We start from the raw sequence: 144,179 nt of genomic DNA, 5'->3' as shown, positions 1-144,179 counted from the left end.
CCTCTCTCTCTGTCTTCCCACCTCTCTCTCTCTGTCTTCCCACCCTCTCTCTCTCTTCCCACCTCTCTCTCTTCCCACTCTCTCTCTCTGTCTTCCCACCTCTCTCTCTGTCTTCCCACCTCTCTCTCTGTCTTCCCACCTCTCTCTCTCTCTTCCCACCTCTCTCTCTCTCTCTCTTCCCACCTCTCTCTCTTTGTCTTCCCGCCTCTCTCTCTCTCTGTCTTCCCACCTCTCTCTCTCTGTCTTCCCATCTCTCTCTCTCTGTCTTCCCACCTCTCTCTCTGTCTTCCCACCTCTCTCTCTCTGTCTTCCCACCTCACTCTCTTCCCACCTCTCTCTCTGTCTTCCCACCTCTCTCTCTCTGTCTTTCCACCTCACTCTCCCTTCTATCCTTTCTAACTTTCTTCCTTTCTTCCTCTCTCCGTGTGTATTTCTCTGTCTGTCTGTCTGTCTGTCTGTCTGTCTGTCTGTCTGTCTGTCTGTCTGTCTGTCTGTCTGTCTGTCTGTCTGTCTGTCTGTCTCTGTCTGTCTGTCTGTCAGTCAGTCTGTCTCCGTCTAACACCTTGTTAAGAGCAGTTGGAGTTACCATAATTGTTTACACCTATCCATTTGATTGATCCGGGTAACTTATAGCTAGATACCTCAATATTACAGACATAAACTCAGCAAAAAAAGAAACGTCCCTTTAACAAGACCCTGTCTTTCAAAGATAATTTGTAAAAATCCAAATAACTTCACACATCCTAATTGTAAAAGGCTTAAACACAGTTTCCCATGCTTTTTCAATGAACCATAAACAATTGCCAGTTACTTTAATAGCCTCGCTACTGTATATAGCCTGTCTTTTTACTGTTGTTTTATTTCTTTACTTACCTATTGTTCACCGAACACCTTTTTTGCATTATTGGTTAGAGCCTGTAAGCAAGCATTTCACTGTTGTATTCGGCGCAGGTGACAAAAAAACGTTGATTTGAATTGATTTGAATTAACGAACATGCACCTGTGGAACGGTCGTTAAGATACTAACAGCTTACAGACGGTAGGAAATTAAGGTCACAGTTATGAAAACTTATGACACTAAAAAGGCCTTTCTACTGACTCTGAAAAACACCAAAAGAAAGATGCCCAGGCTCCCTGATCATCTGCGTGAATGTGCCTTAGGCATGCTGCAAGGAGGCATGAGGAATGCAAATGTGGCCAGGGAAATAAATTGCAATGTCCGTACTGTGAGATGCCTAAGACAGCGCTACAGGGAGACAGGACGGACAGCTGATCGTCCTCGCAGTGGCAGACCACATGTAACAACACCTGCACAGGATCGGTACATCGAAAATCACACCTGCGGGACAGGTACAGGATGGCAACAACAACTGCCTGAGTTACACCAGGAACGCACAATCCCTCCATCAGTGCTCAGACTGTCCGCAATAGGCTGAGAGAGGCTGGACTGAGGGCTTGTAGGCCTGTTGTAAGGCAGGTCCTCACCAGACATCACCGGCAACAATGTCGCCTATGGGCACAAACCCACTGTCGCTGGACCAGACAGGACTGGCAAAAAGTGCTCTTCACTGAAGAGTCGCGATTTTGTCTCACCAGGGGTGATAGTCGGATTCGTGTTTATTGTTGAAGGAATTATCGTTTCACCGAGGCCTGTACTCTGGAGCAGGATCGATTTGGAGGTGGAGGGTCCGTCATGGTCTGGGGCGATGTGTCACAGCATCCTCGGACTGAGCTTGTTGTCATTGCAGGCAATCTCAATGCTGTGCGTTACAGGGAAGACATTCTCCTCCCTCATGTTGTACTCTTCCTGCAGGCTCATCCTGACATGACCCTCCAGCATGACAATGCCACCAGCCATTCTGCTCTTCCTGTACGTGATTTCCTGCAAGACAGGTATGTCAGTGTTCTGCCATGGTCAGCGAAGAGCCCGGATCTCAATCCCATTGAGCACATCTGGGAACTGTTGGATCGGACGGTGAGGGCTAGGGCCATTCCCCCCAGAAATGTCCGGGACCTTGCAGGTGTCTTGGTGAAAGAATGGGGTAACATCTCACAGCAAGAACTGGCAAATCTGGTGCAGTACTTAATGCAGCTGGTGGCCACACCAGATACTGACTGTTACTTTTGATTTGGACCCCCCCTTTGTCCAGGGACACATGATTCCATTTCTGTTAGTCACATGTCTGTGGAACTTGTTCAGTCTATGTCTCAGTTGTTGAATCCTGCTATGTTCATACAAATATTTACACGTGTTAAGTTTGCTGAAAATAAACACAGTTGACAGTGAGAGGACGTTACTTATTTTGCTCAGTTTATAACTAAATGTATCGCTCCCAAAATGTAGATGACCAACTAGATGGCTAAGTATTGAAAAATGGCTGTACAATAAATCCTTCCAGTGATCTAATAGAAGTTAGCTACTTAACGTTAGCCTGAATTCTGAATTTTTCTGCCCCACTATGAATATTGCACTTCTTTCGAGATCAGTAGTGCCTTCATAGTACTTCGCCTGTTTGGAAAGATAAAATAAAATCTCAGAGGGATGCCATTAAAGTGCAAGCTACATAAAAACAGAAATCTACAATGACAGTTAGCTAGCTAGATAACGTTAGCTAAATGAAACTGTCTGCTAGCTTGCTAATGTTAGCTGACTAGTCAGGCTGAGGTAAATAAGTAGCTAGCAATGTCACAATCAAATCAATCTACAAACAGCTTAAATCATTTCATCCTATTTAATAATATTTTCTTATGTAAAGACAAATATATATATATATGAAGCAGCAGGTAGTCAGACCGCTATTATGTAAAATAGAGCCAAGCAACCAGCATAGCAACGGACACTTTGGTTCATTACGTAATCCAGTCAGAATTTTGCAAGTTCTAGCAAACAGCCCTAGCAACAGAAGCTAGAACTCATCAAATCCCATTGTGATGCTGGGGGGGTACACTTTTCGGGGACACTATTTGACATGACAGGCCATGTGCCCTGGGTGCCCAGTTGGTATTTGGCCATGATTACTACAAGCTTAGATAACTGGCTAGACTAACTTTATTTCTTTTTTTGCTGACGTGGCTAATTGAGTTACTTTCAAAACAAGAGAAAAACTGCTGATGCATAAAAATAATTGAACTTGCAATTTGTGTGTTCTACTATTCTAACTCTCAAAAGTAAGTTGAGACCCTGACTGAGGTCCAAAACCCCCCCGCTTATATAGCGTATGCCTGGAGCCGGCCCTGTGTGATGTACAGTCACATTCACTATGGTTGTCTGAATTGTACTAGAGCTCACAGCTGGCGATGCTTCATCGCAATTGGTTATTCCCCATCTTTTGCGACAATGTCAATGAGTGTCATCACTATCTTTCCTTTGCGGTACCTCAAACTGCCGTGATTAGTTGAACAGCTGACAAACTTTTATGACTTGATTCTACTCCTGGCTCAGAGTTTGTCTGAGCAGTGTTTTAACATCATCCTAAAACCTACTCTGAAAAAACAGGGTTTAACAGGATTCCTAGGACCTTTTCTGAGACTCTTTGTGGATACAGCCTGAGTTTACTCTCCTGTATTTTTAATTAAAATAATTTCTTTCAATATTCTTTGGTCTTTCCAAAGCTCATGAGCAGAGGCAAATATATTGACTTTTCATGTCCTTTGGGTTAGTGTTGTGAATATATTAGATAAGACACTACTCCTCCACTGACACGCTGAATATTGGATTTATTGTCAAAGCGGAGAAGGACTACTGTACCTGTCAATAGATCTTTTTATTTTATTCATCTCAAATGCCTCTCTTTGGCTCTCTACTCCACTCCCCTCCTCTTCTCCTCAATCCTAAGCAACAATGCACTGTCATTTTCATAATTGCTGGCACTGTTTCCTGCAACTATCTGCTCGATCTTCTCGAGCAACTCTGTGACTTGAGTGTCATTTTCACTGTCGAAGACATGATACCTGTTCCCACGTTTCTAAATGGCCCACTGGATGGCCTCTGTCTCAATGTGCTGCTCATTGGGTGTGCCTCCCTAACAGTACCCATTCGTGAACAGAGTGTCTGTCAATGTCGAGTCAGCTTCGACCAACAGTATGAAAGCGTATGGTACAGGGTGCTGAAGCTACTGAAAACAGGGGTGTCAATAATTTTGACCCCAATCTTTAATTTCTTTTTAGTAAACTAAATCTATTTCTCTAAGCAATTGTACTAGTATAAAATCATATCATGAAATTTAAAAAAATTGCAATATAGTTCAGTATTTTTTACAATTGATTTGATTCTGTATTTTTTGCTCATCTTCATCAAAGGTGCCTATAATTATGGACCTGCCTGTATGTCTGCTTCACACGTTGATCCTGTGATGGAAATAGTTCCGCTGAAGTTTAGCACTGTCCTGACAGAGAAAGTCATATGTCTAGAGAGACAACACCCCTCTCTCTCTCTCCTTTAGACATCATTCACTCTTGCCCTGGAAAGACTGTACATCATTGGGTAAACTTTTGTAGTGGCTCTGTGTTGGTTTCCTGTGTACTGGGTCTGGTTGGGTTTGCGTTGGACTACGTCCAGGTCCCAGAGCTGCTTAGTGGTGTCAGGAGCCGCTGGCTGTTTCTGTCAGACACCGGGATTGTTTAACTCGCAGGTGAGAGACAGCTATGAGGGTTGTGAGCAGCAGTAGATAGTGTTCCATCTCATCACTGATGATGAGTGTTCCATCTCATCACTGATGATGAGTGTTCCATCTCATCACTGATGATGAGTGTTCCATCTCATCACTGATGATGAGTGTTTCATCTCATCACTGATGATGAGTGTTCCATCTCATCACTGATGATGAGTGTTCCATCTCATCACCGATGATGAGTGTTCCATCTCATCACTGATGATGAGTGTTCCATCTCATCACCGATGATGAGTGTTCCATCTCATCACTGATGATGAGTGTTCCATCTCATCACCGATGATGAGTGTTCCATCTCATCACTGATGATGAGTGTTCCATCTCATCACCGATGATGAGTGTTCCATCTCATCACTGATGATGAGTGTTCCATCTCATCACCGATGATGAGTGTTTCATCTCATCACTGATGATGAGTGTTCCATCTCATCACCGATGATGAGTGTTTCATCTCATCACTGATGATGAGTGTTCCATCTCATCACCGATGATGAGTGTTCCATCTCATCACTGATGATGAGTGTTCCATCTCATCACCGATGATGAGTGTTTCATCTCATCACTGATGATGAGTGTTTCATCTCATCACCGATGATGAGTGTTTCATCTCATCACTGATGATGAGTGTTTCATCTCATCACCGATGATGAGTGTTCCATCTCATCACCGATGATGAGTGTTCCATCTCATCACTGATGATGAGTGTTTCATCTCATCACTGATGATGAGTGTTCCATCTCATCACTGATGATGAGTGTTCCATCTCATCACTGATGATGAGTGTTTCATCTCATCACTGATGATGAGTGTTTCATCTCATCACTGATGATGAGTGTTTCATCTCATCACTGATGATGAGTGGTGTTTCATCTCATCACTGATGATGAGTGTTCCACCATGTATGCTGCATTTGCTGAGTGCTGCTCTGTTGATGTTTCTGGGGATTGAAAGTGATCTCATTGGTCAGTCGCTCTCAGCCCAAAACCAGCCAGCGCTCCGGGAGGGGAAACAATGGTCCTACAGAGGGGTAATCTCAGAGCTAACAGCCCTAGCAGGTAAATCAGGCTTTACAGCAGTAGCAGGCACACCTAAGCTCACCTAAATACTGTGAGGGGGAACGGGGGGTAGAGAGAAGGACTTCCACCCACACTCAGCCAAGGTGGTTTTGTTAGTTCACTATTTGCTTTTCCTTCCTGCTGGATCCAAACGATGCAGATGAGTTGCCCCAACTTCCCAGCGGGCACAGGTGTATAAGGTTGGGTCTGTGTGCCTGTGCCTGTGTTTGCATGTCCACAGGTTGTCATGTAGTGTGAACATGAATCTTTCAGTGGGCACATGAAGGGCACAGAGCTCAGACAGGGAGGGCCTGATGTAATATGCAGGGGATAACCTGTGTGTATGCGTGTGTGTCCCAGCTAGCACAAAACGTTCTGAGAACCATATGTTTTTGAGAGCTTGGTGAGAGACTGGTTGTCCTATGGTTATATTGCATAAACCTTGCCACAACTTTCTGGGAAGGATAGTTGCTTGGTTTTGGAACATTCTCAGCACATTTAAGGAACTTGACAAAAGAAAATTACTTTAATTACTTTAATTAACAGAATGTTTCCTGAAGATTCACATATGGTTACATTTAATTACATGTTTGTAATATGCCAAGAGTGTTCTCCAAATGGTTTGACATTGGGAATGTTCTCAAAAAGTTCAGAGAACTATAAGAATGTTTTATTTGATTTGATTATTAGGATCCTCATTAGCCGACACCAATGGCAACAGCTAGTCTAACTGGGGTCCGACACATTATGAAAAATACATTACAGACAAAATACTTTACAATTTCCATACATTTAAAAACATTAACATGTAGTGCGTGTGCATCTATCAGTTACACATACATGTCAGTACATAGACAACACAAAGGTCACATGAGGGAGAGGCGTTGTGCTGTGAGGTGTTATTTTATTTGTTTATTGAAACCAGGTTTGCTGTTCACTTACACTATATAAGATGGAAAGGAGTTCCATTAACTCATGGCTCTGTATAATATTGTTTCCTTGAGTTTGTTCTGGACCTGGGGACTGTGAAAAGACCCCTGGTGGCATGTCTGGTGGGGGAAGTGTGCGTGTTAGTGCTGTGTGTAAGTTGACTATGCAAACCATTTGGAATTTCCAACACATTAATGTTTCTTATAAAAACAAGTCTCCTCAACTTGCTCAACAGGTACACCATTTATTTACCAGATTCATCTGAAGTCTAGAACTTAGGCAATGATTTGTACCAAAATGCACTACTTTTAGTTTTACAGATGTTCAGGACCAGTTTATTACTGGCCACCTGTTCCAAAACAGACTGCAACTATTTTTTTAAGCAAGAGAACAAGTACATTAGTACCTCACAAGTCCTCAACTGGCAGCTTCATTAAATAGTACCCGCAAAACACCAGTCTCTATGTCAACAGTGCTCATTTTTCAGAATAAAAGCCTGAAACTATGTCTAAAAACTGTTCACACCATGTGGAAGCCATAGGGAAAGGAATCTGGTTGATATCCCTTTAAATGGAGGGAAGGCATGCAATGGAACAGGGAGATTTGTTTCTCTTAGGCACTTCCTTGTTGGACTTTCCTCAGGTTTTCACCTGCAATATCAGTTCTGTTATACTCACAGACAATATTTTGACAGTTTTGGAAACTTTATAGTGTTTTCTATCCTAATCGTACAATTATATGCATATTCTAGATTCTGGGCCTGAGAAATAGGCAGTTTCATTTGGGTACGTTTTTCATCCAAACATCAAAATACTGCCCCCTACACTCAACAGGTTAAAGAAAATATCTAAGTTCTATTAGATTCATTTTACAATGAGGCTGTAACATAACAAAATGTGGGGAAAGTAAGGGGTCTGAATACTTTCCTCTATATGGCAGAGGTTGAAAAGACATAACACACATTTTCTCATCTAAAGGTTATGGTCAATCTAACAGTACAGCTCCCACAATATTCTTATTATAAATGTATTTCAACCAATCATCAATCATTTGTGTCAGTGCAGTACATGTTGTTTGCCCTTCTCTCTAAGCATGCTGAAGTCTGTTGTTTATTTGTTTACAGAGGAATAGCATTATGTTTGCTAAGAGCTGGCAGCAAGCTGATAGTTCTGCTGTTAGAACCAGTAAATGCAGCTTTACCACTCTTGGCTAGCGGAATTACTTTGGCTTCCCTCCAGGCCAGAGGACAAAGACTTTCCTCTAGGCTCAGATTAAAGACCTGACAGATAGGAGTGGCTATAGATTCAGCTACCATCCTTAGTAGACTTCCATCTAAGTTGTCAATGGCAGGAGGTTTGTTATTATTGATTGATAACAATATTTTTTTCTACCTCTCCCACACTAACTTTACAAAATTCAAACTTGCAATGCTTATCTTTCATTGTTTTTTCTGTTTGTTGTTGGCATTTACTGCATAAGTTTGCCCACTTTGCCAATGAAGTAATTATTAAAATAATTGGCAACATCTAATGGTTTTGTGATGAATAAGTAATCTGATTCAATGAAAGATGGAGTTGAATTTGTCCTTCTGCCATAATTTCATTTAAAGTACTCCAAAGTGTTTAAAGTGTTCCATCATTGTATCATTGATCATGGCTTCATCATACAATTTCTTATTTTTGCTGAGTTTAGTCACATAATTTCTCCATTTGCAAGTCAGCCAGTCAGATTTGCATCCAGACATATTAGCCACTCCTTTTGCACCATCTCTTCCAACCATACAATTCCTCATCAATCCGTTAAGCCTTAACAGTTCTAACAGACAGTTTTTTAACAGGTGCATGTTTATCCATCATTGGATTGTGCAATTTCAGAAATGTATCAAGTGCAGCGTATGGATGCTCCTTATTAATCACATCAGACTAACAAATATTCACAGCAACATCTTTTGTATAATCTCTTATATACTATTTCAGGCCCAGCTTTTGGAACTTTGGCTTTCCTGGATATAGCCACTGTATTGTGATCACTGCATCCAACGGGTATGGATACAGCTTTGATAAAAGTTGTACAGTATTAGTAAAAATGTGATCAATACATGTGGATGATCTTGTCCCTGTAGTGTTTGTAAACACCCTGTTATGTTGATTAATACCCTGAACCAGATTACAGGCACTGGTTACAGTGGTCAGCTTCCTCTTGAGCGGACAGTTTGATGAAAACCAGTCAATATTCAAGTCCCCAAGAAAGTAAACCCCTCTGTTCTCATCACATACACTATCAACACATATTATTTAGATACTGATTGTTAGCACTTGGTGGCCTATAGCAACACCCCAAAAGAGAAGGCTTTAGATTTGCCAGGTGAACCTGCAACCACAACACTTCAATAACATAATAATAACATAACATAATAACATAAGATATTCTCTAAGCATTACAGGGATATGGCTCTGAATATATAGAGCAACACCTCCCCCATGAGCATTCCTGTCTCTTCTATAGATGTGATATCCTTGTATTGCTACTGCTGTATCATCAAATGAATTATCTTAGTGAATCTCAGTGACTTTTTCAGAACATTTATTCTCATATTCTTTTGTTTTCTGTGTTCAGTTATATTTCATTAAAATTATATTATGGACACTTACCACGCTGCGCATTGGTTCGATCCTTCCTACTCCTCCTCAGAATGTTATTTAAAAACAGATCCATTCAGTTCTCAGCATCAACAAAACTCTCTCTATCCTCTATCTTGTTATGTGTTCAGGTGTGTTGGGCACGCCCACTAATTGGCCACACCTGATCTTAATGAGTGTTGTGTTTCAAATTGGGTCTGTTTGAATAGACCAAAATCATCACCTTTGCTTTCGTAAATGAAACATAGTGTGCTAGCTCCATCCTGGTGGAACAGCAGACTAATTCCATGGATAGATAATAGAGAAGATCATAGGTTTGAATCTCACTGATTCCGTGTCACAATAGAAAAGAAATGTGTTCGCATAATTAATGCCTAAGCAAATTCATTTCCATGTGTTCTATGCTTGGATAAGCTTGCAGTGTTATTGAAACATTCAGTGAAGGTTTTAACCTTTCTAGAGCAGCGGAACCCCTCGACAACATTCCGCTGAAAAGGCAGCGAGCGAAATCACAAAATATTTTTTGAAATATATAATTTCACATTAACAAGTCCCATACAGCAAATGAAAGATAAATATCTTCTTAATCTACCCACCGTGTCCGATTTAAAAAATGCTTTACAGCTAAAGCACAACATATGATTATGTTAGGTCATAGCCAAGTTGAAAAAACACAGCCATTTTTCCAGCCAAAGATAGGAGTCACAAAAAGCAGAAATATAGGTGAAATGAATCACTAACCTTTGATGATCTTCATCAGATGACACTCATAGGACATCATGTTAAACAATACATGTATGTTTTGTTCGATAATGTGCATATTTATATCCAAAAATCTCAGTTTACATTTGCGCCTTACATGCAGAAATGTTTTGATTCCAAAACATCCGGTGATTTTGCAGAAATACTCATAATAAACATTGATAAAATATACAAGTGTTATTCACAGAATCAAAGATAGACTTCTCCTTAATGCAACCACTGTGTCAGATTTTTTTTTTACTATGGAAAAAGCATAATCTGAGAGCGGCGCAAAGAGCCCAAAACAGCCAGAGGAATATCCACTATTTTGGAATCAACAAAGTTAGAAACAACACCATAAATATTCACTTACCTTTGAGGATCTTCATCAGAAGGCACTCCCAGGAATCCCAGTTTGACAATAAATGACTGATTTGTTCCATAAAGTTCCATCACTTACAGTGGGGCAAAAAAGTATTTAGTCAGCCACCAATTGTGCAAGTTCTCCCACTTAAAAAGATGAGAGAGGCCTGTAATTTTCATCATAGGTACTCTTCAACTATGACAGACAAAATGAGGGAATAAAATCCAGAAAATCACATTGTAGGATATTTAATGAATTTATTTGCAAATTATGGTGGAAAATAAGTATTTGGTCAACTACAAACAAGCAAGATTTCTGGCTCTCACATATCTGTATCTTCTTCTTTAAGAGGCTCCTCTGTCCTCCACTCATTACCTGTATTAATGGCACCTGTTTGAACTTGTTATCAGTATAAAATACACCTGTCCACAACCTCAAACAGTCACACTCCAAACTTCACTATGGCCAAGATCAAAGAGCTGTCAAAGGACACCAGAAACAAAATTTTAGACCTGCACCAGGCTGGGAAGACTGAATCTGCAATAGGTAAGCAGCTTGGTTTGAAGAAATCAACTGTGGGAGCAATTATTAGGAAATGGAAGACATACAAGACCACTGATAATCTCCCCCGATCTGGGGCTCCACGCAAGATCTCACCCCGTGGGGTCAAAATTATCACAGGAACGGTGAGCAAAAATCCCAGAACCACACGGGGGGACCTAGTGAATGACCTGCAGAGAGCTGGGTCCAAAGTAACAAAGCCTGCCATCAGTAACACACTACGCCGCCAGGGACTCAAATCCTGCAATGCCAGACGTGTCCCCCTGCTTAAGCCAGTACATGTCCAGGCCCGTCTGAAGTTTGCTAGAGAGCATTTGGATGATCCAGAAGAAGATTGGGAGAATGTCATATGGTCAGATCAAACCAAAATATAACTTTTTGGTAAAAACTCAACTCGTCGTGTTTGGAGGACAAAGAATGCTGAGTTGCATCCAAAGAACACCATACCTACTGTGAAGCATGGGGGTGGAAACATCATGCTTTGGGGCTGTTTTTCTGCAACGGGACCAGGACGACTGATCCGTGTAAAGGAAAGAATGAATGGGACCATGTTCTCGTGAGATTTTGAGTGAAAACCTCCTTCCATCAGCAAGGGCATTGAAGATGAAACGTGGCTGGGTCTTTCAGCATGACATTGATCCCAAACACACCGCCCGGGCGACGAAGGAGTGGCTTCGTAAGAAGCATTTCAAGGTCCTGGAGTGGCCTAGCCAGTCTCCAGATCTCAACCCCATAGATACCTTTGGAGGGAGTTGAAAGTCCGTGTTGCCCAGCAACAGCCCCAAAACATCACTGCTCTAGAGGAGATCTGCATGGAGGAATGGGCCAAAATACCAGCAACAGTGTGTGAAAACCTTGTGAAGACTTACAAAAAACGTTTGCCATCTGTCATTGCCAACAAAGGGTATATACCAAGGAATTGAGATAAACTTTTGTTATTGACCAAATACTTATTTTCGACCATCATTTGCAAATAAATTCATTAAAAATCCTGCAATGTGATTTTCTGGATTTTGTTTTCTCATTTTGTCTGTCATAGTTGAAGTGTACCTATGATGAAAATTACAGGCCTCTCTCATCTTTTTAAGTGGGAGAACTTGCACAATTGGTGGCTGACTAAATACTTTTTTGCCCCACTGTATATCCAAATAGCCACTTGTTGTTAGCGTGTTCAGCCCAGTAATCCATCTTCATGAAGCGAGCATTTCGTCAAGACAAAACTCGAAAAGTTCCGTTACAGTCCTTTAGAAACATGTCAAACGATGTATGGAATCAATCGTTAGGATGTTTTTAACATAAAACATCAATAATGTTCCAACCTGAGAATTCCTTTGTCTTCAGAAAATCCCTGGAACGAGAGGTAACTCTGTCGGGAGCGCGCGTCATGAGACCGAGGCTCTCTGCCAGACCACTGACTCAGAGGTCTCATGACCCTCCTTTATAGTAGAATCCTCGAACCAGTTTCTAAAGACGGTTGACATCTAGTGGAAGCCGTAGGAAGTGCAACCTCATCCATATCTCAATGTGTATTCGGTAGGCCAAGCTTTGAAAAACTACAAACCTCAGATGTCGCACTTCCTGATTGGATTTTTCTCAGGTCTTCGTCTGCCATATGAGTTCTGTTATACACACAGACATCATTCAAACAGTTTTAGAAACTTCATAGTGTTTTTTATCCAATACTACTAATAATATGCATATATTAGCATCTGGGACAGAGTAGGAGGCAGTTCACTCTGGATGCGCTATTCATCCAAAAGTGAAAATGCTGCCCCCTATCCCAAATAGGTTTTAAGGAAGTTTGAAAAAACATATAAAAAAATCTAACTTTTAAAAGTTTTGATAACTCATACCCAAACTAATGTTGGTGACTCGTCCTCTACTCGTCTTTGTGGCCAAAGCATAAATTGGAGAAAAAACACCTTAAACTTTCATCTCCAACCAATGCCATCCTCCTGAGGATGAGCTGGCCAATTAGTGTTCTACTGTGAGGGAAAAATTCTATGTTTGCAGGATCTATTAGATGGACCTATATAATTATTTGTAGATTTATAATAGGAGCTTGGTATAGGAGCTCAGTGATGGTAAAGAGCTCTCTGCTTAAAGGAACAAAGAAGGCATTTTGCTGTGCACATATGGAGGCTGGCTTCGTGTGTCATTGAAAATTCCATTGGCAGAAAGGAGTAACATTATGACTTGTTTGTGTTCTATGACCTCACACACCCAATACACATAGCAACGAGAAGAAAACAAGGTAGCTTATGATGCCCGATCTACCAGGGGAGAGGTAGGTGGCTTATATACAGTGGCTTGCGAAAGTATTCACCCCCCATGGCATTTTTTCCTATTTTGTTGCCTTACAACCTGGAATTAAAATGTATTTTGGGGTTGGTTTGTACCATTTGATTTACACAACATGCCTACCACTTTGAAGACGCTAAATATATTTTATTGTGAAACAAACAAGAAATAAGACAAAAAAACGGAAAACTTGAGCGTGCATAACTATTCATCCCCCCAAAGTCAATACTTTGTAGAGCCACAGTCTCTTGGAGTATGTATCTATAAGCTTGGCACATCTAGCCAGTGGGATTTTTGCCCATTCTTCAAGGCAAAACTGCTCCAGCTCCTTCCAGTTGGATGGGTTCCGCTGGTGTACAGCAATCTTTAAGCCATACCACAGATTCTCAATTGAGGTCTGGGATTTGACTAGGCCATTCCAAGACATTTAAATGTTTTCCCTTAAACCACTCGAGTGTAGCTTTAGCAGTATGCTTAGGGTCATTGTCCTGCTGGAAGGTGAACCTCTCTCCCAGTCTCACATCTCTGGAAGACTGAAACAGGTTTCCCTCAAACATTTCCCTGTATTTTGCGCCATCCATCATTCCTTCAATTCTGACTAGTCTCCAGTACTTGCCGATGAAAAATATCCCAACAGAATGATGCTGCCACCACCATGCTTCACTGTGGGGATGATGTTCTAGGGGTGATGGGAGGTGTTGGGTTTGCATAGCATAGCGTTTTCCTTGATGGCCAAAAAGCTCCATTTTAGTCTCATCTAACCAGAGTACCTTCTTTCATATGTTTGGGGAGTCTCCCACATTACTTTTGGCAAACATCAAATGGCTTTTTTCTGGACGCTCTTCCATAAAGCCCAGCTCTGTGGAGTGTATGGCTTAAAGTGGTCCTATGGACAGATACTCCAATCTCCCCTGTGGAGCTTTGCAGCTCCTTTGGGGTTATCTTCGGTCTCTTTGTTGCCTCTCTGATTAATGTCCTCCTTGCCAGGTCCGTGAGTTTTGGTGGGCGGCACTCTCTTGGCAGGTTTGTTGTGATGTCATATTCTAATGGATTTAACGGTGTTCAAAGTTTCAGATATTTTTTTATAACCCAACCCTGATCTGAACTTCTCCACAACTTTGTCCCTGACCTGTTTAGAGAGCTCCTTGGTCTTCATGGTGCCACTTGTTTGGTGGTGCCCCTTGCTGAGTGGTGTTGCAGACTCTGGCGCCTTTCAGAACAGGTGACACTTAAATTTAATTTAATTTAATTTTACCTTTATTTAACTAGGCAAGTCAGTTAAGAACAGATTCTTATTTTCAATGACGGCCTAGGAACAGTGGGTTAACTGCCTGTTCAGGGGCAGAACGACAGATTTGTACCTTGTCAGCTCGGGGGTTTGAACTTGCAACTTTCTGGTTACTAGTCCAACGCTCTAACCACTAGGCTACCCTGCCGCCCCAAATAAATAAATAAATAAAGTCCACCTGTGTGCAATGTAACTAATTATATGACTTCTGAAGGTAATTGGTTGCACCAGATTTTAGTTAGGGGCTTAAGAGCAAAGGGGGTGAATACATGTGCATGCACGGCTTTTCCGTTTAGAATTTTTTTAAATATTTTGAGTAACAAGTTATTTTTTTCATTTCACTTCACCAATTTGGACTATTTTGTATATGTCCATTACATGAAATCCAAATAAAAATCCATTTAAATAACAGGTTGTAATGCAACAAAATAAGAAAAACGCCAAGGGGGTGAATACTTTTGCAAGGCAATGTAAACCCTTTGCATTCTCTGTATTGTCGGGCGGGTTGTTGACCAGCTCAATTATTGCAATAATGAATCGATATTAATAATTGATTGTTTGAACAAATCAAAAGTCTCTTCTCCCTTAATTGATTAGATTTTCAACAACACTACTCACAGTAATATTTGCAATGACAGGTATACGCCCAAACAATTCTGTTTTTGGGGTACGACCACGCCATTCCATCACAGAAAAGCTTATTTTTAACATACCGTTATACCGTTAACATACTGTTATAATTAATGTTGTAATTAATTATAGGTCATTTTTCATAGAAATCTAGAAACACTGGACAGTTATTTTAAGAAAACGTTCAGTAATAACCATAACATTCTCTAAATCTTCTGAAAGTTTTGTTATCAAGATATTATTTAATTACTTTCAAATAACCTATAATTGACATTATCGGAGCGTTAATAAAACATCCCGGGAAAACTTTCAAGGAACACAGGTAAAACCTCCCTGCAACCTAAAAACAAACGTTCCCAGAACAGTCTGGAATGTTCGCTTTTGTTCTCAGAATGTTTAGGAAACTTAGGGCTTCGTTCCCGGAACTAATCTGAAACAGAAATCACACATTGCCACAACCTTCAAGGAACCAAATGTGCTAGCTGGGGTGTGTGTGCGATTTTTAAGTGTGTGTGTCTGCATGGGTCTACAAGTGATTGAGATCTGTATCAGATTGATTACACTCTATTTCAGAAAGTGTGTGTGTGTGTGTGTGTAAGCCTGCACATGTGTGTGTTTGCAACCTGATCGTGACTGTATGGGAACACTCCCTAGAGGGCAATAAAGTAATCTAGTCTGTTTTATAGATCTCTACTGACAAACGATCACATGGGGAAACAGCCTGGAGACACAGAGAGAAAGAGATAGATAGACACAGAGAGAGAGAGACACACACAGAGACACAGCAGGTGACAGGATTCCCTCCCTCATATGGCCCCCTAGGCACAACTATGACAATATAACCAACAAAAACGGGTCACAACTCCTGCAGCTCTGTCGCATGCTGGGTGTGGACATAGTCAATGGTAGGCTTCGAGGGGACTCCTATGGTAGGTACACTTATAGCTCACCTCTTGCCAGAGTCTCTCAGAGCGTTCACAGTCAGCCCATTGACACCCCTATCAGACCACAGCAAAATCAGTCTACTTGAACAGAGCAATACTCAATCATGAGGCATCAAAGGCAAAGGAACTGAGTAACATTAAGAAATGCTATAAGTGGAAGGAATGCAGTTTGGAAACCTACCAAAAAACAATTAGGCAACAACAAATTCAATCCCCTTTAGACAATTTCCTGGGTAAAACGTTCCACTGTAATAGTGAAGGTGTAGACTTGGCAGTAGAAAATCTTAACAATATATTTGACCTCAGTTTCCCTATCAAATCTAAAAATCTCAGATAGAAAACCGAAGAAAATGACCAACAATGACAAATGGTTTGATGAAGAATGCAAAAATCGAAGAAAGAAATTGAGAAACCTGTCCAACTAATAACGTAGAGACCCGGAAAACCTGAGTCTACGCCTTCACTATGGTGAATCACTAAAACAATACAGAAATACACTGTGGAAAAAGAAGGAACAGCACGTCAGAAATCAGCTCAATGTAATTGAGGAATCTATAGACTCTAACCACTTCTGGGAAAATTGGAAAACACTAAACAAACAACAACACAAATAATTATCTATCCAAAATGGAGATGCATGGGTAAACCACTTCTCCAATCTTTTTGGCTCTATAACAAAGAATAAAGAGCAAAAGCATATACAGGATCAAATACAAATCTATCAACTATTAAAGACTTCAAACAGGTGCCATTAATACAGGTAATGAGTGGAGGACAGAGTAGCCTCTTAAAGAAAAAGTTACAGGTCTGTGACAGCCAGAAGTCTTGTTTGTAGGTGACCAAATACTTATTTTCCATCATAATTTGCAAATAAATTCATAAAAAATCCTACAATGTGATTTTCAGGATTTTTTTTCTCATTTTGTCTGTCATAGTTGAAGTGTACCTATGATGAAAATTACAGGCCTCTCTCATCTTTTAAAGTGGGAAAACATGCACAATTGGTGGCTGACTAAATACTTTTTTGCCCCACTGTATATCAACTAATTGGCGCGGGCACTAGAAAAGTCTGCAGCACCCGGCCTCACCCTACTAGAATCCGAAGTAAAATGTCTACTGTTTGCTGATGATCTGGTGCTTCTGTCACCAACGAAGGAGGGCCTACAGCAGCACCTAGATCTTCTGCACAGATTCTGCCAGACAGTAAATCTCAGTAAGACCAAAATAATGGTGTTCTAAAAAAGGTCCAGTCGCCAGGACCACAAATACAAATTCCATCTAGACACCATTGCCCTAGAGTACACAAAAAACTATACATACCTTGGCCTAAACATCAGCGCTACAGGTAACTTCCACAAAGCTGTGAATGAGCTGAGAGACAAGGCAAGAAGGGCCTTCTATGCCATCAAAAGGAACATAAAATTCAACATACAAATTAGGATCTGGCTAAAAATACTTGAATCAGTCATATAACCCATTGCCTTTTATGGTTGTGAGGTGTGGGGTCCGCTCACCAACCAAGATTTCACAAATTGGGACAAACACCAAATTGAGACTCTGCATGCAGAATTCTGCAAAAATATCCTCCGTGTACAATGTAGAACACCAAATAATGCATGCAGAGCAGAATTAGGCCGATACCCACTAATTATCAAAATCCAGAAAAGAGCCATTAAATTCTACAACCACCTAAAAGGAAGCGATTCCCAAACCTTCCATAACAAAGCCATCACCTACAGAGAGATGAACCTGGAGAAGAGTCCCCTAAGCAAGCTGGTCCTGGGGCTCTGTTCACAAACACAAACACACCCCACAGAGCCCTACCCCAGGACAGCAGCACAATTAGACCAAATCAAAATCATGAGAAAACAAAATGATAATTACATGACACATTGGAAAGAATTAACAACAAAACAGAGCAAACTAGAATGCTATTTGTCCCTAAACAGAGAGTACACAGTGGCAGAATACCTGACCACTGTGACTGACCCAAACTTAAGGAAAGCTTTGACTATGTACAGACTCAGTGAGCATAGCCTTGCTGTTGAAAATGGCCGCCGTAGGCAGACATGGCTCTCAAGTGAAGACAGGCTATGTGCACACTGCCCACAAAATGTGGTGGAAACTGAGCTGCACTTCCTAACCTCCTGTCCAATGTATGACCACATTAGAGACACATATTTCCCTCAGATTACACAGATCCACAAAGAATTCGAAAACAAACCCAATTTTGATAAACTCTCATATTTACTGGGTGAAATTCCACAGTGTGCCATCACAGCAGCAAGATTTGTGACCTGTTGCCACAAGAAAAGGGCAACCAGTGAAGAACAAACCCCATTGTAAATACAACCCATATTTATGCTCCCTTGTGTACCCTTAACCATTTGTACATTGTTACAACACTGTATATATATATAATGTGACATTTGTAATGCCTGTATTGTTTTAAAACTTCTGTATGTGTAATGTTTACTGTTAATCTTTATTGCTTATTTCACTTTTGTATATTATCTACCTCACTTGCTTTGGCAATGTTAACACATGTTCCCCATGCCAATAAAGCCCCTTGAATTGAATTGACAGAGAGAGAGAGAGAATAAGAGAAGAGAGAGATGGAGATAATGGATGGAGAGTACTGGAAGACAATAAACAAAGGGCAACAGAAACATCAGGGGATACGTTTATCAGTCTTTCTTTCGCTCTCTCTCTATTTCTCTTTCCACATGTGATGTTAGTCTCATGACCCTTCCCTCCTCTTCCCTTCCTCCATCTCCCCATTTTACCCTCTCCTCCCTCTGACCCCTTCTACCTTCTCTTAATCATCTGCCCACTTCCCTGTGCTTGTGTGTGTTTGTGTGCGCGCTTGCATGCATGTGTGTAAAAATATCCTCAACAGGACCCATAATCAGACTATTTGTCATTTGTATATTACCAAAGTAGTAAATTGTATTTTATCTGACTCCATAGGATACTATGGAATGTGCAATCAAGTATTATGATGTATAGCTGACTAAGATCACGAGAAATCCAATGCAAATGAAAAACATTGTAAATGTAATGAATTGAAATAACAAGGCAGAACATCCACTACATCTACAGGCATACCAGGAGCAGGAATAATCGTTTCAGACGTTACATAATAATGGCCTAGTTCATGTAGGCAGATGACATTTCAACAATGACATTCTGTAATATATTCTAACAGACATTAGTACACTGTACAGCCTAGTTGTCACAGTCGTTATAAAGAGGAGCGTGGTAAGCGAACATAACTTTTTAATTAAAGAGAGAACACTGAACAGAACTAAACAAAACAACAAAACGAACCGTGAAGCAATATGGCTAGTGCAGAACAGGCAACTAAACATAGAATAACAACCCACAAAATAACCAAGGAATATGGCTGCCTAAATATGGTTCCCAATCAGAGACAACGATAAACAGCTGCCTCTGATTGAGAACCAATCTAGGCAACCATAGACATATAAACACCTAGACCAGAAAACCCTAGACATACACAAAACCCTAGACAATCCAAAAACTAAATCGTCTGATGAAACCATGATTGAACACTTTGGCCTGAACACCAAGCGTCACATCTGGAGGAAACCTGGCACCATCCCTACGGTGAAGCAAGGTGGTGGCAGCATCATGCTGTGGGGATGTTTTTTTATCGGCAGGGACTGGGAAACTAGTCAGGATCCAGGGAAAGATGAAGGGAGCAAAGTACAGCGAGATCCTTGATGAAAACCTGCTCCAGAGCGCTCAGGACCTCAGACTGGGGTGAAGGTGCACCTTCTAACAGGACAGCGACCTTCAGCACGCTGCCAAGACAACGCAGGAGTGGCTTCGGGACAAGTCTCTGAATGTCCTTGAGTGACCCAGTCAGAGCCCGGACTTGAACCCGATCGAACATCTCTGGAGAGACCTGAAAATAGCTGTGCAGCGACACTCCCCATCCAACCTGACAGAGCTTGAGAGGATCTGCAGAGAATAATGGGAGAAACTCCCCAAATACAGGTGTGCCAAGCTTGTAGCTTCATACCCAAAAATAACTGAGGCTTTAATCACTGCCAAAGGTTCTTCAGCAAAGTACTGAGTAAAGGGCCTGAATACTTATGTAAATGTTATATTTAAAAATGTTAATACATTTGCAAAAATGTCTAAAAACCTGTTTTTGTTTTGTCATTATGGGATATTGTGTGTAGATTGATGACGAAAAAAGCTATACATTTTGATTAAGACTGTACATAACAAAATGTGGAAAAAGTCAGGCAGTCAATACATTCCGAATACACTGCATGTAATTTATTACAGGTTATGGACAGGTGCAGTCAGGATTGCATGACACTCCATCCTGGATATGACAGTGTGTCTCATGGGTTGACCAGGCAGAGTTCAATAAATACAGGCAGATGCGTGATGCAGGATGGCACTCTTTTCATAGGGCCCGATTCCGACTTAAGATATTACTCATTTCTTACTCACGATTTTCCTACGCACTTCCGTAGTTGCTAATCAGACTTCCCTTATGAAGGTGCGTAACGGGCTTTGCAGGCGTGGGTCCCGTGTGTGCGCTGAATAAATGTAATTCAACTGTTGAAAATACTCCAACTTGCTGGCCAACAGATTTTCTCATGGAGTTTTCATTCAATAGGGATTTTATTACATTTATCCCATCCCTTTAAATACGGTGTACCTTTTAGTTCTAATTTTTGTCAACATACTAGAATATTTTAAATGTACCTTTATTTAGACAAGTCAGTTAAGAAAACATTCTTATTTACAATGACGGCCTACACCGACCAAACCCAGACGACACTGGGCCAATTGTGCTCCGCCCTATGGGACTCCCAATCACGGCCAGCTGTGATACAGCCTGGATTCATACCAGGGTGAGTGTAGTGACACATCAAGCACTGAGATGCAGTGCCTTAGACTGCTGCGCCACTCGGGATCCCTAATTTAGATAGACGGGTTCAAAATATTAGGGATCAATGAAAGAAAGCCATCTAAATATCTTCATATTCGTCTGTTTCATCACCAATTGGTAGATTAAAAAAATCTTGTAGATTATTTAGTGATAGCAAAGTATTTATGAATCATTAAAAAACTGGTTTGGAGAGCCTTTACGTACAAAAGAAAGGGGTGGTTTGATTTATTAGTTATGTAGGAAGATTAGTGTACATAGAATTTTAATATGGAGATTAGTGTACAATAGAAGGCTATACTATTGTCTATTGCCTGCACTAACCAAGGAACTGTGTGATGACAGCCAACTATTGCGAAATTAGTTGGGTTCAACCTGTTCAAATCAAATCAAATCCAATTTTATTTGTCACATACACATGGTTAGCAGATGTTAATGCGAGTGTAGCGAAATGCTTGTGCTTCTAGTTCCGACAATGCAGTAATAACCAACAAGTAATCTAACTAACAATTCTAAAACTACTGTCTTATACACAGTGTAAGGGGATAAAGAATATGTACATAAAGATATATGAATGAGTGATGGTACAGAGCAGCATAGGCAAGATACAGTAGATGGTATCGAGTACAGTATATACATATGAGATGAGTATGTAAACCAAGTGGCATAGTTAAAGTGGCTAGTGATACATGTATTACATAAGGATGCAGTAGATGATATAGAGTACAGTATATACGTATGCATATGAGATGAATAATGTAGGGTATGTAACATTATATTAGGTAGCATTGTTTAAAGTGGCTAGTGATATATTTTACATCATTTCCCATCAATTCCCATTATTAAAGTGGCTGGAGTTGAGTCAGTGTCAGTGTCAGTGTGTTGGCAGCAGCCACTCAATGTTAGTGGTGGCTGTTTAACAGTCTGATGGCCTTGAGATAGAAACTGTTTTTCAGTCTCTCGGTCCCAGCTTTGATGCACCTGTACTGACCTCGCCTTCTGGGTGATAGCGGGGGGAACAGGCAGTGGCTCGGGTGGTTGTTGTCCTTGATGATCTTTATGGCCTTCCTGTAACATCGGGTGGTGTAGGTGTCCTGGAGGGCAGGAAGTTTGCCCCCGGTGATGCGTTGTGCAGACCTCACTACCCTCTGGAAAGCCTTACGGTTGTGGGCGGAGCAGTTGCCGTACCAGGCGGTGATGCAGCCCGCCAGGATGCTCTCGATTGTGCATCTGTAGAAGTTTGTGAGTGCTTTTGGTGACAAGCCGAATTTCTTCAGCCTCCTGAGGTTGAAGAGGCGCTGCTGCGCCTTCTTCACGATGCTGTCTGTGTGAGTGGACCAATTCAGTTTGTCTGTGATGTGTATGCCGAGGAACTTAAAACTTGCTACCCTCTCCACTACTGTTCCATCGATGTGGATAGGGGGGTGTTCCCTCTGCTGTTTCCTGAAGTCCACAATCATCTCCTTAGTTTTGTTGATGTTGAGTGTGAGGTTATTTTCCTGACACCTGTCACGCCTTGGTCATTGTATTTTGTGTTTTTGTTATATGTTTGGGTAGGCCAGGGTGTGACATGGGTTTATATTGTGTTGGGTTCGTATTGGGGTTTTATTAGCATTGGGATTGTGTATGGGTGTGTCTAGTTAGGTCTGGCTGCCTGAGGCGATTCTCAATTAGAGTCAGGTGCTTATCGTTGTCTCTGATTGGGAACCGTATTTAGGCAGCCTGAGTTTCGCTTGGTATTTCGTGGGTGTTTGTTCCTGTCTCTGTGTAGTATTCACCAGATAGGCTGTAATAAGTTTCACGTTCCGTTTGTTGTTTTGTATTGTATAGTTATTTCATGTATCACGTTTTTCTTCATTAAAGTAACATGAGTAACCACCACGCTGCATTTCGGTCCGACTCTCTTTCTACAAACGAAGAACGCCGTTACAGAAACACCCACCACTCACGGACCGAGCAGCGTGTAAACTGGCAACGACGTAGACAGCTTCAGGAGCGAAAGGAGGACGTTATGGACGGTAGAGGCATGGAGTATACGACGTGGGAAGAAATCGGCAGGTGGGCGGCCGACCCGGAGAGAGTGCAGGAGCCCGCCTGGGATTCGCTTCAGCAGTGCGAAGAGGGCTACAGGCTAATGGAGTCAAAGAGGAAAACACGGCGACGCAGAGCGAAAACCGAAAGTAACGGGGGAGAGCGCAGAGAGAGAGTAGCTGAGTCAGGAGTCAGACCTGAGCCTACTCTCCCTGTTAATCGTGAAGAGCAGTTGCAGTGGGAGAGGCTGCACCACTTGGAGATTTGGACATGGGAGGAGGAATTAGACGGTAAAGGACCCTGGGCTCAGCCTGGAGAATATCGCCGTCCCAAGGAAGAAATAGAAGCGGCTAAAACGGAGAGGCGCAGGTATGAGGAGGCAGCACGGCAACGCGGTTGGAAGCCGGAAAAGCAGCCCCAAAAAATTATTGGGAGGGGGCTAGAAGGGAGTATGTTTATGCCAGGTAGGAGACCTGCGCAAACTCCCTGTGCTCACCGTTGGGCTAGAGAGACCGGGCAGGCACCGTGTTATGCTATGGAGCGCACGGTGTTTCCAGTGCGGGTGCAGAGCCAGGTGCGGCACATACCAGCCCTTCCTATTGGCCAGGCTAGAGTGGGCATCGAGCCAGGTAAGCTTGGGCAGGCTCGGTGCTCAAGAGCTCCAGTGCGCCTGCACGGTCCGGTCTATCCAGAGCCACCTCCACACACCAGTCCTCCGGTAGCAGCTCCCCGCACCAGGCTTCCTGTGCGTGTCCTCGATCCAATACCACCAGTTCCAGCACCACGCACCAGGCCTTCAGTGCGCCTCGCCTGTTCTACACAGCCAGAGCCTTCCTTCCCTTCTACGCTGTCGGAGTCTCCCGCCTGTTCAGCGCAGCCAGAGCCTGTCTCATCTCCTGCGCTGCCGGAGCCTCCTGCCTGTTCAACACAGCCAGAGCCTTCCTTCCCTCCTACGCTGTTGGAGTCTCCCGCCTGTTCAGCGCAGCCAGAGCCTGTCTCCTCTCCTGCGCTGCCGGAGCCTCCTGCTTGTTCAACACAGCCAGAGCCTTCCTTCACTCCTAGGCTGCCTGAGGCTCCCGCTTGTTTAGCGCTGTCGGAGCCTTTCTCCTCTCCTGCGCTGCCGGAGTCTCCAGTCTGCCCAGCGCCGCCAGTGCTCCCAGTCTGCCCAGCGCCTCCAGTCTGCCCAGCGTCGCCAGTCTGCCCAGCGTCGCCAGTCTGCCCAGCGCCGCCAGTCTGCCAGGATCCGCCAGAAGTGCCAGACAACCAGTCTCTTCCAGATCTGCCCGACAACCAGTCTCTTCCAGATGTGCCCGACAACCAGTCTCTTCCAGATCTGCCAGACAACCAGTCTCTTCCAGATCTGCCAGACAACCAGTCTCTTCCAGATCTGCTAGACAACCAGTCTCTTCCAGATCTGCTAGACAACCAGAATCTTCCAGATCTGCTTGTCAACCTGAATCTTCCAGTTCCGCCAGCCAGCCAGGATTTACCGGAGCCTACTACCTGCCTGAGCTTCCTCTCAGTACTGGGTTTCCTCTCAGTACTGGGTTTCCTCTCAGTACTGGGTTTCCTCTCAGTACTGGGTTTCCCCTCAGTCCCGGGCTGCCTCTGTCCCGAGCTCCCCCTCTGTCCCGAGCTCCCCCTCTGTCCCGAGCTGCCCCTCTGTCCCGAGCTGCCCCTCTGTCCCGAGCTGCCCCTCAGTCCAGTGGGGATCTGGGTGAGGACTATTAGGCCATGGTCGGCGGCGAGGGTGGATTACCCTAGGACGCGAAGGGGAGGAACAAGGACATTAATGGAGTGGGATCCACGTCCCGAGCCGGAGCCGCCACCATGGACAGACGCCCACCCGGACCCTCCCTATGCTTTTGAGGTGCGTCCGGGAGTCCGCACCTTAGGGGGGGGTTCTGTCACGCCTTGGTCATTGTATTTTGTGTTTTTGTTATATGTTTGGGTAGGCCAGGGTGTGACATGGGTTTATATTGTGTTGGGTTCGTATTGGGGTTTTATTAGCATTGGGATTGTGTATGGGTGTGTCTAGTTAGGTCTGGCTGCCTGAGGCGATTCTCAATTAGAGTCAGGTGCTTATCGTTGTCTCTGATTGGGAACCGTATTTAGGCAGCCTGAGTTTCGCTTGGTATTTCGTGGGTGTTTGTTCCTGTCTCTGTGTAGTATTCACCAGATAGGCTGTAATAAGTTTCACGTTCCGTTTGTTGTTTTGTATTGTATAGTTATTTCATGTATCACGTTTTTCTTCATTAAAGTAACATGAGTAACCACCACGCTGCATTTCGGTCCGACTCTCTTTCTACAAACGAAGAACGCCGTTACAACACCACACTCCGAGGGCCCTCACCTCCTCCCTGTAGGCCGTCTCGTCGTTGTTGGTAATCAAGCCTACCACTGTTGTGTCGTCCGCAAACTTGATGATTGAGTTGGAGGCGTGCGTGGCCACGCAGTCGTGGGTGAACAGGGAGTACAGGAGAGGGCTCAGAACGCACCCTTGTGGGGCCCCAGTGTTGAGGATCAGCGGGGTGGAGATGTTGTTGCCTACCCTCACCACCTGGGGGCGGCCCGTCAGGAAGTCCAGTACCCAGTTGCACAGGGCGGGGTCAAGACCCAGGGTCAGGGTACTATGATGTTGAATGCCGAGCTGTAGTCGATGAACAGCATTCTCACATAGGTATTCCTCTTGTCCAGATGGGTTAGGGCAGTGTGCAGTGTGGTTGAGATTGCATCGTCTGTGGACCTATTTGGGCGGTAAGCAAATTGGAGTGGGTCTAGGGTGTCAGGTAGGGTGGAGGTGATATGGTCCTTGACTAGTCTCTCAAAGCACTTCATGATGACGGAAGTGAGTGCTACGGGGCGGTAGTCGTTTAGCTCAGTTACCTTTGCTTTCTTGGGAACAGGAACAATGGTTGCCCTCTTGAAGCATGTGGGAACAGCAGACTGGTATAGGGATTGATTGAATATGTCCGTAAACACACCGGCCAGCTGGTCTGCGCATGCTCTGAGGGCGCGGCTGGGGATGCCGTCTGGGCCTGCAGCCTTGCGAGGGTTAACACGTTTAAATGTCTTACTCACCTCGGCTGCAATGAAGGAGAGTCTGCATGTTTTCGTTGCAGGCCGTGTCAGTGGCACTGTATTGTCCTCAAAGCAGGCAAACAAGTTATTTAGTCTGCCTGGGAGCAAGACATCCTGGTCCGTGACTGGGCTGGTTTTCTTCTTGTAGTCCGTGATTGACTGTAGACCCTGCCACATACCTCTTGTGTCTGAGCCGTTGAATTCTACTTTGTCTCTGTAGTGACGCTTAGCTTGTTTGATAGCCTTGCGGAGGGAATAGCTGCACTGTTTGTATTCGGTCATGTTACCAGTCACCTTGCCCTGATTAAAAGCAGTGGTTGGCGCTTTCAGTTTCACGCGAATGCTGCCATCAATCCACGGTTTCTGGTTAGGGAATGTTTTAATCGTTGCTATGGGAACGACATCTTCAACGCACGTTCTAATGAACTCGCACACCGAATCAGCGTATTCGTCAATGTTGTTATCTGACGCAATACGAAACATATCCCAGTCCACGTGATGGAAGCAGTCTTGGAGTGTGGAGTCAGCTTGGTCGGACCAGCGTTGGACAGACCTCAGCATGGGAGCTTCTTTTTTTAGTTTCTGTCTGTAGGCAGGGATCAACAAAATGGAGTCGTGGTCAGCTTTTCCGAAAGGAGGGCGGGGCAAGGGCCTTATATGGGTCGCGGAAGTTAGAGTAACAATGATCCAAGGTTTTTCCACCCCTGGTTGCGCAATTGATATGCTGATAAAAGTTAGGGAGTCTTGTTTTCAGATTAGCCTTGTTAAAATCCCCAGCTACAATGAATGCAGCCTCCGGATAAATGGATTCCAGTTTGCAAAGAGTCAAATAAAGTTTGTTCAGAGCCATCGATGTGTCTGCTTGGGGGGGGGGATATATACGGCTGTGATTATAATCGGAGAGAATTGCTTGGTCTGGCTTGGTCTGTGCTCAGCTCCATAATGATTTAATTAGCCTCTTTTAAAAATACATATATTATCAACTGTTACCAATGATCCTCATCCACAACCACATGACCGTGACAGCTTGACAGAGGAAACAAATGAAGGGAAATGAAACAGTGTAATTAAATGGAATGATAAGTAGGCTATACCAACTGAAGGGAATTAGTCAATTGGCCATTGTTACTAGGCCTACTGACGGTGGATAGTGGCTAATATTTGACATGATAGAAATAGGAAACAGAGAAAGTCGGTGTAACCTATAATTAAGAGATTTGAGAGCGCACATCCCTGCAAGTTAAAAGGCTGTACAATTTAACATCTGCATAATGGCACAGCATTTTATAAACTTTACCGTGGGAAAGATGATGTCACGGTTGTTAGAATAGACGGAACAAGGCGCAGCGTGATTTGAGATCCACATCCTTTTATTAAGTGAAACTTCTCAACAAAACAATACACAAGCAACAAAACGTGACTTACAAACAATATCCCACAAATACAGGTGGGAACAAGGACACCTTAAGTATGATCCCCAATTAGAGACAGCGATAATCAGCAGCCTCTAATTGGGAACCATACTCAATCCCAAACATATAAATAAATTGACTAGAACACCCCCTAGTCACTCCCTGGCCTACAACACCATAGAGAAACAAGGGCTCTCTATGGTCAGGGTGTGACAGTACCTCCCCCAAAGGTGCGGACTACGGACGGAAAACCTGAAGGGTAGGGGGGGTGACTAGTGTCGGTGACGCCCAATTTTTTAGTTTTTGATTTGTTAAAAAAGTTTGAAATATCCAATAAATGTCATTCCACTTCATGATTGTGTCCCACTTGTTGTTGATTCTTCACAAAAAAATACAGTTTTATATCTTTATGTTTGAAGCCTGAAATGTGGCAAAAGGTCGCAAAGTTCAAGGGGGCCGAATACTTTCGCAAGGCACTGTAAAGTTTACTGTCAGCTAGCTGACGTTAGATGGCTGGCTCACTAGCTAACATTACGTTTATGATCTGTGAGTATTAATATTGTCTCAGAATGTCATTTTGCATTGCTAGTTATAGCCTAATGTTAGCTAGCTAACTAGCTAACATTGAACCTATTTGGTTAACTTTAGCTAGCTATGACAATCGGTTTGTATTGCTAGTACTCTATGGATTGGGATTATGGTTCATTGTTTAGCTAGCTAGCTACATGTCTAAACAAAAGACCCCAAATTTAAGCTTACTGTTAGCTAGCTAGCTGGTGTTAGATGGCTGGCTTGCTAGCTAACATTATGTGTATTATCTGTGTAGTAATGTTATCTCACAATGTCATTTGCATTGCTAGTTATAGCCTAATGTTAGCTAGCTAACTGGCTAACATTGAATCTATTTGGTTAATAGCTAACTTTAGCTAGCTATGACAATTGGTTTGTGTTGCCAGTTCTCTATGGATTAGGATTATGGTAAATTGTTTAGCTAGCATGTCTAAACAGAAGACTCCACTTTGCCAAATAATTACATGACCCATCAAGTTAGCCAAGTGTGTCTGACGGTAATTACGGCTATCCAGGCCTACATGGTTAAATAAACATATATATATATATTTTTTATCTTTTGTATAATAACGCCAAAATATTTGTATCTGGAATTTGTCTTTCAGCATCAGTAGAACACACCTGTCTCTCCTCCACCAGTCATACAAGGAGAATGGTCTAATGTCTCCCATCAGAAAGAGAGCTGGTCCAAGCAAGCACAGGTTACACCTGAAGCATGAGGACTGGTGAACTTCATCAACAACAAAGAGGATAATGCAATATTATTACCAGGACGCCACTCATGACACACACAATTTGGTGGAAAGCTGCTGCTATCCCATGTGACAAAAGCAGCGTTGTGGCGTCTCTACAAGGAATCGATGACAACAATTGGTATCTAAAGCATAAACAACACTTTTGATTATTTCATTTACCTCCAACATGATTGGCACTACTTTTATTGATCTGGCATCGTTTATTTTGTTATTTCCTGTTTTACAGCTTCGATGCTCTGGAGCCTGGTGTTGTTGTTGCCAAGGGGCGTTTGGACTCAGTCAAGACAAGGTTTCAACTGCTGTGCAACGCTGACATCCTTCCTCCCGTAGTTGGTCTGCCTGTACAAGCACCACATGGACTGGACACAGCTAGACAAACTTAGATCAGGAATTTTTGCGACGAAGATGCTATGGACATCACATGCCCTGCACCAAAGTCAAGGGCAGTACAGAGACAGGCTCCACCAAGTAGTAGAATGGCGCCGGAGAGGATGGCTGACGTTTTACGTGCTCCTAACTAACTGTGTTATTTTGTTCTTTTATGGCGCTGTTTGTAACTTGTTTTTTAAAACTTATTTTGTACATAATGTTGCTGCTACCAAAAATAACTTCTGGAACAGTAAGCAACAGAACAGCGATTACTCACCACGAGCTGGAAAAGCTTTTCCGTTTAACAAGTCCAACGTGAAGGATATATTGCTTTCCCGGGAACAGGCCCAAATCCCCGTCATTTGCATGAAGAGAAGACAGAGAAAAAGAGGGCGGAGGTTGGGCTGCCTTCTGAGAATTCGTAGACAAGCAAGAAAACCCCACTGCCATCCGTCCTATTGGCCAACGTGCAGTCATTGGGCAATAAAATCGAGCAAGATTAAACAGGACAGATGGCAAAACTGTAATATCTAATGTTTCACCGAGTCGTGGCTGAACGACGACATGAAGATCATACAGCTGGCAGGTTCTACACTTTATTGGCAGGCAGAACAGCAGCCTCTGGTAAGACAAGGGGTGGGGTATCATGTATATTTGTAAACAACAACAGATGCACAATATCTAAGGAAGTCTCTAGGTTTTGCTCGCCTGAGGTAGAGTATCTCATGATAAGCTGTAGACCACACTATCTACCTAGACATTTTTTGTAGCTGTCTACATACCACCACAGACCGATGCTGGCACTAAGACTGCACTCAATGAGCTCTATAAGCAAACAGGAAAATGCTCATCCAGAGGCGGCGCTCCTAGTGGCCGGGGACTTTAATGCAGGGAAACTTAAATCCATTTGACCAAATCTCTACCAGCATGTTGTCATGACTGTCCTGATCAGGTCAGGTTACAGGAGACCACAACCCTACAGATTATCTCTCAACCCCAACAGAGGAGGAGAGATCTAGGGGTCTGAAGATGTGGGGGTTTTATGACCCCTCACGCCCCTGGTAAATCTTAGGTCACACAACATTCCTGTGTCCCCTCAATATGGAGAACCAGCCTCAGAACATCAAACATGAAATAAAGGGACTTTGGAACAATGGTTTCCGTCAGCCACAATAGTGGTCATGACGATATATGGAATATGAAAATGTATGTCATTTTTGTTTTGTTATTAATACCCACAACGGCTGCAGAGACCGTGATCACACAGTCATCTGGAACAGCTGATGCTCTCATGCATGTTTCAGTGTTACTTACTTCAAAGCGAGCATATAAATAATTTTGCTCGTCTGATAGGCTCGTGTCACTGGGCAGCTCTCGGCTGTGCTTCCCTTTGTAGTCTGTAATACTTTGCAAGCCCTGCCACATTCAACGAGCGTCTGAGCCAGTGTAGTAGGATTATATCTTAGTCCTGTATTGATGCTTTGCCTGGTTGATGGTTCTTCGGAGGGCATAGTGGGATTTCTTATAAGCTTCTGGGTTAGAGTTCCGCTCCTTGAAAGCGGAATCTCTACCCTTTAGCTCAGTGAGGATTTTGCCTGTAATCCATGGCTTCTGGTTGGGGTATGTACATACAGTCCCTGTGGGGACGACGCCATCGATGCACTTATTGATGAAGTCAGTGACTGATGTGGTGTACTCCTCAATGCCATCGGAAGAATCCCGGAATATATTCCAGTCTGTGCTGGCAAAACAGTCCTGTAGCTTAGCAACTGCTTCATCTGACCACTTTTTTTATTGACCATGTCACTGATGCTTCCTGCTTTCAATTTTAGCTTGTAAGCAGGAATCGGGAGGATAGAATTATGGTCAGATTTTCCAAATGGACGCTCTGTACGCGTTTCTGTGTGTGGAGTAAAGGTGGTCTAGAGTTTTTTTTCTTCTGGTTGCACATCTAACATTGTCGTGAAGCTGTTTCAATTAATGTGACGACTATTGCTCATCGGATGATTAAAGGTTTCTAATTGCGTGATTGACTGAATCAAGCAATTATTAACCCTGGGGCACCATGAAAAAAATTATTTTTATTGAGTTTCTATTTCTCAAATTAACTCAAAGAATATCAGACTATCGATTTTACAACAGCCGCTAATTAATCAGTTACCTCTCATAATTAATCAGTCTCATTCTGAACGTCGCATAATCCGGGAATCTGCACGGACCCGGGTCTCACCAATGAGTTTGTACCACACCAATCTTAGTTGAGTATTTATTTACTAGAAAGCTAAAATTATGATAAAAGATGCACATACACAAAAACACAGTCTAGGCTATTGATTAGAACTTAGTATAACGGGCCAACACACTATGGCGCGTGTTACCCAAAATGGGGATTTAAAAGATAGAGAAAAAGAGAAAGTACACGAGAGAAATATACATTTGGGTGAATTTGTCAGCTATGGTTATTCTAACCTGAGCCTGGCCCCAAACTGCCGCTCTTAGGAATGAAACAGTGTAGATACCACGATTCAATGGGGAGTGGAGGCTAGGTGGTTCGACTTGAATTCACCCGCTTAGACACAGCTACTCATCCGTAGCTTGGGTAGAAAAATATTTATTTGTCTTCAAACTTGTGTTGCGTTTTGGGTTCGTTGACTTTTTAGACCTCAGCTGCAGCTTGGGTCACTTAGTCTGATCAGTTAATTCTTCACTCACAGGTTTTATACCCTCGGGTCAGAAGTGGTTGTAACCGCTTTTAGGGCAATTCTCTGGGCGTACCAAGTTAAGGGCAAGGTCTAGATTTTTACTCAAATCCAATTTTAGACAACTAACTTCACATTTCATCTTTACCAAAAACATTTTCCACACAACGTACAATGTATAAAAATCAAACATATACTAGGAAAACTCTTAACATTACAATGTTTTCGTAATAACGTCATCTATTAACCTCTTCCCTCTACTCGGGACGCTTGCGTCCCAACTAGAGCTCTGGAAATGCAAATGTGCTACGCTAAATGCTAATAGTATTAGTTAAAACTCAAACGTTCATTAAAATACACATGCAGGGTATCGAATTAAAGCTACACTCGTTGTGAATCCAGGCAACAAGTCAGATTTTTAAAATGCTTTTCGGCGAAAGCATGAGAAGCTATTATCTGATAGCATGCAACACCCCAAAAGACCCACAGGGGACGTAAACAAAATAATTAGCATTTCGGCGTTACACAAACTGCACAATAAAATAGAAAACATTCATTACCTTACACCATCTTCTTTGTTGGCACTCCTAGATGTCCCATAAACACTATTTGGGTCTTTATTTCGATTAAATCGGTCCATATAAAGCCTAGATATCGTTATATGTAGACTGTGTGATAAACGAAAAAAACATTGTTTCAAAACGTAACGTCATTTTTTAAAATTCAAAAAGTCGACGATAAACTTTCACAAAACACTTCGAAATACGTTTGTAATGCAACTTTAGGTATTAGTAAACGTTAATAAGCGATAAAATTCATCAGGAGGCGATGTAAAGATCATTAGCTGTCCGTCTGGAAAAATGTCCGGCTAGAAACTCAACGAAAATATCCGGTCCCAGACCGGAGGAGATACGGTGTCCTGTATGTGTTTGACCAAGAAAAAACTCGAAGGGAAATGACAAGACTCTAGACACCGTGTGGAAGCTGTAGGTACTGCAACCTCAGTCAATTAATTGTGGTTCACGTTTATCAATGGCTTCAAGTAGCGCATGGATATATTTTCCCATTTTCAGTGATCAGTTTTTCCTGTGCTTTTCGATGTAAATGCCGTTCTGGTAAAGCCACAGCAGTGATTTAACCAGTTTTTTAAACGTCTGAGTGTTTTCTATCCACACAGACTAAGCAAATGCATATACTATATTCCTGGCATGAGTAGCAGGGCGCTGAAATGTTGCGCGATTTTTAACAGAATGTTCAAAAAAGTAGAGGGTAGAAGCAACAGGTTAACCTTTAAAACCTGTTAGAGCTACTAGTTCCCCTTTGGGAACTCCCCCCACCCCCCCTGAGCTGTAATGTGGCGCAGGGAACGCAAGAAATAATCCTAAAAATATTTAACCTCCACAGAATTGCTTGAAAAATGGCTCAAATGAAAGATAAAGAAGTTATTTATCTACCCAGCAAGTCAGATTTCTAAAATGTTTTACGGCGAAAACATAGCACATATTTATGTCCAACCACCACTGCATACATACCTCATTAGCATAGCCAAGTAGGAAAAAATATGCAATCAACAAACGCAGGATTAAAAGAAAAATCATTTCACTAACCTTTTGAAATCTTCATCAGATGACAGTAATATAACATGTTACACAGTACATTCATTTTTTTTTAAATAATCTGCAATATATATCCATAAATCTCTGTTTACAATTATGCATCGTTCAAAAAATGCTACTGCAATGTCAGGAGAAATAAAATAGCTCCGGCAGATAACGTCAGCTAACAAGGAATACACATCATAAACTTTGACTAAATATGCATGTTTTACATATGTATGGCAAGATAAACTTCTTCTAAATGCAATCGCTATGTTACAATTATTTTTAACGTTCCATTTTGCGTTCACTAGGCTATAATAGGGAGGCGGCGCTCCCATTTAGCATACTGACTCCTCTATCTTGGAGTCGACAGAAACCCAAAATGAAGACATAAATATTCCCTTACCGTGGCTGTTCTTCCATCAGAAGACCTGGAAGGGTTAATACTCACCAAGTTAGCGTTCAGTTTTCAAGTCTGTGTCTTTCGGTTCTCAAACTAGCCACTTTTCGGTCGAAATGTATGCAAATTTCAAGTGGATGCGCACCAAAACGTTGAAAGTATACATTATATGTCGAGTAAACTTGTCAAACTATGTTTATAATTAAGCCTTAACATGTTATAAAGGTCTACAGCAATCGTGAGGGCGAACAGACACACACACGTTGTTCAATCCATCCTGAGGGAAAGAGAGAGAAATATCCCAGCGCATTGGGGAAACTTTTTTTTTGCGTCACCGAGACGTTTGGGCAGGCTGAACGTCTCCTGAGCGCGCGATTCTCACAGTTACACGCCTCATCGAAACGCAGGCTTCACGCTGAAGACGTAGAAACTGTTTCCATGGTTATAACTGCTTGGGAAGTGTGTATACGATGACGTCGAAGTGGTGGCAACTTTTTTCATTACAAGAGAGACTTTGGGAGAATGCATGCCCTGAGACTTCTGCTTTACATAGAGACAAAATTTAAACGGTTTTAGAAGCTTTAGAGTGTTTCCTATTCGATAATAATTTTTATATGCATATATTAGCAACTTTTGACAAAAATGTATCATGTTTTATATGGGTACCGAATTCCTCCAGAAGGGGCAGTATTCAGGGCTAGCCTTAACAGGTTTTAAACAAGTCAACATTCAAAAGGACGCAGAGCCAGACGGATTACCAGGACGTGCACTCTGAGCATGCGCTGACCAACTGGCAAGTGTCTTCACTGACCTTTTCAACCTCTCCCTGTCTGAGTCTGTAATACCAACATGTTTCAAGCAGACTACCATAGTCCCTATGCTCAAGAACACTAAGGTAACCTGCCTAAATAACTACCGACTCGTAGCACTCACGTCTGTAGCCATGAAGTGCTTTGAAAGGTTGGTAATGGCTCACATCAACACCATTATCCCAGAAACCCTAGACCCACTCCAATTTTCATACCACTTTAACAGATCCACAGATGATGCAATCTCTAATGCACTGCCCTTACCCACCTGGACAAAAGGAACACCAATGTGAGAATTGGTCCTCAAAAAGTTCTACAGCTGCACCACTGGTTGCATCACTGCCTGGTATGGCAACTGCTCGGCCTCCGACCACAAGGCACTACAGGGGGTAATGCGTATGACCCAATACATCACTGGGGCCAAGCTTCCTGCCATCCAGGACCTCTATACCAGGTGGTGTCGAAGGCTCCAGCCACCCTAGTCATGGACTGTTCTCTCTGCTACCGCACAGCAAGCGGTACCGGATTGCCAAGTCTAGGTCCAGAAGGCTTCTTAACAGCTTCTACCCCTAAGCCATAAGACTCCTGAATAGCTAATCAAAGGGCTACCCAGACCCCTCTTTTATGCTGCTGCTACTCTCTGTTCATTATCTATGCATAGTCACTTTAACTCTACCTACATGTACATATTACCTGAATTACCTTGACTAACCGGTGACTCCGCACATTGACTCTGTACCGGTACCCCCTGTATGTAGCCTCCACATTGACTCTGTACCAGTACCCCCTGTATATAGTCTCCACATTGACTCTGTACCGGTACACCCTGTATAAAGCCTCTCTGTTGTTATTTTACTGTTGCTGTTATTTGTTACTTTTATTTAAAATGTTTACTGATCTATTTTTTACTTAATAACACTTATTTTTTCTTAAAACTTCTTAAAGCATTGTTGGTTGAGGGCTTGTAAGTAAGCATTTCCCTGTAAGGTCTACCTACACCTGTTGTATTCGGCGCATGTGACAAATAAAATTATATTTGATTTGAATATAGATGATCTTTTTCATGCGTGATTAGGATGGACCAGTTCATCACTCTGGGCGAGTGACTCTATTCAAATGACTGTCTCCTAACACACACGTTGCTGCTACTATGCATTTTTATCCTGCTGCTGAGCCACTTTACCCCTGATTGTATGCACATAACTACCTCATCAATCACTGATATCGTTATTGTTCTTGTACATACTGTATATTTATTTATTTGTATTGACACTGTTTCTGATATTGCTACTATGAGGGTAACCATTCCGCTGTACCCTTTATACTTTCTGTAGAGACCCATCCACTTAGCAATATGTGGCTGGGGTTTATAGCATTTCTTTCACATGACCCATCAAGTGTGTCTGGGAAAGCGTCATCTAATATTCATAAAATATTTTGATCTGGACACTTTCTGTTTACCTGGAATTGTTCCTTATTGTAGGCTACTTCCATTTTTAGTCTTAATCTTTACTACACTACTCACTGCTTAGCACATGACCTCACATGTGAACCCTTAAATAGATGGGTGGGGCTGGTTTAAGGGGGTGTGAACAATACTGAATGAGTGTAGACAAAGGAGAGCTATCCAGTAGGTACCAAAACATTTTAAAGGCTATTTTCTCAAAACTGAGCTTACAAGTTTATCAACTTTCAAAGCAGAATTACTTTCCCATTGTTCCTCAAATGCAGTGTATGATATACCCTTTTGTAACTCTGTGTGTCACGTTCTGACCTTCATTTCCTTTGTTTTGTCTTTATTTAGTATGGTCAGGGCCTGAGTTGGGGTGGGCAGTCTATGTTTGTGTTTCTAGGGTTTTTCTATTTCTGTGTTTGGTCTTATATGGTTATCAATCAGAGGCAGCTGATTATTGTTGTCCCTGATTGAGAACCATATTTAGGTAGCCTGGGTTTCACTGTTGGTTTGTGGGTGTTTGTTTCCTGTGACAGTGCCACACAGGACTGTTTCGGTTTGGTTTATGTCACGTTATCGTTTATTGTTTTGTATTTCATAGTGTTCAGGCTTTTCTTATTAAAATCGTCATGGACACTTACCACGCAGCGTATTGGTCCGTTCCTTGCTACACCTCTTCAGACGAAGAGGAGGAAATCTGCCGTTACACTGTGGCTCTGCTTTTATCCAATGTAAAAAAAACACAATTTCAAATGTTGCTACATAAGACAGAATCAAGGCGGATGGTCACAAATAACTTGGGTCAGAATTGGCCCCATACGGAGTAGCCTACATAGTAATATGCAATTGCTGTCATTCACAGCCGATCCAGATACTGTACCCATCAACATTTTGCCTGGTGTTGCTGGGGCTACCTTGCCAAACATGTCAATAGTCATAACTACCTGTATGGAGGTCCCCCCCCCCCGTGATGGGGACTTGTGATGTCCTGTCTTATTAGTAATAAGCTTTTGTCCCTTCTGAGGTATTTGCAAGCGCTAGTAATACAGCTCAAGGCCCCTCTTGATTTTTAAAAAATTCATTAGGATCTCCATTATCCAATGCCAATGGCAACAGCTCGTCTTACTGGGGACCAACACATAATGAAAAATACCTTACAGGCAACAGACTTTACAATTGACACACATTTAAAAACATAACATGTAATGAGTGTGTCATCTATGAGTTACACATATGTGTCAGTACATACACACAACAAGTAGGTCACATGGGGGAGATGCTTTGTGGCGTGAGGTGTTGCAATATTTGTTGTTTGAAACCAGGTTTGCTGTTCACTTGCGATATATGAGATATGCAGTGAGTTCCATGCACTCATGGCTCTGTATAATACTGTACATTTCCTTGAATTTGTTCAGGACCTGGGGACTGTGAATAGACCAATGGTGGCATGTCTGGTGGGGTAAGTGTGTGTGTCAGTTATTTGTGTAAGTTGACTAAGCAAACTATTTGGAATTTCCAACACATTCGTGTTTCTTATAAAAACAAGAAGTGATGCAGTCAGTCTTCCCTCAACTCTTAGCCAAGAGAGACTGGCATGCATAGTATTAATATTAGCCCTCAGATTACAACTAAGAGCAAGAGCTGCCACTCTGTTCTTCTCCAGCTGCAGCTTAGCAATGTTAAGCACTTGACCATATTACCAGACAGTAATCAAGATAAGATAAAACTACGGACTTGCTTGGCGGACTTGCTTTGTGGAGTGTGATGTCAAAAAAGCAGAGCATCTCTTTATTGCAGACAGATCTCTCCCCATCTTTACAACCATTGACTCTATACATTTTGACCATGGCAGTTTACAATCTAATTTAGTCTCTTCAACTTATTCAACAGCCACACCATTCATAATCAGATTCAGCAGAGGTGTAGAACTTAAATAATATATAATAACCTTAGTTTTAGAGATGTTCAGGACCAGTTTATTACTGGCCACCCATTCCAAAACAGACTGCAACTATTTGTTAAGGGTTTCAGTGACTTCATTAGCTGTGGTTGCTGATGCATACATGATTGAATCATCTGCATACATGGACACACATGCTTTGTTTAATGCTAGTGGCAGGTCATTGGTAAAAAACAAAATTGGAAAGAGTAGAGGGCCTAGAGAGCTGCCCTGCGTTACACCACACTTTACATGTTTGACATTAGAGAAGCTTCCATTAAAAAAAGCCTCAGATCTATTATATAGATAGCTCTGAATCCATGATATGGCAGAGGTTGAAAAGCCATAACAGATAAGTTATCAACCATTTTATTTATTTCAACGTATCACCAGTGCATTACATGTTGAGTGCCTTTCTTTATAAGCATACTGACAGTATGTTGATAATTTGTTTTACAGAGAAAGAGCATTGTATTTGGTCAACATTTTTTCCAACTGTTTTCCAAGAGCTGGTAGCAGCTGATAGGTCTGCTTTTTAAACCAGTAAAGGCCACTTTACCACTCTTGGGTAGCGGAATGACTTTGGATTCCCTCCAGGCTTGAGGATAAAGACCTTCCTCCAGATAGGTGTGGCTATAGAGTCAGCTACCATCCTTAGTAGCTTTCCTTCTAAGTTGTCAAAGGCAGGAGGTTTGTCATTATGGATTGAAAGCAAAACATTTTCCACCTCTCCCACAATATCTTTACAAAATTCAAACTTAAAATGTTTTCTTTCATTATTTGTTTTTTTTAATGCATGAATACGATGGCTCACTATTCGTTGTTGGTATTTCCTGCATTTGTTTGGCCACTTTGCCAATGATGTAATCATTAAGATAATTTGCACCATCAAATTGTTTTGTGATAAATAAGCCATCTGTTTCAATGAAAGATGGAGTTGGATTTGTCTCTGCCCATAACTTCATTTAAATACTCCAATGTTTTTCTCCATCATTCTTTCTATCAAATCAAATCAAATTTATTTGTCACATAAACATGGTTAGCAGATGTTAATGCGAGTGTAGCGAAATGCTTGTGCTTCTAGTTCCGACAATGCAGTAATAACCAACGAGTAATCTAACCTAACAATTCCAAAACGACTACCTTATACACACAAGTGTAAAGGGATAAAGAATATGTACATAAATATATATGAATGAGTGATGGTACAGAACGGCATAGGCAAGATGCAGTAGATGGTATCGAGTACATTATATACATATGAGATGAGTATGTAAACAAAGTGGCATAGTTAGAGTGGCTAGTGATACATGTATTACATAAAGATGCAGTAGATGATATAGGGTACAGTATATACATATACATATGAGATGAGTAATGTAGGGTATGTACACATTATATTAAGTAGCATTGTTTAAAGTGGCTAGTGATATATTTTCCATCAATTTCCATCAATTCTCATTATTAAAGTGGCTGGAGTTGAGTCAGTGTGTTGGCAGCAGCCACTCAACGTTAGTGGTAGCTGTTTAACAGTCTGATGGCCTTGAGATAGAAGCTGTTTTTCAGTCTCTCGGTCCCTGCTTTGATGCACCTGTACTGACCTCGCCTTCTGAATGATAGCGGGGTGAACAGGCAGTGGCTCGGGTGGTTGTTGTCCTTGATGATCTTTATGGCCTTCCTGTGACATCGGGTGGTGTAGGTGTCCTGGAGGGCAGGTAGTTTGCCCCCGGTGATGCATTGTGCAGACCTCACTACCCTCTGGAGAGCCTTACGGTTGTGGGCGGAGCAGTTGCCGTACCAGGCGGTGATACAGCCCGACAGGAGGCTCTCGATTGTGCATCTGTAGAAGTTTGTGCTTTTGGTGACAAGCCAAATTTCTTCAGCCTCCTGAGGTTGAAGAGGCACTGCTGCGCCTTCTTCATGACGCTGTCTGTGTTTGTGGACCAATTCAGTTTGTCCGTGATGTGTACGCCGAGGAACTTAAAACTTACTACCCTCTCCACTACTGTCCCATCAATGTGGATAGGGGAGTGCTCCCTCTGCTGTTTCCTGAAGTCCACAATCATCTCCTTTGTTTTGTTGACGTTGAGTGTGAGGTTATTTTCCTGACACCACACTCCGAGGGCCCTCACCTCCTCCCTGTAGGCCGTCTCGTCGTTGTTGGTAATTAGCTTTCTTGGGAACAGGGACAATGGTGGCCCTCTTGAAGCATGTGGGAACAGCAGATTGGGATAAGGATTGATTGAATATGTCCGTAAACACACCAGCCAGCTGGTATGCGCATGCTCTGAGGACGCGGCTGGGGATGCCGTCTGGGCCTGCAGCCTTGCGAGGGTTAACACGTTTAAATGTTTTCCTCACATCGGCTGCAGTGAAGGAGAGTCCGCAGGTTTTGGTAACGGGGTGTCAGTGGCACTGTATTGTCCACAAAGCGGGCAAAAAAGTTATTTAGTCTGCCTGGGAGCAAGACATCCTTGTCCGTGATTGACTGTAGACCCTGCCACATACCTCTTGTGGCTGAGCCGTTGAATTGTGACTCTACTTTGTCTCTATACTGACGCTTAGCTTGTTTGATTGCCTTGCGGAGGGAATAGCTACACTGTTTGTATTCGGTCATGTTTCCGGTCACCTTTCCCTGGTTAAAAGCAGTGGTTCGCGCTTTCAGTTTCACACGAATGCTGCTGGAATCCACGGTTTCTGGTTTGGGAATGTTATAATCATTGCTATGGAAACAACATCATCAATGCACTTTCTAATGAACTCGCTCACCGAATCAGCGTATTCGTCAATGTTGTTGTTGGACGCAATGCGGAACATATCCACGTGATCGAAACAGTCTTGAAGTGTGGAATCAGATTGGTCGGACCAGCATTGAACAGACCTGAGCGCGGGAGCTTTTTGTTTTAGTTTCTGTCTGTAGGCAGGAAGCAACAAAATGGAGTCGTGGTCAGCTTTTCCGAACGGAGGGCGGGGGAGGGCCTTATATGCGTCTCGGAAGTTAGAATAGGAATGATCCAAGGTTTTACCAGCCCTGGTTGCGCAATCGATATGCTGATACAATTTAGGGAGTCTTGTTTTCAGATTAGCCTTGTTAAAATCCCCAGCTACAATGAATGCAGCCTCAGGATATGTGGTTTCCAGTTTGCAAAGAGTCAAATAAAGTTCGTTCAGGGCCATCGATGTGTCTGCTTGGGGGAATATATACGGCTGTGATTATAATCGAAGAGAATTCCCTTGGTAGATAATGCGGACGACATTTGATTGTGAGGAATTCTAAGTCAGGTGAACAGAAGGACTTGAGTTCCTGTGTGTTGTTGTGGTCACACCATGTCTCGTTAATCATAAGGCATATCCCCCCCCCCGCCCCTCTTCTTACCAGAAAGATGTTTGTTTCTGTCGGCGCGATGCGTGAAGAAACCAGCTGGCTGCACCAATTGATCTTACATTTACATTTACATTTAAGTCATTTAGCAGACGCTCTTATCCAGAGCGACTTATCTTGGCCTCATAAGACAGTTTCTTCTTCTTTTTGTTGAGTTTGGTCACATAATTTCTCAATTTGCAGTAAGTCAGCCAGTCAGATGTGCAGCCAGACTTATTAGCCACTCCTTTTCCCCCCATCTCTTTCAACCATACAGTTTTTAAATTCCTCATCAATCCATGGAGCCTTAACTGTTTTACCAGTCCGTTTCTTAACAGGTGCATGTTTATCAATAATTGGAAGAAGCAATTTCACAAATGCATCAAGTGCAGCGTCTGGATACTCCTTATTAATCAGACCAACAAATATTGTTATTATCATCCACATCATTTTTTATAATCTCTTCTACACTATTTTAGGACTGGCTTTTGGAACTTTTGCTTTCCTGGATATAGCCACTATATTGTGATTACTGCATCCAATGAATACGGCCACACCGGTTTTAGAATAAAAAGTATTAGTAAAAATGTGATCGATACATGTGCATGATCTTGTTTCCATAGTGTTTCTAAACACCCTGGTAGGTTAATAATGCTAACGCTAGTTAGCCCTGCTATGTTTAGCCTGGTTTATCTGTTCATGCATTTTATTGTTAACTTTGCACTGATAGCTGGGGTCATTCATTGTAAATTGTAATATAAAGCTTTGAGTAGCATATGTAATTACACTACTATAGTGGGTATTCTGGGATGTGTTGGACAAATTAGCCATTTGGTGATTTTTACATACCAGGTATGTCAATTGTACTGTTCTTTTTGAATAGCTGTAGTTATGTATTGGTTTAATGGAATGAATATGGAATGGGGGAAAAAAACAAACATTTTTTAAACTATTTATTTTTGTATGGATATTGAGAATGAATTATACTGTTGACCCTGATAGTTGACCCTGTTGCAACTTTTAAATGTGTTTTATTAAATTCAACTGAGAGAAGACCAAAACCAATTTCTCTGTCCCATTATTTTTCCTGTTTTACAGGGACACTATCTGTTTTCTTGGTCTTATGCCAAGAGGCCTGTAACACAAGCTGGCAACATGCATCCAACGTCATCAGGTTTTCTGCTTGATTATGAGCTAGTTAGCTAGCTAACGTTAGCTAGTAGGGATCAAACATGTCTTCAGGTGCAACGTTAGCTGTGCAAATCTTCCTCTCACATTACACATTAAGGAGAGGCTAGTTTAGCTAGTTACATCACAGTATCATAGCCTAGTATCATAGCGGCATACCCTATAAAATAACGCCGTGTAACTAGCCAGCTGACCTAGCTATCTATAAACAAAATGTATCGACTTACCAACAACACAGCAGTCTCAGGTTTGATGGTTGACAGACCAAGTAGAAGCTAGTCGGATGTAATCCATTCCTGGCCATCTGGCAATATTGTCCTATTTACCGAGTGAAATGTACATGCGTTGCACCCTTATGCAGACTTGACAACAAAGGTTCACATGGCAGCTGGCGGCGGGTTTTGTTTCTATGATAGCCCAAATCACAGGGAGTTGGCCTATGTGTTGTCAACGTGTTGTCTCTGTGCAATTGGGCATCATTGGCAAAAGTGGAAATGGAAGTAATCCATACGCAACTCTCCAGTAAGCTGTGACGAACTCACTTACAAAAATCTGGTTTTGGACGAGACTGACTTTATGATTAAAATGAAACTATTTACACTTTAGACAATTTTAACACTAGAATGAATGTTGTGACTCATATCGGTGCCACATAGACTGTTTGAAACCAGAGAAGTTGGTTCTAATGGGCAGTTGACCTTTAACACATAAGCGCTAACACAGCTGATTCAGATATAATCAATCACAATCTATCATGATCCTTGTTCTGGGCCTTGATTACCTGAATCAGGTGTTGGAACTAAAAACCTGCACAGTCAGAGTTGGAGACCTACATTATGACCTAGTCACTGTAATATGTATTCTATGGGTTCTGTTTCTATGGTAGCCCAACTCCCAGAGTGGGTTCCCCATGGATGTCAGAGATCAGAGGGGCCATTGCTTTTGTTGGTATTTATTTATTTTTTGCTTTATTTGTATTTACATATTTAGAATTGTTGTATTTATTCCTTATGTATGTTTTGGTTTACATATTAATTCACCAATTGTGGTATTGTGTTGTGTGACAAAACTGCACAATTTACTGTGGCCTTTTATTGTCCCCAGCACAAGGTGCACCTGTGCAATGATCATGCTGTTTAATCAGCTTCTTGATATGCCACACCTGTCAGGTGGATAGATTATCTTGGCAACGGTGAAATGCTCACTAACAGGGATATAAACAAATTTGTGCACAAAATATGAGGGAAAAAAGCTTTTTGTGCATATGGAAAATTTCTGGGATATTATATTTCAGCTCATGAAACATGGGACCAACAGTTTACATGTTGCGTTTATATTTTTGTTCAGTATAGTATACTGTAACCCCCTTTAAACGAGAAAAGATCATTAAAGAACCTTTCATTCTGACTGTCTGCCTCCTGCCTATGTCTGTAACCTGGTCGGAGAGCATTTCATAGGATTTGGTATGTAAATATGACCCTCTATTTCACATATGTCAGAGTCAAGGCCCGCGGGCCACATCCGGCCCGCAAGAAGGTTTTTTACGGCCCCTGGGATGATCTTGATTTATTATTAGAACCGGCCCGCAGCAAGCCGGCAGCCCGCAGATCTTTTACACGCACCAATACTACATTTCCCACAATGCAAAGGTGACGCACCGAGCAGTAGGCTGCTTCATTTCAATATTTATTGGCACAGCAGTCGTCAGCATCACAGTAAAATTAACTTTCAGATACCCATCAAAAATGGCAAAACGGAAGGTGGATACTGAGAACCGGGGGTTTCAAACAAGGTGGGAGTCGGAGTATATGTTCACGAAGGTAGCTGGAAAACCTGTGTGTCTTCTGTGTGGAGAAAGTGTGGCGGTACTGAAAGAGTATAATCTGAGACGACATTATGAAACGAAACACGCGGACAAAAACAAGAATATGGACATGGAACAAAGGCTACAAAAGGCAGAGGAATTAAAACGAGGCCTCAAATCTCGACAGGCTCTGTTCAAAAAAGCCAAATCACAAGGCCAGGCTGCTGTAAAGGCCAGTTTTATTTTGGCAGAAGAGATCGCTAAATCAGCCCGGCCATTTACGGAGGGGGATTTCATCAAAAACTGCATGATTAAAGTTTGTGACGAAGTTTGCCCAGAAAAAGGCAACTCTTTTTAAATGTGAGTCTGAGCAGAAACACCATTGCCGAGAGAGTAGACCAGTTGTCCATCAATCTAAAAGAGCAGCTTGTGAAAAAGGGAAAAGATTTTATTGCATATTCCTTGGCTGTGGATGAGAGCACCGACATTTCTGACATTGCCCAGTTGTCAATTTTCATCCGCGGAGTGGACTCCAACCTAAGCGTGACAGAGGAGTTTTTGGCTTTACGTCCTATGCATGGCACAACTACGGGGCATGATTTGTATGAAGAGGTGTCAAGATGTGTAAATGAGATGGAGCTGCCTTGGGAAAAACTCGTGGGTTTGACAACCGACGGAGCACCTGCGATGTGTGGACACAGGAGCGGACTGGTGGCGAAGATACGGGAAAAGATGCAAGAGGAAAACGCGACAGGTGAGCTGACAGCTTATCATTGTATCATACACCAGGAAGCGTTGTGCGGTAAAGCCTTGAAAATGGAGCATGTAATGAGCATCATCACGCGCACAGTTAACTTTATCAGAGCCAAAGGTTTGAATCACCGCCAGTTCAAGGCATTTCTGACGGAGTTAGAAACGGAGCATGGTGATTTGCCTTATCACACAGAGGTGCGATGGCTAAGCCAGGGAAAGGTGCTTCAAAGATGTTTCGAGCTTCGTGAGGAGATTTGTCTGTTCTTGGACAGCAAAGGGAAAGACACAACACAACTCCGAGACGAAATGTTTCTGTGTGAAATGGCTTTTCTGTGTGACATTACGAGTCATCTGAATGCAATAAACTTGCAGCTGCAGGGTCGGGATCGTGTCATCTCTGATATGTACAGTACAGTGAAGGCATTTAAAACCAAACTGACTCTGTGGGAGACGCAGATGCGGAAAGAAAATTTGAGCCACTTTCCCAGCTGCCAGACCATGAAAGAGAAGCTCTCTACCAGTGCGTTCCCGAGCACACAGTTGGCTGATAAAATAGGTATGCTTGCCGCTGACTTTCGACGCCGATTTGCTGACTTTGAAGCACAAAAAGCAGGTTGGAACTGCTCGGTAACCCATTTGCTGTTGACGTGGAAAGCTCACCACCAAACCTCCAAATGGAGTTGATTGACCTCCAATGCAATGATGCACTGAGGGCAAAATATGCGGCAGTGGGTGCTGCGGAGTTCGCCCGTTTCCTCCCGGCACAATGCCCCAGCTGCGCATCCAGGCTGCTCAAACGTTGTCTATGTTTGGCAGCACATACCTGTGTGAACAACTGTTTTCTTTGATGAACCTGAACAAAACATCACACAGAAGTCGACTTACTGCTGAACACCTCCACTCAATTCTGAGGATTTCTTCAGCTCAGAGCCTTACCCCGAACATTGATGAACTTGTGGAAAAGATGGGACACCACCAAGTATCACCTCAACCTCAAACAAGTGAACATTACTGTGCAATCACATATTTAGAGTTTTTACTCAGTTCAAGTTTAAAAGTTAAAATTTAATATTTGTTTTCACTGCATGTTACTTCTCCTTAAACAAAGTGTTGTTTTTGATTAATAGATTTTTGCACTTTATTTTTTTGTATTTCAATCCAATTATATTTTAAAAATATTTCAGTTGAGTGGATGATAGAAAATTGCTATTATTGTTTTTTCTTTGAAGTAAATTTAGCCCACTTTTGCTAAAATAGAAAATATAGTCTACTGATGGTGCCTTGAATACCGGTTTCTTTCATTTAATGTTCATGTTATGGGGATATTTATATAAAGGAAATTTGTCTTTTGTGTCTGTTGAAAATTAAAGATTACTGACAGAGCCATAAGAAAATATTGCTTTATTTATCTGATCATATTGTAATATATTTGTTAGGTTTTCAGTAGGTTCAATTAGGTTCACTAGACTATATGCGTCATTTAAAAATTTTTCAATGAACATTCGAACAGTCCGGCCCTCGTCTTGTAGCTGATTTTTTTATTTGGCCCTCCGTCCATTTGACTTTGACACCCCTGCTCTATTTAGTATGATAAATTACATTACATTAGGTTACATTATGAATGGAATAGTGGTCGCACAATATCATCTGAATTACAGGATGTGTAGTATTATATGTCTTACCTGGTCGCATAATAGAATTCAAATTGGATGTGATAAGGGCTAGGCGTCCCGTCAGCAGGATACCTGTTGACAACTTCCGGTGAAATTGGAGGGCGCGCAATTCAAACAAATAATAAAGATTATGATTATTTAAACATCTAGGTACATACAAGTGTCTTATATCTGTTAAAAGCTTAAATTCTTGTTAATCTAACTGCATTGTCTGATTTACAATAGGATTTACAGTGAAAGCATACCATGCGATTGTTTGAGGACGGCGCCCCTCATCAAAATATTTTTCAACCAGCACAGGCTTCGTAAAATCACAAATAGCGATTAAATATTCACTTACTTTTTGCAAATCTTCCTCTTATTTGTAATCCCAAGGGTCACAGCTACAACATGCATGGTCGTTTTGTTAGATAACATCCTTATTTATATCCCAAAAAGTCAGTTTAGTTGGCGCCATCGATTTGAGTAATCCACTCGTTCAACATGCAGAGAAAGGATTCCAAAAAGCTACCGCTAAACTTCGTTAAAACAAGTCAAAATATATTTCTATGTAATCCTCAGACACTCTAAAATGTAATTAAACTATAATATTTCATACGGAAAGAAGTATGTTCAATAGAAAAGCTCAATTAGCAATTACGCGTCCTCTTCGTCGCTCGCACACAGACTGATTTCCAACTCTGACTCCCTGTACCAAAACTAAAAATTATTCCTTGTTTGGGAAGGAACAAGCCTGAAATCTTGAACAAAGACTGTTGACATCTAGTGGAAGCCATATGAATTGCAATCTGGGAGCTGGACATGCATAGGACCCATAGCTTTCCATTGAAAGAGCATGGGCTCTCAAAAAAAAATTATGGTTGGTTTTTCTTTGGATTTTCTCCTACCATATCAATTGTGTTATAGTCTCATATAATATTTTAACATTTCTACAAACTTCAAAGTGTTTTCTATCCAATGGTATCAATTATATGCATATCCTGGCTTCTGGGCCTGAGTAACAGGCAGTTTACTTTGGGCACGTCAGTCAGATAGGAAGTGGAGAAAAATAGACCCTAGCCTGAAGAAAGTGTATCATACATCTTGGAGGATGTATAGTATTGTACGTTATACATCTTTCTCTGAGACCAGGTAGCTTGTTGCATAGCAACAACAAAGGAGAATTTGGAGAGAACATTGGTGGTCAGGAGAAATAATGACAAAGGTTAGAAAAATGTCCGTAGCAGGTTATGCAAATTGGGTTACGGTTAGAATTTTTGGGAAGGGTTAGCTAAAATGCTAATTGTCAACTCCAGGTGATGCATCTCAGTGTGTGTGTTCATTCATCTGTGAATGTCTGAGATGTGACTAGTCTTCTGAGTAAATATGCCTATATATCAGTCTCAGTTATTTTTATCTTCCAGGAAGTTCTGTAGGTCAATCAGTCTCATGACAGAGGGTTCAGGGTAATGTTTATCAGCTGCTTAGCGCTGACCGCAGTCCATTGTGTGTGTGTGTGTGTGTGTGTGTGTGTTTGTGTGTGTGTGTGTGTGTGTGTGCGTGCGTGCGTGCGTGCGTGCGTGTGCGTGTGTGTGTGTGTGCGTGTGTGCGTGTGTGTGTGTGTGTGTGAAATGTGCTGTATACTGTAAGAGGATCAGGTCTGGGTCCGGGGGTCTGACAAAACAACAGAGCCATTAACAACAACACTAATCTATCTACCAACTACAACACGCCTGCGTTACCGATTGCTGTAGTCTCTGTTATACATACCGTACACTCGCTCACTCACACACAGAGCACACACACACACACACACACACACACACACACACACACACACACACACACACAGCACACATACTGGAGAAAGGTTCAGACAACGGGAACACGTACACATCCATACATCATACAATATAAAAGTGTGCTGGTAGATACCCACAGACTTCCAGTTATTGTGTTAAAGCTAGTTAGCGCTCACGAAACTACCTCCAACTTTCTTCATACTGAACACAGAGACATGGTATCAACACGTTCATCTGTCTCCGGGGAAGTAGATGAAGGGCTTCATTGGCAAAATCCTGAAGTATCTCTTTAAGGAGGTTTACACAAGCGTTTGAGTTCCATATGCTAATGTCTGGATTTGTAAATAATACGCATCCTAACATTGTATCTCAATGTCGGCATATGTTAATAATTATGTGAAATTTAGATTAGAATATGTAATGTGCAGAAATATACAAGGGAAATTATAATTTGCAGTGTACAAATTTAACATGATGAACAGGAATTATGTTTCCTCTCACTGGTGGCCAAAAATAACTAATTGATAGCTACGCCCCTAATAGGCCACGCTTCCTGAATATAACATATGGATTAAATAATAAAAAACGCAGTTGCTGGGTCAACCCAACTTGATGGTTAAAAAAACTACTGATTGTTAAATTAACAACAACTGATAGTGAAATTAACCCATGTTTGGCTCATCCAAAAGCCTGGCTCGGTCAAAATAACCCGGCCTGTGTTCAGTCCACTGTTTAGTCAGCACTGGGTTACCAATTCATCCAAATTGGGTTGTTTTTAGCCCATCATTTTTTAGAGTGTAGGGTCTGTGGTTTGCTTGTGTTTTCTACAGACTCCCTACAGAGACAGAGGGAGGGAGGAGAGGGGTGGAGGAGGGAGACTAGTATTATTTATAATTGTGATTACTATTCCTTTCCCTCACAATTACTCTAGTTTAATTTAACTGACAGAGACAGCGGGGGGAGATTAAATTAATCACCACATTCTGTATCAGTGAATCACAAAACACCTCCTAGCCCATACCAACTCGCTCAGGGGGCCCTCTGTTGTCACCTGTTGCTGACCAAAATCAGAGTCAGAGAGTAACGATTCGGGACACACTGGTGGTTTGAATGATGTAATTCAAGTTTCACTTCTAAATAGGAATAAAACGTCATGAAATTCAAATGAACAAATCCCCCCTGTCGTTTTACAATATATACACCTCAGTAACAATCACCACCTTCCGGAGACACCTGAAACCCCACCTCTTTAAGGAATACCTAGGATAGGATAGAGTAATCCTTCCCCCCCCCCTTAAAAGATTTAGATGCACTATTGTAAAGTGGCAGTTCCACTGGATGTCATAAGGTGAACGCACCAATTTGTAAGTCGCTCTGGATAAGAGCGTCTGCTAAATGACTTAAATGTAATGTAAATGTAACAGTTTAACATTTCATTTGGGAGGTATTTCATATTTTACATAAATCAAGTCTCAAAATCTGACATAAACAAATACATGTGGCATATAATTAGGGATGCTTAAATTGTGCTAACTCAAAAATGACCTCAAAAATAACATAATGCCTTATGGCAGGGTTACCCAACTCGGGGCCCAGGGGTGGTCTCATTTGGCCCCAAGTTTTCTGAGCAAAAAAATGTAATACAATTTATTTGTATTTTTTATTGTTGGACATAAAATACTGTAAAAACACGAGGAAATCAGCTCCAAGTGATTTTAATTTAATAAATATGTTCCCAAGTATTCCCACACGTAATCGAGAGACACATGATAATATACAAATGTAAGCAAGGTTTGAAATTATTATGTTTTAGTCAAATATTATATGTGTTTGGGCTTCTAGCGGTCAATTTGCATTCTACAAATTATTTGTAATTTTGGATCCGGCCCCCCACCATCCACGCAAAAAAAAAATCGTCCCTCAGCTGAATCTCAGCTGAATCTAGTTAATTGCCTTATGGGATTCCACTTCGCAGTTGGCTAGATAGAAGTGGCCATCGGAGGGTCTAGTCCTGACTCCCTACATCATTTTCACATTTTCACAGCTTTGGGACACTTCTTCACATGGCGGAGGCGCACGTGAACGTGTAAACAGAGAGGGGGAGAGGGTGAAAGAGAGTGAGAGAGCGTTAGTGAGTGAGTGTGAGTGCTTTCTCACTCCCTGATCTCAGTCTGTTCTGTGTGTATGGGAGGCAGGGTCGTGATGGTGTGGCTAGAGGACTGAAGCAGAGCACTCTACTACTAACGGGGTTTCCCTCCTCCCTTTCTGTCTCTATCTCTCTAGATTTTGACTGACACACTTGGCAAGAATGAGCTCGCGCTCGCCAGTCAAGGCGGACAGCATCCCCACGCAAGACCCGTCTCTCACGCCTTGGAACATCAGCTCTGTAAGCGCGCATCGCCTGATGGAGCTTCCGCCCGCGTCCACCTCAGTAAGTTAACGGCAGACACTACTTTGGCTGGATAACTGTTCAGTGATTTATTTCATCTAAGTTCTTCATCGTTTCTTTGGTTATTCCCTTTTAGGAGACCTGTCACTTGCCTAGCCCACATACATAAAATCCACGGGAGCCAAAATAGAGGGGTTGATGCGGGATGCCCCGTTCTCTGCGTGCACCGCTTTCCCGCTTGTATGTGGTGCGTTACAGTGTGTCCCATAGGCAGCTCTGGAGATTGGCTAATTTATCGTTTTTTTGTTCATCTTCTATTTGTTTCTTTTTCACGGGTGATGGTTATATTTGGAACTATCGTGATTTAAATAATAATTTGAGACATTCAATGGTTCTTAGCAGTTCTTAAAGAGATGTATTTTCTATTTTAGTGATAATTCAAATGTTGGGTCGGGGTGGGTCAGTCGAATATTTAGGGGGGAGGTGGTGCTCGGCTCTTTTTGTGAGAGTGTTATTCCAGTTGATCTAATCGGATGTGTTATGCCATTACATGATAAATGTGACAATGGCCAGTTGTGGTGTCTTGTAAATACCTCAGGTATAGCCTTATGCCAATGAAAAACGTTATAATAACGCCTAAGTAACGTTAACAATAGATTATGGCTAACCAGAATACCCCCCCTCAAAAACCTGTATTGTTCCTCAAAAGGATCTACAAAGAACCTTTGAGATTAATAGCACGTGTTTTTTTAACATAATCATTCAAGTGATTCAATCAACTAGATAAATACTTTTATTTTAGTTAAATGTATTGGCTTACCAAATAACATGCAGACAATTCATGACATTTATGCAAGTAGCCTATGTTTTGTTTTGTGAATGGCTCCAGCTTGACCCACATCTGGCAATCTTCATTCAGCTGTGCACCTGAATGAATGAACACCAGAGAGAGAGAGAGAGAGAGAGAGAGAGAGAGAGAGAGAGAAGTGATGCCAGGAATCAGAGCCTAGGAATTATCCACGAGCGCCCCATAGGCCAATATACGCTCAACAAAATGCTGGGTAAATAGTGGACAGAACACACACTGGGTTATTTTCAACTTTTTTAAACTAGGCAAGTCAGTTAAGAACAAATTATTATTTACAATGACAGCGTACCAAGGAACAGCTGCCTTGTTCAGGGGCAGAATGACAGATTTTTACCTTGTCAACTCGGGGATTCAATCCAGCAACCTTTCGGTTACTGGCCCAACGCTCTAACCACTAAGCTACCTGCCACCCCCTTAGTTGGGTTACTGATCCACCGGGTCAGATCAGAAGACCGGCGGCGGTGTGGCTTAGTATAGGTTTGGCTTTTAGATCGTAATTCCGGTTCACCTGTTCTGTTGTATTGGCAACACATGTTAAGATTGAGAAGAGACACTTTTGTAGCTTAATGAGGATTACTCAAATTAAGTTTCTCAATGACCAATCTGTGTTTTACAAATGATGCACATACACTACCGTTCAAAAGTTTGGGTTCACTTAGAAATGTCCTTGTTTTTGAAAGAAAAGCACTTTTTTGTCCTTCAAATAACATCAAGTTGATCAGATACAGTGTAGACATTGTTAATGTTGTAAATGACAACTGGCATCTTCATTAAAAATAGTACGCGCAAAATAGCAGTCTCAACGTCAACAGTGAAGAGGCGACTCCGGGATGCTGGCCTTCTAGGCAGAGTTCCTCTGTCCAGTCTCAACGTCAACAGTGAAGAGGCGACTCCGGGATGCTGGCCTTCTAGGCAGAGTTCCTCTGTCCAGTCTCAACGTCAACAGTGAAGAGGCGACTCCGGGATGCTGGCCTTCTAGGCAGAGTTCCTCTGTCCAGTCTCAACGTCAACAGTGAAGAGGCGACTCCGGGATGCTGGCCTTCTAGGCAGAGTTCCTCTGTCCAGTCTCAACGTCAACAGTGAAGCGGCGACTCCGGGATGCTGGCCTTCTAGGCAGAGTTCCTCTGTCCAGTCTCAACGTCAACAGTGAAGAGGCGACTCCGGGATGCTGGTCCTTCTAGGCAGAGTTCCTCTGTCCAGTCTCAACGTCAACAGTGAAGAGGCGACTCCGGGATGCTGGCCTTCTAGGCAGAGTTCCTCTGTCCAGTCTCAACATCAACAGTGAAGAGGCGACTCCGGGATGCTGGTCCTTCTAGGCAGAGTTCCTCTGTCCAGTCTCAACGTCAACAGTGAAGAGGTGACTCCGGGATGCTGGTCCTTCTAGGCAGAGTTCCTCTGTCCAGTCTCAACGTCAACAGTGAAGAGGCGACTCCGGGATGCTGGTCCTTCTAGGCAGAGTTCCTCTGTCCAGTCTCAACGTCAGTGAAGAGGCGACTCCGGGATGCTGGTCCTTCTAGGCAGAGTTCCTCTGTCCAGTCTCAACATCAACAGTGAAGAGGCGACTCCGGGATGCTGGTCCTTCTAGGCAGAGTTCCTCTGTCCAGTCTCAACGTCAGTGAAGAGGCGACTCCGGGATGCTGGCCTTCTAGGCAGAGTTCCTCTGTCCAGTGTCTGTGTTCTTTAACCCATCTTAATCTTTTCTTTTTTTTGGCCAGTCTGAGGTATGTTTTTTTCTTTGCAACTCTGCCTAGAAGGCCAGCCTCCCTGAGTCGCCTCTTCACTGTTGACGTTAATAAGACTGGTGTTTTGTGGGTACTATTTAATGAAGCTGCCAGTTGAGGACTTGTGAGGCGTTTGTTTCTCAAACTAGACACTCTAATGTACTTGTAATCTTGCTCAGTTGTGCACCGGGGCCTCCCACTCCTCTTTCTATTCTGGTTAGGGCCAGTTTGCGCTGTTCTGTGAAGGGAGTAGTACACAGCGTTGTACGAGATCTTCAGTTTCTTGGCAATTTCTCGCATGGAATAGCCTTAATTTCTCAGAACAAGAATAGACTGATGAGTTTTGGAAGAAAGTGCTTCGATTTTGGCAATTTTGAGCCTTAAATCAAGCTCACAAATTCTGATGCTCCAGATCCTCAACTAGTCTAAAGAAGGACAGTTTTATTGCTTCTTTAATCAGAACAACAGTTTTCAGCTGTGCTAACATAATTGCAAAAGGGTTTTCTAATGATCAATTAGCCTTTTAAAATTATAAACTTGGATTAGCTAACACAACGTGCCATTGGAACACAGGACTGATGGTTGCTGATAATGGGCCTCTGTACGCCGATGTAGATATTCCTCAAAATAATCAGCCATTTCCAGCTACAATAGTCATTTACAACATTAACAATGTCTACACTCTATTTCTGATCAATTTGATGTTATTTTAATGGACAAAAAATGTGCTTTTCTTTCAAAAATAAGGACATTTCTAAGTGACCACAAACTTTTGAACGGTAATGTATAATCAATAATGAACCAAATTAATTATATTATATGCTACTTAATGTAGAGAGGTGGTGCTTTCCCTGTACAGTCTGGTCCACTATTGACAGTGTGTGTGTGCCTATGTGCGAAACCTGTGTTTGTACCCAAAAACAAACAGCAAAATGACCTTGACAAAATCTATTAATCAACATCTCATGGAACGGTGGGGACTGTGAGGGGACACGCATACAACACACACTCGCACACTCTAACACAAACATTATCTTTTAGTGGTATTGTTTGAATGCCGTTGTGTTCTGAATTTCTGTGACTGCCTTTGTCTATCAGTGTGTCAGTGTTTTGTGGAGAGTAGTTACTGCTTCTGCAAAAGCTAATGGAAATCCTGATAAACCAAATAAAATGAAAAGGCCTGTGGCTGAGTTCTTTATTGATGTACTGTAATACAATACAAGAACACTCATCTATCTACCAACTTCTACATAGTTAGTATGGACATATAAACAGTCAGGGTTATGGGTTAATCCGGGTAGGCAGTCAGGGTTATGGGTTAATCCGGGTAGGCAGTCAGGGTTATGGGTTAATCCGGGTAGGCAGTCAGGGTTATGGGTTAATCCGGGTAGGCAGTCAGGGTTATGGGTTAATCCGGGTAGGCAGTCAGGGTTATGGGTTAATCCGGGTAATGCAGTCAGGGTTATGGGTTAATCCGGGTAGGCAGTCAGGGTTATGGGTTAATCCGGGTAGGCAGTCAGGGTTTAAAACATGTTGTTTTTCATCAAATAAAATCAAATCAAATTGTATTGGTCACATACACATGGTTGTACGAGTGTAGCGAAATGCTTGTGCTTCTAGTTCTGACAGTAATCTAACAATTTCACAACGACTACCTTATACACACAAATGTAAAAGGATGAATAAATATGTACATATAAATATATGGATGAGCGATGGCCGTGCGGGATAGGCAAGATGCAGTAAATGGTATAGAGTACAGGATATACATATGAGATGAATAATGTATGATATGTAAACATTATTAAAGTGGCTAGAGATCAAATCAAATCAAATCAAATCAAATTTTATTTGTCACATACACATGGTTAGCAGATGTTAATGCGAGTGTAGCGAAATGCTTGTGCTTCTAGTTCCGACAATGCAGTGATAACCAACAAGTAATCTAACTAACAATTCCAAAACTACTGTCTTATACACAGTGTAAGGGGATAAGGAATATGTACATAAGGATATATGAATGAGTGATGGTACAGAGCAGCATACAGTAGATGGTATCGAGTACAGTATATACATATGAGATGAGTATGTAGACAAAGTAAACAAAGTGGCATAGTTAAAGTGGCTAGTGACATAAGAATGCAGTCGATGATCTAGAGTACAGTATATACATATGCATATGAGATGAATAATGTAGGGTAAGTAACATTATATAAGGTAGCATTGTTTAAAGTGGCTAGTGATATATTTACATCATTTCCCATCAATTCCCATTATTAAAGTGGCTGGAGTTGGGTCAGTGTCAATGACAGTGTGTTGGCAGCAGCCACTCAATGTTAGTGGTGGCTGTTTAACAGTCTGATGGCCTTGAGATAGAAGCTGTTTTTCAGTCTCTCGGTCCCAGCTTTGATGCACCTGTACTGACCTCGCCTTCTGGATGATAGCGGGGTGAACAGGCAGTGGTTCGGGTGGTTGATGTCCTTGATGATCTTTATGGCCTTCCTGTAACATCGGGTGGTGTAGGTGTCCTGGAGGGCAGGTAGTTTGCCCCCGGTGATGCGTTGTGCAGACCTCACTACCCTCTGGAGAGCCTTACGGTTGAGGCGGAGCAGTTGCCGTACCAGGCGGTGATACAGCCCGCCAGGATGCTCTCGATTGTGCATCTGTAGAAGTTTGTGAGTGCTTTTGGTGACAAGCCGAATTTCTTCAGCCTCCTGAGGTTGAAGAGGCGCTGCTGCGCCTTCTTCACGACGCTGTCAGTGTGAGTGGACCAATTCAGTTTGTCTGTGATGTGTATGCCGAGGAACTTAAAACTTGCTACCCTCTCCACTACTGATCCATCGATGTGGATAGGGGGGTGTTCCCTCTGCTGTTTCCTGAAGTCCACAATCATCTCCTTAGTTTTGTTGACGTTGAGTGTGAGGTTATTTTCCTGACACCACACTCCGAGGGCCCTCACCTCCTCCCTGTAGGCCGTCTCGTCGTTGTTGGTAATCAAGCCTACCACTGTTGTGTCGTCCGCAAACTTGATGATTGAGTTGGAGGCGTGCATGGCCACGCAGTCGTGGGCGAACAGGGAGTACAGGAGAGGGCTCAGAACGCACCCTTGTGGGGCCCCCGTGTTGAGGATCAGCGGGGAGGAGATGTTGTTGCCTACCCTCACCACCTGGGGGCGGCCCGCCAGGGTCTCGAGCTTGATGACGAGCTTGGAGGGTACTATGGTGTTGAATGCCGAGCTGTAGTCGATGAACATCATTCTCACATAGGTATTCCTCTTGTCCAGGTGGGTTAGGGCAGTGTGCAGTGTGGTTGAGATTGCATCGTCTGTGGACCTATTTGGGCGGTAAGCAAATTGGAGTGGGTCTAGGGTGTCAGGTAGGGTGGAGGTGATATGGTCCTTGACTAGTCTCTCAAAGCACTTCATGATGACGGAAGTGAGTGCTACGGGGCGGTAGTCGTTTAGCTCAGTTACCTTAGCTTTCTTGGGAACAGGAACAATGGTGGCCCTCTTGAAGCATGTGGGAACAGCAGACTGGTATAGGGATTGATTGAATATGTCCGTAAACACACCGGCCAGCTGGTCTGCGCATGCTCTGAGGCGCGGCTGGGGATGCCGTCTGGGCCTGCAGCCTTGCGAGGGTTAACACGTTTAAATGTCTTACTCACCTCGGCTGCAGTGAAGGAGAGACCGCATGTTTTCGTTGCAGGCCGTGTCAGTGGCAATGTATTGTCCTCAAAGCGGGCAAAAAGTTATTTAGTCTGCCTGGGAGCAAGACATCCTGGTCCGTGACTGGGCTGGGTTTCTTCTTGTAGTCCGTGATTGACTGTAGACCCTGCCACATGCCTCTTGTGTCTGAGCCATTGAATTGAGATTCCACTTTGTCTCTGTACTGACGCTTAGCTTGTTTAATAGCCTTGCGGAGGGAATAGCTGCATTGTTTATATTCGGACATATTACCAGACACCTTGCCCTGATTAAAAGCAGTGGTTCGCGCTTTCAGTTTCACGCGAATGCTGCCATCAATCCACGGTTTCTGGTTTGGGAATGTTTTTATCGTTGCTATGGGAACGACATCTTCTTCGACGCACGTTCTAATGAACTCGCACACCGAATCAGCGTATTCGTCAATATTTCCATCTGACGCAATACGAAACATGTCCCAGTCCACGTGATGGAAGCAGTCTTGGAGTGTGGAGTCAGCTTGGTCTGACCAGCGTTGGACAGACCTCAGCGTGGGAGCCTCTTGTTTTAGTTTCTGCCTGTAGGCAGGGATCAGCAAAATGGAGTCGTGGTCAGCTTTTCCGAAAGGGGGCGGGGCAGGGCCTTATATGCGTCGCGGAAGTTAGAGTAACAATGATCCAAGGTTTTACCGCCCCTGGTTGCGCAATCGATATGCTGGTAAAATTTAGGGAGTCTTGTTTTCAGATTAGCTTTGTTAAAATCCCCAGCTACAATGAATGCAGCCTCCGGATAAATGGTTTCCAGTTTGCAAAGAGTTAAATAAAGTTCGTTCAGAGCCATCGATGTGTCTGCTTGGGGGATATATACGGCTGTGATTATAATCGAGGAGAATTCTCTTGGAAGATAATGCGGTCTACATTTGATTGTGAGGAATTCTAAATCAGGTGAACAGAAGGATTTGAGTTCCTGTATGTTTCCTTCATCACACCATGTCTCGTTAGTCATGAGGCATACGCCCCCGCCACTCTTCTTACCAGAAAGATGTTTGTTTCTGTCGGCGCGATGCGTGGAGAAACCCGTTGGCTGCACCGCGTCGGATAGCGTCTTCCCAGTAAGCCATGTTTCTGTGAAGCAGAGAACGTTGCAGTCTCTGATGTCCCTCTGGAATGCTACCCTTGCTTGGATTTCGTCAACCTTGTTGTCAAGAGACTGGACATTGGCAAGAAGAATGCTGGGGAGTGGTGCGCGATGTGCCCTTTTTCGGAGTCTGACCAGAACACCGCCTCGTTTCCCTCTTTTTCGGAGTCGTTTCCTTGGGTCGCTGCATGCGATCCATTCCGTTGTCCTGTTTGTAAGGCAGAACACCGGATCCGCGTCGCGGAAAACATATTCTTGGTCGTACTGATGGTGAGTTGGCGCTGATCTTATATTCAGTAGTTCTTCTCGACTGTATGTAATGAAACCTAAGATGACCTGGGGTACTAATGTAAGAAATAACACGTAAAAAAACAAAAAACTGCATAGTTTCCTAGGAACGCGAAGCGAGGCGGCCATCTCAGTCGGCGCCGGAAGTAAATTTGAGTCTGTATGTTGACAGAAGCCTCTCTATGTTATTGGTGGCTGTTTAACAGTCTGATGGCCTTGAGATAAAAGCTGTTTTTCAGTCTCTCGGTCCCAGCTTTGATGCACCTGTACTGACCTCGCCTTCTCAATGATAGCGGGGTGAACAGGCAGTGGCTCAGGTGGTTGTTGTCCATGATGATCTTTTTGGCCTTCCTGTGACATCGGGTGCTATATGTGTCCTGGAGGGCAGGTAGTTTGCCCCCGGTGATGCGTTGTTGCAGACCTCCCTACCCTCTGGAGAATCTTGCGGATGAGGGCGGTTCAGTTGTCGTACCAGGCGGTGATGCGTTGTTGCAGACCTCCCTACCCTCTGGAGAATCTTGCGGATGAGGGCGGTTCAGTTGTCGTACCAGGCGGTGATGCGTTGTTACAGACCTCCCTACCCTCTGGAGAATCTTGCGGATGAGGGCGGTTCAGTTGTCGTACCAGGCGGTGATGCGTTGTTGCTCTCGATTGTGCATCTGTAAAAGAGTGTTTTAGGTGACGAGCCAAATTTCTTCAGCCTCCTGAGGTTGGAGAGGCGCTGTTGCGCCTTCTTCACCACACTGTCTGTGTGGATGGACCATTTCAGTTTGTCCGTGATTTGTCCGCAGAGAAACTTAAAACTTTCCACCTTCTCCACTACTGTCCCGTCAATGTGGATGGGGGGATTCTCCCTCTGCTGTTTCCTAAAGTCCACGATCATCTCCTTTGTTTTGTTGATGTTGAGTGAGTGGTTATTTTCCTGACACCACACTGCGAGGGCCCTCACCTCCTCCCTGTAGGCCGTCTTGTTGCTGTTGGTAACCAAGCCTACCACTGTAGTGTCGTCTGCAAACTTGGTGATTGAGTTGGAAGCGTGCATGGCTACGCAGACATGGGTGAACAGGGAGTACAGGAGAGGGCTGAGAACGCACCCTTGTAGGGCCCCAGTGTTGAGGATTAGCGGGGTGGAGATGTTATTTCCTACCTTCAACACCTGGGGGCAGCCCGTCAGAAAGTCCAGGATCCAGTTGCACAGGGTGGGGTTGAGACCCAGGGTCGCGAGCTTAATGACGAGTTTGGAGAGTACTATGGTGTTAAATGCCGAGCTATAGTCAATGAACAGCATTCTTACGTAGGTATTACTCTTGTCCAGTTGGGCTAGGGCAGTGTGCAGTGTGATGGCGATTGCATCGTCAATGGACCTACTGGTGCGGGATGCACATTGAAGTGGGTCTAGGGTATCAGGTGGGGTGGAGGTGATATGATCCTTGACTAGTCTGTCAAAGCACTTCATGATGAAATAACTGATAGTCATTTAGTTCAGTTACCTTAGTTTTCTTTGGAACAAGAACAATGGTGGCCATCTTGATGTGGGGACAGCAGACTTGGAAAGGGATTGATTGAATATGTCCGTAAACACATCAGCCAGCTGGTCTGCATATGCTCTGAGGACGCGGCTAGGGATGCCATCTGGGCCGGCAGCCCTGCGAGGGTTAACACGTTTAAAGGTTTTACTCACGTTGACCATGGAGAAGGAGAGCCCACAGTCTTTGGTAGCGGGCCATGTCAATGGCACTGTATTGTCCTCAAAGCGAGCAAAGAAGTTGTTTAATTTGTCCGGGGGCAATACTTCGATGTCCGCGACGGGGCTGGTTTTCTTTTTGTAATCCGTGATTGACTGTAGACCCTGCCACATACGTCTCGTGTCTGAACCGTTGGATTGCAACTCTACTTTGTCTCTATACGATCGCTTTGCTTGTTTGATTGCCTTACGGAGGGAATAGCTGAACTGTTTGTATTCAGTCATGTTTCCAGTCGCCTTGCCATGATTAAATGCAGTGGTTCGCATTTTCAGTTTTGCGCGAATGCTGTCATCAATCCACGGTTTCTGGTTAGGAAAGGTTTTAATAGTCACAGTGGGTACGACATCTCCGATGCACTTGCTAATAAACTCGCTCACCAAGTCAGCGTATACATTAATGTTATTGTCTGAGGCTATCCGGAACATATCTCAGTCCATGTGATTGAAGCAATCTTGAAGCATGGAATCCCATTGGTCAGACCAGCTTCGGATAGACCTGAGCACGGGCGTTTCCTGTTTTAGTTTCTGTCTATAGCTGGGAGCAACAAAATGGTCAGATTTGCCGAAGGCAGTGCGGGGGAGGGCTTTGTATACATCGTAGAAGATAGAATACCAATGATCCAGAATGCTACCAGCTCGTGTCGCGCATTCGATATTCTGACAGAATTTAGGAAGTCTTGTTCTCAGGTTAGCTTTGTTTAGCTTTGTTTCAGCTACAATAAATGCAGCCTCAGGCTGTATGGTTTCCAGTTTTCATAGTTGTTTCGATGCGACGGGTGCAGATTGGGTTGTCAAGAAGTGTTGGTCTGTGATCCACTCCAAACTGTCAATGAATGAAAATTGTGTGGATATTTCAAGAAAACATTGTCATTACACATAACCATACCACAAGGAAGCTACTCTACCTGCTTCATTCATGATGAGAAAACTAACGGGAACTAAGTTAGCTAGCCAAGTTGCTAGTTAGTTAGCTAGCTAGTTCTCTTATATTAACCAGTAATACAAAACATGCCTAACTGTTTGAAAACATTGGCTGTCACATTGAGGCTTGATAGAGTATAAAAAAGGCACTATTGTTATTTATTGGCTAGCTAGGCTACCAGTTCACTTTTATCCCCCTATGAAGCCTAGCTAGCTGGCTATCCCTACTGGCCAAATTAGCTAACGTTCTTGATTCTAGTTACTCAGATAAATAAAACATCTCAATTAGCTAATCACTTTAGCGTTAACTTCTTTGAGGTATTTTCAGAACAGCTTCACACTTCTTTGTTTCTCCAGTTGTCAGGTCGACCACACCATTTACATAGTTGGCAGTTGGAACTCCGCAGCAAAAATGTCATTATTGTTGCTAGGCTACCAGTTGCAGTGCTTTTAGCTTGTGGTTTGTGCAAGTCCTTTATCCAGAGGGAATACAAAAATTATAGTGTCTGAAAGAATGAAATGGAGTGAATATTTGCCAAATTATTGAGCATATCCCCAAAACTCAAATAACTTATTTAGCATATCAAAACAAATTGAATATGTCACATACGCCGAATACAACAGGTGTAGACCTTACAGTGAAATGCTCACTTACAAGCCCTTAACCAACAATGCAGTTTTAAGAAAAATAAGTGTTAAGTGAAACATAGATAAGTAAAAAAATTTAAAATAACAGTAACAAATGATTAAACAGCAGCAGTAAAATATCAATAGCGAGGCTAAATACAGGGGGTACCGGTACAGAGTCAATGTGGAGGCTAAATACAGGGGGTACCGGTACAGAGTCAATGTGGAGACTATATACAGGGGGTACCGGTACAGAGTCAATGTGGAGACTATATACAGGGGGTACCGGTACAGAGTCAATGTGGAGGCTAAATACAGGGGGTACCGGTACAGAGTCAATGTGGAGACTATATACAGGGGGTACCGGTACAGAGTCAATGTGGAGACTATATACAGGGGGTACCGGTACAGAGTCAATGTGGAGACTATATACAGGGGTACCGGTACAGAGTCAATGTGGAGACTATATACAGGGGGTACCGGTACAGAGTCAATGTGGAGACTATATACAGGGGGTACCGGTACAGAGTCAATGTGGAGACTATATACAGGGGGTACCGGTACAGAGTCAATGTGGAGACTATATACAGGGGGTACCGGTACAGAGTCAATGTGGAGACTATATACAGGGGGTACCGGTACAGAGTCTATGTGGAGGTTATATACAGGGGGTACCGGTACAGAGTCAATGTGGAGACTATATACAGGGGGTATCGGTACAGAGTCAATGTGGAGACTATATACAGGGGGTACCGGTACAGAGTCAATGTGGAGACTATATACAGGGGGTACCGGTACAGAGTCAATGTGGAGACTATATACAGGGGGTACCGGTACAGAGTCAATGTGGAGACTATATACAGGGGTACCGGTACAGAGTCAATGTGGAGGCTATATACAGGGGTACCGGTACAGAGTCAATGTGGAGACTATATACAGGGGTACCGGTACAGAGTCAATGTGGAGACTATATACAGGGGGTACCGGTACAGAGTCAATGTGGAGACTATATACAGGGGTACCGGTACAGAGTCAATGTGGAGGCTATATACAGGGGGTACCGGTACAGAGTCAATGTGGAGACTATATACAGGGGGTATCGGTACAGAGTCAATGTGGAGACTATATACAGGGGGTACCGGTACAGAGTCAATGTGGAGACTATATACAGGGGGTACCGGTACAGAGTCAATGTGGAGACTATATACAGGGGGTACCGGTACAGAGTCAATGTGGAGACTATATACAGGGGGTACCGGTACAGAGTCAATGTGGAGGCTATATACAGGGGGTACCGGTACAGAGTCAATGTGGAGACTATATACAGGGGGTATCGGTACAGAGTCAATGTGGAGACTATATACAGGGGGTACCGGTACAGAGTCAATGTGGAGACTATATACAGGGGGTACCGGTACAGAGTCAATGTGGAGACTATATACAGGGGTACCGGTACAGAGTCAATGTGGAGACTATATACAGGGGTACCGGTACAGAGTCAATGTGGAGACTATATACAGGGGTATCGGTACAGAGTCAATGTGGAGACTATATACAGGGGGTACCGGTACAGAGTCAATGTGGAGACTATATACAGGGGGTACCGGTACAGAGTCAATGTGGAGACTATATACAGGGGGTACCGGTACAGAGTCAATGTGGAGACTATATACAGGGGGTATCGGTACAGAGTCAATGTGGAGGCTATATACAGGGGGTACCGGTACAGAGTCAATGTGGAGACTATATACAGGGGGTACCGGTACAGAGTCAATGTGGAGACTATATACAGGGGGTATCGGTACAGAGTCAATGTGGAGGCTATATACAGGGGTACCGGTACAGAGTCAATGTGGAGGCTAAATACAGGGGGTACCGGTACAGAGTCAATGTGGAGACTATATACAGGGGGTATCGGTACAGAGTCAATGTGGAGGCTATATACAGGGGGTACCGGTACAGAGTCAATGTGGAGACTATATACAGGGGGTACCGGTACAGAGTCAATGTGGAGACTATATACAGGGGGTATCGGTACAGAGTCAATGTGGAGGCTATATACAGGGGGTACCGGTACAGAGTCAATGTGGAGGCTAAATACAGGGGGTACCGGTACAGAGTCAATGTGGAGACTATATACAGGGGGTATCGGTACAGAGTCAATGTGGAGGCTATATACAGGGGGTACCGGTACAGAGTCAATGTGGAGACTATATACAGGGGGTACCGGTACAGAGTCAATGTGGAGACTATATACAGGGGGTACCGGTACAGAGTCAATGTGGAGACTATATACAGGGGTACCGGTACAGAGTCAATGTGGAGACTATATACAGGGGGTACCGGTACAGAGTCAATGTGGAGACTATATACAGGGGGTACCGGTACAGAGTCAATGTGGAGACTATATACAGGGGGTACCGGTACAGAGTCAATGTGGAGACTATATACAGGGGTACCGGTACAGAGTCAATGTGGAGACTATATACAGGGGTACCGGTACAGAGTCAATGTGGAGACTATATACAGGGGTACCTGTACAGAGTCAATGTGGAGACTATATACAGGGGTACCGGTACAGAGTCAATGTGAAGACTATATACAGGGGGTACCGGTACAGAGTCAATGTGGAGACTATATACAGGGGTACCGGTACAGAGTCAATGTGGAGACTATATACAGGGGTACCGGTACAGAGTCAATGTGGAGACTATATACAGGTGGTACCGGTACAGAGTCAATGTGGAGACTATATACAGGGGGTACAGGTACAGAGTCAATGTGGAGACTATATACAGGGGGTACCGGTACAGAGTCAATGTGGAGACTATATACAGGTGGTACTGGTACAGAGTCAATGTGGAGACTATATACAGGGGGTACCGGTACAGAGTCAATGTGGAGACTATATACAGGTGGTACTGGTACAGAGTCAATGTGGAGACTATATACAGGGGGTACCGGTACAGAGTCAATGTGGAGACTATATACAGGTGGTACTGGTACAGAGTCAATGTGGAGACTATATACAGGGGTACCGGTACAGAGTCAATGTGGAGACTATATACAGTTGGTACTGGTACAGAGTCAATGTGGAGACTATATACAGGGGGTACCGGTACAGAGTCAATGTGGAGACTATATACAGGGGGTACCGGTACAGAGTCAATGTGGAGACTATATACAGGGGGTACCGGTACAGAGTCAATGTGGAGACTATATACAGGGGGTACCGGTACAGAGTCAATGTGGAGACTATATACAGGGGTACAGGTACAGAGTCAATGTGGAGACTATATACAGGGGTACCGGTACAGAGTCAATGTGGAGACTATATACAGGGGGTACCGGTACAGAGTCAATGTGGAGACTATATACAGGGGTACCGGTACAGAGTCAATGTGGAGACTATATACAGGGGGTACAGGTACAGAGTCAATGTGGAGACTATATACAGGGGTACCGGTACAGAGTCAATGTGGAGACTATATACAGGGGGTACCGGTACAGAGTCAATGTGGAGACTATATACAGGGGGTACAGGTACAGAGTCAATGTGGAGACTATATACAGGGGTACCGGTACAGAGTCAATGTGGAGACTATATACAGGGGGTACCGGTACAGAGTCAATGTGGAGACTATATACAGGGGTACCGGTACAGAGTCAATGTGGAGACTATATACAGGGGTACCAGTACAGAGTCAATGTGGAGACTATATACAGGGGGTACCGGTACAGAGTCAATGTGGAGACTATATACAGGGGTACAGGTACAGAGTCAATGTGGAGACTATATACAGGGGTACCGGTACAGAGTCAATGTGGAGACTATATACAGGGGTACAGGTACAGAGTCAATGTGGAGACTATATACAGGGGTACCGGTACAGAGTCAATGTGGAGACTATATACAGGGGTACAGGTACAGAGTCAATGTGGAGACTATATACAGGGGTACCGGTACAGAGTCAATGTGGAGACTATATACAGGGGGTACCGGTACAGAGTCAATGTGGAGACTATATACAGGGTGTACCGGTACAGAGTCAATGTGGAGACTATATACAGGGGGTACCAGTACAGAGTCAATGTGGAGACTATATACAGGGGGTACCGGTACAGAGTCAATGTGGAGACTATATACAGGGGGTACAGGTACAGAGTCAATGTGGAGACTATATACAGGGGTACCGGTACAGAGTCAATGTGGAGACTATATACAGGGGGTACAGGTACAGAGTCAATGTGGAGACTATATACAGGGGGTACCGGTACAGAGTCAATGTGGAGACTATATACAGGGGGTACAGGTACAGAGTCAATGTGGAGACTATATACAGGGGGTACCGGTACAGAGTCAATGTGGAGACTATATACAGGGGGTACCGGTACAGAGTCAATGTGGAGACTATATACAGGGGGTACAGGTACAGAGTCAATGTGGAGACTATATACAGGGTGTACCGGTACAGAGTCAATGTGGAGGCTATATACAGGGGGTACCGGTACAGAGTCAATGTGGAGACTATATACAGGTGGTACTGGTACAGAGTCAATGTGGAGACTATATACAGGGGGTACCGGTACAGAGTCAATGTGGAGACTATATACAGGTGGTACTGGTACAGAGTCAATGTGGAGACTATATACAGGGGTACCGGTACAGAGTCAATGTGGAGACTATATACAGGTGGTACTGGTACAGAGTCAATGTGGAGACTATATACAGGGGGTACCGGTACAGAGTCAATGTGGAGACTATATACAGGTGGTACTGGTACAGAGTCAATGTGGAGACTATATACAGGGGTACCGGTACAGAGTCAATGTGGAGACTATATACAGGGGTACCGGTACAGAGTCAATGTGGAGACTATATACAGGGGTACCGGTACAGAGTCAATGTGGAGACTATATACAGGGGGTACCGGTACAGAGTCAATGTGGAGACTATATACAGGGGTACAGGTACAGAGTCAATGTGGAGACTATATACAGGGGTACCGGTACAGAGTCAATGTGGAGACTATATACAGGGGTACCGGTACAGAGTCAATGTGGAGACTATATACAGGGGTACCGGTACAGAGTCAATGTGGAGACTATATACAGGGGGTACAGGTACAGAGTCAATGTGGAGACTATATACAGGGGGTACCGGTACAGAGTCAATGTGGAGACTATATACAGGGGTACCGGTACAGAGTCAATGTGGAGACTATATACAGGGGGTACAGGTACAGAGTCAATGTGGAGACTATATACAGGGGTACCGGTACAGAGTCAATGTGGAGACTATATACAGGGGTACCGGTACAGAGTCAATGTGGAGACTATATACAGGGGTACCGGTACAGAGTCAATGTGGAGACTATATACAGGGGTACCAGTACAGAGTCAATGTGGAGACTATATACAGGGGGTACCGGTACAGAGTCAATGTGGAGACTATATACAGGGGGTACAGGTACAGAGTCAATGTGGAGACTATATACAGGGGTACCGGTACAGAGTCAATGTGGAGACTATATACAGGGGTACAGGTACAGAGTCAATGTGGAGACTATATACAGGGGGTACCGGTACAGAGTCAATGTGGAGACTATATACAGGGGTACAGGTACAGAGTCAATGTGGAGACTATATACAGGGGTACCGGTACAGAGTCAATGTGGAGACTATATACAGGGGTACCGGTACAGAGTCAATGTGGAGACTATATACAGGGTGTACCGGTACAGAGTCAATGTGGAGACTATATACAGGGGTACCAGTACAGAGTCAATGTGGAGACTATATACAGGGGGTACCGGTACAGAGTCAATGTGGAGACTATATACAGGGGGTACAGGTACAGAGTCAATGTGGAGACTATATACAGGGGGTACCGGTACAGAGTCAATGTGGAGACTATATACAGGGGGTACAGGTACAGAGTCAATGTGGAGACTATATACAGGGGGTACCGGTACAGAGTCAATGTGGAGACTATATACAGGGGGTACAGGTACAGAGTCAATGTGGAGACTATATACAGGGGTACCGGTACAGAGTCAATGTGGAGACTATATACAGGGGTACCGGTACAGAGTCAATGTGGAGACTATATACAGGGGGTACAGGTACAGAGTCAATGTGGAGACTATATACAGGGTGTACCGGTACAGAGTCAATGTGGAGACTATATACAGGGGGTACCGGTACAGAGTCAATGTGGAGACTATATACAGGGGGTACAGGTACAGAGTCAATGTGGAGACTATATACAGGGGGTACAGGTACAGAGTCAATGTGGAGACTATATACAGGGGGTACCGGTACAGAGTCAATGTGGAGACTATATACAGGGGGTACAGGTACAGAGTCAATGTGGAGACTATATACAGGGTGTACCAGTACAGAGTCAATGTGGAGGCTATATACAGGGGGTACCGGTACAGAGTCAATGTGGAGACTATATACAGGGGGTACCGGTACAGAGTCAATGTGGAGACTATATACAGGGGGTACCGGTACAGAGTCAATGTGGAGACTATATACAGGGGGTACCAGTACAGAGTCAATGTGGAGACTATACACAGGGTACCGGTACAGAGTCAATGTGGAGACTATATACAGGGTACCGGTACAGAGTCAATGTGGAGACTATATACAGGGGGTACCGGTACAGAGTCAATGTGGAGACTATACACAGGGTACCGGTACAGAGTCAATGTGGAGACTATACACAGGGTACCGGTACAGAGTCAATGTGGAGACTATACACAGGGTACCGGTACAGCGTCAATGTGGAGACTATATACAGGGGGAACCGGTACAGAGTCAATGTGCGGGGGCACTGGTTATTCGAGGTAATTGAGGTAATATGTACATGCAGGTAGAGTTCAAGTGACTATGCATAGACAATAAACCGACAGTAGCAGCAGCGTAAAAGATGCATATCAAGATCCTATGTAGGTGTACTGTCAATATTTGTCAACATATAGAGAAAATAAGATGTCTACATAGGCCTACAGTATCTCAGGATATCTAATGAGTCAATATCCAGCTACACCAAGTATCATATCCAGAGGGAATCGAAAAATGATTTGTGCATATTTGTCCAATTATTGAGCATGTACTGAAAACTCTGAAATGCATCAGAAATCGTCCTTATTTTCAGCATATCCAAAAGCATATCAAGATCTGGAAATGGACCTCAGCCAAGAGAAGCATTTCTAGAATCCATATCGCTCAATATCTTGAATGTGCTGAGAAAACACAGATATGTGATGTATACAGCATGTCTCAGGATATCAAATGAGTTCATATCCAGCCATAGGAAATGTCCGTATGTGATATTCGGAGTAATCCCAATATCCTATATGTCTAAAAGACCCATCTTGATTCAGAATTTGTCAAGATATGGTGCATATCCATAAAAACTCATTGCACATGTTCTGTATCCTCTAGAATATAAAAAAACATGTAAAGTAAATATATCCCCTTATATGGACCCTTTTCGCCCAGTGGGTGTTACAACACATCATGTAAAGTTCCAAAACATTTCAGTCTCAATACTCCATCAATGCTTCTTAAGGTATAGGGGGCAGCATTTTCACTTTTGGATAAATAGCGGGCCCAATTTCAACTTCCTGCTACTCATGCCAAGAATATAAGATATGCATATTATTAGTTTATTTGGATAGAAAACACTCTGAAGTTTCTAAAACTGTTTGAATCATGTCTGTGAGTATAACAGAACTTATGTAGCAGGCAAAACCCCGAGGACTAACCGTTCAGATTTTTTTTTTTAGGTCTCTGTCTGTTCATTGAGGTCTCATTGGGAAACGATATGTCTTAGGAACTTGTTTTCAGTTCCTACCGCTTCCACTGGATGTCACCAGTCTTTGGAATTTGGTTGAGGTTATTCCTTTGTGCAATGAAGAAGTATGGCCATCTAGGAACTGCGTAACACTGTTGAGAGTTGCGCAAGACTTGAAATGTAGCTTGGTTTGTTGTCTTCCTGTATTGAACACAGATAGACCCGTCCTCAATTTGATCGATTATTAACGTTTAAAAATACCTAAAGTTGTATGACAAAAGTAGTTTGAAATGTTTTGGCAAAGTTTACAGGCAACTTTTGAAATATTTTGTAGTGACGTTGCGCAATTTGGAAGCTGTTTTTTTTCTGGATCAAATGGGCCAAATAAATTGACATTTTGGACGGAATTAATCAAACAAAAGGACCAATTGTGATGATTATGGGACATATTGGAGTGCCAACAAAAGAAGCTTGTCAAAGGAATGTTTTATATTTTATTTCTGCGTTTTGTGTAGCGCCTGCAGGGTTGAAATATGCTACCCTCTTTGTTTACTGTTGTGCTATCATCAGATAATAGCTTCTTATGCTTTCGCCGAAAAATCTGACATGTTGGCTGGATTCACAACGAGTGTAGCTTTAATTTAGTATCTTACATGTGTGATTTAATGAAAGTTAGATTTTTATATCAATTTTATTTGAATTTGCCGCGCTGCATTTTCCCTGGCTTTTGGCCAAGTGGTACGCAAGCGTCCCCTATACCATAAGAAGTTGGTTCCGTCTCCTTTGTGTTGGTGGCACCTCACTTACCAATAGCTTTGGTGTTAAAAAGTACTTCCAAAATATGTGTGTGTGCGTTTTATTACACACGCACACATACACGCATACAAACACACACACACACGGTTCACTGTGCGTTCTCCTCGTCCCTCGGGCTACATTCACTGGTGTGTGTGTGTGTGTGTGTGTGTGTGTGTGTGTGTGTGTGTGTGTGTGTGTTTGGCAACTTAACCTCAGGTTGATATTTGACATTCATCCAACAGACACAAACATTGGATTTTTGGAACAAAGAAATAAGCTGTACCCAAAGGAACATGACATTTACTTGTAAAAAACAAGGCTTTCAGTGACGCAAGAACCTTGACAGGTTAAGATTGGGTCATAACCCATGGGCGGTTAAGGTTAGGGTAGGTGTTAGGTAAAGGTTAAAGAGGTTGGAGATGCAACATTGTGACAGTAGAGATTCAGGTCCATCAATCATCATCCTCTCCCTCCTTCCTGCTCTACTTCCTGCTCTACCTCCTGCTCCTCTTGTTCCTCCCTTTGTCTAAGCCAATTAGCATTTTGGCAGCTCACACACTAACATTTACTACCTGCTGACAAGGAAAAACATTCACAGTGCACACAGATAGAGGCAATCTCACATACACAAGGTTGGGGAGTAACTGATTACATGTAATCTGATTACAAAAAAATGTAACTTCAGTCACTGAAATTACAAAAAATATTCTAATCAGATTACAGATACTTTTGAAAAACTAGATGATTTACATCTTGGATTACTTTCAAATTGAGAAAGGATGTTTGCAGGGGGACAACATTGACAGATTTCTGTTTTCTCAATGACATTCAAATCAGCAGTAAAAAAAAGGTGCAAGTTTAAGTTTGTTCCAGCACAAATTAGAGAGCACTATGATGACACACCAAATGATGACCACCACTCAGAGAGCACTATGATGATACACCAAATGATGACCACCACTCAGAGAGCACTATGATGATACACCAAATGATGACCACCACTCAGAGAGCACTATGATGATACACCAAATGATGACCACCACTCAGAGAGCACTATGATGACACACCAAATGATGACCACCACTCAGAGAGCACTATGATGACACACCAAATGATGACCACCACTCAGAGAGCACTATGATGACACACCAAATGATGACCACCACTCAGAGAGCACTATGATGACACACCAAATGATGACCACCACTCAGAGATCACTATGATGATACACCAAATGATGACCACCACTCAGAGAGCACTATGATGACACACCAAATGATGACCACCACTCAGAGAGCACTATGATGACACACCAAATGATGACCACCACTCAGAGAGCACTATGATGACACACCAAATGATGACCACCACTCAGAGAGCACTATGATGACACACCAAATGATGACCACCACTCAGACATCGCTATGATGACACACCAAATGATGACCACCACTCAGAGAGCACTATGATGACACACCCAAATGATGACCACCACTCAGACATCGCTATGATGACACACCAAATGATGACCACCACTCAGAGAGCACTATGATGACACACCAAATGATGACCACCACTCAGAGAGCACTATGATGATACACCAAATGATGACCACCACTCAGAGAGCACTATGATGATACACCAAATGATGACCACCACTCAGAGAGCACTATGATGACACACCAAATGATGACCACCACTCAGAGAGCACTATGATGACACACCAAATGATGACCACCACTCAGAGAGCACTATGATGACACACCAAATGATGACCACCACTCAGAGATCACTATGATGATACACCAAATGATGACCACCACTCAGAGAGCACTATGATGATACACCAAATGATGACCACCACTCAGAGAGCACTATGATGATACACCAAATGATGACCACCACTCAGAGAGCACTATGATGACACACCCAAATGATGACCACCACTCAGAGAGCACTATGATGACACACCAAATGATGACCACCACTCAGAGAGCACTATGATGATACACCAAATGATGACCACCACTCAGAGATCACTATGATGATACACCAAATGATGACCACCACTCAGAGAGCACTATGATGACACACCAAATGATGACCACCACTCAGAGAGCACTATGATGACACACCAAATGATGACCACCACTCAGAGAGCACTATGATGACACACCAAATGATGACCACCACTCAGAGATCACTATGATGATACACCAAATGATGACCACCACTCAGAGAGCACTATGATGACACACCAAATGATGACCACCACTCAGAGAGCACTATGATGACACACCAAATGATGACCACCACTCAGACATCGCTATGATGACACACCAAATGATGACCACCACTCAGAGAGCACTATGATGACACACCCAAATGATGACCACCACTCAGACATCGCTATGATGACACACCAAATGATGACCACCACTCAGAGAGCACTATGATGACACACCCAAATGATGACCACCACTCAGAGATCACTATGATGATACACCAAATGATGACCACCACTCAGAGAGCACTATGATGACACACCAAATGATGACCACCACTCAGAGAGCACTATGATGACACACCCAAATGATGACCACCACTCAGAGATCACTATGATGATACACCAAATGATGACCACCACTCAGAGAGCACTATGATGACACACCAAATGATGACCACCACTCAGAGAGCACTATGATGATACACCAAATGATGACCACCACTCAGAGAGCACTATGATGACACACCCAAATGATGACCACCACTCAGAGATCACTATGATGATACACCAAATGATGACCACCACTCAGAGAGCACTATGATGACACACCAAATGATGACCACCACTCAGAGAGCACTATGATGACACACCAAATGATGACCACCACTCAGAGAGCACTATGATGACACACCAAATGATGACCACCACTCAGACATCGCTATGATGACACACCAAATGATGACCACCACTCAGAGATCGCTATGATGACATACCAAATGCTTTGATGTATCCTTTTTGTCTTTTTCTAATTCCTCTTAAGGGGAAAGTAATAATCCAAAAGTAATCAGATTACATTACTGAGTTTGGGTAATCCAAAATTAATCAGATTACGTAACTGAGTTTGGGTAATCCAAAAGTAATCAGATTACGTTACTGAGTTTGGGTAATCCAAAAGTTACATTATTGATTACAACTAGTAACTGTAACAGATTACATTTATAAATTAACTTGCCATGCACAGACACACAGTCCCCGCCCCGTACTCTGTCTGGTGTATGAATTTATAGTGTTGTCAGATGTATATATTTTCTTGTTTTCTATCCTTCTGTGGACTTTGGGGGATTTCCGGTATCTATGACGATAGTAATACAAGCCCACACACACACACACACACACACACACACATGTTTGTTTTACTATCCTTTTGGGGACCAAACCATTTTTTTCCCCATTCAAAATTATATTTCCCCTAACCTTAAACCCAAATCCCTAACCCTAAACTCCTAAACCATATGTCCTCCAAAACACGACCCCGGGAAGCTTTATGACACACTGCTTTCTTAACCCAGAAGCACCAATGTGTCAGAGGAAACAACAGCTGGCGACCGAAGTCAGCGTGCATGCGCCTGGCCGCCACAAGGAGTCGCTAGAGCGCGATGGGACAAGGACATCCCAGCCGGCCAAACCCTTCCCTAACCCAGACGACGCTGGGAGAGTTGTGCACCGTCAAGGCCAGCTGCCGGGATGTCACCAATTGCCCAAATGTTCCTTGTTTTACTATCCTTCAGCTAAACACACACACACGTTTGTTTTACTATCCTTGCGGGGACCAAAACAATTATTCCCATTAAAAATGATATTTTCCCTAACCCTAACCTTGACCCCTAACCCTAAAACTAAACCTAACCCTAGACTCCTAAACCTAATCACTAACCCTAACCTTATGTCTAATTGTAACACACACACACACACACACACACACACAGAGAGAGAGAGAGCGAGAGAAGCGTAACTAGAGTGTGTTTAGAGTTTCTACTGTGGGTTTAAAGGAGCATTCTACAGTTGCTACGTCACATTTTGGGCTGTTAAATTTAATGAATTATTGACATTGATTCTTGAAGAATACAACGTATAAATGCCTCATGAGCTTAGTTCAACTGTCAAACCCGAAATATAATCTTTTTTTGATGCCAATGTTTCCAAACAAAGTCAACGTAAACCAACACTATAGCCTCAAAACACAGTTAAAACCATAGTTTTGATCTCATGGATGGTCAGTCCCTGCATCCATAGGTATGAAATTGAGAGGGTTATTTTACTCAAACACCGACCCTGTTTACCAAAAGAAATGGCTTTTTTATTGTTTGAACTGAAGTACACAGATCTGGGGCAGTTGACGATATACACGTGCATGTGCACACATACTGTAGACACGCACAAACACACACACAGAGGGATTATAGAGAGGAAGTGGGTGAGTTCCGGCTGAACTCCTACATATTACAGAAAGCAGGGATTGTGTTGTCGACGGAATGGGAAAGAGGGCCAACAATAGTTGTCCTTGTCCCAACAGCCCCTTAGCTCTTCCTCAGACAAACACGGAGATATTGGAAATTGATTTCGGCACAATCACAGCTGACCGACTCATTCACAGGCACCCTGCCTACTCTAGCACAGAAGAATGTGTATATGTGTTTACGTCTGCACTGTGTGTGTGTGTGTGTGTGTGTGTGTGTGTGTGTGTGTTGTGTGTGTGTGTGTGTGTGTGTGTGTGTGTGTGTGTGTGTGTGTGTGTGTTCATGGAGAGAGAGGGCGTCGACCCTAGTTCTTAGTAGAGATTAGAACAGGTCAGAAGTGATTATGTTTTGGAAAAATTCCAATCTTGTTTTCGTACCCACCAAAGCAAAGAGACTGTACTTTCAGATTAACACTGATGCTACAAAGCTCTCTGTCTTCTACTCATTGGCTTAAATGCAGCCTTGCATACTATAGAATACACACAAAAGAGGGTTGCTCAGGGGTTCTTTGGAAAGGGCGATGGTTCTATGTGGAACCATACTGACTCAAATAACCTTTTGGGTTCTTTGGTCTTTTAGTGATAATACAAAATGTGGGGGATTATAATAAATTATAATAAAATGTGTTTCTTTATCATTTTTGGGGTCATAGTTTGTTCACAGCTCTTTTTGTGAAACCGTGAGTGAGTGTGTCATTCCATTTGATCTAATCTGTTGTGTTACATTGTTACATGTCGTATATGACTATAGCCAGTGATGATGTCTTGTGAAAGACTCATGTATGGCCTTGAGAACGGTTGACAAAATCAGTCTTAATTCTCTCGTCAGGATCAAAAGGCTTTACAAAGAACCTTTCAGATTGAAAAAGGTTCTTTATAGAACCATTCTCCATAAATGTTCTATAAAGAACCATAAAAAAGGGTTCTATATAGCCCCAAAAAGGGTTGTAACCATAGGGGAACCCTTTTCTTGGTGGTATTTACAGTATAGCCTTTTTAATGGTTCTTTATAGAACCTTAGGAAAGGGTTCTTTATAACATCATACAGGTTCCTTATGAGCATGGTTCTTTATAGAATCTTCAAAAAAGGATTATATATCACATTAAAAAGGGTTCCTCTATGGTTACAAGCCAGAGAACCCCTATCTGGTACTATTTACAACCATCATATTTTTTGTGTAGATCATGGTATCCTCCTGGACTGACTACAGAATTGGGTTGGCCTCTCAGGCTTAGTACTGAGCTGGTTTTAGATATGTCTGACTGACAGACATGATTTTGTTGCCCTGGGAGAACATGCCTCAGGAAAACTCGAGATCTCATGTGGCGTACCTCAAGGATTGATTTTGGGCCCTATACTGTTTAGTTTTGACATGTTATCCCTTGGCAGCATTATTAGGTGCGCCAATGATACACAGCTGTATTCCTCTGTGTCCTCAGATGGCGAAAGCCCAATTAACACCCTGGTGGAATGTATCTCTGACATAAATATATGGATGGCACAAAACTTCCCTACAGCTGAACAAAAAACAAAACGGAGGCTCTGGTTATTGTTGCTAAGAGCCAATTCAGAGACATTGACAGGACTTTTACAATCCCCTGGCACTAGATACAACCAACCAGGCTAAGTTGTGATTTTAGACTCTGACCTACATTTTGAGGCCCAATGTGCCCACATCTGTAATGCAATAAAATCAGCTTTTTATCACTTAAGAAATATTGCCAAAGTGTTTCTGTTTCTCTGCTGGACCAACACTGAGAGACCAATGCATGCCTTTATCACTAGCATTATTGCAATGCTGTCCGGTCATCCAAAAACAACATTAACCAACTCCAATTAATTCAGAATTCAGCAGCAGGTGTACTTACAAACACCAGAAGGAGATCACACCTAGCAGGTATTTTAAAGTCTCTGCATTGGTTGACTGCTAGTTTTAGAATTGATTTTAAAATTGCTATATTGATTTTTTTTTAAGCACTATGTGGCATTGCACCCAATGGTATATCTGCTTTTAAGATATACGCCCAGTCGATCCCTCAGATCCTCTGGGTTAGGTCTTTTAGTCGTTCCAAAGGTCAGAAGAAGAATGTTTGGTGAGGCTGCCTTCAGCCACTATAGTTCTGGCCTCTGGAACGGCCTACCTGAAGGGTCTGAGTGCTTCAGAAACTGTCGACATGTTCAAGAATAAACAAAATGAATGAATTCAACACACCTTTTTAGCCGTGCTTTTACTTAGCTTTTAGTCATACTATCTCTTTTATTTATACTGTATCTTACTTATTTGTATTTATTTTTAATGCGTTAGTCTCTCAGTGTTGTTTTATTATTGTTTTACAATTTTAATTTGTCTAATTTAGGAAATATTTTGTGTTTTTATATTTTGCGCCTTTAGTTATTTTATTTATTTAAGCTCTTTGAAATGCATCCTCGGTAAGAAATGTGCTCTATAAATCAAGTTTGATTTGATATGTTTCATGACCTTTGACTCCTCAGACTGTGGAGGAGTGGAGGAGTAGTTCAGTTCATGTCGGAATACAATTGTATCTGAAGATAATAGAACCCTCAAACGTCCACTGTGTTCTATTGGTTAGACAATGGAAGTAATATAAACAATTATACAACGGGTGGGTCTAATCGTGGACGCTGATTGGTTAAAACTGCATTTCAGCCAGTGTCTATTCCACAAGTTACCATCGGCTAAAGCGATGACGTTGAAAGGCTTATTTACTCTGTTCCATCTGACTGTGCAATCCACTGTCTCGTCAGCCCATCCAGGCAATTTATAAACTTGATCTCCACTGTAAAAATATTTAGACATTATCTCCCATTTCTTTTAGACTAGCAATTGGCTTTCAACAGCAGAGATTTGTATAAACCCTGCTGTCTGTCTCTCTGACATTTGCAACATTGTTTCAACATTGAAATTCGATCACCAGCTGTTCCGTAGTAATGAACGTAGGCAGGCAGCTTTTCTCAGCCAGTCGAAATCATGAATCAGCGTCATTTTATGGGTATAAACAAAGAAATGTCAATAGAAAACTGGTAAATCAAAACAAAATGCAGCTAGTTTGCAGCTTCAGTTTGGAATGATTGTGTTAGCTGTGTGGTTGGCTAGCTCCTCTGAACAACAGTGTTTTGAAGAGAGAGCACATTTTCTATGCCAGGTGAAATCACGCATCATTCGCTCATTCTTATGAATGTATCCAAAATAAATGTCACTAGAAAACAGCTTAGAAATGCAAATGGAGCACTGTTTGACGTGACTGTAAGTTAGCCGTAGTTGGCCAAGAACAAGAACATTGCCAGTCAGTATGGCAATAGAACATGTAGAACAAATGTCTGGCCCATAGACAAAAATCCTTAAAGACTGGGTCACACCTCTGGCTACCGAACCAACAGAACAAACGACCAGCCGGATTGGGTAGCAACACTAGATTTGTGTCAGGACATTATCTCTTGGAAGGAGGAAATAGTATGAATAAATTCATCAAAATAATGTTTTTAATTAAAATATGGCAATAATTATTTGGTGCATAAAAGTGGTAATGTTTTTGAAGGTGGTGTTTGGAGTATATATTGGCACGGTTTTCCAGTATACACCAATATATCCTCCAAACACCGGCTTCTCAGGTATTATTCATTCACTGAGTTAGTCAAGAGTCTTTCGAGGGAGAGAAAGACATAATGACAGTTTTTGTTAAAAACGCTTTATAGATATGCCATTATTTGATCATTTAATATTTCACAGCTTTATAGTCATGTCATGATTTGATCATTTGATAATTCTCAGAAGTAGTGTGCACATATTCAACAATTTCCTGGAATCCCAGTTGCTGGGTATAAATATGTAATATAAAAGGAATATCAATTCTTAGAAATACATTAACATGGTTGTATACGCCCTGGGCTAGTCTCCTTCAACAGACTCATGGTGCAGTGAGAGAGACTAGGTTTCAACTGCCTATACCTCGTTTACTATCAGTCTGACGAAGACCTACAGGGTGAAACGTTCAATTAACTTCAAGTAACTATATAGGAACATGCAACATATATTACAGTAACTATATAGGAACATTATGCATATAGTACAGTAACTATATGGGAACCTAATGCATATATTACAGTAACTATATAGGAACCTAATGCATATATTACAGTAACTATATAGGAACATTCAACATATATTACAGTAACTATATAGGAACATGCAACATATATTACAGTAACTATATAGGAACATTCAACATATATTACAGTAACTATATAGGAACATGCAACATATATTACAGTAACTATATAGGAACATGCAACATATATTACAGTAACTATATAGGAACATTCAACATATATTACAGTAACTATATAGGAACATGCAACATATATTACAGTAACTATATAGGAACATTCAACATATATTACAGTAACTATATAGGAACATTCAGCATATATTACAGTAACTATATAGGAACATTATGCATATAGTACAGTAACTATATAGGAACATTCAACATATAGTACAATAACTATATAGGAACATTCAACATATATTACAGTAACTATATACGAACATTCAGCATATATTACAGTAACTATATAGGAACATTCAACATATAGTACAGAAACTATATAGGAACATTCAGCATATATTACAGTAACTATATAGGAACATTCAGCATATATTACAGTAACTATATAGGAACATTCAACATATAGTACAGTAACTATATAGGAACATTCTGCATATATTACAGTAACTACTGTATATAGGAACATTCAACATATATTACAGTAACTACTGTATATAGGAACATTCAACATATAGTAAAGACTGGGGCTACTTTTATTGGTTTCATAATTACAATCACCTGTATCTCTCTCTCTCTCTCTCTCGCTCTCTCTCTCTCACACACACTCTCTCTCTCTCTCTCTCTCTCTCTCTCTCTCTCTCTCTCTCTCTCTCTCTCTCTCTCTCTCTCTCTCTCTCTCTCTCTCTCTCTCTCTCTCTCTCTCTCTCTCTCTCTCTCTCTCTCTCTCTCTCTCTCCTCTCTCTCTCTCTCTCTCTCTCTCTCCTCTCTCTCTCTCTCTCTCTCTCTCTCTCTCTCTCTCTCTCTCTAGGTTGCCATGACAGTGCGATGGCCCTTCCCAACGGTGGATGTCCCAGACCACCACCACTACACCCTCGGGTCCGTCATCCTCGCCGTCGGCATCACAGGCATGGTGGGAAACTTCCTCGTCATGTATGCCTTCTGCAGGTATGAGATCAATCAATCGCTAAATCAACCAACCAATCAATCAATATGGGTGTTATGTCCCTTTTTGCCGATATTACCCTTCCTTGGGTTGTTATATAAAACAGGTACCTGCCTTCATATGAATGTTTTCATGCTTCTTTAAAGCCCTATATTGTTTGATTGAATCTGTTGTGTGTTCATACACATGAGTGTTCAGGCTACAACAGCAGTAACAGCAGGGCCATAGCTGCTATTGCTAATGTAGTCCTTCCTTCGCTATTAATGACATTCAATTGAAGGGGCTTTATTGGCATGGGATTCAACGTTGCCAAAGCAAGTGAAATGGATCATAAACAAAAGTCAAATAAACAATAAAAAGTGTTCCAAAAGAATAAAGACATGTCAAATGTCACATTATGTCTATAAATAGTGTTGTAACGATGTGCAAATAGTTCAAGTACAAAAGGGACAATAAATAAACATAAATATGGGTTGTATTTACAATGGTGTTTGTTCTTCACTGGTTGCCCTTTTCTTGTGGCAACAGGTCACACATCTTGCTGCTGTGATGTCACACTGTGGTATTTCACCCAGTAGATATGGGAGTTTATCAAAATTGGATTTGTTTTCGAATTCTTGTGTAATCTGAGGGAAATACGTGTCCCTAATATGGTCATACATTTGGCAGGAGGTTAGGAAGTGCAGCTCAGTTTCCACCTCATTTTGTGGGCAGTGTGAACATAGCCTGTCTTCTCTCTCACGGACCATTCTCCCCCTTCTTCTCTCCTCTTCCACTCTCTCCATCTCCCTCTATCTCTCCGACTCTTCTACTCTACCCTCTGCTCCCTCACCCCTCCCTCTCCCCCCGCCCCTCCCTCCCTTTCTATCTCTCTCTCTTCCGCCCCTCCCTCCCTCTCTCTACCCCACCACTGCCCCCTCTCTCTCCCCCACCCCCTCTCTCCCCCTCACCTCTCTCTCTCTCTCCTTCTCTCTCCCCTCTCTCTCTCTTTCCCTCCCTCCCTCTCACTATCTCTCTCATTCTCTCTTTCTCTCTCTCCCTCTCTCTCTCCTCCCTCTATCCCCCCTCCCCCCCATCCCTCCCTCCCTCCCTCCCTCCCTCCCTATCTCTCTCTCTTTCCCTCTCTCCCCCACCCACCCATCCCTCCCTCTCTCTCTCTCCCCTCTCTCTCTCTCTCTCTCTCTCCCTCCCTCCCTCCCTCCCTCCCTCCCTCCCTCCCTCTCTCTCTCTCTCCCCCCCTTCCCTCCCTATCTCTCTCTCTCCTCTCTCCCTCTCTCCCCCCTCCAGGAGTCGGAGTTTACGTACTCCAGCCAACATGTTCATTATTAACCTGGCGTTGACAGACTTCCTCATGTGTGTGACTCAGACCCCCATATTCTTCATCAACAGCATGCACAACAGGTGGATCTTTGGAGAGAAAGGTAAACCATAGAAATGGGATTATGGGAGAGAAGGGCAAATTACTTAATAGAGGTTTAATGACAACTAATAAAGTCCATCCACTCCTGCAGCTTTGGCTGTTAATTTGTCTCTCTCTCTCTCTCTCTCTCTCTCTCTCTCTGAATGACATTGTATTGATGGTATATAATTGGCCTCTCCACTCATCCTCAGCTGAATCGATCTGTGGTCCTTTGATGAACTCCATGCTGAAAGCCTCTTAAAGCACATTTTAGAGGAGAACACACACACACACACACATTTTTTTCCGCTCCAGTGCGCGCCAACGGGGTTAAGCAAGCTTGAAATAATTTGGTCATGGGTTGTGCACGATTCATTGGGGTTTATTATTTTTTATTTATTTTGATGTTGTGCTTTGTAAATGTAATAATACACATTTTGAACCTTAGGTATGTTGCCTTGGTGGAGTCATTTCCTGTTTCAATTTGATTTAATGCATGGGAAAGCATATCCTTATACAATAACATAAACCTATAATCATTCTATCTGAAGTTAATACCCTAGTTGTCATCACCTTATTGGAGATGTCCCTCTCACCTAACATCCCATGATGTTGAGATACTCTACTTAAGTTAATATCGTGAGAGTCAAATTCGAGCCTGGTGAGAGGGTTACACACACACACACACACACACACACACACACACACACACACACACACACACACACACACACACACATACACACTGTGTTTAGCATGAAGCTTATAAAAGGAGCACACACACAACAACTTCAGTGTTTCTGAACAGTATATTCAATTTGTTCATTTGTGTCACCTTTCTGTGAGTGTTTCATCTATGAGACTCACATAGTCAGGTGTTCAGTCATCAGGCCAGCTCTGTAGGGATCTCCATTGACAGGATTAGAATCTAATCGTTAGGAAGGAGAGGAGAGACAAACAACTCTCACCTCTGTGAGTCGGCGTGACTTACACCATCTCACTCAGCAATGACAAAGGGCAGGTCACCTTGTAAAACACAGCGAAGGACAGGCGAGGAACTGATGATCAATACCTACAGTAGAGATTCCATCACCATTCAATAGGCACTGATCTAGGATCAGATTACCCTCCCCACATCCTAACTGTCCGACTACAGTAGTATAGAGATTACCTTAATATATAGCTTTGTTTGTTTTAGGGGGAAAAGGTTTAAGTGACCACAGATCATTTACATCTAAATGCATCATACTCTCTAATCCTTGATGTTAACTTTTGATCCCTCTGTCTCTCTCTCTGTCTGTCTGTCTGTCTATACCCCACCTCTCTCTCTCTGTCTGTCTGTCTATACCCCACCTCTCTCTCTCTGTCTGTCTGTCTATACCCCACCTCTCTCTCTCTTAACCTATTTCTCTCTCTCTCTCTCTCTGTCTGTCTGTCTATACCCCACTTCTCTCCCTCTTAACCTATTTCTCTCTCTCTCTCTGTCTGTCTGTCTATACCCCACTTCTCTCTCTCTTAACCTATTTCTCTCTCTCTCTCTGTCTGTCTGTCAATACCCCACCTCTCTCTCTCTTAACCTATTTCTCTCTCTCTCTCTCTCTCTCTCTCTGTCTGTCTATACCCCACCTCTCTCTCTCTTAACCTATTTCTCTCTCTCTCTCTCTCTCTCTGTCTGTCTATACCCCACCTCTCTCTCTCTTAACCTATTTCTCTCTCTCTCTCTCTGTCTGTCTATACCCCACCTCTCTCTCTCTTAACCTATTTTCTCTCTCTCTCTCTGTCTGTCTATACCCCACCCCCTCTCTCTTAACCTATTTCTCTCTCTCTCTCTCTCTCTCTGTCTGTCTATACCCCACCTCTCTCTCTCTCTCTCTCTTAACCTATTTCTCTCTTTCTCTTTCTCTCTCTCTCTCTCTCTCTCTCTCTCTCTCTCTCTCTCTCTCTCTCTCTATCTCTCTTTCCGTCAATACTCCACCTTTCTCTCTCTTAATCTCTCCCCCCAGCATGTGAGCTGTATGCGTTCTGTGGAGCGTTGTTTGGGATGACCAGTATGATCACACTGCTGGTGATCGCCGTGGACCGCTACTTCGTCATCACACGGCCGCTGGCATCCATGGGTGTGATGTCCCGACGTCGGGCCCTCTATGTCATGGCTGCTGCCTGGTTCTACTCTATGTTCTGGTCCCTACCTCCCTTCTTTGGCTGGAGTGAGTCGGACGGACAGACAGACAGACAGACACGCAGACACAAACACACGCACGGGCACACACACACACAACACACACTCACGCATACACACACACACAATCTTTATAGCTCTGCGTGTCTGAGGGATACGCGACGTATCAGTGTGTGTATATTTAAGTGTGTGTGTGTGTATGTGTGTGTGTGTGTCAGGTGCGTACGTCCCAGAGGGGTTGATGACGTCGTGTTCGTGGGACTACATGACATTCACGCCGTCCGTCCGCTCTTACACCATGCTGCTCTTCATCTTCGTCTTCTTCATCCCCCTCTTCATCATCATCTACTGCTACATCTGCATCTTCATCGCTGTACGCAGCGCCACGAGGTGAGCGCACACACACACACTATTGAACACATCCAATAGGCTGCCCAGTGTATTAGTCAACCAGCTCTCACAGTCTCATGGCAGAATTAGACGTTCATCCATGTTTCTCAAAAGCACAATTTCAAAGTTGTTCCAAATGTCACATTTCAAAGTGTTTAAGTTTAATGTTAGGCATGAACTCGGAATGGTTACGGTTAGGCATTGACTCTGAATGGTTAAGGTTAGGTATTGACTCTGAATGGTTAAGGTTAGGCATTGACTCTGAATGGTTAAGGTTAGGTATTGACTCTGAATGGTTAAGGTTAGGTATTGACTCTGAATGGTTAAGGTTAGGTATTGACTCTGAATGGTTAATGTTAGGCATTAACTCTGAATGGTTAAGGTTAGGCATTGACTCTGAATGGTTAAGGTTAGGTATTGACTCTGAATGGTTAATGTTAGGCATTAACTCTGAATGGTTAAGGTTAGGTATTGACTCTGAATGGTTAATGTTAGGTATTGACTCTGAATGGTTAATGTTAGGCATTAACTCTGAATGGTTAATGTTAGGCATTAACTCTGAATGGTTAAGGTTAGGTATTGACTCTGAATGGTTAATGTTAGGCATTCACTCTGAATGGTTAAGGTTAGTATTAAGGTTTGGGATAGGCTTAAAACAAAAATATAAAAATGACTGTCTGTCACTGGATTCAAACATGCAACCTATGGCACCAGAGGTAGATGCTGATTCTGATGTTCCACAAAATGGAGGGAAAGTTGAAGCAGAACTAACAAAATGACAGTTACAAGAAATGTACGCTAAATCCAGTATAAACTAATGTATGTCATTTATTATACAAGAGACAAATTCACAAGTCCTTCAGCACAACGTCAGGGACGTGTCTTCAATGTTAAACTAATAATGGCTTAATAATCTAGGCTTTCTGGGACTGCTATGAAGTGCAGAATTTGTGGGCGGAACTAGAAAGATGGCTGTCAGAAGTATTACCATGTACTCTTGCTTTTAATCCGTCTGTCTGCATTTCAAGACATGGTACGTGGTACATGGTACATGGTATATGGTACATGGTACATGGCATATGATACATGGTACATGGCACATTGTATATGGTGCATGATACATGGCACGTGGTATATGGTACATGGTACATGTCATATGATACATGGTCCATGGTATATGGCACATGGTACATGGTATGTGGTATGTGGTACATTGCACATGGTACATTGTATATGGTACATGGCATATGATACATGGTACATGGTATATGGCACATGGCACATGGTATATGGTATGTGATACATGGTACATGGTATATTGCATATGGTATATGGTACATGATTATGGTACATGTAATATGGCACATGATACGTGGTATATGGTAAAGACACATGGTATATGGTATATGACACATGGTACATGGTATATGTTTTTCACTCATCTTGAAAAAACTTATGCTAAAAACTTGATAATCAATCTGCCATCGTTGACACAATGGAAAAATCGTAAGATTTATTATTGAAATAGCATGGCCGACCGAAAAAAAACAAATTGGAACAATTTAAAGCCATGTGGCAAACAATAATGCAGGCAGTAGGAATGGGGGTGTGGCCAGGTACTAGGGATGGGGGTGTGGCCAGGCACTAGGGATGGGGGTGTGGCCAGGCACTAGGGATGGGGGCGTGGCCAGGCACTAGGGATGGGGGTGTGGCCAGGCACTAGGGATGGGGGTGTGGCCAGGCACTAGGGATGGGGGTGTGGCCAGGCACTAGGGATGGGGGTGTGGCCAGGCACTAGGGATGGGGGTGTGGCCAGGCACTAGAGATGGAGGTGTGGCCAGGCACTAGGGATGGGGGTGTGGCCAGGCACTAGGGATGGGGGTGTGGCCAGGCACTAGGGATGGGGGTGTGGCCAGGCACTAGGGATGGGGGTGTGGCCAGGCACTAGGGATGGGGGTGTGGCCAGGCACTAGGGATGGGGGTGTGGCCAGGCACTAGGGATGGGGGTGTGGCCAGGCACTAGGGACGGGGGTGTGAGCATGTGGGTCTGGGCAGATGAGATGTTGTCGTTGTTCGTGTGCATCTGTAAGTTGTTGTTTGTGTAGACGCCGAATACTGCCGTGTATCACGGGTGAGTGAGTGTTATCGATGTTGATGTTGATGCTCTTATGCGTTATTGAGCCATACTTTCTGCTGATAATTCACTGATGACCACTGTCAGTAATGGTCATATGTAAATGTGTATGTGTGTGTTTGTTTGTGTGTGTGTTGTAGGGCCGTGTGTAAGATAAACGAGGGCACCAGGGACTCAGTGAAGAGCATGCATAAGATGAAGACTGAGTGGAAAACGGCCAAGATCGCTCTCATCGTCATCCTGCTCTACGTCATCTCCTGGGCTCCGTACTCCTGTGTCGCGCTCACCGCCTTCGCAGGAGGGTGTGTGTGTGGATGTGTGTGTGTGTGTGTGTGTGTGTGTGTGTGTGTGTGTGTGTGTGTGTGTGTGTGTCAGATCATGGTACCCCCTCTCTCAACTGCATGGCTGCCCCAGCTGAAGGAGAGTGTGTAAGGAAATCTGCTGTTCTGAGTCATTTCTCTCTCTCTCTCTCTCCAGGTATGCTGACATGCTAACTCCGTATATGAACTCTGTTCCTGCTGCCATCGCTAAAGCCTCTGCCATCCACAACCCTATAATATACGCTATAACACACCCCAAATACAGGTACACACATCACCATCACACACCCCAACTACAGGTACACACATCACCATCACACACCCCAACTACAGGTACACACATCACCATCACACACCCCAACTCCAGGTACACACATCACCATCACACACCCCAAATACAGGTACACACATCACCATCACACACCCCAACTACAGGTACACACATCACCATCACACACCCCAAATACAGGTACACACATCACCATCTCACACCCCAACTCCAGGTACACACATCACCATCACACACCCCAACTCCAGGTACACACATCACCATCACACACCCCAACTACAGGTACACACATCACCATCACACACCCCAACTACAGGTACACACATCACCATCACACACCCCAACTCCAGGTACACACATCACCATCACACACCCCAACTCCAGGTACACACATCACCATCACACACCCCAACTACAGGTACACACATCACCATCACACACCCCAACTACAGGTACACACATCACCATCACACACCCCAACTCCAGGTACACACATCACCATCACACACCCCAACTCCAGGTACACACATCACCATCACACACCCCAACTCCAGGTACACACATCACCATCACACACCCCAACTCCAGGTACACACATCACCATCACACACCCCAACTACAGGTACACACATCACCATCACACACCCCAACTCCAGGTACACACATCACCATCACACACCCCAACTACAGGTACACACATCACCATCACACACCCCAACTACAGGTACACACATCACCATCACACACCCCAACTCCAGGTTACACACATCACCATCACACACCCCAACTACAGGTACACACATCACCATCACACACCCCAACTCCAGGTACACACATCACCATCACACACCCCAAATACAGGTACACACATCACCATCACACACCCCAACTCCAGGTACACACATCACCATCACACACCCCAACTACAGGTACACACATCACCATCACACACCCCAACTCCAGGTACACACATCACCATCACACACCCCAACTCCAGGTACACACATCACCATCACACACCCCAACTCCAGGTACACACATCATCTTTAAACACATCTGCTGTATAGGTGGATGACTACTATCAATGGGCTGAGCTAGATTAAAAACAGGTTCAATAAGCAGCTGCCTTAGCATCTGTCTGACCCATGATCCTTCTCTGCGTAACCGTAGTGACCTTATGTGTGTGTCAGTAATGACTCAGTGAGTCCGAGGCGACCTCTAACCTTTAGAAATGACACAGACCCCATGTGGTTTGTTGACTGTGCTTGTAACCCTTACAGTTGAAATCCACAGTTGACACAACAACAAAAAGTGATTTCTCCACCACTGGTTCGGTAAACATCTGAGGGATGGGACTGGAGAAGTGTTCATAGATAGAGTTATGGATGACTGACCGTCTATGATATCAACATTATAGTTTTAACCATGTTTTGAGGAAATACAGTGTTTGTTTACATTAAATGTGCAATGGAGCCGTTTTTATCTCAATATCAAATCCTTTCTGGGTCACAGTGAAGTACTTTACTGTGAGTGTTTTCAATTTAAATGGTCAAAAAGAAACAAAAATAGCTTCTCAGCAAAGAGCTATTTCCTCAAGCAAGAATTTAGCTAGGACTGTCTGGGAAGGGTCTGAGTAGGGCAGAGAAAACTGACAGCTAGCTGTTATTAGCATGGAGTTTGGAACTCTCTTTCTTAAAGGTCCATTAGCTAATTTATCGCCGGGTGATGTCACCAGGCAGGCCAAACTCCATGTCACCAAAACAGTCTTTTCAAACAGCTCCTTACATTAAAAGGGCCTCATCATAATCTTCAAAATTTCACAGCATTATTCCACCCTCATAGTGTGGAATTACAGTATATATAAAACATGTTTTTGACTGCACTGTGCCTTTAAAAAACAAGCTTATATAATTTGGGTTCTGATGGGGGTACGACAGTTAAAGAAAGCTCGTGGGGCTTTTTTTTAGGCAAGTTATATTCTTCAAAAATCAATGGGTCGATATCATTAATGTATACGTCCAAGAATGGATATAGCAACTGCAGCTTGCCCATTGAAGTCTCCAACATTTGATAGATGAACCACATCGGAGCATAGATTACAGTGTGTGCGTACTTTCTCTTTAATCTGCAGCACCTGCTTAGAAACACTCAGTGTATGTATCTAATCTGTTCCTAGAGTGACCTCTTTACGATAATTAGAATGTCAGATGGATTTATAATATGGTACATTAGACAATCTTAAACCTCCCATCACCTCTCTAGCTTAATGCAATTAACATCTCTCTCTCTCTCTCTCTCTCTCTCTCTCTCTCTCTATCTGTCTCTCTGTCTCTCTCTCTGTCTGTCTCTCTCTCTCTCTCTCTCTCTCTCTCTCTCTCTCTCTCTCTCTCTCTCTCTCTCTCTCTCTCTCCCCTCTCCAGGCTAGCTATCAGTAGGTACATTCCATTTATGGGTGTGTTGCTGTGTGTTCCTACCAGAGATCGTTATAGCAACAGCAGCTTCATGTCCTCCACCCGTCGCTCAACCCTCACCAGTACAACATCTGACCCCGGTAAGACTGGCAAGCCCCGCCAGTCCTCCTTGTCCGACAGCGAATCAGTGAGTCTTCCTGCCTCTCTTTCTTTAAACTTTTGGAGTCCGCTTGGCACTGCCACCCCTATGAGGGGCCAGCTCTGGCTCATCCCAGTCTAAGCTCTTCTTTGTCCTGGCACCCCAAGGGTGGAACGAGCTTCTCCCTAACGTCAGGACAGCTGAGTCCCTGCCCATCTTCTGAAAACATCTGAAAACCCACGTCTTCAAACAGTATCTCCAATAATCCCACAACGCCCCACAACACCCCACAACGCCTCACAACGCCCCACAACACCCCACAACGCCCCTCAACACCCCACAACACCCCAACAACACCCCACAACGCCCCACAACACCCCACAACGCCCCACAACACCCCACAACACCCCACAACGCCCCACAACACCCCACAACGCCCACAACACCCCACAACGCACAACCCACAACACCCCACAACGCCCCACAACGCCCCACAACACCCCACAACGCCCCACAACGCCCCACAACGCCCCACAACGCCCCACAACGCCCCACAACGCCCCACAACACCCCACTCCCCCTGACTTTTTTAATCAACACTTTTACTTGTCTTTTCTTATTAACACTGACTTTGCTTACAGCTGATATGTGGTTGTCTTACCTACTGTAGATGACTGTGATATGTGGTTGTCTTACCTACAGGAGATGACTGTGATATGTGGTTGTCTTACCTACTGTAGATGACTGTGATATGTGGTTGTCTTACCTACAGGAGATGACTGTGATATGTGGTTGTCTTACCTACAGGAGATGACTGTGATATGTGGTTGTCTTACCTACAGGAGATGACTGTGATATGTGGTTGTCTTACCTACAGGAGATGACTGTGATATGTGGTTGTCTTACCTACAGGAGATGACTGTGATATGTGGTTGTCTACATCAAATGTATGTCTCTGATTTGTGTGTGTGTGTGTGTCTGTCTGTCTGTCTGTCAGGCATTTACGGACACGGAGGCGCAACACTCCTCTCGTCCGGCCAGTCGTCAGGTGTCCAGTGATGTCACCCAGCTCCAGCCCACCTTTTCCCAGAGGTCAAAAGGTCATTCCTCCCTGAAGGTGAAAGGTCGCGACTCAGGAGCGTTTGAGAAAGCAGCTTCTCAGTCCCCCTCTGACCCTGCTGTCTGCCGCCTGCAACACGTCACTGTGAGTGTCAGAATGTGTGTGTGTGTGTGTGTGTGTGTCTAGGTTCAATACAGATGTAGGATCTAAATTTGATCACATGTAGCAGGACAACTTTCCAGGTTTAAAAAGGCTTCTGAAGTTTCCACTTTCCAAATTTCAGACTTGAGTTTTTCTTAAGAAAAATGTATCAACCCCGACAAATCGATAATAATCCACATAATAATTATGTTGCTGCAGGATTATCTTTCATGCTGTAGCAAACAGCCTCAAATTAAGATCCTACATCTGTACCTAGAGTTTAGGTATTGAACCCATGTTTACTGTATGTTTCACAATCAAAATAGGCCACTGAGCTAAAGCTCCCCACCACTCTCTCTCACACTATAGTAGTTTCTCTATTATACAGTGCCTTGCGAAAGTATTCGGCCCCCTTGAACTTTGCGACCTTTTGCCACATTTCAGGCTTCAAACATAAAGATATAAAACTGTATTTTTTTGTGAAAAATCAACAACAAGTGGGACACAATCATGAAGTGGAACGACATTTATTGGATATTTCAAACTTTTTTAACAAATCAAAAACTGAAAAATTGGGCGTGCAAAATTATTCAGCCCCTTTACTTTCAGTGCAGCAAACTCTCTCCAGAAGTTCAGTGAGGATCTCTGAATGATCCAATGTTGACCTAAATGACTAATGATGATAAATACAATCCACCTGTGTGTAATCAAGTCTCCGTATAAATGCACCTGCACTTTGATAGTCTCAGAGGTCCATTAAAAGCGCAGAGAGCATCATGACGAGCAAGGAACACACCAGGCAGGTCCGAGATACTGTTGTGAAGAAGTTTAAAGCCGGATTTGGATACAAAAAGATTTCCCAAGCTTTAAACATCCCAATGAGCACTGTGCAAGCGATAATATTGAAATGGAAGGAGTATCAGACCACTGCAAATCTACCAAGACCTGGCCGTCCCTCTAAACTTTCAGCTCATACAAGGAGAAGACTGATCAGAGATGCAGCCAAGAGGCCCATGATCACTCTGGATGAACTGCAGAGATCTACAGCTGAGGTGGGAGACTCTGTCCATAGGACAACAATCAGTCGTATATTGCACAAATCTGGCCTTTATGGAAGAGTGGCAAGAAGAAAGACATTTCTTAAAGATATCCATAAAAAGTGTTGTTTAAAGTTTGCCACAAGCCACCTGGGAGACACAACAAACATGTGGAAGAAGGTGCTCTGGTCAGATGAAACCAAAATTGAACTTTTTGGCAACAATGCAAAACGTTATGTTTGGCGTAAAAGCAACACAGCTCATCACCCTGAACACACCATCCCCACTGTCAAACATGGTGGTGGCAGCATCATGGTTTGGGCCTGCTTTTCTTCAGCAGGGACAGGGAAGATGGTTAAAATTGATGGGAAGATGGATGGAGCCAAATACAGGACCATTCTGGAAGAAAACCTGATGGAGTCTGCAAAAGACCTGAGACTGGGACGGAGATTTGTCTTCCAACAAGACAATGATCCAAAACATAAAGCAAAATCTACAATGGAATGGTTCAAAAATAAACATATCCAGGTGTTAGAATGGCCAAGTCAAAGTCCAGACCTGAATCCAATCGAGAATCTGTGGAAAGAACTGAAAACTGCTGTTCACAAATGCTCTCCATCCAACCTCACTGAGCTCGAGCTGTTTTGCAAGGAGGAATGGGAAAAAATTTCAGTCTTTCGATGTGCAAAACTGATAGAGACATACCCCAAGCGACTTACAGCTGTAATCGCAGCAAAAGGTGGCGCTACAAAGTATTAACTTAAGGGGGCTGAATAATTTTGCACGCCCAATTTTTCAGGTTTTGATTTGTTAAAAAAGTTTGAAATATACAATAAATGTCGTTCCACTTCATGATTGTGTCCCACTTGTGTCCCACTCCCACAAAATACAGTTTTATATCTTTATGTTTGAAGCCTGAAATGTGGCAAAAGGTCGCAAAGTTCAAGGGGGCCGAATACTTTCGCAAGGCACTGTAGTTCTCCTTATATAATCCACTCATCCACAACCACACACACACACACACACACACACACACACACACACACACACACACTAACTAGTTGCTCTGTAATCTGGTAATCTGGTGCTTCTATTCCCCATGTGATACACTACATGCAGCTATCATATGACTACGCTGTTAAGTCTGTCTGTCTGTCTGTCTGTCTGTCTGCCTGCCTGCCTGCCTGCCTGCCTGTCTGTCTGTCTGTCTGTCTGTCTGTCTGTCTGTCTGTCTGTCTGTCTGTCTGTCTGTCTGTCTGTCTGCCTGTCTGTCTGTCTGTCTGTCTGTCTGCCTGCCTGCCTGTCTGCCTGCCTGCCTGCCTGCCTGCCTGTCTGTCTGTCTGTCTGTCTGTCTGTCTGTCTGTCTGTCTGTCTGTCTGTCTGCCTGCCTGCCTGTCTGTCTGTCTGTCTGTCTGTCTGCCTGCCTGCCTGCCTGCCTGCCTGCCTGTCTGTCTGCCTGCCTGCCTGCCTGTCTGTCTGTCTGTCTGTCTGTCTGCCTGCCTGCCTGCCTGTCTGTCTGTCTGTCTGTCTGTCTGTCTGTCTGTCTGTCTGCCTGCCTGCCTGCCTGCCTGCCTGCCTGTCTGTCTGTCTGTCTGTCTGTCTGTCTGCCTGCCTGCCTGCCTGCCTGTCTGCCTGCCTGTCTGTCTGCCTGCCTGTCTGTCTGTCTGTCTGTCTGTCTGTCTGCCTGCCTGTCTGTCTGTGCTGACCATGCTTCACCTTTCCAGACGCTGACAGAGCCAGAGGACATCTCCATGTCTGAGATCGTTGGTTTGACTAATATCCTTCCTGCTACTGTAAGTCTATAAATAGCTCACCCAACTACCTCATCCCCATATTGTTACTTATCCTTTTGCTCTTTTGCTCCCCAGTATCTCTACTTGCACATCATCATCTGCACATCTATCACCCCAGTGTTAATGCTAAATTGTATTTATTTCGCCTCTATGGCCTATTTATTGCCTTTCCTCCCTACTCTTCTACATTTGCACACACTGTACATATATTTTTCTATTGTGTTATTGACTGTACATTTGTTAATGTGTAACTCTGTGTTGTTGTTTTAGTCTCACTGCTTTTCTTTATCTTGGCCAGGTCACAGTTGTAAATGAGAACTTGTTCTCAACTGGCCTACCTTGTTAAATAAAGGTGAAATAAAATAAAAGTATCCTGGCCAGTCAAATGCATCTTCCCAATGCCCTGTACAATCCTGTAATGATAGTTCTGTCCAGGTGCCTGTCCGATTAGTGACTGCAGATGTATAGACTTGTACTGTATAGTTCAAACACTCGTAGCAATCAATCAACCAGTCAATCAGCCAATCAATTAATCAATGTAACGGTATTATGCAGTGAGAATGACATCACGCTGTCTCTCTCTGTAGCTGGATGATGTCAGAGAGGAGAAGTGGTCTCAAGGTGTTAGTGAGCGTGGCTCTTCCACATGCCTAACCGACCTGATCCCTGCCATGGTACTCACGTCTACGTCTAGCCCCTCCTCCATCTCCCTGCTACAAAGACAAGGTTCCCGAGGCAACCCAGCCAATAACAGCAGTAAAGGGGCGGGGCTTGCTGATGTTGTGCAGTTGGACAATGTGTGACACAGCTGTGTGTGGGTTGCTTCTTTCCTCCTCTACGGGGTTCTACGCTACCACCTTGCTATCTACTGTAACTCATGCGCTGTGTGTGTGTGTGTGTGTGTGTGTGTGTGTGTGTGTGTGTGTGTGTGTGTGTGTGTGTGTGTGTGTGTGTGTGTGTGTGTGTGTGTGTGTGTGTGTGTGTGTGTGTGTGTGTGTGTGTGTGTGTGTGTGTGTGTGTGTGTGTGTGTGTGTGCATTAGTGTTTTGTATTTATGAATTTAGAGAAGTTTTCCGTTGAAGTGTAGAAAACACAGAATGTGAAACAGTTTGTTGGTGACTTTCCTTTTTATTTCTTTAAACAATGAGGATTGTGAAAATGTGGTCCCCTCCATCCCCTCTTTCTTTCCCTCTTTCCCTCTCTCCTCCCCCTCTTTCTCCCTTTCCCCTCTCTCCTCCCCCTCTTTCTCCCTTTCCCCTCTCTCCTCCCCCTCTTTCTCCCTTTCCCCCACTTTCTCCCTCCCCCTCTTTCTCCCTTTCCCTCTCCTCCTCCCCCTCTTTCTCCCTTTCCCTCTCTCCTCCCCCTCTTTCTCCCTTTCCCTCTCTCCTCCCCCTCTTTCTCCCTTTCCCCTCTCCTCCCCCTCTTTCTCCCTTTCCCTCTCTCCTCCCCCCCTTTTTCTCCCTTTCTCCCTTTCCCTCTATCCCTCTCCCTCTTCCTCCCTTTCCCTCTCCTCCTCCCCCTCTTTCTCCCTTTCCCTCTCTCCTCCCCCACTTTCTCCCTTTCCCTCTCTCCCCCCTCTTTCTCCCTTTCCCTCTCTCCCCTCCCCCTCTTTCTCCCTTTCCCTCTCCTCCCCTCTTTCTCCCTTTCCCTCTCCTCCCCCACTTTCTCCCTTTCCCTCTCCTCCCCTCTTTCTCCCTTTCCCTTTCCCTTCTCCTCCCCCTCTTTCTCCCTTTCCCCTCTCTCCTCCCCCACTTTCTCCCTTTTCCTTTCTCCCTCCCCTCTTTCTCCCTTTCCCTCTCTCCTCCCCCTCTTTCTCCCTTTCCCTCTCTCCTCCCCCTCCCTTTTTCTCCCTTTTCCCTCCCTCTCCTCCCCCCCCTCTTTCCCCCCTTTCCCTCTCTCCTCCCCCTCTTTCCTCCCTTTCCCCTTTCTCCTTTCCCTCCTCCCCCCACTTTCTCCCTTTCCCTCTCCTCTCTCCCCTCTTCTCCTTTCTTTCCCTCTCCTCCCCCCCTTTCTCCCTTTCCCTTTCTCCTCCCCTCCCCCTCTTTCTCCCTTTCCTTTCCCTCTCTCCCCCTCCTCCCTCCCTTTCTCCCTTTCCCTCTCTCCTCCCCTCCTCCCTTTCCCCTCTCCTCCCCCTCTTTCTCCCTTTCCCTCTCTCCTCCCCCTCTTTCTGCCTTTCCCTCTCTCCTCCCCCTCTTTCTCCCTTTCCCTCTCTCAGTTGTGTTAATTGTCCTTTCAGCACCTTACATGGCCCTGCCCCAGTTTGCTGTTTGTATGTGTGCCAGTGTGCGTGTGTCTGCATGCAGCAGACCCCTTCCGCAACACAGGACAATCCACAACTATTGAGCAACACTTGTTTTCCGAACGTCAATTATTCCGTGCTCACTGTTTTGCTGTCTGATCATCACGCGGCTTAAATGACACCGTATTCCCTAGATAGTGCACTACGTTCAACCAGAGCTCCATGTAGGGAATAGCGACCCATTTGGGATGCAGGGAGTGTATGTCATTGCTGAGTGTCGACTATGATTGTAGCGATCCTTCTGGTATACTAACAGAATTTATTGTAGTTCTGAATATTGATGAACTGATTGATTTGTAATGTATTGATGAACTGATCAACTGTTTAGCTGTTACATTATGGAAATATGAATCAACATATATATGTATATGTATTCTAAATGATGTGATGGTTTATTGTAGATTTGTGATGTATGAAGTCGTCTATTTCTGTTGTTTTTATTTATTTCTACAACTAAATGTGTTACTGACAGCTGTGTGTTGCTGCGGTCTATTTTCCATCATCGGTGTGTGTGGGCGTTATGAGGAGTTGAAAAGGAACACATCTTACCATCGCCACGGTGACCCCATCTGCTGGTACATGTCAGTCCACACTACAATATGAGGGTTCTTTAGGAAGGCTGATGGTTCTGTGCGGTACCATACTGGCCCAAAGAACCCTTGGAGCCCTTCAATGGCTCTTTGCAGTTCCCAATTATTCTTTTTTTCTCTTAGTAATAATTCAAATGTGAGGACGGCAGCTCATTGGAATATTTTGGTGTGTGTGGTTTGGTGTGTGTGGTTTGGTGTGTGTGGTTTGCACACAGCTCTTTTGGTGCATCCGTGGGTGAGTAAGAGTGTCATTCCAGTTTATCTAATGTGTTGTGTTTCGTTATTACATGTTATATATATATAGTGATGGTGTCTTGTGAAAGACTCATGTATGGCTTTGTGTCAACTGAGAACGGTTGACTGTCAGTAGTTGTCAGTTCTCTCCTCAGGGACCCCCAGCTGTTTCAGAGCTAGCACACCTGATTCAACTTCTTAATGAACACAATAATAACACCTATGGAATTTTAACAATATAATAAGTCTATTATACCAGAATAAATCAAAACCTGTATGGTTCTACAAAGAACCTTTGAGATTGAGAAGGGTTCTTTAAAGAACCATTCTCCATAAAGGTTCTATATTGCCCTCCAAAAGCGTTCCAACCATAGCAGAACCCTTTTTTGGTGCTATATAGAACTTTGTATTAATGGTACTTTATAGAACCTCAGGAAAGGGTTCTTTATAAGGGTTCTTTATAGCATCATGCAAGTTCCATTTAGAACCTGCATGGTTCTTTATAGAACCTTCAAAAAACGTTCTATAATATATGTGAGTGTGTGTACACTGTATGAGAATCATCCTGTGTCCCTCCTCTCCATGTTAACCTGAATACATTTTAACACAAATTATAATCTACCCCCCTCTCACTCTCATTCTTACTCTCTCTCTTTCTCTCTCCATCCATCCATCCATCCATCCATCCATCCATCTCTCTCGCTCTGTCTCTCTCTCTCTCTCTCTCTCTCTCTCTCTCTCTTTCTCTCTCCATCTATCTCTGTGTGTGTGTGTGTGTGTGTGTGTGTGTGTGTGTGTGTGTGTGTGTGTGTGTGTGTGTGTGTGTGTGTGTGTGTGTGTGTGTGTGTGTGTGTATTCACCTTAACAACTGAAGACCTCCTACTCCTATACTTAGACATATATTGAGATTCAAAAATAAAGTGAACTGTATTAAAAGTATTATTGTGGCCCTGTGTGGTTCTGTTGATAGACTCAATCTCAACTCTGGACCTTGAATCCAGTTCCACAGCATTTTTTTCATTGTTCCCGTCTAATCAGGGACTGATTTAGACCTGGGAAACCAGGTGTGTGCAATTTCCTATCGAGTAGAACAAAAACTCAGCGGGCTGCGGACCTCATAAGGTAAGATTTGAGTACCCCTAGACTAGAGCATAGTGCTTGTAATGCCAGGATCGTGGCTTCTATTCCCCTGGAGCCACCCATACTAAAATGTACGTAAGCATGATTGGAAGCTTTAGATAAAAGCGTCTGTAAATGGCATATAGTCTTTGCCGTTATGCACCATGATCAATCTGTTTTATACAGGAAAGATTGGGACATTGGAGATTCTTTTTGAAAATCTCTTGAAGTCATTATTTGATTTTGGTTTATCTGCTAATGTGTTGTTTTTGAGTCATTAGTGTCCCTTGCCTTTGCAACCATGAAAAACACCTTTAATTGATAAATAGTTACACGTCATACACCTTTAATTGATAAATAGTTACACGTCATACACCTTTAATTGATAAATAGTTACACGTCATACACCTTTAATTGATAAATAGTTACACGTCATATTCATGTTTTTGTTTGTATTGAACTGTTTAGCAATGACAAAATTTATTGGAAGTCATTTATACTGCAAAACTTCATTTCAATGCATTGTTTAAAGTTCTTGTGACATATTTTGGAGATTTAGAAATATCTATCTATTATTTTGGGTGCTAGAAAGTAAACAAAGTTATTCTTCAGGATCGGTGTCCCTTCCACGGGACGGTTGAGCTAACGTAGGCTAATGCGATGCATGAGGTTTTAAGTAACAAGAACATTTCGCAGGACATAGACATATCTGATATCGGCAGAAAGCTTAAATCCGTGTTCATCTAATTGCACTGCCCAATTTACAGTAGCTATTACAGAGAAAGAATACCATGCTATTGTTTGAGGAGAGTCCACAATTTTGAACATGAAAAGTTATTAATAAACAAATTAGACACATTTGGGCAGTCTTGATACAACATTTTGAACAGAAATGCAATGGTTCATTGGATCAGCCTAAACCTTTGCACATACATTGCTGCCATCTAGTGGCCAAAATCGAATAATACATTATGGCCTTTCTCTTGCATTTCAAAGATGATGGTACAAAAAAAAATACAAAAGAACGGTTGGTATTTTCATTGTATTATCTTTTACCAGATCTCATGTGTTATATTCTCATACATTCATTTCACATTTTCACAAATGTCAAAGTGATTCCTTTCAAATGGTACCAAGAATATGCATATCCTTGCTTCAGGGCCTGAGCTACAGGCAGTTAGATTTGGGGACGTCATTTTAGGCAACATTGAAGAAAGGGGTGGCTCCTGAAGAGGAATCCTTAGTTAATCCAAGTTGATAATTTATAAGGCTAATTGATCATTAGAAAACCCTTTTGCAATTTAAAGAAGCAATAAAACGGGCCTTTTTTAGACAAGTTTAGTATCTGGAGCATCAACATTTGTGGGTTCGATTAAAGGCTCAAAATGTCCAGAAACAAATAACTTTCTTCTGAAACTCATCAGTCTGTTCTTGTTCTTAGAAATGAAAGCTATTCCATCCGAGAAATTTCCAAGAAACTGAAGATCTCGTACAACGCTGTGTACTTTTTTGTTTGTCAATTCATCCTGTAAGGGAAGGATTGCCAATTGGCGATTTGACACGAAAATAACATTTCATTCAATCCAGTCATGCTCTAACGGTAGTTAGATACGGTAGTTAGCATTGGCTAACTACCTCGAACTTCCTTCATACTGGACACAAAGACATAAAAATGATATCCACGAGTTCATCTGACTCTGGGGAAAATCCCGGAATATCACTTTAAAATATGTTAATGAGCCAGAGACTAACTTCCACCCCCAAAACATTTTCCCACAATGCACCATAATTCATTCTATAAAACACATTTAAGGTATTTTACTGTGCATTCTACAGTGTTTAACTGTTGAAATGACAGAAACATCTTACAGTGTGCTGTAAAACACATTTACAGATGTTTAACTGTGCATTCTACAGTGTTTAACTGTGCATTCTACAGTGTTTAACTGTGCATTCTACAGTGTTTAACTGTGCATTCTACAGTGTTTAACTGTTGAAATGACAGAAACGTCTTCCAGTGTCCCTCCATCTGTCGCTTTCGCCTATCAATCCCTCATTCTCTCTCTCATTCAATTTTTTTTTTGGGGGGTTGCTTTGTCACTTTCACTCCTTGACTCTCTCTCTCTTTCTCTCTCTCTCTCTCTCTGTGTTGTCTGTCCCAGCTCTCTAAGGGGAAGCAACACACTGCAGAAGTCTGTGGTTAGATTTCCTAGAAGGCCTCTAGCAGGAGACACAGTCACCATGATCAACAAGCTGATAAAGGTCAAACTTCTGACAGTTCAGGATGCTAGGATATTCAACCATTACGTTTAAAAATGTACATGTTGGATTACTGTAGATGCTTTAAAAACTTGTATATAGAAAATAAACAAAGGGTAGTCCTTGAATTGTGGCGGCATTAATGTATTTGGGTACATCTTCCCATTCTTAATCAAATAATATGGCAGCTTAATGACGTTTCATTATTTTGACCAATATGATAACATTGTGCCACCAGTCAGAGTAGTAACACTAATGATCGTAACACCAATGACACACCAACAGACAAGGCGTGGAGGAGGGACCAAACACCAGACCTTTACCCCGAGCAAGCAGACCACAGGGAAGAACCACCATTGACCTTTGGTTCTAGGGCTTCCTTATGTGTCTGCTTGCTCCTCAGGTTATCATTCCTCCCCTCTACAGATCCCGACCCAGTTCCTGTTTCTCTCAGCCCCACAATCCCCACACCAGCACCCAGCACCAACCCCTGGTTTTCCAGCCCTGGTACGGTACAATTTCCAACCTGGCCCTCACACCCAGGTTTTCCCATTCCCAGACCCAACACCAGTACCAAACCTGGACACGGCACCAACCAACCACAACAGAAACTGCCAGGCCAGACCCCATCCCTTCCCTTCCCCTTCCCCTCCCCCAACACAAACACAAACACACAAAGACACCATCAACCACTCCACCAGACCAACCATGACTGACTAACTCATTGATCGTTACCTGTTTTTTATTTTTTATGTATTTTTGTATTATTGTCATTATTATTAAGTTCAATTGAATAGATTGCTTGTTATTTTGAATTTTTATGAAAGTTGATCTGAACTTGTAAGTAACATGTCTCAAATAAAAATCTTAAATTCAATGTGTTTCTATTACATTTTCATCTCTACTGATAGTTTAGTCACAAACTGCCGCGTTAAATAGCAAATGTGTCTACTCTGGTCTTGACATGTAGGCTAGTCTACATGAGGAGATTATTATGGAGAAGAGCAAGGCTGTGTGGGTAGGCTAGTCTACATGAGGAGATTATTATGGAGAAGAGCAAGGCTGTGTGGGTAGGCTAGTCTACATGAGGAGATTATTATGGAGAAGAGCAAGGCTGTGTGGGTAGGCTAGTCTACATGAGGAGATTATTATGGAGAAGAGCAAGGCTGTGTGGGTAGGCTAGTCTACATGAGGAGATTATTATGGAGAAGAGCAAGGCTGTGTGGGTAGGCTAGTCTACATGAGGAGATTATTATGGAGAAGAGCAAGGCTGTGTGGGTAGGCTAGTCTACATGAGGAGATTATTATGGAGAAGAGCAAGGCTGTGTGGGTAGGCTAGTCTACATGAGGAGATTATTGGAGAAGAGGAGAAGAGCTACATGAGGAGATTATTATGGAGAAGAGCAAGGCTGTGTGGGTAGGCTAGTCTACATGAGGAGATTATTATGGAGAAGAGCAAGGCTGTGTGGGTAGGCTAGTCTACATGAGGAGATTATTATGGAGAAGAGCAAGGCTGTGTGGGTAGGCTAGTCTACATGAGGAGATTATTATGGAGAAGAGCAAGGCTGTGTGGGTAGGCTAGTCTACATGAGGAGATTATTATGGAGAAGAGCAAGGCTGTGTGGGTAGGCTAGTCTACATGAGGAGATTATTATGGAGAAGAGCAAGGCTGTGTGGGTAGGCTAGTCTACATGTGGAGATTATTATGGAGAAGAGCAAGGCTGTGTGTGTAGGCTAGTCTACATGAGGAGATTATTATGGAGAAGAGCAAGGCTGTCTACATGAGGAGATTATTATGGGTAGGCTAGTCTACATGAGGAGATTATTATGGAGAAGAGCAAGGCTGTGTGGGTAGGCTAGTCTACATGAGGAGATTATTATGGAGAAGAGCAAGGCTGTGTGGGTAGGCTAGTCTACATGAGGAGATTATTATGGAGAAGAGCAAGGCTGTGTGGGTAGGCTAGTCTACATGAGGAGATTATTATGAGGAGATTATTATGAGATTATTATGGAAGAGCAAGGCTGTGTGGGTAGGCTAGTCTACATGAGGAGATTATTATGGAGAAGAGCAAGGCTGTGTGGGTAGGCTAGTCTACATGAGGAGATTATTATGGAGAAGAGCAAAGGCTGTGAGGAGTGGGTAGGCTAGTCTACATGAGGAGATTATTATGGAGAAGAGCAAGGCTGTGTGGGTAGGCTAGTCTACATGAGGAGATTATTATGGAGAAGAGCAAGGCTGTGTGGGTAGGCTAGTCTACATGAGGAGATTATTATGGAGAAGAGCAAGGCTGTGTGGGTAGGCTAGTCTACATGAGGAGATTATTATGGAGAAGAGCAAGGCTGTGTGGGTAGGCTAGTCTACATGAGGAGATTATTATGGAGAAGAGCAAGGCTGTGTGGGTAGGCTAGTCTACATGAGGAGATTATTATGGAGAAGAGCGAGACATGTTTTATTTGTCAAACGGCAGGCAAGCTTCGATCATGACGTCACCACAATAATTGGTAAGCAGCATCAAAGCTCATCACCGTGCACTTTCACCACCCTGTGAAGTTCATCATAATTGATTGAATCTGTAGCCTAATAAACTGCATGGTTTCCCAAATTGTAGTGGGAGGACCAACACACCATACCATCGTGTGACAAAAACAAATCTTTGATATGATGGTTCGTTTGGAAGCCTTTGTTTCGGCATCTAGAAGTGCGAGTGAAATAAAAACACATTCATATGCTGCAATTATATGAATGTCTAATAGACAACCTGCTGGCTCCAATCCCTTGTAATTACAGTAAAATATTGTAAAAATAAAATCATACAGTTTATTACTCACTTTTACAGAATTGTACTGTTTCATTGCTTTGCCGTTATAATAATTTACAGGAAGCTGGCATCAAGTTACTATGAATATCTCCGTAATGTCTTGACACTATCCAGAGATAGAGACATAGAGTATCATAAGATATCTTATTGTAATTACAATTATTTTGAAGACCATCATGTAAATGTAAAAAAGAAAAGAACACTGGGTAATATGTCATTGTAATATACTGTCATTGTAATTGGTACTCTAAATTAAATCACAGTGACTGACTTGGTACAGTAAATTAGATTACAGTAACATGTTGGTACTGTAAAATGGATTACAGTAGTTCTACTGTAAAATAAGTTACAGTAACTCACTGGCCAATTGCTGTACTGTACATTTGACAGGAAATGTTTTACAGTGTAGAGATAGGGGACAATGTGTGGGGCGAAGAGGAGTCGACATCTGTCTGAGTGAGTAATGCAGGGTATCAGAGTGAGGCATGCTGGGGGTAAGCTTACAGGTCGTATAAGGCCCCTGTGTCCTCCATCCCTGTCTCCGTCTCCACTCTGCTTGACTCTTCTTGTCCCGTCTGTCCCTCACCTAACAGACAAGACCTCTCCGACAACCCTTTCAGATACTTTTAAGACTCAGCTTTTCAGTGTTGAGTGTAAACTAGGATCTGTTTTAGGTTGAATTCATTCATTTTTATTTTATTGTATTTATTTCACCTTTATTTAACTAGTTCAAAGCTTGTGAGAAGGATACAGAGGTCTGTGCTTGTATGTGTGGGATCGCTCTGCTCTGGTCTGCTCTGTGGTCTCCTGTGTGTGTGGGATCGCTCTGCTCTGGTCTGGGTCTCCTGTGTGTGTGGGATCACTCTGCTCTGCTCTGTGTTCTCTTGTGTGTGTGGGATCGCTCTGCTCTGCTCTGTGTTCTCTTGTGTGTGTGGGATCACTCTGCTCTGCTCTGGGTCTCCTGTGTGTGTGGGATCACTCTGCTCTGCTCTGTGTTCTCTTGTGTGTGTGGGATCACTCTGCTCTGCTCTGTGTTCTCTTGTGTGTGTGGGATCACTCTGCTCTGCTCTGTGTTCTCCTGTGTGTGAGGGATCACTCTGCTCTGCTCTCTGTCTCCTGTGTGTGAGGGATCGCTCTGCTCTGTGGTCTCCTGTGTGTGTGGGATCGCTCTGCTCTGCTCTGGGTCTCCTGTGTGTGTGGGATCGTTCTGCTCTGCTCTGTGGTCTCCTGTGTGTGTGGGATCACTCTGCTCTGCTCTGTGGTCTCCTGTGTGTGAGGGATCGCTCTGCTCTGCTCTGTGTCTCCTGTGTGTGTGAGGGATCGCTCTGCTCTGCTCTGTGGTCTCCTGTGTGTGTGGGATCACTCTGCTCTGCTCTGTGGTCTCCTGTGTGTGGGATCGCTCTGCTCTGCTCTGGGTCTCCTGTGTGTGTGGGATCGTTCTGCTCTGCTCTGTGGTCTCCTGTGTGTGTGGGATCACTCTGCTCTGCTCTGTGGTCTCCTGTGTGTGTGGGATCGCTCTGCTCTGCTCTGTCTCCTGTGTGTGTGAGGGATCGCTCTGCTCTGCTCTGTGGTCTCCTGTGTGTGTGGGATCGCTCTGCTCTGCTCTGTCTCCTGTGTGTGTGAGGGATCGCTCTGCTCTGCTCTGTGGTCTCCTGTGTGTGAGGGATCGCTCTGCTCTGCTCTGTGGTCTCCTGTGTGTGAGGGATCGCTCTGCTCTGCTCTGTGGTCTCTTGTGTGTGTGGGATCGCTCTGCTCTGCTCTGGGTCTCCTGTGTGTGAGGGATCGCTCTGCTCTGCTCTGTGGTCTCCTGTGTGTGAGGGATCGCTCTGCTCTGCTCTGTGGTCTCCTGTGTGTGTGGGATCGCTCTGCTCTGCTCTGTGGTCTCCTGTGTGTGAGGGATCGCTCTGCTCTGCTCTGTGGTCTCCTGTGTGTGAGGGATCACTCTGCTCTGGGTCTCCTGTGTGTGTGGGATCACTCTGCTCTGCTCTGTGGTCTCCTGTGTGTGTGGGATCGCTCTGCTCTGCTCTGGGTCTCCTGTGTGTGAGGGATCGTTCTGCTCTGCTCTGTAGTCTCCTGTGTGTGAGGGATCGCTCTGCTCTGTGTCTCCTGTGTGTGTGGTTCTGTGCGTGCATGCATGTGGGCGTGTGCGTTTGTGTGTTTCAGATGCTCCTCAGATGCCCCCCATCGTCCCCATCGTCAGGAAATAACAGGTAAAGAACGCTGGAACACAACAAAGCTGAGAGATGAAAAGTACTGTGAGTGAAGGAGGAAAGCGGTTTCAGTAGGACACTAAGGAAGAGTGTGTGTTTTCTCCAAAGCTGAAGATGGCTACGAACACAGTTACTCTCAAAGGCTTGGCACCATGGGGCTTTAGACTACAAGGAGGACAGGACTTCAACATGCCACTAAGCATCTCCAGGGTAAGCGAACACACATGTTCACGTTGGTTTAAAAGCTGTGTTAGAGTAACTTCTGATGTGAGATATAGTGATTGTGGTATGTGTGTATTATGAAATGACGTAACGATTTGTGACAGACGCTGAGCAGTGACCTGACAGAGACACTTCTAAAATACGCCTCTCTCTGTCTCTGTCTCTGTCTCTCTGTCTCTATCTCTCTGTCTCTGTCTCTCTGTCTCTCTCTCTCTCTCTCTCTCTCTCTCTCTCTCTCTCTCTCTCTCTCTCTCTCTCACACACACACACACACACACACACACAATTCAATTCAATTTAAGGGCTTCATTGGCATGGGAAACACATGTTAACATTGCCAAATCAAGTGAAATAGATAATAAACAAAATTCAAAGAAACAATAAACATTACTCTCTCTATCACTACTCTCTCTCTCCATCACTCCTCTCTCTCCTCTCCCTCTCTCAATTCCAATTTCAATTCAATTTAAGGGCTTCATTGGCATGGGAAACATATGTTTACATTTCCAAAGCAAGTGCAATAGACAATCAATCTTCTCTCCCTCTTCTTAATGAACACAATAATAAAACCTATGGAATTTTAACAATATAATAAGTCTATTATACCAGAATAAATCAAAACCTGTATGGTTCTACAAAGAACCTTTGAAATTGAGAAAAGTTGTTTATAGAACCATTCTCCATAGAGGTTCTATAGAGCCCTCCAAAAGCATTGTAACCATAGCAGAACCCTTTTTTGGTGCTATATACAGTTGAAGTCGGAAGTTTACATACACCTTAGCCAAATACATTTAAACTCAGTTTTTCACAATTGCTGACTTTTAATCCTAGTAACAATCACTTGTCTTAGGTCAATTAGGATCACCACTTTATTTTAAGAATGTGAAATGTCAGAATCATAGTTGAGAGAATGATTTATTTCAGCTTTTATTTCTTTCATCACATTCACAGTGGGTCAGAAGTTTACATGCACTCAATTAGTATTTGGTAGCATTGCCTTTAAATTGTTTTACTTGGGTCAAATGAACCAGACTACGTCTTGTGTTTGCGCCGTTGAATTGCGACTCCACTTTGTCTCTATACTGACGTTTTGCATGTTAGATTGCCTGAATAACTACACTGTTTGTATTCGGCCATATTTCCAGTCATCTTGCCATGATTAAATGCGGTGGTGTTGTTGCCTGAGGCTACCCAGAACATATCCCAGTCCAAGTGATCAAAGCAATCAAAGCAAGTGTGGAATCGGACTGGTCAGACCAGCGTTGGATAGACCTAACCATTGGTGCTTCCTGTTTTAGTTTCTGCCTATAGGAGGGGAGTAACAAGATGGAGTCATGGTCAGATTTGCCAAAAGGAGGGCGGGGAGGGCCTTGTATGCATAGCTAAAGTTAGAGTAGCAGTAGTCGAGTGTGTTACTCAATATGCTGATATAATTTAGGGAGCCTTGTTCTCAGATTAGCTTTGTTAAAATCCCCAGCTACAATAAATGCAGCCTCGGGATATATGGTTTCCAGTTTTCATGGAGTCCAGTGATGTTCCTTGATGGCCGTCTTGATACCCGCTTGCAGGTGGTTATACACGGCTGTGACGATAACCGAGGAGAGTTCTCTTGGGAGATAATATGGCCAGCATTTGATTGTGAGGAATTCTAGGTCAGGTGAACAAAAGGACTTGAGTTATTGTATGTTGTTAAAAATACACCATGAGTCATTAATCATGAAACATACATCCCCGCCCTTCTTCTTACCAGATAGATGTTTGTTCCTGTCCGCACGCTGCACTGACAATCCACAACAGCATGTCCCCAGCTATTCATGTCCCCATGAAACAGAGTATGTTATAATCCTGGATATCGCTTTGGAAAGCAACTCTTGCCGTAATTTTGTCGCCTTTGTTAACTAGGGACTGGACATTAGTGAGTAATATACTCGGAAGCGGTGGGAGGTGTGCCCTCATCCGAAGCCTCACTAGAAGACCGCTCCGGCACCCTCTCCTCTGACAGCGTTGTTTTGGGTCGGCCTCTGGAATCAGTTCAAATGTCCTGAGAGGTGCAGACAAAGTATCCGCTTTGGGAAAACCGTATTCCTGGTTGTAGTGCTGGTTGTGCTGGTAAGTTGACGTCTCTCTGATACCCACTAGTTCTTCCTGGCTGTATGTAATAACACTGAAGGTTTTCTGGGTTAACAATGTAAGAAATAATACATTAAAAAAAACAAAATACTGCACAGTTTCCTAAGGACTAGAAGCGAAGCTGCCATCTCTGTCGACGTCATCTTTATTGTTGCCTTCCCTGAGACCTGAAGTGGTGTTGTCCTTGGGTTGGTGTTAGTGAGCATGCTGGCTACTGTTTGTTTTTCTCTGATCGTTAATGTCTCCTCACCTCAGTGCAGCCAAAGACGGTCTACTGACAAGATACCCGAGTCTCCACTCTAACAATGGGAATCAATGCCCGCTAAGGTGGAAGGCAGGCGGGAGGAGGTGGGAACATTCTAGCCAATGAGAAGGCAGATACACATGAGTACAACAGGCTGCATATAAGTGGATGCGTGTTGTGCCTGTTGTACTCATGTGTATCTGCCTTCTCATTGGCTAGAATGTTCCCTCCTCCCGCCTCCCGTACGGACTCGGTAGAGGCGAAGGTCGAGAGCCGTGCATCCACCGAAACACAACCCAACCAAGCCGCACTGCTTCTTGACACAATGTCCACTTAACCCAGAAGCCAGTCGCACCAATGTGTTGGAGGAAACACTGTACACCTGGTGACTGTGTCAGCGTGTACTGCGCCCGGCCTGCCACGGGAGTCACTAGTGCGCGATGGGACAAGGACATCCCTGCCGGCCAAGCCCTCCCTTAACCCTGACGATGCTGGGCCAATTGTGCGCAGCCCCATGGGTCTCCTGGTCGGGGCCGGCAGCGACAGAGCCTGGACTCGAACCAGAATCTCTAGTGGCCTTGGACCACTGTGCCACTCGGCAGGCCCAATCTGATTCATTCTAATGGTGTGTACTTCTTACAGAGAATATATTAAGAGTTTTGGCTCTGAAGGTGGGGTAGTTGGGGAGTAGGGAAGGGGGTAGTTGGGGGAGTAGGGGGGGTTGGGGGCAGTAGGCACGGGGGTAGTTGGGGGACTAGGGGAGGGGGTAGATGGGGGAATAGGGGAGGGGGTAGTTGGGAAAGTAGGGGGGGTAGTTTGGGCAATAAATTGAAGGCCTTTTTCAATAGCGCACAATCGCTGCAGCTGTACATAGTCTATTGGTAAATAGCCCACCCATTTTCACCTACCTCATTCCCATACTGTTTTTATAGTGTTTTTATTTATTTACTTTTCTGCTCTTTTGCACACCAATATCTCTCTCTACCTGTACATGACCATCTGATCATTTATCACTCCAGTGTTAATCTGCAAAATTGTAATTATTCGCCTACCTCCTCATGCCTTTTGCACACATTGTATATAGACTGCCCCTTTTTTTTCTACTGTGTTATTGACTTGTTAATTGTTTACTCCATGTGTAACTCTGTGTTGTCTGTTCACACTGCTATGCTTTATCTTGGCCAGGTCGCAGTTGCAAATGAGAACTTGTTCTCAACTAGCCTACCTGGTTAAATAAAGGTGAAATAAAAAATAAATAAAATAAATTAAAAAATGGGTTGGAATGCTTTAGGGGGGTGATCATGTGTGTTATTGAGGGAGAGGTCCTGAGATTCGAGACTCAGTATGAGCTGAATCAGGAGGAAGCATGACGTCCTTTACAATGAAACATATCTTTACTCAGTCTATAATGCTCATTAGGTGTTTGTATCAACGTTTTTCTCTGATTTTTTGTTGTTGTTGGAATGAATAACTTAGTTCACATCAGCATTTTCTGCTTTAAGATGTTCTTGTATAACGGCCCGGTCTTGGCACTTCAAAGTTGGGTTTGAAAATGTTGCTTGTTTGAATTATCTTCAAACGAACTAAAACTGTTTGGGATAAAAGTTGTTTTTCTTTTTAGTTGTTTTTAGAGGAATCAGCAGTAGACCTTTTCTGTATCGGTCAGCATCAGTCCACTTCAACCACTCATCTGATTCCTGTTGCTGTGATTGCTGTGTTAGAAAGCGGTGTTTCTTTTGTCCAGCGAGCTTCTCACTGTGTATCTTAAGGAGTGTGACAGTTCAGTTTCATTAAAATGTTGACTTGTCACTATTATACCACTGCATACCACTGCTGACTTGCTTCTGAAGCTAAGCAGGGTTGGTCCTGGTCAGTCCCTGGATGGGAGACCAGATGCTGCTGGAAGTGGTGTTGGAGGGCCAGTAGGAGGCACTCTTTCCTCTGGTCTAAAAAAAAATATCCCAATGCCCCAGGGCAGTGATTTCTCCCCCCCCCCATATCACCCTGTGTAGGGTGCCGTCTTTCAAATGGGACGTTAAATGGGTGTCCTGACTCTCTGAGGACATAAAGATCCCATGGCACTTATCGTAAGAGTAGGGGTGTTAACCCCAGTGTCCTGGCTAAATTCCCAATCTGGCCCTCAAACCATCACGGTCACCTAATAATCCCCAGTTTACAATTGTCTCATTCATCCCCCTCCTCTCCCCTGTAACTATTCCCTAGGTTGTTGCTGCAAATGAGAATGTGTTCTCAGTCAACTTACCTGGTAAAATAACGAATAAATAAAAAATATTATATATGGGTGCTAATCAATGTTGATCCATCCTGGTGTACCCTAGTTTGTTCACTCCAGCCGATTATCAATTAGACAGTAGTTTATCTGATTGGTTTGAAGGACAACAGACACTCGGTACATTTACCTTTAGATAATCACTGTCTGATTATTTACCTCATAGATTACCTGAAATATACAAGGACTAAGGCTTTATGAATACGGTCCACAGTCACAGTACTACGAATGATGAAAAGGAAGGATGAAATGAAAACCTGCTAACTAGGTGGGTCCCCAGGGCAAGAGTAGAAAACCAGCTTATATTCATGAGCTTGCCTTGACTGACAGCTCTTTGAAACTCAAGTGACTTGGTGCAGTGAGCAGTGTTGCGTAAAGCTCATCTCAAGCTAATTTGGTGATACACAAGGCAACTCAAACATTGAAATTGTATAAATTATATGTTTATGCATCTCCCGTTTGGCATGTTTCTTGTGATGTGGTTCACAGCAGCACTGACAGATGTGTTGATTTGACGACTGAGTCAGAGTTTTGAAGGACTCTTACCCCCATTTTGTTCCATGCTGGCGGCTGAAGACCTAGCTAGGAAGTAGTGCTGAGTGATTGACTCAAATGTTGGTTATTTTTTGTTTTTTAAACAACTAATTGACTGATGTCGGTTCAGTTATTTTAATTACAATTAGTTCGTTTTTTATTCTTCTGTGAGCTCAATGTGCAAATTGCACATCACTTCTCTAGAGATAAATCAGATTCAGATTGAACTCTGCGATGTCAACTGAACAAAAATATAAACGCAACATGTAAAATGTTGGTCCCATGTTTCATGAACTGAAATAAAAGATCCCAGAAATGTTCCATATGCACAAAAAGCTAATTTTGTGCACAAATTAAATCCCATTTTATTTGCCACATGCGCCGAATACAACAGGTGAAATGTTTACTTACGAACCCTTAAAACCTGTTGAGTGTAGGGGGCAGTATTTTGATGTTTGGCTGAAAAACGTACCCAAATGAAACTGCCTATTCCTCAGGCCCAGAAGCTAGAATATGCATATAATTGTCAGATTAGGATAGAAAACACTCTAAAGTTTCCGAAACTGTGAGTATAACAGGACTGATATTGCAGGCGAAAACCTGAGGAAAATTCAACTAGGAAGCGCCTCTTATTTTGAAACCTCCCTGTTCCATTGCATGCCTTCCCTCCATTTAAAGGGGTATCAACCATATTCCTTTCCCTATGGCTTCCACATGGTGTGAAGTCTTTAGACATAGTTTCAGCCTTTTATTCTGAAAAATTAGCGAGAACGATCACATCGCCAGTGGATGGCTGGGTGCCAGCAGAGTTTTGCAAGCGCCAACAGCTTGGAGCATAACGCGCCAACCAAATGGAGGTATTTTGGCTATAAAAATAATCTTTATGGAACAAAAGGAACATTTATTGTGTAACTGGGAGTCTCGTGAGTGCAAACATCCGAAAATCATCAAACATAAGCGATTCATTTTATTGCTTTTCTGACTTTCGTGACCAATCTACTTTGCTGCTAGCTATTTGTAATGTTTTGTCTGCTGAGAGAGATGTCCTTACATAAATGCTTGGTTTGCTTTCACTGTAAAGCTTATTTGAAATCTGACACGCCAGGTGGATTAACAACAAGCTAAACTGTGTTTTGTTATATTGCACTTGTGATTTCATGAACATTTTATATTTTTAGTCATTTAATTTGAATTTCGCACTCTGCAATTCAGCGGATGTTGACGAAAATGATCCCGCTAACGGGATGGGTGTGCCAAGAAGTTAACCAACAATACAGTTTTAAGAAAACAAATGAAATAGAAATATAACAAATAATTAATAATAATAATAATAATAATTAAGGAGCAACAATAAAATAACAGTAGTGAGGATATATAAGTAATTTTTCCAACAATTGTTTAAAGACAGATTATTTCACATATAATTCACTCAGTGCCTCTTTGCTTGACATCATGGGGAAATCAAAAGAAATCAGCCAAAACCTCAAAGAAAATAGAGACCTCCACAAGTCTGGTTCATCCTTGGGAGCAATTTCCAAACGCCTGAAGGTACCACGTTCATCTGTACAAACAATAGTACACCGGTATAAACACCATGGGACCACGCAGCCGTCATACCGCTCAGGAAGGAGATGCGTTCTGTCTCCTAGAGATTAACGTACTTTGGTTTTTACTTTATTTCATTTGTTTGTATTTTGAAGAAGTCAGACAGCGGCTCTACAGAGAAGAGATTAAATAACACTTAACAGAGAGACGTGATCATGAGATGAAATAACACAGAACAGAGAGACGTGATCATGAGATGAAATAACACAGAACAGAGAGACGTGATCATGAGATGAAATAACATTTAACAGAGAGACGTGATCATGAGATGAAATAACATTTAACAGAGAGACGTGATCATGAGATTAAATAACACTTAACAGAGAGACGTGATCATGAGATGAAATAACACAGAACAGAGAGACGTGATCATGAGATGAAATAACATTTAACAGAGAGACGTGATCATGAGATGAAATAACACAGAACAGAGAGACGTGATCATGAGATGAAATAACATTTAACAGAGAGACGTGATCATGAGATGAAATAACACAGAACAGAGAGACGTGATCATGAGATGAAATAACACTTAACAGAGAGACGTGATCATGAGATGAAATAACACAGAACAGAGAGACGTGATCATGAGATGAAATAACACAGAACAGAGAGACGTGATCATGAGATGAAATAACACAGAACAGAGAGACGTGATCATGAGATGAAATAACACTTAACAGAGAGCGTGATCATGAGATGAAATAGATCATAACGTGATCATGAGATGAAATAACACAGAACAGAGAGACGTGATCATGAGATTAAATAACACAGAACAGAGATGATCATGAGATGAAATAACACAGAACAGAGACGTGATCATGAGATGAAATAACGTGATCATGAGATGAAATAACACAGAACAGAGAGCGTGATCATGAGATGAAATAACACTTAACAGAGAGACGTGATCATGAGATGAAATAACACAGAACAGAGAGACGTGATCATGAGATGAAATAACACAGAACAGAGAGACGTGATCATGAGATGAAATAACATTTAACAGAGAGACGTGATCATGAGATGAAATAACACAGAACAGAGAGACGTGATCATGAGATGAAATAACATTTAACAGAGAGACGTGATCATGAGATGAAATAACACAGAACAGAGAGACGTGATCATGAGATGAAATAACACTTAACAGAGAGACGTGATCATGAGATGAAATAACACAGAACAGAGAGACGTGATCATGAGATGAAATAACACAGAACAGAGAGACGTGATCATGAGATGAAATAACACAGAACAGAGAGACGTGATCATGAGATGAAATAACACAGAACAGAGAGACGTGATCATGAGATGAAATAACACAGAACAGAGAGACGTGATCATGAGATGAAATAACACAGAACAGAGAGACGTGATCATGAGATGAATCATGAGATGAAATAACACAGAACAGAGAGACGTGATCATGAGATGAAATAACACAGAACAGAGAGACGTGATCATGAGATGAAATAACACTTAACAGAGAGACGTGATCATGAGATGAAATAACACAGAACAGAGAGACGTGATCATGAGATGAAATAACACTTAACAGAGAGATGTGATCATGAGATGAAATAACACTTAACAGAGAGATGTGATCATGAGATGAAATAACACAGAACAGAGATGTGATAATATACAAATGTAAGCAAGCTTTGAAATTATTATGTTTTAGTCAAATATTATATCTGTTTGGGCTTCTTGCGGTCAATTTTCAGTCTACAAATTATTTGTAATTTTGTTCCGGGCCCCGGCCATCCACTCAAGAAAATATCAGCCCGCAGCTGAATTTAGTTTAGTATCCCTGTACTAGGGCAAAAAACAAATGTGCACCCCTTGGGGTCCCCAGGGCCGACTTTGGGGAACGCTGGATTAGTAATTCTGTGGACTGTAAACCATGGCTTGGGGTCCCCAGGACCGACTTTGGGAAACGCTGGATCAGTAATTCCGGGACTGGAAACCATGGCTTGGTGCTGGGTCTACTGTTGAGACTGGGGACCGGGAACCAGGAACTGGGAAGGGGAGAGGGGAGGAAGGACAAACGGAGGATCAAGCAGACACAAATTGGAGCCCTAGAACCAGAAGTCAATGGTGGTACTTCCCTGTGGCCTACTCGCTCCGGGTGCAGGTCTGATCTTTGGTCCCTCCTCCACCCCTTGTCTGGCAGTCTGGTGCTGGGTCTGGTGCTGGAAACCGGGATGTGGATTGGTGTTTATGCTGATATTTGTTCTGGATCTGCAAAGGGGAGTGAGGACAACCTGAGGAGCAAAAAAACACACCTGGAAACCCAAGACCAGGGGGTCTTTGGCCCTTCCTCCATGCCTCTTCTGGTGTGATGATGAATGATTCCTGGTTCTAGACAGGTTCTGTGAGAAGGATGGAGAGAGAGCAGGGGGTGGTGGTGGGGGTGGTGGAGAGTATGCCCATTGGCCTGGGCAGGTGTTGGAGGAGGAGCGATGCGGAGGCAAGGCTGGATGCTGGAGGACAGAGGGAACAAACAGGGCCAGACCCACCTGGCCATGGAGCACTCAGAAATAGTTGGCAGGTGTGTTCAGTGTGAGTGCATCCATGGGGTAGTTCTCTTTACATACCTTGTGCCGGGTAGGGATGGATTCCCTAGTGGGGAGGCAACCATGGGTTTGATCATTCCGTTGCAGGCGTAGCGGAGGGCCTCTAGTGAGTTGTTTGTGTTTTTGACATGTCTTAGCATGCCTCCTTCACTGACTTGATGGTAGAAGGGGGGGTACTGGGAGGGGTGGAGCCGGATTGTAAGGTTCGGGGGTCTGGACTGAGGCTGACCGGCTTGCTGCTGTTCGGGATCAGGGGCAGGAAGAGCTAAGGGGGATGGATCTGGGTCACTAAGGAGCAGGAGGAGGAGTCAGGGGCAGTAGGGGTTATGGTTAGAGGTCGACCGATCAATCAGAATGGCCAATTAATTAGGGCCGATTTCAAGTTTTCATAACAATCGGAAATCTGTATTTTTGGACACCGATTTGGCCGATTTTTGTATTTTTTATTATTATTATTTTTTTACACCTTTATTTAACTAGGCAAGTCATGTTTAACTAGGCATTCGCGTAAATCTATGGCAATGTATGGTAAAAAAATTCTGTAATCACTGCCAAAGGAGATTCTAACATTCACTCAGGAGAGTGAATACTTATCTAATCAAGGTACACTATATTTACAATAGTATGTGGACACCCCTTCAAATAGTGGATTCGGCTATTTCAGCCACACCCGTTGCTGACATGTGTATAAAATGAACACACAGCCATGCAATCTCCATAGACAAACATTGACAGTAGAATGGCCCGTACTGAAGAGCTCAGTGACTTTCAACGTGGCACCATGATAGTATTCCATCTTTCCAACAAGTCAGTTCATCACATTTCTGCCCTGCTAGAGCTGCCCGGGTCAACTGTAAGTGCTGTTATTGTGAAGTGAAAACAACGGTTTAGAGCAACAACGGTTCAGCCACGAAGTGGTAGGCCACACAACAATACGGAACAGGACCGGTGAGTGTTGTAGCATGTAAAAACACTCACTACCGAGTTCCAAACTGCCTTTGGAAGCAACATCAGCACAAGAACTGTTCGTCGGGAGCTTCATGAAATGGGTTTCCATGGCCGAGCAGCCGCACACAAGCCTAAGATCACCATGCACAATGCAAAGTGTCAGCTGGAGTGGTGTAAAGCTCGCCGCAATTGGACTATGGAGCAGTGGAATCGAGTTCTCTGGAGTCATGAATCACGGTTCACCATGTGGCAGTCTTGCTGGACGAATCTGGGTTTGGCAGGATGACAGGAGAACCCTACCTGCATAGTGCCAACTGTAAAGTTTAGTGGAGGAGGAATAATGGTCTGAGGCTTTTTTTCATGGTTTCGGCAAGGCCCCTTAGTTCCAGTGAAGGGACATTCTAACTCTACAGCATACAATGATATTCTAGGCAATTCTGTGCTTCCAACTTTGTGGCAAAAGTTTGGGGAAGGCCCTTTCCCGTTTCAGCATGACAATGCTCCTATGCACAAAGTGAGGTCCATAAAGAAATGGTTTGTCGAGATTGGTGTGGAAGAACTTGACTGTCCTGCATAGAGCCCTGACCTCAACCCCATCGAACACTTTTGGGATGAATTGGAACACCGACTGCGAGCCAGACCTAATCGCCCAACATCAGTAACCAACCTCACTAATGCTCTTGTAGCTGAATGGAAGCAAGTCTCCGCAGCAATGTTCCAACATCTAGTGGAAAGCCTTTCCAGAAGAGTGGAGGCTGTTATTGCAGCAAAAGTGGGGACCAACTCCATACTAATACCCAAGATTTTGGAATGAGATGTTTGATGCGCAGGTGTCCACATACTTCTGATTGTGTAGTGTATATTAATATTGTATTTCTCATGTATAAAAACATAATACTACATCTTCAGCTTTATTATTTCAGAGTGTTCTGTGTAGATCGTGGACAAAAAATTTACAATTAAATCCACTTTAATCTCACTTTGTAACACATGAAGAAATTCATTCTAAAGACACTGTACTTATGCGTTATGTTATTTTAATGATAACATATTCACTTAGGATCTCGCTTGCTGAAGTCCATAAGCCTAAAAAGTGATGAATGCAACAACCATGACTCTGTCACTAACAAACAGCCATGGGTAATATAACGTCACAATACACTCGAAAGGCACACTGGGAAATATTTGAATACGGTTTTACAATAAGCAGTGTATTAATTTGACACTGCTACTGTGTCTATATGGATCCACAAACTCAACACTTTCAGTATTGATTTAACACTCTGTGTGGATTTATTCAAATCAAAATGTATTTGTCACATGCTTCGTAGCAACAGGTTTAGACCAACAGTGAAATGCTTACTTACGGGTTATTTTCCAACAGTGATACAATAAAACATAGAAATAGTGACAAGAGGAATACACCAGTAGATAATGAAAATAAATAACGAGTAAAAAATAACATGGCTATGTGCATACAGGGAGTACCAGTACCGGGTCGATATGCAGGGGTAATTGAGGTAGCTACGTACTGGACATATAGGTAGAGGTAAAGTGACTTGGCGACAGGGTAGATAATAGACAGTAGCTGCAGCATTAGTGGGTCAGACATTTGATTAGCTATTTAGCGGTCTTGTTTAGAAGTGTTATGGCTCGAGGGTAGAAGCTGTTTAGGTTCCTGCAGGTTCCAGACTTGGAACAGTCTGTGTCTTAGGTGGCTGGTGTCTTTGACTATTTTTGGGGGGCCTTCCTCTGACCCTGGATGACAGGGAGCTTGGCCCCAGTGATGTACTGGGCCGTACGAGCTACCCTCTGTAGCGCCTTGTGGTCGGATTCCAAGCAGTTGCAATACAGCGAGACAACACTGGAGAATTTGCTGTGCTATTTTCCTGTGTGTGTGTGTGTGTGTGTGTGTGTGAGAGAGAGTTTGAGAAGTTTCTCTTATATTACATGCCTCTGTCTGTCTGTCTGTCTGTCTGTCTGTCTCTCTCCCTCTCCCTCTCTCTCTCTCCCTCTCTCTCTCTCTCCCTCTCTCTCTCTCCCTCTCTCTCTCTCCCTCTCTCTCTCTCTCTCTCTCCCTCCCTCTCTCTCTCCCTCTCTCTCTCTCTCTCTCTCTCTCTCTCCCTCTCTCTCTCTCTCTTTCTCCCTCTCCCTCCCTCTCTCCCTCTCTCTCTCTCTCTCTCTCTCTCTCTCTCTCGATAACTCCAGGCACTATGGCTGCAGAGGGCAGTCTAATCCAGGGTGACAACATTGTATCGATAGACGGTCTCAGTACAGAGGAAATGACGCACCTGGAGGCACAGAACAAGATTCAAATGTCTTCCAATAAACTGAACCTCACCATGCAGAAGTAAACACACACACACACACACATGCATGCACGCACACACACACACATGTACTCTTGCTCTTAAAATACTTAGAAGATAACACGCTCAACTACATAATGCAAAAAATGTGTTGTTGTGGTTCTGAATCCAGATCGAAACGTTTTCCCATGGCAATGCCCAGAATGGACTCTCCCATGCCAGTTATCCCTCACCAAAAGGTAAACACACACAAAAGTTTGTGAATTTCTGTCTGCCCGTGTGTGCATGTCTTTGAACAGAAGATGGGAATCAAGGCTGTGTGTTGGCGCCCTCTAGTGTTCCTAGTGCAGTTGTAGCAGCTTCCACAGTAAAGAGCAGAGGATCCTCCGAGCCCATATTCATGTCATTCCCCTTGACCACGCCCACAAATTGGGGAACACAAACATTCTTTCCAATTGACCCGAAAGAGCCAACTTTGTCTTATTTTACAGAAATGCCGAAAGGCTGTTGCATTGTTGTTCATTGTAAATGTAGCCAGGGTAAAAAAAACTCAACCTACGGTTCGTAATGTTCCCAAGTAAGGCAATAGAGGCTCGGAGAAGAGCCCTGTCTGTCTGTGGCTTCAGGCAGTTTGTGGGAGAGGCGGAAATGTGGGGACCCGGTTGTCGAAGTAGGCCACACATAGCTATGTCTGTGGAGAACATTTCATCACAGGTAAGATATTTAACTTGTTTAGTGTAGTTCTTTTGTAACTCTCTCATGAAAAGAGCCATGAGGGACGCCCTGCAATATTACATTTTGCTACGTAGTGATAATGTAAGAGAGCAGACAATGTTGAATAGTAATCTTTAGACATGTTGAACTTTTGTTGCCTGCCTGCCTGAAATATGTCTCTCTAATATGTTAAGTTACCACCTCATTTTGTGGGCAGTGAGCACATAGCCTGTCTTCTCTTGAGAGCCAGGTCTGCCTACGGTGGCCTTTCTCAATAGCAAGGCTATGCCCACTGAGTCTGTACATAGTCAAAGCTTTCCTTAAGTTTGGGTCAGTCACAGTGTTCAGGTATTCTGCCACTGTGTACTCTCTGTTTAAGGCCATTCTTTCCAATGTGTCAAGTAATTATCTTTTTGTTTTCTCATGATTTGGTTGGGTCTAATTGTGCTGTTGTCCTGGGGCTCTGTGGGGTGTGTTTGTGTTTGTGAACAGAGCCCCAGGACCAGCTTGCTTAGGGGACTCTTCTCCAGGTTCATCTCTCTGTAGGTGATGGCTTTGTTATGGAAGGTTTGGGAATCGCTTCCTTTTAGGTGGTTGTAGAATTTAACGGCTCTTTTCTGGATTTGGATCATTAGTGGCTATCGGCCTAATTCTGCTCTGCATGCATTATTGGGTGTTCTACATTGTACACGGGGGATATTTTTGCAGAATTCTGCATGCAGAGTCTCAATTTGGTGTTTGTCCCATTTTGTGAAATCTTGGTTGGTGAGCGGACCCCAGACCTCACAACCATAAAGGGCAATGGGCTCTGACTGATTCAAGTATTTTTAGCCAGATCCTAATTGGTATGTTGAAATTTATGTTCCTTTTGATGGCATAGAATGCCCTTCTTGCCTTGTCTCTCAGCTCATTCACAGCTTTGTGGAAGTTACCTGTGGCGTTGATGTTTAGTTACCTGTGGCACTGATGTTCAGGCCGAGGTATGTACATATTTGTGTGTGCTCTATTCTAGGGCAACGATGTCTAGATGGAATTTGTATTTGTGGTCCTGGCGACTGGACCTTTTTTGGAACACCATTATTTTGGTCTTACTGAGATATACTGTCAGGGCCCAGGTCTGACAGAATCTGTGCAGAAGATCTAGGTGCTGCTGTAGGCCCTCCTTGGTTGGTGACAGAAGCACCAGATCATCAGCAAACAGTAGACATTTGACTTCGGATTCTTGTAGAGTGAGGCCGGGTGCTGCAGACTTTTCTAGTGATATATATGCTGCATCCCTGTCTCACCCCACGACCCTGTGTGAAGAAATGTGTGTGTTTTTTGCCAATTTTAACTGCACACTTGTTGTTTGTGTTACATGGATTTTATAATGTTGTATGTTTTACCCCCAACACCACTTTCCATCAGTTTGTATAGCAGGCCCTCATGCCAAATTGAGTCGAAGGCTTTTTTTAAATCAACAAAGCATGAGAAGACTTTGCCTTTGTTTTGGTTTGTTTGGTTGTCAATTAGGGTGTGTAGGGTGAATACATGGTCTGTTGTACGGTAATTTGGTAAAACTATCTGTCTGTCTGTCTGTCTGTCTGTCTGTCTGTCTGTCTGTCTGTCGGTCGTTTCCCTCATTGTTAATCTATCCATCACTCTTTATTTCTCTTAGCCTCTCACTACCATCCCCAAATCACTTGGCCCTCCATTTGCGCATTCACACCAAATGCGCAAGTGTCCCAAAGCTAAGGTAGTGAAAATGAACAAGGGTGTAGGGGCTAATTAGACCCTCCAATAGCCACTTCGGGCAAGGCTGCAGGCTTCAGAGCGAAGTGCTATCCCGACACAAAATAATGAGAGTACAGTTTGACACAAAATAATCTAGAATTATATGCCACAATTATACGCCACATGCATTTTCTTATGTCAGATTTTGAGACTTGACACATGTAACAGATGAAATACCTCCCAAATTAAATGTTAAAGTGTTACTGAGGTGTATATATTGTAAAACGACAGGGGGGATTTGTTCATTTGAATTTCATGCTGTTTTATTCCTATTTAAAAGTGAAACATGAATTGCATCATTCAAGTCACTAGTATGTCCCAAAGTTGGTTTTATTGATCCCTTCAACACTCTCTGGAAGTCACCGTCTGAATTTCGCAAAATGTGACAACAGAGGTCCCTCCCGAGGGAGTTGGTAGGGGCGAGGGGGCAGTTTGGGATTCACCATATCTCTCTTGGAGGGTGATGATGTTAGAAAAAGAAGAAGAAGAAGCAGAAGAAGAAGGTGCTGGAGGTGAAGAGGCCTGTGATTCTAACCTCCTAAAGCCTATTGAGCCACCCTCTCAACCCTGTACACTGCAGTGTCTCCCCCGAGCCAGAAGGGGCAATATAACTCCCCCATTGGCCTGTAGTCTGCACACACTCAGAGAGATGGCCCTGCTGCAAGGGAAGGTGTCAGGAGAGGAGTCTGGGGCTGCCAGATTGGGTAGAGAGGGGGCAAGCAGCGGAGTGTCATTCCTGGGGTAGGTAGCCTGGGTGCGTATAGGAAATGGAACCCTGTTCCCCGTAGAGTGCACTAGCTCCCAACCCCCACCTCCCACAACAAAACCTCCAAACTAACTGGGAAAAAACACTTCCTCCTCTCCCAACCACTGGGAACACCTGGAAATAAGGCCTTGTTGTACTACCCCCATGTTCTACTATGCTTGTGACTCTGTTCCTGTCCCCATCCCCTCCCCTGGTTATCTCCAGTCTGGGACAACTTGGGGGGGAGGAGTTAATGAGCACACACCCCTCAGAACATTCCGTGATTATACCGGAACACATTATGCTGGCTCACATTAGTTGTCGCCACCCGGAGTGGTAACGTGCACGCTCGGACACCCACCTGGACTGTCTCCAGGTAACACAGCACCACAGGGTCACACTGTCCGTGTGTATATGACGACTACAGTCATTCCACTGACAACGGGTGATTTAGTTCTTTGAGGAACGTCCTCTCACCTCATCAGTTCTTCGCTAAACTAAGCCGGGCCGGGGAGTGAAGTTAAGAGGTTGTACTGATCGGCATACGTTAAATGTGTCCGGTAACGTGTCGGTAAGCCTGACCGTATATCCCTAGTTCGGTACAGGTGACCCTCTTTTTGTAAGCTGACACAAACAAACACCAGCTGCTCCTCTCCATGCTGGAATGTTCCACTCTGGTTGAAGTGGATCCCAACCCCCCTCTCATGCAGTATCACACACACACACACACACACACACACACACACACACACACACACACATACACATACACATACACACACACATACACCTCCATATCTATATTCAGCACATAACCCCTAAACTGCTCCAACTATTTGGGTAGTGTGTGTGCCTCGGGGGCTTGAGCTAAGAGTAAAAACACCAGTTCTATTCTCTCTCGAAGAAAATGGACAATTAAGTATTCTTCTTCTGTCTGAGTGTGTGTACGCGCACTTGTGCATGTCTGTGGGGGTGTGTGTGTGTCATGTGATTGTGGAGCTCCTGTTCATATATATATATATATATATATATAGTTGTGTGTGATCACTGTGATATTTCCCTGGATTCCCTGCGACCCAGCAGACTGACAGACAGGAACAGGAGCTCCACAATCACATGACACACACACACACACACACACACACACACTGACACACACACATGACACACACACACAGACCCACACACATGAGACACACACAGACCCATAGTATGTACAGTATATATATATATAAACGCAAATGCTATTATAACACACAGAACGACTCCTAGAACTATCACCTTAATATCACTCTGATAATACCTTACTCTCTGTCTCTCTCTGTCTCTCTCTCTCTCTCTCTCTCTGTCTCTCTCTCGCTCTCTCTCTCTCTGTCATATTGTTACAGATCAATGCAAACACGGCTGGAAAGTCAGCACCACCTGAAAGTGGATCATTTGCATGAACAATGTTGAAGAGTGTGTGTGCGAATGCGCTTAGGTGTGTGTGCTGGCGTTTATTTCGTGAAATGGCATCTCATGCAAACACTGATCCATTCTCTGTTGATGATGCATTTCCAGCCAATTGTTATCGAAAATAGGTTCGTTACCCGAGGCTTTGATCAAAGCGTTGTACACTAGTGGCACCTGCTGGTCAAAACGCAAATTATTATAGATGACGTCGAACACGCTGTAGCTCGAGTCTTCTACCTTTTTGTCTTCTACCAAACCAATCAGCTGGTTGTTTGACGAAACAAAGCTTTGGACGTCATTGATCACGTGCTTCTGATAAAGTGATACATGCATCGGCACGCTGCTTCGACGTACACTGCTTAGCGATTTCGACGCATACGCATCCAACGTAACATCACTAAACCCCATATTTCATGGAGGGTTTCTATACGATTATAGACTTCATTATTTATTCATTATCATTTATGAATAAGAAGTAAACTGCTTATATACTAATGATGAACAGTGTAAATACGACTTATAAACCTTTATAAAGGGAAATTGTTACCCAGTATAACGTACTACTAGGGTAATAATACTGTAGATACTGAGATGACGTTTAGTGTTGATGAAGTCCAATTGTAATAACACTTATCAACGCTGTGCTGAAATGTTCTAAATATATATAAATATATATACATATATATATACATATATATATATATACTGCATTGTGTCATTTTCATCAGGGTATACCGTGTATGTGTTAGTGTATTCATAGGTACGCATAAATACATTTATCACCAGTACATGTACGCTGGACTATGTGTGTTTATGTGTGGGTACTCATTCTGTATGTTTGTTGACGTGTGCATGTACGTGCATTAGTAGTATACAGTATGGACGTTAATAAGGCATCACTACTACCTAGGAATGTACAGTGTGCATGTACGTGCATTAGTAGTATACAGTATGGACGTTAATAAGGCATCACTACTACCTAGGAATGTACAGTGTGCATGTACGTGCATTAGTAGTATACAGTATGGATGTTAATAAGGCATCACTACTACCTAGGAATGTACAGTGTGCATGTACGTGCATTAGTAGTATACAGTATGGACGTTAATAAGGCATCACTACTACCTAGGAATGTACAGTGTGCATGTACGTGCATTAGTAGTATACAGTATGGACGTTAATAAGGCATCACTACTACCTAGGAATGTACAGTGTGCATGTTTGCAGTGTGTGTGTGTGGTGGTGTTGTCTTTTACACCCTATTTACTATTAGCTGGCTTTGATTGGTTTAGTTTCCATTGCTTGTCTGTAGAATGTGTCAGAGATATTGTGTTTCTGGATCAGTGTGTTGGGGTGTGAATTTCCCTGACATCAAGGCTCATGCTCAGTGTCTTAGTCCTCAGTTGACATTAGAGTCAATGTATTACTAACACAGGTACTATATAATGAGTGTACTGGAGAGACAGACAGGTACTATGTAATTAGTGTACTGGAGAGAGAGACAGGTACTATATAATGAGTGTACTGGAGAGAGAGACAGGTACTATATAATGAGTGTACTGAGAGAGAGACAGGTACTATATAATGAGTGTACTGAGAGAGAGACAGGTACTATATAATGAGTGTACTGGAGAGAGACAGGTACTATATAATGAGTGTACTGGAGAGACAGACGGGTGCTATATAATCAGTGGAAGTGTACCGGAGAGACAGACAGGTACTATATAATCAGTGCTAGTGTACCGGAGAGACAGACAGGTACTATATAATCAGTGCTAGTGTACCGGAGAGACAGACAGGTACTATATAATCAGTGGAAGTGTACGAGAGACAGACAGGTACTATATAATCAGTGGAAGTGTACTAGAGAGACAGACAGGTACTATATAATCAGTGGAAGTGTACTAGAGAGACAGACAGGTACTATATAATCAGTGCTAGTGATTATCATAATGTGGGTAAACCCTGAAGTGCTGTTCAGGATGTAAACCCTCAGACAAAAAACATTTAAGTTATGTCTCTGTCTCTACCTCCCTGTCTCTGCCTCTCTGTCTCTGCCTCTCTGTCTCAGTCTCTCTGTCTCAGTCTCTCTGTCTCTGCCTCTCTGTCTCTGCCTCTCTGTCTCTGCCTCTCTGTCTCTGCCTCTCTGTCTCAGTCTCTCTGTCTCAGTCTCTCTGTCTCAGTCTCTCTGTCTCTGCCTCTGTCTCAGTCTCTCTGTCTCTGCCTCTCTGTCTCTGCCTCTCTGTCTCTGCCTCTCTGTCTCAGTCTCTCTGTCTCAGTATCTCTGTCTCAGTCTCTCTGTCTCAGTCTCTCTGTCTCTGCCTCTCTGTCTCTACCTCTCTGTCTCTACCTCTCTGTCTCTACCTCTCTCTCTACCTCCCTGTCTCTACCTCCCTGTCTCTACCTCCCTGTCTCTGCCTCTCTGTCTCTACCTCCCTGTCTCTACCTCCCTGTCTCTACCTCCCTGTCTCTACCTCTCTGTCTCTACCTCCCTGTCTCTACCTCCCTGTCTCTACCTCCCTGTCTCTACCTCTCTGTCTCTACCTCTCTGTCTCTACCTCCCTGTCTCTACCTCCCTGTCTCTGCCTCCCTGTCTCTGCCTCCCTGTCTCTGCCTCCCTGTCTCTGCCTCCCTGTCTCTGCCTCCCTGTCTCTGCCTCCCTGTCTCTGCCTCTCTGTCTCTACCTCTCTGTCTCTACCTCTCTGTCTCTACCTCTCAGTCTCTCTGTCTCTGCCTCTCTGTCTGTCTCTCTGTCCCAGTCTCTCTGTCTCTGCCTCCCTGTCTCTGCCTCTCTGTCTCTGCCTCTCTGTCTCAGTCTCTCTGTCTCAGCCTCCCTGTCTCTGCTTCTCTGTCTCTACCTCCCTGTCTCTGCTTCTCTGTCTCTACCTCCCTGTCTCTGACTCCCCGTCTCTACCTCTCTGCCTCTGCCTCTCTGTCTCAGTCTCTCTGTCTCAGTCTCTCTGTCTCAGCCTCCCTGTCTCTGCTTCTCTGTCTCTACCTCCCTGTCTCTGACTCCCCGTCTCTACCTCTCTGTCTCTACCTCTCTGTCTCTGCCTCTCTGTCTCTGCCTCTCTGTCTCTACCTCTCTGTCTCTGCCTCTCTGTCTCTGCCTCTCTGTCTCTACCTCTCTGTTTCTGCCTCTCTGTCTCGGACTCTCTACCTCTCTGTCTCTACCTCTCTGTCTCTACCTCTCTGTCTCTACCTCCCTGTCTCTACCTCTCTGTCTCTACCTCTCTGTCTACCTCTCTGTCTCTACCTCCCTGTCTCTACCTCCCTGTCTCTACCTCCCTGTCTCTGCCTCTCTGTCTCTGCCTCTCTGTCTCAGTCTCTCTGTCTCTGCCTCTCTGTCTCTGCCTCTCTGTCTCTGCCTCTCTGTCTCTGCCTCTCTGTCTCAGTCTCTCTGTCTCAGTCTCCCTGTCTCAGTCTCACTGTCTCTGCCTCTGTCTCAGTCTCTCTGTCTCTGCATCTCTGTCTCTGCCTCTCTGTCTCAGTCTCTCTGTCTCAGCCTCCCTGTCTCTGCCTCCCTGTCTCAGCCTCCCTGTCTCTGCCTCCCTGTCTCTGCCTCCCTGTCTCTGCCTCCCTGTCTCTGCCTCCCTGTCTCTGCCTCCCTGTCTCTGCCTCCCTGTCTCTGCCTCCCTGTCTCTGCCTCCTGTCTCTGCCTCTCTGTCTCAGTCTCTCTGTCTCAGCCTCCCTGTCTCTGCTTCTCTGTCTCTACCTCCCTGTCTCTGACTCCCCGTCTCTACCTCTCTGTCTCTGCTTCTCTGTCTCTGCTTCTCTGTCTCTGCTTCTCTGTCTCTGACTCTCTGTCTCTACCTCCCTGTCTCTGACTCCCTGTCTCTGCCTCTCTGTCTCTGCCTCTCTCTCTGTCTCTGTCTCTCTGTCTCTGACTCTCTACCTCCCTGTATCTGACTCCCTGTCTCTGCCTCTCTGTCTCTACCTCCCTGTCTCTACCTCCCTGTCTCTACCTCTCTGTCTCTACCTCTCTGTCTCTACCTCTCTGTCTCTACCTCTCTGTCTCTACCTCTCTGTCTCTGACTCTCTGTCTCTGACTCTCTCTCTCTACCTCCCCTCTCTCTACCTCTCTGTCTCTACCTCTCTGTCTCTACCTCTCTGTCTCTACCTCTCTGTCTCTACCTCTCTGTCTCTACCTCTCTGTCTCTACCTCTCTGTCTCTGTCTCTCTGTCTCTGTCTCTCTGTCTCTACCTCTCTGTCTCTACCTCTCTGTCTCTACCTCTCTGTCTCTACCTCTCTGTCTCTACCTCTCTGTCTCTACCTCTCTGTCTCTACCTCTCTGTCTCTGACTCTCTGTCCCTCTCCTACTCCTGCTGCACCTCTCTGTCTCTACCTCTCTGTCTCTCTCCTACTCCTGCTGCACCTCTCTGTCTCTGACTCTCTGTCTCTATCCTACTCCTGCTGCACCTCTCTGTCTCTGACTCTCTGTCTCTGACTCTCTGTCTCTACCTCTCTGTCTCTACCTCTCTGTCTCTACCTCTCTGTCTCTACCTCTCTGTCTCTACCTCTCTGTCTGTCTCTCTGTCTCAGCCTCCCTGTCTCTACCTCTCTGTCTCTACCTCTCTGTCTCTACCTCTCTGCCTCTACCTCTCTGTCTCTGACTCTCTGTCTCTCTCCTACTCCTGCTGCACCTCTCTGTCTCTGACTCTCTGTCTCTACCTCTCTGTCTCTACCTCTCTGTCTCTGACTCTCTGTCTCTCTCCTACTCCTGCTGCACCTCTCTGTCTCTGACTCTCTGTCTCTCTCCTACTCCTGCTGCACCTCTCTGTCTCTGACTCTGTCTCTCTCCTACTCCTGCTGCACCTCCCTGTCTCTGCCTCTCTGTCTCTACCTCTCTGTCTCTACCTCTCTGTCTCTACCTCTCTGTCTCTACCTCTCTGTCTCTACCTCTCTGTCTCTACCTCTCTGTCTCTACCTCTCTGTCTCTACCTCTCTGTCTCTACCTCTCTGTCTCTCTCCTACTCCTGCTGCACCTCTCTGTCTCTGACTCTCTGTCTCTACCTCTCTGTCTCTGACTCTCTGTCTCTGACTCTCTGTCTCTCTCCTACTCCTGCTGCACCTCTCTGTCTCTACCTCTCTGTCTCTACCTCTCTGTCTCTGACTCTCTGTCTCTCTCCTACTCCTGCTGCACCTCTCTGTCTCTGACTCTCTGTCTCTCTCCTACTCCTGCTGCACCTCTCTGTCTCTGACTCTCTGTCTCTCTCCTACTCCTGCTGCACCTCTCTGTCTCTGACTCTCTGTCTCTATCCTACTCCTGCTGCACCTCTCTGTCTCTGACTCTCTGTCTCTCTCCTACTCCTGCTGCACCTCTCTGTCTCTGACTCTCTGTCTCTCTCCTACTCCTGCTGCACCTCTCTGTCTCTCTCCTACTCCTGCTGCACCTCTCTGTCTCTCTCCTACTCCTGCTGTACCTCTCACCATCCTCCTCTCTTTTTATCTCTTTCTTTTCCCTCTCCTCTCTTTACATCTCTCTGGCCGTCTGATTCCCCTACAACCTGTGAACCCAAATACGGATCCGTATTGGCGCCTGCCCCCTTTATCCCACAAAACCCTACAAACCCTCCCAAAATTAGCCTTTATCCCTGACCCTTGACCCTGTGCCCCGACCCTATCCCCCTTCAGTCAGGAGTATTTGCCCAACTTTAACCCCATAGCTCTGAAGGACTTGGCTCTGTCCACCAATAAACCCATTGAGGTGCGCGGCCCGGAGGGAAGGCCACTATCATCCACGCTCTCTACAACACCCCCATATCCATGTACTCTCAGGATGCCATCATGGACGCTATTGCAGGACAGTCACAGTCCAAGGGCAATGACGGGTAGGAACACATACACACATTGCACAGGCACAGACACATGCAAACACGCACGCACAGACACATGCAAACACGCACGCACATGGATACAGACACACACACAGACACATGCAAACACGCACGCACAGACACATGCAAACACGCACGCACATGGATACAGACACACGCACAGACACATGCAAACACGCACGCACAGACACATGCAAACACGCACGCACAGACACATGCAAACACGCACGCACAGACACATGCAAACACGCACGCACAGACACATGCAAACACGCACGCACAGACACATGCAAACACGCACGCACAGACACACACACAATCCAGAGAGTACATTTTGTATTAAGAGTCACGCTGTATTTCTACACTCACACTTGTCACCCATCCTTTCCTTCCTTTTATTAGCTTACTGTAATACAGTAATATCAGGCTCATGTAATACAGTAATATCAGGCTCATGTAATACAGTATATTTACATTTACGTATATCATTTGGATCTGGTGTTTTCCATGTGGCTCTCTGTCCATGTGCCTAGCTATTTCTCTGTCCATGTGCCTAGCTATTTCTCTGTCCATGTGGCTAGCTATATCTCTGTCCATGTGGCTAGCTATTTCTCTGTCCATGTGCTTAGTTATTTCTCTGTCCATGTGCCTAGCTATATCTCTGTCCATGTGGCTAGCTATTTCTCTGTCCATGTGCCTAGTTATTTCTCTGTCCATGTGCCTAGTTATTTCTCTGTCCATGTGCCTAGCTATATCTCTGTCCATGTGCCTAGCTATATCTCTGTCCATGTGCGTAGCTATATCTCTGTCCATGTGCGTAGCTATATCTCTGTCCATGTGCCTAGCTATATCTCTGTCCATGTGCCTAGCTATATCTCTGTCCATGTGCCTAGCTATTTCTCTGTCCATGTGCCTAGCTATTTCTCTGTCCATGTGCCTAGCTATTTCTCTGTCCATGTGCCTAGCTATTTCTGTCCATGTGCCTAGCTATTTCTCAGTCCATGTGCCTAGCTATTTCTCTCGCCGTCTCTGTCTCATTTCCATGTGTCTGTAGTTTGCATCCAGTTGTGAAAAATGGTGTTTCAAGGGTTAACTAAGGTGTTTCAGCATGCTTTCAGGGGTTATTTAAGGTGTTTTAGTGTTCTCTCAGGGGTTAACTAAGGTGTTTCAGTGGTTAACTAAGGTGTTTCAGGGGCTAACTAGAGTGTTTCAGGGGCTAACTAAATTGTTTCAGGGGATAACTCTGGTCTGATGACATAAAAGGGAATGTTCTGAGTATCACTGGTCTCCCCCTCCTGTTCTAATCCCCCTAACACTAGACGAGGCTCCTAACCCTAACCCAGCCAACCATCCTCCCGGAGAGACCTACTCTAACATGCCTGATCCAATCAGTTGCCCATCAAGAACTTGATAGAATCAGGTGTATTAGAGCAGGGGTGGAGCAAAATGGTAAATACCCAGTAACTGTCTATATGTACTAGTGCCAAATAAGGGTTCTTTGGCTTGTAACCAGAGCAGAAGCCCTTTTTTTGAATGTTCTATAAAGATCCATGCTAATAAGATGTTAAATGGAACTTGTATGGTGCTATAAAGAACCTTTTCCTAAAGTCCCATTGAAAAGGTTCTACAGTGCATTCGTAATGTATTCAGACCCCTTGACTTTTCCACATGTTGTTACGTTACAGCCTTATTAAAAAAATGTATTCAATCCTGTTTTTTCCTCATCAATCTACACACAATACCCCATTAAGACAATGTGAGAACAGGTCTTTAGACATTTTTGCAAATGTATTCAAAATAAAACACAGATATAGCTTATTTATGTACATAAGTAATCAGACTCTTTGCAATGAGACTCGAAATTGAGCTCAGGTGCATCCTGTTTCCATTGATCATCCTTGAGCTGTTTCTACAACTTGATTGGTTATTACTGCATTGTCGGAACTAGAAGCACAAGCATTTCGCTACACTCTCATTAACATATGTTAATGTGTGTATGTGACAAATAAATTTGATTTGATTTGATTGGAGTCCACCTGTGGTTTACTGGGGCGATACAAAAAAAATGACCGCTGATACAACTCAAATCTGGACCCCCTAGAGCAGGGTTCCCCAACTGAAGGCCCCCTTTGGCCCGAGCAAAAATAAAATCATTTTTCTTTTCTTTTTTTTCATTGTTGGACATAACAGACTGTAAAAACACCAGAAATCAGCTCCAAGTGATTTTAATGATCTGTTCCCAAGTGTTCCCACACATAATATATACTGTACATGTGATTGTATACAAATGTAATTAAGCAAGGTTTGAAATTATGTTTTCGTCATATATTTAATCTATTTGGGATTCTTGACTATCAGTTTGAGTAATGACTACACAACCACTTAAGTAACTGTACTCAAACACATTAAGTACAAGAGGTTAAGTAACTGTACTCAGACACATTAAGTGCAGGAGTTTAAGTAACTGTACTCAGACATATTAAGTGCAAGAGGTTTCCTCAACATTTGTATTGGAATCCAGACAGAACATCCAACCGTTTACATTTTCATTCACTCTGCAACCTGCATTCATGATGACTGGCAGAGTTTGGATTAACATGTGGAGACTACCTGAGCAGAGTTTGGATTAACATGTGGAGACTACCTGAGCAGAGTTTGGATTAACATGTGGAGACTACCTGAGCAGAGTTTGGATTAACATGTGGAGACTACCTGAGCAGAGTTTGGATTAACATGTGGAGACTACCTGAGCAGAGTTTGGATTAACATGTGGAGACTACCTGAGCAGAGTTTGGATTAACATGTGGAGACTACCTGAGCAGAGTTTGGATTAACATGTGGAGACTACCTGAGCAGAGTTTGGATTAACATGTGGAGACTACCTGAGCAGAGTTTGGATTAACATGTGGAGACTACCTGAGCAGAGTTTGGATTAACATGTGGAGACTACCTGAGCAGAGTTTGGATTAACATGTGGAGACTACCTGAGCAGAGTTTGGATTAACATGTGGAGACTACCTGAGCAGAGTTTGGATTAACATGTGGAGACTACCTGAGCAGAGTTTGGATTAACATGTGGAGACTACCTGAGCAGAGTTTGCATTAACATGTGGAGACTACCTGAGCAGAGTTTGGATTAACACGTGGAGACTACCTGAGCAGAGTTTGGATTAACACGTGGAGACTACCTGAGCAGAGTTTGGATTAACACGTGGAGACTACCTGAGCAGAGTTTGGATTAACACGTGGAGACTACCTGAGCAGAGTTTGGATTAACACGTGGAGACTACCTGAGCAGAGTTTGGATTAACATGTGGAGACTACCTGAGCAGAGTTTGGATTAACATGTGGAGACTACCTGAACAGAGTTTGGATTAACATGTGGAGACATCCTAAACCATTTAAAGTGGAACAACCACAGCAACGGGTGCAAAAAACGAAATGATTGTATTAGTTTAGAAAAATGTATGTTCTTTATCTTTGTGTAGCATAAGATTCATCAATTATTCAATGTACAGTAGAGCATGCTGGGAAAAAGTTAATTTGTTATCATAACTTTTTTTTAAATGTAGTTGGGGATTTCTCATTTAGTTTTGAATCAGTACCAAGTAATAATTACTTTTCATTGACTTTGAGTTCAAGAGCTTCAGGATCCTGGCCCACCTCGCCGGCACAGAATACAGTCAGTACACCTCTACTCAACTCTCTCTCTCTCCTTCCCTCTTCATCCCCCTGTCGTCTCTGTACCTCTGACTTCATGCATAGATGTATTTTCTTCATGTTTTATGGATCCTCACCTCTCTTCTCCCTCCCTTTCTCTTCTTCCCCTCCGCCCCTCCTTTTCTCCCCCTTCTCTGTCTTCAGTGCAAGACCCAGATGAGGAGGCCCTGCAGAGATCAAGGTGAGGCACATGCACGCACACACACGTTCACACATGGACACACACACACACAGTCTTGTGGGGACACACAATTAATTACCCATTCAAAATACTATTTTCCCTAACCCTAACCTGTACCCTTACCCTAACCTTGACCCGGAAACCTAATCTTAACCCTAACACTAAACCTAAACCTAACCCTAAAACATTGACCCTCTACCTCTCTCTCTCTGTCTTTCTCCCAGGGATACGTTTGAGTCGGAGGTGAAAGGACCTCGCTTTCGCAAGCTGAAGAACTGGCCCAACGGTCTCTCAGCTCAGATCCTCAATATCCCTGAGACTCCCTTCTAATTGATCTGTCAGATCTATCCTTTACCTTTGGAATGTTTGGAATGTTTAGAATGCTTAGAATGTTTAGAATGTTTAGAATGTTTAGATTTTTAGAATGTTTAGAATGTTTGGAATGTTTAGAATGTTTAGATTTTTAGAATGTTTGGAATGTTTAGAATGTTTGGAATGTTTAGAATGTTTAGATTTTTAGAATGTTTAGAATGTTTAGAATGTTTGGAATGTTTGGAATGTTTGGGATGTATTTCCTTTTTCTTTCTTTTTGGTTGTTCTGTCTCTTTTAACTGATAGGGAACTGTACAAAAACATATTTAAGAGAAATTGTAAAAGTGACCATGTAAACATTTACATTTAAGTCATTTAGCAGACGCTCTTATCCAGAGCGACTTACAAATTGGTGCTTTCACCTTATGACATCCAGTGGAACAGCCACTTTACAATAGTGCATCTAGGTCTTTTAAGGGGGAGGGGGGTGAGAAGGATTACTTTATCCTATCCTAGGTATTCCTTAAAGAGGTGGGGTTTCAGGTGTCTCCGGAAGGTGGTGATTGACTCCGCTGTCCTGGCGTCGTGAGGGAGTTTGTTCCACCATTGGGGGGCCAGAGCAGCGAACAGTTTTGACTGGGCTGAGCGGGAACTGTACTTCCTCAGTGGTAGGGAGGCGAGCAGGCCAGAGGTGGATGAACGCAGTGCCCTTGTTTGGGTGTAGGGCCTGATCAGAGCCTGGAGGTACTGAGGTGCCGTTCCCCTCACAGCTCCGTAGGCAAGCACCATGGTCTTGTAGCGGATGCGAGCTTCAACTGGAAGCCAGTGGAGAGAGCGGAGGAGCGGGGTGACGTGAGAGAACTTGGGAAGGTTGAACACCAGACGGGCTGCGGCGTTCTGGATGAGTTGTAGGGGTTTAATGGCACAGGCAGGGAGCCCAGCCAACAGCGAGTTGCAGTAATCCAGACGGGAGATGACAAGTGCCTGGATTAGGACCTGCGCCGCTTCCTGTGTGAGGCAGGGTCGTACTCTGCGGATGTTGTAGAGCATGAACCTACAGGAACGGGCCACCGCCTTGATGTTATTTGAGAACGACAGGGTGTTGTCCAGGATCACGCCAAGGTTCTTAGCGCTCTGGGAGGAGGACACAATGGAGTTGTCAACCGTGATGGCGAGATCATGGAACGGGCAGTCCTTCCCGGGAGGAAGAGCAGCTCCGTCTTGCCGAGGTTCAGCTTGAGGTGATGATCCGTCATCCACACTGATATGTCTGCCAGACATGCAGAGATGCGATTCGCCACCTGGTCGTCAGAAGGGGGAAAGGAGAAGATTAATTGTGTGTCGTCTGCATAGCAATGATAGGAGAGACCATGTGAGGTTATGACAGAGCCAAGTGACTTGGTGTATAGCGAGAATAGGAGAGGGCCTAGAACAGAGCCCTGGGGGACGTCAGTGGTGAGAGCACGTGGTGAGGAGACTGATTCTCGCCACGCCACCTGGTAGGAGCGACCTGTCAGGTAGGACGCAATCCAAGCGTGGGCCGCGCCGGAGATGCCCAACTCGGAGAGGGTGGAGAGGAGGATCTGATGGTTCACAGTATCGAAGGCAGCCGATAGGTCTAGAAGGATGAGAGCAGAGGAGAGAGAGTTAGCTTTAGCAGTGCGGAGGGCCTCCGTGATACAGAGAAGAGCAGTCTCAGTTGAATGACTAGTCTTGAAACCTGACTGATTTGGATCAAGAAGGTCATTCTGAGAGAGATAGCGGGAGAGCTGGCCAAGGACGGCACGTTCAAGAGTTTTGGAGAGAAAAGAAAGAAGGGATACTGGTCTGTAGTTGTTGACATCGGAGGGATCGAGTGTAGGTTTTTTCAGAAGGGGTGCAACTCTCGCTCTCTTGAAGACGGGAGGGACGTAGCCAGCGGTCAGGGATGAGTTGATGAGCGAGGTAAGGGAGAAGGTCACCGGAGATGGTCTGGAGAAGAGAGGAGGGGATAGGGTCAAGCGGGCAGGTTGTTGGGCGGCCGGCCGTCACAAGACGCGAGATGTCATCTGGAGAGAGAGGGGAGAAAGAGGTCAGAGCACAGGGTAGGGCAGTGTGAGCAGAACCAGCGGTGTCGTTTGACTTAGCAAACGAGGATCGGATGTCGTCAACCTTCTTTTCAAAATGGTTGACGAAGTCATCTGCAGAGAGGGAGGAGGGGGAGGGGGAGGAGGATTCAGGAGGGAGGAGAAGGTTGCAAAGAGCTTCCTAGAGTTAGAGGCAGATGCTTGGAATTTAGAGTGGTAGAAAGTGGCTTTAGCAGCAGAGAGAGAAGAGGAAAATGTAGAGAGGAGGGAGTGAAAGGATGTCAGGTCCGCAGGGAGGCGAGTTTTCCTCCATTTCCCACACACACAGGAGACCGCAGAGCAGAGCAGAGCGATCCCTCACACACACAGGAGACAGAGCAGAGCAGAGCGATCCCACACACACAGGAGACCACAGAGCAGAGCAGAGTGATCCCACACACACAGGAGACCACAGAGCAGAGCAGAACGATCCCACACACACAGGAGACCCAGAGCAGAGCAGAGCGATCCCACACGCACAGGAGACCACAGAGCAGAGCAGAGTGATCCCACACACACAGGAGACCACAGAGCAGAGCAGAGCGATCCCTCACACACACAGGAGACACAGAGCAGAGCAGAGCGATCCCTCACACACAGGAGACCACAGAGCAGAGCAGAGTGATCCCACACACACAGGAGACCACAGAGCAGAGCAGAACGATCCCACACACACAGGAGACCCAGAGCAGAGCAGAGCGATCCCACACACACAGGAGACCACAGAGCAGAGCGATCCCTCACACACAGAGGAGGAAAATGTAGAGAGGAGGGAGTGAAAGGATGCCAGGTCCGCAGGGAGGCGAGTTTTCCTCCATTTCCGCTCGGCTGCCCGGAGCCCTGTTTTGTGAGCTCGCAATGAGTCGTCGAGCCACGGAGCGGGAGGGGAGGACCGAGCCGGCCTGGAGGATAGGGGACATAGAGAGTCAAAGGATGCAGAAAGGGAGGAGAGGAGGGTTGAGGAGGCAGAATCAGGAGATAGGTTGGAGAAGGTTTGAGCAGAGGGAAGAGATGATAGGATGGAAGAGGAGAGAGTAGCGGGGAGAGAGAGCGAAGGTTGGGACGGCGCGATACCATCCGAGTAGGGGCAGTGTGGGAAGTGTTGGATGAGAGCGAGAGGAAAAGGATACAAGGTAGTGGTCGGAGACTTGGAGGGGAGTTGCAATGAGGTTAGTGGAAGAACAGCATCTAGTAAAGATGAGGTCGGCGTATTGCCTGCCTTGTGAGTAGGGGGAAGGTGAGAGGGTGAGGTCAAAGAGGAGAGGAGTGGAAAGAAGGAGGCAGAGAGGAATGAGTCAAAGGTAGACGTGGGGAGGTTAAAGTCGCCCAGAACTGTGAGAGGTGAGCCGTCCTCAGGAAAGGAGCTTATCAAGGCATCAAGCTCATTGATGAACTCTCCGAGGGAACCTGGAGGGCGATAAATGATGAGGATGTTAAGCTTGAAAGGGCTGGTAACTGTGACAGCATGGAATTCAAAGGAGGCGATAGACAGATGGGTAAGGGGAGAAAGAGAGAATGACCACTTGGGAGAGATGAGGATCCCAGTGCCACCACCCCGCTGACCAGAAGCTCTCGGGGTGTGCAAGAGCACGTGGGCGGACGAAGAGAGAGCAGTAGGAGTAGCGGTGTTGTCTGTGGTGATCCATGTTTCCGTCAGTGCCAAGAAGTCGAGGGACTGGAGGGCGGCATAGGCTGAGATGAACTCTGCCTTGTTGGCCGCAGATCGGCAGTTCCAGAGGCTACCGGAGACCTGGAACTCCACGTGGGTCGTGCGCGCTGGGACCACCAGATTAGGGTGGCCGCGGCCATGCGGTGTGGAGCGTTTGTATGGTCTGTGCAGAGAGGAGAGAACAGGGATAGACAGACACATAGTTGACAGGCTAGAGAAGAGGCTATGCTAATGCAGAGGAGATTGGAATGACAAGTGGACTACACGTCTCGAATGTTCAGAAAGTTAAGCTTACGTAGCAAGAATCTAATTGACTAAAATGATTAAAATGATACAGTACTGCTGAGGTAGGCTAGCTGCGTTGTTGACACTACCCTAATCAAGTCGTTCCGTTGAGTGTGAAGTTTCTACAATGCTGCTTTTCGGGGCTAGCTGGCTAGCTAGCAGTGTTGGTTACGTTACGTTGCGTTAGGAGAACGACAATAGCTGGCTAGCTAACCTAGAAAATCGCTCTAGACTACACAATTATCTTTGAAACAAAGACGGCTATGTAGCTAGCTATGTAGCTAGCTACGATCAAACAAATCACACCGTTGGGACTGTAATGAAATGAAATGAAAATGTGATACTACCTGTGGAGCGAAGCGGAATCGACGGAATGCGAAAGTTCTATTCAGTAGGCGTTGGCTGGCTGTTGGCTAGCTAGGAGTGTCTTCTACGTTAAGGACGACAAAATAGCTGGCTAGCTAACCTCGGTAAATTAAGATAATCACTCTAAGACTACACACTCTAAACTACACAATTATCTTGGATACGAAGACAGCAAAGACAACTATGTAGCTAGCTAATACTACACTAATCAAGTCGTTCAGTTGAGTGTGATAGTTACTACAGTGCTACGGTAGCCGGTGAACGTATGCTAGCTGGCTAGCTGCTAGGCAGATAGGAGGACGACGAAATACGATAATTACGCAATTATCTTTGATACAACGACAGCTATGTAGCTAGCTAAGAAGAAATTGCTAAGATTAGACAAATCAGACCGTTGTACTATAATGAAATGTAATGAAAAAGTTATACAACCTGCAGACCGAAGCGCGGATGCGACCGGCTCGCTCCAACCCGGAAGTAGTAAACACATGCTTGCGACCACGCACACATGCACACACAGGCCATAAAGATCATCAAGGACATCAACCACCCGAACCACTGCCTGTTCACCCCGCTATCATCCAGAAGGCGAGGTCAGTACAGGTGCATCAAAGCTGGGACCGAGAGACTGAAAAACAGCTTCTATCTCAAGGCCATCAGACTGTTAAACAGCCACCACTAACATTGAGTGGCTGCTGCCAACACACTGTCATTGACCCAACTCCAGCCACTTTAATAATGGGAATTGATGGGAAATGATGTAAATATATCACTAGCCACTTTAAACAATGCTACCTTATATAATGTTACTTACCCTACATTATTCATCTCATATGCATATGTATATACTGTACTCTAGATCATCGACTGCATTCTTATGTCACTAGCCACTTTAACTATGCCACTTTGTTTACTTTGTCTACATACTCATCTCATATGTATATACTGTACTCGATACCATCTACTGTATGCTGCTCTGTACCATCACTCATTCATATATCCTTATGTACATATTCCTTATCCCCTTACACTGTGTATAAGACAGTAGTTTTGGAATTGTTAGTTAGATTACTTGTTGGTTATCACTGCATTGTCGGAACTAGAAGCACAAGCATTTCGCTACACTCGCATTAACATCTGCTAACCATGTGTATGTGACAAATAAAATTTGATTTGATTTGATTTGACTTATTTACGCATGCTAGATTAACACAAATGCACAGACAAATACATAAGAATGTACAAACACCCATAAATTTGAAATGTACTATTATCAACGTGAATAAATATTTTCTTTAAACCAAATTAGCTGTGTGAGTGTTGGTCATGTGTCTCTGGTAGGCTTTTACAGATATGGCCTCAGACACCCGGTGATCAACTATTAAAAAAATATATATATACGTATTTATTTAACCTTTATTTTAACAGGGGAGACATATTGAGACCTAGATCTCATTTCCAAATACGCCCTGTGTCATACAATGAACAAAAAATATAAACAAAAATATATACAGTACCAGTCAAAAGTGTGGACACACCTACTCATTCAAGGGATTTTATTTTGACTATTTATCTACATTGTAGAATAATAGTGAAGATATTACAACTAGATAATAACACATGTGGAATCATGTAGTAACCAAAAAAGTGTTAAACATATCAAAATCTGTTTTTTATTTGAGATTCTTCAAAGTAGCCACCCTTTGCCTTGATGACAGCTTTAAACACTCTTGGCATTCTCTCAACCAGCTTCATGATGTAGTCACCTGGAGTGCATTTCAATTAACATGTGCCTTGTTAAAAGTTAATTTGTGGAATTTATTAATGCATTTGAGCCAATCAGTTGTGTTGTGACAAGGTAGGGGGGTATACAGAAGATTGCCTTAAGGCAAGAACAGTTCAAATAACCAAAGAGAAACGACAGTCTATCATTACTTTAAGACATGAAGGTCAGTCGATCCGGATAATTTCAAGAACTTTGAAAGTTTCTTCAAGTGCAGTCGCAAAAAAAACATCAAGAGCTATGATGAAATTGCCTCTCATGAGGACCGCCACAGGAAAGGATGACCCAGAGTTACCTCTGCTGCAGAGGATAAGTTCATTAGAGTTAACTGCACCTCAGATTGCAGCCCAAATAAATGCTTCACAGAGTTCAAGTAACAGACACATCTCAACATCAACTCTTCAGAGGAGACTGTGAATCAGGCCTTCATGTTCGAATTGCTGTAAAGAAAACACGACTAAAAGACATTAATAAGAAGAAGAGACTTGTTTAGGCCAAGAAACACGAGCAATGGACATTAGACTGTTCCAACCGCTGTCTTTGTGAGACACAGAGTAGGTGAACAGATGAACTCTGCATGTGTGCTTCCCACCGTGAAGCATGGTGGAGGAGGTATGATGGTGCATGGGTGCTTTGCTGGTGACTCTGTCTGTGATTTATTTAGAATTCAAGACACACTTAACCAGCATGGTTACCACAGCTGGTTACAGCCATCCCATCTGGTTTGCGTTTAGTGGGACTATCATTTGTTTTTCAACAGGACAATGACCCAAAACACACCTCCAGGCTATGTAAGGGTTATTTGACCAAGGAGAGTGATGGAGTGCTGCATCAGATGACCTGGCCTCCACAATCACCCGACCTCAACCCAATTGAGATGGTTTGGGATGAGTTGGACCGCAGAGTGAAGGAAAAGCAGCCAACAAGTCCTTAACAGGCGTCTTCAAGACTGTTGGAAAAGCATTCCTCATGAACCTGGTTGAGAGAATGCCAAGAGTGCGCAAAGCTGTCATCAAGGCAAAGGGTTGCAACTTTGAAGAATATAGAATATATTGTTTAACACTTTTTGGGTTACTACATGATTCCATGTGTGTTATTCCATAGTTTTGATGTCTTCACTATTATTATATAATGTAGAAAATTTTAAAAAATAAAGAAAAACCCTTGAAGGAGTGTGTCCAAACTTTTGACTGGTACTGTGTGTATATATATATATATATATATATATATATATATATATATATACAGGGCTTTCTCGTACTGTGTGTGTGTATATATATATATATATATATATATATATATACAGGGCTTTCGGAAAGTATTCAGACCTTGACTTTTTCCATATTTTTTTACATTTACAGCCATATTCTAAAATGGATTAAATAAAACAATTTCCTCATCAATCTACACACCATACCCCATAATGACAAAGTCAAAACAGGTTTATAGAAATTTTAGAAAATGTTTTTAAAAAACTGAAATACCTTATTTACATAAGTATTCAGACCCTCTGCTATGAGACTCGAAATTGAGCTCAGGTGCATCCTGTTTCCATTGATCATCCTTGAGATGATTCTACAACTTGAATGGAGTCCACCTGTGGTAAATTCACTTGATTGGCCGTGATTTGGAAAGACATACACACCACTCTATATAAGTTCCCACAGTTGACAGAGCACGTCAGAGCAATAACCACGTCTTGAGGTCAAAGGAATTGTCTGTTTAGCGCCAAGATAGGATTGTGTCGAAGGGTACCAAAACATTACTGCAGCATTGAAGGTCCCCAAGAACACAGTGGCCTCCATCATTCTTAAATGAAAGAGGTTTAGAACCACCAAGACTCTGGCCGCCCGGCCAAACTGAGAAATTGGTCAGGGAGGTGACCAAGAACCCGATGGTCACTCTGACAGAGCTCCAGATTTCCTCTGTGGCGATGGGAGAACCTTCCAGAAGGACAAACATCTCTGCAGCACTCCACCAGTCAGGCAAATGTTCACCTTCCAACAGGCAAACGAACCTAAGCACACTGCCAAGGCAATGCATGAGTGGCTTTGGAACAAGTCTCTGAATGTCCTTGAGTGGCCCAGCCAGAGCCCGGACTTGAGCGAACATCTCTGGAGAGACCTGAAAATAGCTGTGCAGCAACGCTCCCTATCCAACATGACAGAGCTTGAGAGGATCTGCAGAGAAGAATGGGAGAAACTCCCCAAATACAGGTGTGCCAGCATGTAGCGTCAGACCCAAGGAAACTCTAGGCTGTAATCACTGCCAAAGATGCTTCAACAAAGTACTGAGTAAAGAGTCTGAATACTTATGTAAATGTGATATTTCATTTTTTTTTTTGCAAAAATGTATAAAAACCTGTTTTTCTTTGACGTTATGGGGTATTGTGTGTAGATGATGAGGATAAAAAAATGTTTTAACCCATTTTAGAATAAGGCTGTAACGTAACCAAATGTGGAAAAAGTCAATTAGTCTGAATTCTTTCCAAATGCAATATATATATATACATATATACACACACACACACACACACATATACATATACATATATATATATATATATATATATATATATATACATATACACACACACATATATATATATATATATATATAGAGAGAGAGAGAGAAATAGAGGGAGAGGGGAGAGAGAAAAAGGTGTAGGAGACGCAAGAGGGTATTTGAGACAGAGGACAAGTGAATATGTTGCATCTTCTAATTTGGCTGTGCAAGTCCATAGCGTCCATTTTGTGACAGGAATGGATTCCAAGGTACTGCGTCATGATGCAGTGTGTATTATGGCCACTGGAGGGAGTGCCTCTGCACAGACATATACTGTGGATAGATTTAATGGTCTCAATATCAAATCATTCATGCGATTGTTTCCAATTAAAATGGTAGAAACAAAAATAGCTTCTTAATATAAGACAATTTCTTAAGCAGGAATTTGACTAAGACTGTCTTGGAGTGGTCTGAGTGGTGAGGGGAAAACTATAAATTAGCTGGGAAATGGGATACCTAGTCTGTTGCACAACTGAATGCATTCAACCAAAATGTTTCTTCTGCATTTAACCAAATTGAATCAGGGAGGTGTGTGGGGCTGCCTTAATCAACATCCATGTGGCAGTTGTTCTTGGGGATTACCTGCCTTGCTTAATTAAGGGCAGAACAGCTGATTTTACCACCTTGCCATCTCAGGGATTTGAACCAGTGACTTTTCAGTTTATGTGGCCAAATTATCTTAACCGCTAGGCTACCTGCTGCCCCAGTTATTAGCAGAGAGGCTTAGAGCTCTCTTTGTTGTTGGTCTATTAACTCATTTACTGCATGGTGATGTCACCATGGAATACCACCACTTCATCCCATCAAAACAGGTAGAAATTTCAGGTGGTCTTTTCAAACAGCTCTTGCAATAAAAGTACATTATCATAATTTTCACAATTTAACAGTATTATTCCAACATCATGGTGTGAAAATATAAAACACAGGAAATCACATCTTTGACTACACTGGGCCTTTAAGAGAGGGGGTTGGAGGGTGCAAAGAGGGGGTGCAGGGGTGAGTCAGCATTTTGTTGTGCCACCGATAGAAAATGGCCGTCTGAATCGAAGCTATTGTCTATGGTCAGTTTCTCTTCTCTACTCCCCAAAGAATAAACTTGCTCAGCCCCCTTGTACGGATGTGAAAGAACTGGACCAGACCCTCTTCGAATGGACTGGGTTAAAGAACATGGTGGAAGCTGAGTAAGGTCAGAGGTGATGTCACAGCAGACTTTCAGGAAGTGTAGATTCAGCTAATAATACAATGGTAAACTGATAATTATAACTGCAGCATCATCATTCATTTTAATTTCCTTCCCTTTTCAGAACCCCAGCCATCTCAACACAGCCATCTCAACAAGCTCTCCAATCTATTTTCTTTATTAATCTAAATGATTTTCAGTTTCATCACATAAATCTCTGACAGAGCAACCTGCGTATTAAATATGGAGTCAGCTAGCTTGAGGTCGCTCTGTGTGTGTGAGCAATGAGAGGGAGAGAGAGGGAGAGAGAGAGAGAGAGAGAGAGAGAGAAGGGGAGGGGTTAGCTGCAGCGTGACTTAAATATGCTGCAGCAACCAGCAGGTTCTGTCTTTCTGTCGCTCGTTCTCTCCATCACATGCACACCTGCTTCCTCTTTATTTCTCTCTCACACTTTCTCTTCTCTCTCTGTCCGCTCAGTCTCTCTCTCCTCTTCTCTCTCAGTCTGCATCCTGTAGCCCTGAAGTGCAGTCCTCTCTCTCTCTCCCTACCGCTCTCTCTCCATCTCTCTCTCTCTGCACCACTTGGAGGAGGAGTCACTGACACACACACTCTCTTTCTCACACACAACCTCTCTCACACACAGTCTGTGTGACCAGCCCAGCCAGCAGCCAGCAGGCCCGTTTCAGAGCAGGGAAGCCCAGGAGAGACCTATCCCAGGATGGATGTACTGATGAAGGGGTTCAGCATGGCCAAGGAGGGGGTGGTGGCCGCTGCGGAGAAGACCAAGGCTGGGGTGGAGGGGGCAGCCGCTAAGACCAAGGAGGGTGTCATGTATGTAGGTAAGCACCGCAATGAGTGTGTGAGTGTGTGTGTGAGCGCGATAAAGGGGTCCCATGGGTACACTAGTCTGGGACAGTAACAGTGAGGAAGAGGGAGGGGATGGGGTTGCCAAGGAGCAGAGGCAGAATACTGCAGAACTGGTGCAGAGAGAACGAGGAGGAGAGAGGGACAGAAAGAAAGAGATGGGGTGTGGTAGAGACAAGGATGAAGAAAATAGTAGAGGGACAGAGGAATGGAGTGAAGGAATCAGATTAAGAGAGGAGGATAGAGAGGAGAAGAGAGAGGGGAAAAGAGAGAGGATAGAGAGGATAGAGAGTAGGATAGAGATTATAGAGAGCATAGAGAGGAGGAGGAGGAGAGAGAGAGAGAGAGAGAGAGAGAGAGCGAGAGATGGAGAGGATATAGAGGAGGAGAGAGAGGATAGAGAGGAGGAGGAGAGAGAGCGCGAGAGAGAGAGAGTAGGATAGAGAGGATACAG

The 144,179-nt window shown here is 43.7% G+C and overlaps 2 protein-coding genes and 1 pseudogene across 3 annotated transcripts in view; all 3 read left to right on the top strand.

Moving 5' to 3' along the window:
- The first annotated feature begins 50,735 nt into the window (after positions 1-50,735).
- On the top strand, positions 50,736-94,990 carry LOC115107183 (melanopsin-A-like). The gene is made up of 11 exons (XM_065007897.1): positions 50,736-51,163; positions 80,354-80,490; positions 81,776-81,909; positions 83,891-84,094; positions 84,285-84,456; positions 86,731-86,892; positions 87,068-87,175; positions 89,620-89,797; positions 90,747-90,953; positions 93,712-93,780; positions 94,368-94,990. Exons 1-11 carry the CDS (start codon positions 51,041-51,043, stop codon positions 94,581-94,583), a joined length of 1,710 nt encoding a protein of 569 aa, XP_064863969.1. The 5' UTR covers positions 50,736-51,040; the 3' UTR covers positions 94,584-94,990.
- A 10,433-nt stretch (positions 94,991-105,423) lies between these two features.
- Positions 105,424-132,926, top strand: LOC115107182 (LIM domain-binding protein 3-like; annotated as a pseudogene).
- A 10,312-nt stretch (positions 132,927-143,238) lies between these two features.
- The window catches only part of LOC115107181 (alpha-synuclein-like), a 32,214-nt gene continuing 31,273 nt past the window's right edge, over positions 143,239-144,179 (top strand). Inside the window, exon 1 of one of the 2 annotated variants that reach the window (XM_065007895.1) lies at positions 143,239-143,700. In XM_065007895.1, the coding sequence (XP_064863967.1) occupies positions 143,580-143,700 (121 nt within the window). In that variant the 5' untranslated portion in view covers positions 143,239-143,579. The remainder of the gene's footprint in view (positions 143,701-144,179) is intronic. The other variant, XM_065007896.1, reaches the window with a different exon arrangement.

Source organism: Oncorhynchus nerka, linkage group LG23 (assembly GCF_034236695.1).
Source record: "Oncorhynchus nerka isolate Pitt River linkage group LG23, Oner_Uvic_2.0, whole genome shotgun sequence".
Taxonomy (NCBI): Eukaryota; Metazoa; Chordata; class Actinopteri; order Salmoniformes; family Salmonidae; genus Oncorhynchus; species Oncorhynchus nerka.
The sequence above is the reverse complement of the archived record's forward strand: the minus strand, read 5'-3'. Positions and strand labels throughout refer to the sequence as shown.

Bases quoted from the DNA above. Each gene is read 5' to 3' on its own strand.
- LOC115107183 (XM_065007897.1), top strand. From the start codon at position 51,041: ATGAGCTCGCGCTCGCCAGTCAAGGCGGACAGCATCCCCACGCAAGAC. The intron at 86,893-87,067 runs GTGTGTGTGTGG...CTCTCTCTCCAG, and splicing joins CTCACCGCCTTCGCAGGAGG to GTATGCTGACATGCTAACTC. The intron at 90,954-93,711 runs GTGAGTGTCAGA...TCACCTTTCCAG, and splicing joins GCCGCCTGCAACACGTCACT to ACGCTGACAGAGCCAGAGGA.